Source organism: Ostrea edulis, chromosome 5 (assembly GCF_947568905.1).
Source record: "Ostrea edulis chromosome 5, xbOstEdul1.1, whole genome shotgun sequence".
NCBI lineage: Eukaryota > Metazoa > Mollusca > Bivalvia > Ostreida > Ostreidae > Ostrea > Ostrea edulis.
The window spans coordinates 16,847,973-16,969,903 of NC_079168.1; the positions used below are offsets into that span (position 1 = coordinate 16,847,973).

Below are 121,931 nucleotides of genomic sequence, written 5' to 3' on the forward strand. Positions count from 1 at the left end.
GCCTGACTCTAACACTAATTAGGATGTGACCCAGTTCACGGACCCAATTCTAACACTAATTAGGATGTGATTGAGTACACAGGCCTGATTCTAACACTAATTAGGATATGATCCAGTTCACGGACCTGATTCTAACACTAATTAAGATGTGATTCAGTTCACTGGCCTCTAATTAGGATGTGATCCAGTTCACGGGCCTAATTCTAACACTAATTAGGATGTGATTGAGTTCACGGGTCTGATTCTAACACTAATTAGGATGTGATTCAGTGCACTGGCCTCTAATTAGGATATGACCCAGTTCACGGGCCTGACTCTAACACTAATTAGGATGTGATTGAGTTCACGGGCCTCATTCTAACATTAATTAGAATATGATCCAGTTCACGGGCCTGACTCTAACACTGATTAAGATGTGATTCAGTTCACGGGCCTCTAATTAGGATATGATCCAGTTCATGGGCCTGACTCTAACACTAATTGGGATGTGATTGAGTTCACGGGCCTGATTCTAACACTAATTAGGATGTGATTCAGTTCACGGGCCTGATTCTAACACTAATTAGGATATGATCCAGTTCACGGACCTGATTCTAACACTGATTAAGATGTGATTCAGTTCACGGGCCTCTAATTAGAATATGATCCAGTTCACGGGCCTGACTCTAACACTAATTAGGATGTGATTGAGTTCACGGGCCTGATTCTAACACTAATTAGGATATGATCCAGTTCACGGGCCTAATTCTAACACTGATTAAGATGTGATTCAGTTCACGGGCCTCTAATTAGGATATGATCCAGTTCATGGGCCTGACTCTAACACTAATTGGGATGTGATTGAGTTCACGGGCCTGATTCTAACACTAATTAGCATGTGATTGAGTACACGGGCCTGATTCTAACGCTAATTAGGATATGATCCAGTTCACGGGCCTAATTCTAACACTATAATTATGATATGATCCAGTTCACGGGCCTAATTCTAACACTAATTAAGATGTGATTCAGTTCACGGGCCTCTAATTAGGATATGATTGAGTTCACGGGCCTGACTCTAACACTAATTAGGATGTGATTGAGTTCACGGGCCTGATTCTAACACTAATTAGGATATGATCCAGTTCACGGACCTAATTCTAACACTGATTAAGATGTGATTCAGTTCACGGGCCTCTAATTAGGATATGATCCAGTTAACGGGCCTGACTCTAACACTAATTAGGATGTGATTGAGTTCACGGGCCTGATTCTAACACTAATTAGGATATGATCCAGTTCACGGGCCTAATTCTAACACTGATTAAGATGTGATTCAGTTCACGGGCCTCTAATTAGGATCTGATCCAGTTCACGGACCCGACTCTAACACTAATTAGGATGTGATTGAGTTCACGGGCCTGATTCTAACACTAATTAGGATGTGATTCAGTTCACGGTCCTGATTCTAACACTAATTAGGATATGATCCAGTTCACGGGCCTTATTCTAACACTAATTAGGATATGATCATGTTCACGGACCTCATTCTACCACTAATTAAGATGTGATTCAGTTAACAGGTCTCTAATTAGGATATGATCCAGTTCACGGACCTGACTCTAACACTAATTAAGATGTGATTGAGTTCACGGGCCTGATTCTAACACTAATTAGGATATGATCCAGTTCACGGGCCTAATTCTAACACTGATTAAGATGTGATTCAGTTCACGAGCGTCTAATTAGGATATGATCCAGTTCACGGGCCTGACTTTAACACTAATTAGGATGTGATTGAGTTCACGGGCCTGATTCTAACACTAATTAGGATATGATCCAGTTCACGGGCCTGATTCTAATGCTAATTAGGATATGATCCAGTTCACGGGCCTGATTCTAACACTAATTAGGATATGATCCAACTCACGGGCCTGATTCTAACACTAAATAAAATGTGATTGAGTTCCCGGGCCTAACTCTAACGCTAATTAGGATATGATCCAGTTAACGGGCCTGATTCTAACACTAATTAGGATATGATTCAGTTCATGGGCCTGATTCTAACACTAATCAAAAATGTGATTGAGTTCACGGGCCTGACTGTAATACTAATTAGGATATGATCCAGTTCACAGGCATCTAATCCAATCCTTGTAAACCCTAACCCAGTCCTTGTAGAGCATAGCTTAGTCCCTGTAGAGCATAACCTAGTCCCTGTAGAGCATAACCTAGTCCCTGTAAAGTATAACCTAGTCCCTGTAGAGTATAACCCAGTCCCTGTAGAGTATAACCTATTCCCTGTAGAGTATAACCCAGTCCCTGTAGAGTATAACCTATTCCCTGTAGAGTATAACCTAGTCCCTGTAGAGCATAACCTAGTCCCTGTAGAGCATAACCTAGTCCCTGTAGAGTATAACCTAGTCCCTGTAGAGTATAACCTAGTCCCTGTAGAGCATAACCTAGTCCCTGTAGAGTATAACCCAGTCCCTGTAGAGCATAACCTAGTCCCTGTAGAGTATGACCTAGTCCCTGTAGAGCATAACCTAGTCCCTGTAGAGCATAACCTAGTCCCTGTAGAGCATAACCTAGTCCCTGTAGAGTATAACCCAGTCCCTGTAGAGCATAACCTAGTCCCTGTAGAGCATAACCTAGTCCCTGTAGAGCATAACCTAGTCCCTGTAGAGTATAACCCAGTCCCTGTAGAGTCTAACCTAGTTCCTGTAGAGCCTTACACTGTCTTAGCCTATAAAATGCAACTTTGTCTCTGTACAACAGTATCGTATTTCACTGATAATAAATTTTCCATACATGTTTATTATTAGTTTAATCATCAGGCACAATTGAATAGTCTCGTGGGGATTCGGGTTAGAATAGATCCTCAGTACCCCCTTGCTTGTCGTAAGAGGCGATTAAATGGGGCGGTCCTTCGGATGAGACCGGAAAAACAGAGGTCCTGTGTCACAGCAGGTGTGGGACAATAAAGATTCCTCCCTGCTCAATGGCTATAAGCGCAGAGCATAGGCCTAAATTTTACAGCCCTTCACCGCCAGTGGTGACGTCTCAATGTGAGTGAAATATTCTCGAGAGGGACGTTTAACAATATTCATTCAATCAATCATGCACAATTGAATAAATACCCAGTCTCTCTGTGTTATAGACTTTTCCAGTCATCTTGAGCTAAATCAACATTTTTGTGCCAGACCCATTTTTGTGTGCATCATAACTCAGTATCTCTATAAATAGCTGAATCTGCAACTACTACATGTAAGAGCTTGACGTATTTGACAGACATTTTTTTCCACAATTTCCTCTGGTACTTAGTCTTGATTTTAATTAAGAAGAAAAAGTTGAACAGATAACAGTTTTATTATCAACACCTTAGACATACAATGATTAAATTATCACATTGTTGTAACCTTTGACATTGAAATATATTCCAGATACATGTACTTATGAAAGAGCTGGCTCGCATTCTACCTCATGCTCCAAGATTGCGTAGCAATAGTAACACATGATGGTCATATTAGACAGATTGATAATGATGGGTAATCAGATCAAACATCCTTAATATAAATCAAATTTACATAATCTGTTAAGAATTGATTATATATTACTGGGTAATTAAGGGGTCTTTCATGAAAAGAAATGAAACATCTTTAAGTTTTCATAAAACATATGAAACAACAATTTTATCTTTCTTTCAGTGATTAATTGGTAAACGCATTAAACGTTTCAATGTTCCATGGGAAATACAACATAACTATTTATTCTATATGTTGAACAAGAGGCCCATGGGCCACATCGCTCACCTGAGCCACCTTGGCTCATATTGAAAGAGTTTTCCTGAATAATTGTATGTAAAACTTTGATTCTCTATTGTGGCCCCATACAACCCCAGGAGGCCATGATTTCAATAAACTTGAATCTGTACTATGTCAGGAAGCTTTCATGTACATTTCAGCTCTTCTGGCCCAATGGTTCTTGATAAAAAAAATCAAATGACCCACCCTATTTTTGTGGTCATCTCCCCTTTGAAGAGGGCATGACCCTTCATTTGAACAAACTCGAAAGCCCTTTACCCAAGGATACTTTTGGCTAAGTTTGGTTATTATTGGCCCAGTGCTTCTGGAGAAAATATAAAATGTTTAATCACGGACAGACAATGAACAACAGGCGATCAGAAAAGCTCACTTGAGCTTTCAGCTCAGGTGAGCTAAAAAGTATTTACGTATGGAATAATTTTCTTCATATGTGTCTTTTTTCATCCAATGCTATTTCTCCCCACTTTTAAATTAACGTTCAGATTTAAAATACATCAGAGTTTCCTGTAAATATGCATATCGATATGTGATATATGTCCTTATCAACTACAGAGTTTCATAATACTGCCTTGCATGTGAGTTAAAACAGTATACCCTTTACAAGTCGTTGCCTGCAGTATATAATAACCTCTCTATGATAAGAATGAGTTGAATTAAACAATGCTATAATTCTAATATACAAATGATCCATGTGTACATGTAAACTCTCCAAAGAAAACAATTTAAACAATGTTAATGTTGCTGAAGAAAATTTACCACAAAGCAAAAGAAATGCAAAAGTTTGGCATCGGATCAAGTGCCTTTGACCTTGTTGACAATATACAATTACAAACAAAAGAAATAATAATAATTTATTCGTTTTGTGAGTGCAAACTCAGTGGAGGTCAGTGGAGGTGCATCTTCTGTTGGCCTCCTCATATGCCATTCCTGTTTTGGAACAAATGAGAACAACGGCCTCTTTTAACATCACAAGGGGCAGGTAGTGAGCTGCCATTCTGGAGAGCAAACAAAATTCTATGAAAATTTAAACTTTAAATATTGTGCAATCATAATAAACTATACTGTCTTTAAAAAATTTAAAGGTTGAAAAAGCATAACATACATAAATATACTATATTAAATTAGTTTTTATTGTTTCAAGGATGATATGTTTAAGTTCTAGATATGAATTACTGGTAAGCAGCCTTACAGTGGATAATTTAGAAATTTTTTTACTGAGGTCTTCATTTTGCAAGCCTTGCAGTGTTCTGTATTTGGTAAAATCTGAAATAGATATTGAAAAAATATTATATTTAAAACATGATAAAATCATGAACTCTTTGGGAATAATTTATGATTCAATTGCAACTACATGTAGGATCGTCTATGAAATAGACATGGATGCCCTTTCTTGCAGAGTGGTGAGAAATCAACACACAGAACAATAGATGGAAGGAAGGACATAATTTAGATAATTATAACAAACATTATACAACCTAGCCATATACATGCTTGGATATGAAAAGTATCAATATTAAATGGGAGTATCTCTACCCATGACGAGCCTTGCTGCACATCATTATGTCCCTGAGTATATTTAGAACGTGTCCCAGTTCCTAAAAATAAAAGAGTCGGATTAGAAAGCTTTAATATGTTATGTGATGCACTACTTGTGTAAAAATTGAGCAAACATGTTCATTCAACTTCATAAAGATGTGTATTTTGGATCCATACCCAAAATATATATTGACTAATTCCTATCATATCAAAGTAATCAAATTGTGAGCTGCTGATTCTTTAGAAAATTACTTTCTTACCAATATATCAATATACTTTCCCCAAAGCAGTAAAGTTTAATATATTTATTGAACGGATTTTTAGCTCACCTGAGCTGAAAGCTCAAGTGAGCTTTTCTGATCACACGTATTCCGGCGTCCGTCCGTCCGTCCGTCTGTCCGTCCGTCTGTAAACTTTTCACATTTTCAACTTCTTCTCAACAACCACTGGGCCAATTTCAACCAAAGTTGGCACAAAGCATCCTTAGGTAAAGCGAATTCTAAATTGTTAAAATAAAGGGCCAGGCCACCTTCCAAGGGGAGATAATCAAGAAAAGGTAAAAATAGGGTAGGGTCATTAAAAAATCTTCTTCTCAAGAACCACTGGGCCAGAAAAGATGAAATTTATAGATAAGCTTTATTAGGTAGTGCAGATTCTAAATTGTTAAAATCATGGCCCCCGGGGGTCGGATGGGGCCACAATAGGGGATCAAAGTTTTACATACAAATATATAGGGAAAATCTTTAAAAATCTATCTTCTTCTCAAGAACCACTGAGCCAGAAAAGCTAAGATTTATATGAAAGCTTCCTGATATAGTGTAAATTCAAAATTGTTAAAATCATGGCCCCCGGGGGTCGGATAGGGCCACAATAGGGGGTCAACGTTTTACATACAAATATATAGGGAAAATCTTTAAAAATCTTCTTCTCAAGAACCACTGAGCCAGAAGAGCTGAGATTTATATGAAAGTTTCCTGATATAGTGTAAATTCAAAATTGTTAAAATCATGGCCCCCGGGGGTCGAATAGGGCCACAATAGGGGGTCAATGTTTTACATACAAATATATAGGAAAAATCTTTAAAAATCTTCTTCCCAAGAACCACTGAGCCAGAAAAGCTGAGATTTATATGAAAGCTTCCTGATATAGTACAGATTCTAAATTGTTAAAATCATGGCCCCCGGGGATCGGATAGGGCCACAATAGGGGGTCAAAGTTTTTTGCTTTTTTTTTTTTTTTTTCTCTCGGTTTTTTGTTGTTGTTGTTGTTTTTGATATAGTGCAGATTCAAGTTTGTTAAAATCATGGACCCCGGGGATTGGATGGGGCCTCAAGGGGGGCATCAAAGTTTTGCATACAAATTTATAGGAACAATCTTTAAAAATCTTCTTCCCAGAACCACTAAGGCAGAAAAGCTGAGATTTATATGAAAGCTTTCTGATATAGTGCAAATTCAGGTTTGTTAAAAGCATGCCCCCCGGGGGTAGAATGGGGCCACAATAGGGGATCAAAGTTTTACATACAAATATATAGGGAAAATCTTTAAAAATCTTCTTCTCAAGAACCATTGGATCAAAGAAGTTCACATTTACATGAAAGCTTTCTGACATAGTGTAGATTCAAGTTTGCAAAAACCATGGCCTCCAGGGGTAGGTTTGGGGCCATAATAGGGACTACGGTTTTACATGCAAATAGATATGGAAAATCTTCTGATGTGGACCAAGGTGACACAGGTGAGCGATGTGGCCCATGGGCCTCTTGTTTTATAAACTGGTGGTGTCTTTCATGGTCTTCTTCCTCACTGGAAAAATACTGTTGTCTTGTTAATACATGGTTTTGAAGTGGACATTGTTTTCAGAAGTAAGGATGTAGATGTAAATCATGTTTTCCCCACAACCCCTGGCCAATGGATTTGAATAATTAGGAGCTAGGATGAACTAAAAATTGTCTACCACATCCACATACAAACAAGAGGCCCAAGGACCACATCGCTCACCTGAGTCACTTTGGCTCATACATACATGTATGTATTTAAAGATTTTTCCTATATATTTGTATGCAAAACTTTGATCCCCCATGCGACCCCATCCTACCCCTGGGAGCCATAATTTTCACAAACTGAAATCTGAAATATGTCAGGAAGCTTTCATGTCAATATCAGCTTTTCTGGCTCAGTGGTTCTTGAGAAAAAGATTTTTAAACATTTTCCTTATATATTTGTATGTAAAAACTTTGATCCCCTATTGTGGCCCCATCCAACCCCCAGGGGCCATGATTTTAATAAACGTGAATTTGTACTATGCCAGTAAGCTGTCATGTAAATTTCAGCTTTTCTGGCCGAGTGGCTCTTGACTAGAAGATTTTTTAATGACCCCACCCTATTTTTGCATTTTTGTGATTATCTCCCCTTTGAAAGGGACATGACCCTTCTTTTGAACAAACTTGAAAGCCCTTCACTCAAGGATGCTTTGTGGGAAGTTTGGTTGAAATTGGTCCAGCGGTTCTTGAGAAGAAGTCGAAAATGTAAAACGTTTATGACGCCCGACGACGACAGACAACGGGCAAATTTTGATCAGAAAAGCTCACTTGAGCCTTTGGCTCAGGTGAGCTAAAAATATAAATGCTCACCATTTACGAATATCACAGTTTATCATTCCTGTCGGTGCATGGAGTAAACTGCCAATCTGTAAGATATTTAATTATCAAATACTTTTATGCTATTCTCTAAACTGAGCACACTAAAAACTGTAATTCATATAATACAACACAAGAGATGTTTCTAAAACACATATGCCCCCCAAGTTGCAAAATTGAAAGGGTTATACCCGTGCCTCATTTAATTGATAGTAGTTACACCAATTCAAAATATTGAGCAGACAATACCTTCCTATGTCAAGAGTGGACTGACCATGTGACCTAAGAATCAATAGGGGTCATCTACTCCTTATATATGCTGTACAAGTGTACCAAGTTTGTTGTCAATCAACCAATTCATTCGTAAAATATAGGAAACATCCCCCTTAATGTATTGAATAGTATGGAGGAGAAAGCATGGGCAGGAAGATAGACATGAACTCTGATAAGCCATATAGGAGGAGAAGCGTTCACAAACTATTTTATACCATACACCCCTCAGATCCACTTTAACTTTAAGGATAGCAATTGGATCCTCCTGTCCCTACAACTTGCACATCTACAAATGGCATTGAAGCATTGTACAAATTCTCAAGTCTATCAGATAAGCCATATAGGAGAAGTGTTCACAAGGTATTTTAACATCCTCCACCCCTTTTAGATCCACTATATCTTTTAGGAAAAACTTTGGATCCTCCCATTCCGACAATATGCACATCTACAAATGACAATTAAGCATTGTACAAAGTTTCAAGTCTATCCAATAAGCCATATGGGAGGAGAAGAGTTCATAAGCTATTTTACATCTTCCACCCCTCTTAGATCCACTATAACTCTTAGGAAAACAATTGGATCCTCCCGTCCCAACAATATTCACATCTGCAAATGACAATGAAGCATTGTACAAAGTTTCAAGTCTATCTGATAAGCCATATAGGTGGAGAAGCGTTCACAAGATTTTGTGACAGAAGGAAGGACGGACAGAAAGTACAAATACAATATGTCTCCCCCTGGAAGAGGGAAGATATAATTATATGAGTGCATGTTTATATACACACAGCACTAAACATAACTTAAAGTAATTCCACCCTCCTATGATGTCATCAGATTTTGCAAAATCAATGATTTATTTACTAGATTTATGCATGATAGGAACATAAATTTTGTTAGTCTTTTCCGATAGTTATTGTAAAAAAACAACCTGTTAAAACAAGAGGTACTGTGAGCAATGCTCACTAAGAATACCCCTCGCTTACCCCAATCTCCTAAAGGGTGTTGGAAATAGGTAAAACTTCAATATTATGATCCAAAAGGTATCTAGGAACACAGCATCTCCATGCGATGAAAAAAGCCGTTAAAGAATTTAAATGGAAACCATATTGCTACTTTGATGTCCAGTGCGCGTGACCTTTGACCTTTTGACCCCAAAATCGATAGGGAACATCTTCATCCCATGGGTAGTCCATATATATGATATGGTGACGGTAGGTGGAAAGGATAATGCTTTAGAGCCCGGAAACCATTGCGTCTACAGACGGACGGACAGACAGACGGACAACCCGATTCCAGTATACCCCCCCCCCCCACCCACACACACAACTTGTTGCGGGGGGTATAATAAACTATTTCAAAAGTCTAAGTTATGGATGAATAATCAATGATACGATTTAAATCAAAATAGATGTGTGTAACATTTCACTATAAAGAGTTGTATGAAAATGTGATTTGTGGAAATAAATAATAATGCTATAATTCTAATTAGAGGCCTGTGATCTTTATCACATCCTAATTAGTGTTAGAGTCAGCCCCCTGAACTGGAGCATATCCTAATTAGTGTTAGAATCAGGCTCGTGAACTGGATCATATCCTAATTAGTGTTAGAATCAGGCCCGTGAACTCAATCACATGCTAGTTAGTGTTAGAATCAGGCCCGTGAACTGGATCACATTTTGATTAGTGTTAGAATCAGGCCCGTGAACTCAATCACATGCTAGTTAGTGTTAGAATCAGGCCCGTGAACTGGATCACATTTTGATTAGTGTTAGAATCAGGCCCGTGAACTGGATCATATATCCTAATTAATATTAGAATCAGGCCCGTGAACTCAATCACATGCTAATTAGTGTTAGAATCAGGCCCGTGAACTCAATCACATTTTACTTAGTGTTAGAATTAGGCCCGTGAACTCAATCACATGCTAATTAGTTTTAGAATCAGGCCCGTGAACTCAATCACATGCTAGTTAGTGTTAGAATCAGGCCCGTGAACTGGATCACATTTTAATTAGTGTTAGAATCAAGCCCGTGAACTGGATCATATCCTGATTAGTTTTAGAATCAGGCCCGTGAACTGGATCACATTTTAATTAGTTTTAGAATTAGGCCCGTGAACTCAATCACATTTAATTAGTGTTAGAATCAGGCCCGTGAAGTCAACCACATGCTAGTTAGTGTTAGAATCAGGCCCGTGAACTGGATCACATTTTGATTAGTGTTAGAATCAGGCCCGTGAACTGGATCATATCCTAATTAGTGTTAGAATCGGGCCCGTGAACTCAATCACATGCTAATTAGTGTTAGAATCAGGCCCGTGAACTCAATCACATTTTACTTAGTGTTAGAATCAGGCCCGTGAACTCAATCACATGCTAGTTAGTGTTAGAATCAGGCCCGTGAACTGGATCACATTTTGATTAGTGTTAGAATCAGGCCCGTGAACTCAATCACATGCTAGTTAGTGTTAGAATCAGGCCCGTGAACTGGATCACATTTTGATTAGTGTTAGAATCAGGCCCGTGAACTGGATCATATATCCTAATTAATATTAGAATCAGGCCCGTGAACTCAATCACATGCTAATTAGTGTTAGAATCAGGCCCGTGAACTCAATCACATTTTACTTAGTGTTAGAATTAGGCCCGTGAACTCAATCACATGCTAATTAGTTTTAGAATCAGGCCCGTGAACTCAATCACATGCTAGTTAGTGTTAGAATCAGGCCCGTGAACTGGATCACATTTTAATTAGTGTTAGAATCAAGCCCGTGAACTGGATCATATCCTGATTAGTTTTAGAATCAGGCCCGTGAACTCAATCACATTTTACTTAGTTTTAGAATTAGGCCCGTGAACTCAATCACATTTAATTAGTGTTAGAATCAGGCCCGTGAAGTCAACCACATGCTAGTTAGTGTTAGAATCAGGCCCGTGAACTGGATCACATTTTGATTAGTGTTAGAATCAGGCCCGTGAACTGGATCATATCCTAATTAGTGTTAGAATCAGGCCCGTGAACTCAATCACATGCTAATTAGTGTTAGAATCAGGCCCGTGAACTCAATCACATTTTACTTAGTGTTAGAATTAGGCCCGTGAACTCAATCACATGCTAATTAGTGTTAGAATCAGGCCCGTGAACTCAATCACATGCTAGTTAGTGTTAGAATCAGGCCCGTGAACTGGATCACATTTTGATTAGTGTTAGAATCAAGCCCGTGAACTGGATCATATCCTGATTAGTTTTAGAATCAGGCCCGTGAACTCAATTACATTTTACTTAGTTTTAGAATTAGGCCCGTGAACTCAATCACATTTAATTAGTGTTAGAATCAGGCCCGTGAAGTCAACCACATGCTAGTTAGTGTTAGAATCAGGCCCGTGAACTGGATCACATTTTGATTAGTGTTAGAATCAGGACCGTGAACTGGATCATATCCTAATTAGTGTTAGAATCAGGCCCGTGAACTCAATCACATGCTAATTAGTGTTAGAATCGGGACCGTGAACTGGATCACATTTTAATTAATGTTAGAATCAGGCCCGTGAACTGGATCATATCCTAATTAGTGTTAGAAGCAGGCCCGTGAACTCAATCACATGCTAATTAGTGTTAGAATCAGGCCCGTGAACTCAATCACATTTTACTTAGTGTTAGAATTAGGCCCGTGAACTCAATCACATGCTAATTAGTTTTAGAATCAGGCCCGTGAACTCAATCACATGCTAGTTAGTGTTAGAATCAGGCCCGTGAACTGGATCACATTTTAATTAGTGTTAGAATCAAGCCCGTGAACTGGATCATATCCTGATTAGTTTTAGAATCAGGCCCGTGAACTCAATCACATTTTACTTAGTTTTAGAATTAGGCCCGTGAACTCAATCACATTTAATTAGTGTTAGAATCAGGCCCGTGAAGTCAACCACATGCTAGTTAGTGTTAGAATCAGGCCCGTGAACTGGATCACATTTTGATTAGTGTTAGAATCAGGCCCGTGAACTGGATCATATCCTAATTAGTGTTAGAATCAGGCCCGTGAACTCAATCACATGCTAATTAGTGTTAGAATCAGGCCCGTGAACTCAATCACATTTTACTTAGTGTTAGAATTAGGCCCGTGAACTCAATCACATGCTAATTAGTGTTAGAATCAGGCCCGTGAACTCAATCACATGCTAGTTAGTGTTAGAATCAGGCCCGTGAACTGGATCACATTTTAATTAGTGTTAGAATCAAGCCCGTGAACTGGATCATATCCTGATTAGTTTTAGAATCAGGCCCGTGAACTCAATTACATTTTACTTAGTTTTAGAATTAGGCCCGTGAACTCAATCACATTTAATTAGTGTTAGAATCAGTCCCGTGATGTCAACCACATGCTAGTTAGTGTTAGAATCAGGCCCGTGAACTGGATCACATTTTGATTAGTGTTAGAATCAGGCCCGTGAACTGGATCATATCCTAATTAGTGTTAGAATCAGGCCCGTGAACTCAATCACATGCTAATTAGTGTTAGAATCGGGACCGTGAACTGGATCACATTTTAATTAATGTTAGAATCAGGCCCGTGAACTGGATCATATCCTAATTAGTGTTAGAAGCAGGCCCGTGAACTCAATCACATGCTAATAAGTGTTAGAATCGGGACCGTGAACTGGATCACATTTTAAATAATGTTAGAATCAGGCCCGTGAACTGGATCATATCCTAATTAGTGTTAGAAGCAGGCCCGTGAACTCAATCACATGCTAATTAGTATTAGAATCAGGCCCATAAACTCAATCACATTTTAAATAACGTTAGAATCAGGCCCGTGAACTGGATCATATCCTGATTAGTTTTAGAATCAGGCCCGTGAACTCAATCACATTTTACTTAGTTTTAGAATCAGGCCCGTGAACTGGATCATATCCTAATTAGTGTTAGAATCAGGCCCGTGAACTCAATCACATGCTAGTTAGTGTTAGAATCAGGCCCGTGAACTGGATCACATTTTGATTAGTGTTAGAATCAGGCCCGTGAACTGGATCATATCCTAATTAGTGTTAGAATCAGGCCCGTGAACTCAATCACATGTTAGTTAGTGTTAGAATCAGGCCGGTGAACTGGATCACATTTTAATTAATGTTAGAATCAGGCCCGTGAACTGGATCATATCCTAATTAGTGTTAGAAGCAGGCCCGTGAACTCAATCACATGCTAATTAGTGTTAGAATCGGGACCGTGAACTGGATCACATTTTAAATAATGTTAGAATCAGGCCCGTGAACTGGATCATATCCTAATTAGTGTTAGAAGCAGGTCCGTGAACTCAATCACATGCTAATTAGTATTAGAATCAGGCCCGTAAACTCAATCACATTTTAAATAATGTTAGAATCAGGCCCGTGAACTGGATCATATCCTAATTAGTGTTAGAAGCAGGCCCGTGCACTCAATCACATGCTAATTAGTATTAGAATCAGGCCCGTAAACTCAATCACATGCTAATTAGTGTTAGAATCAGGCCCGTGAACTCAATCACATGCTAATTAGTGTTAGACTCAGGCCCGTGAACTGGATCACATTTTGATTAGTGTTAGAATCAGGACCGTGAACTGGATCATAACCTAATTAGTGTTAGAAGCAGGCCCGTGAACTCAATCACATGCTAGTTAGTGTTAGAATCGGGACCGTGAACTGGATCACATTTTAATTAATGTTAGAATCAGGCCCGTGAACTGAATCATATCCTAATTAGTGTTAGAAGCAGGCCCGTGAACTCAATCACATGCTAATTAGTATTAGAATCAGGCCCGTAAACTCAATCACATTTTAAATAATGTTAGAATCAGGCCCGTGAACTGGATCATATCCTAATTAGTGTTAGAAGCAGGCCCGTGCACTCAGTCACATGCTAATTAGTATTAGAATCAGGCCCGTAAACTCAATCACATGCTAATTAGTGTTAGAATCAGGCCCGTGAACTCAATCACATGCTAATTAGTGTTAGACTCAGGCCCGTGAACTGGATCACATTTTGATTAGTGTTAGAATCAGGCCCGTAAACTGCATCATATCCTGATTAGTGTTAGAATCAGGCCCGTGAACTCAATCACATCCTAATTAATGTTAGAATCAGGCCCGTGAACTGGATCATATCCTAATTAGTATTAGAGTCAGGCCCGTGAAATCAATCACATCCTTTTTAGTGTTAGAGACAGGCCCGTGAAGTGGACCATATCCTAATTAGAAGCCCATGAACTCAATCACATCCTAATTAGAACCCAGTGAACTCAATCAAATCCTTATTAGTGTTGATTCTGTACCTCCACTTACAAAAGATTTTTAATATGCATCTCGGGTACGAGTTAATACTAGACCTTTAGTAAAAACGAAAGTAAATTGTATGACGTATGCAATTTGTGTATGTTTGAGTTCACGGAACTTCCGATTGTATCAGTTCACGGGCTTATAGACCCTGCCCATTCCTGCGAAACGTGGCTCCTGAACTTTACCTCTTCAACATCTCGTGCATTACCAAATTCGATAATGTTAACAATTGGCTGATTGGTGGGGACCCAAGGGCCGAATTAAGTCCCCCGAATCTACTGAATTCATACTAAATAAAAATGTGCATGCTTTTCTGGAGAGTTCTATTTAAAAAAAAAAGATCAGGGGGTGGGGGATTCGCCATTACTAGAGCTAGCTACGTATTTTCAAAAACAACTAGTCCTGCATGAACCTGATCGCGGTAGCTCAGTAATTTATCGCTTGGTTTGTGGGCGAGAGGTCGTGAGTTCGAGAACCGTTACTGTAATTGCCGCATCAAACCTAAGACATATATAAAGACTGATTGCTCCTTTGCCAAACACTCGGCATTTAAAAGTGAGAATCGCGGGTCTTTCCTTTAATGACCTTAAAAACAGATATTCCGTGTCGCTGCTCAGGCGTTGGCACGATAAAGAACCGTCATTGCTACGGCCCTGTGTGCTTAGCACGTCTACAGATGTGGTACATCAGTGACGTTAACTAATGAAATCCTTCGTAACAAATCAAAATAAACATTCCCTGGATACAATACAAATGAAAAATTATACAATGCAAATGGAAAATATCGAATACAAATGGAAAATTATACAATACAAATGGAAAATATAGAATACAAATGGAAAATTATACAATACAAATGGAAATTATACAATGCAAATGAAAAATTATACAATGCTAATGAAAATATAGAATACAAATGGAAAATTATACAATACAAATGGAAAAGATCAAATATTGTAACGTTTGACATGCCATACTTTTGGATATAACTTTCTTTACTCAAAATAGAAAAGAGAAATCTGGACAACCTTGTGCTCGATATAAACAAAAGCTTTAAAGACCGGTCAACAAAAAAACAAATAAATCCGATTTCAAAAGATCTTGATGTAAACGAACGTTTCAGTTAAATAAAATGCCAAACCACTAAGATTAAGTATTTTAATGAATATCTTAGGACATTGTAAATTGCATATTTCAAACTTTGAGGTTTTACTAAATCATTGGGGGCCGTATGCCACAGCTAGATTGGGGAGGTCCTTTAGACCTATGCTAAGCGTTTACGGCCGTAGTAGCGAAGGTTCTTTAATGTGCCAAGGCCTACCGCTCCGTTTTTAAAGTCATATCTGAAAGACCCGTGATTCTCCGTACTAAATGCCAACCATTTGGCGAAGGAGCAATCACTACTTACATTTATGTTTGACGCGACCAGGGCACGACCTCCCGGTTACAAAGCGAACGCTTTACCACGCTTTACCACTGAGGTACTGCAAGCGGTTGATACTACTCGATCTAATCATGTACTCCACAATCTCATCTGTAAAACTTTGTAGCTGTCCCTTTGCACTTAATAAGGACATTCACCTCCAGTTAGATTGATTTCTTTTGTCTCGTGTCTTCCGAAAATTGGTGATAATGTCTTTGATCACCAGTTAAGCAAATACAGGTTGCAGAGTCAATCACTTATTTATTGACAGCCTTGAGAACTTTCGCCGTGTGGTACATAGTATTCTTGTGGCCTCAGATTATTTCATTGAGTTTTTTCATCAGTCGTTCTGAGCTGTCATCACACTCTTTCTCTGATAGTTTCCTTCCACGTTTTCTTTCGTGTCGAAACCTTGGTTGTAATCGAAACATTTTTATCTACTTTGTCGAGGACAGTTTAACTTTTGTTTTGGTGGCTTTATTTTTCTCTATTCGTTAAGCTCTCATTTTTTTCTACAGCATTATCGATATTACCAAGTCCTTGAAATCTGTAACTTAGTATCAATTGCAAGCTGAATTTGTTTTGGATGTCACCGTGTCCTGTAGTCTGTTGGCTTTGTTGAGTTTGTTTTGGATGTCACCGTGTCCTGTAGTCTGTTGGCTTTGTTGAGTTTGTTTTGGATGTCACCGTGTCCTGTAGTCTGTTGGCTTTGCTGAGTTTGTTTTGGATGTCACCGTGTCCTGTAGTCTGTTGGCTTTGTTGAGTTTGTTTTGGATGTCACCGTGTCCTGTAGTCTGTTGGCTTTGCTGAGTTTGTTTTGGATGTCACCGTGTCCTGTAGTCTGTTGGCTTTGTTGAGTTTGTTTTGGATGTCACCGTGTCCTGTAGTCTGTTGGCTTTGCTGAGTTTGTTTTGGATGTCACTGTGTCCTGTAGTCTGTTGGCTGTGCATTTTCAGTGTGTTTTGTTTTTTTTGTCTTGCTTCAATTCGACATTTAGATGAAAGGTGAAGATAACGAACAGTGATCAATCTCATAACTCCTACAAGCAATACAAATTAGAAAGTTGGGCAAACGCGGACCCCTGGATATACAAGAGGTGGGACCAAGTGCCTAGGAGGAGTAAGCATTCCTTTTCGACCGATCACACCCGCCGTGAGCCCTATATCTTGATCAGGTAAACGGAGTTATCCATAGTCAAAATCAGTGTGCCAAGAAAGGCCTAGCAATCGTTTTGAAACACGTCAGACAGTATTGGACAGGACGATAGGTTTTATTTGCAATCTAGATCGTTATAACGACTATAGAAGTTGCAAAATGCTGACTTTAAATCATCATCGGTTACCCAAGGGTGCTTCTAATCGATTCCCTCCATCATCACGTTTGAGGGAGCGTGTGTGGACTCAAAACCGTAACTGGCGACGATGACTTTAAACAAGACTGTTGAAACCCCTTCATTATCAACTTGTCTGTCAGTAGTCTGCCTAGATTTAAAAACTGATCATACACAGAACAAGCTCTTGCGTATGGAATCAGTTGAGAGATATAAACACCACATGCAGGTGATAATGGGATATTGCTATACAAATATGGGAAGTTGACGATGGAGAAGCTGAAATCATCCGGTTTGTCATAAAGCTGAGTCGCTAGTTTGCCGTTAATATCTATTTTCAATAAAATATGAAGCAGAAGTGGACGACTCTGTGGTGTCTTTTATTTCGAGTTCACAGGGATATATCGAATCGAGATATGAATAAATATTATCATTGTTACTAGATAAAACGTTGTCGATATATCTGAATGTCAAATTGAAGGCCACAGCCAGAGACTTTTTCTTCTAACGTAGAAGCTTTTGAATAAAGTCTGCTTCATTGACGATCACCAGCATTTGGTTCCTAAGCATAATTTATCTTGGATATATAGTTTAACTACTGAATAACCAGTTTGATAATCACGGTCCTGAAATTGCTCCAGTCAATGTATGCAGCTGGATAGGTGTGCGGTGATGACACTGGTCCAGTTCGAGTCCATCCAACAACTTGATCTAAATTGCGCTGTATGTGAAATGGAAAATTCACGTTCTTTCTAAAGAACAAGGGACGTTATTGGCCAAAATTGGCCGCGCTTCAAAAACCGATTATATTTTGCAGGTAGAAATGTGATAATTTTCTCGTTTCATTCATATATAACATGTACCATTTACTTGTTGCTGATATTCAGAAAATAACGTTACAATATTGCATTGTTAACTCTGACGCTATCTTCCGACGGTCGCTTTTTCGGAACGACGTCATCGACCTTATAGGATTTGCAGTCCCCTGATTCTTCTAGAATATTTTTCTAAAAGTTACAATTTTAACTTTTCATATAAAAATACTCATTGAGATCAAAGACTATTGAAAACTGGCATGCTATGGAAAATACATTATTCATTTACATGTAACTTTATCGTGGTCATAGACATTTTGCGGAAGAATCTTGTGTTAATTAGAGTGAGGAAAATAATGCGTGTATTTGTCAAAAAAAATGTTGAGTAGAACACAATCATATTTTCGAAAGTGCTGTTCGATGTCCTCCTATTCAAATGAAATATGGAAAATAAAATGGCTCTTGAATTTTCTTTTTCCTGTTTTTTTTTTGTTTGTTTGTTTTTGTTTTGTTTTGGTTGGAGTCATAAATATAAACACTTCGATTAAAAACGTCGATTGAGTCGGATAAAATTACTTGTTATGCCATGTACACCAAGGACTATATAACAGGTATGCTTACATGTGTATGCAATATACATGTTACAGTACATACAAATAAAATATGTCTGCCTGCTGTGGGTATTTACAAAATATATTGAATAAAGTATGGTAAATGTACATGTACTAAACGATACAAATTTATGTTGCATGAATGGGGTATCATTTTCTTGGGTACAGCAAAACATGTCAAGTAATATGTATGTAACTTCAGATGGTATATTTCATATAGCAAATGTATTCAAAAACTTCACAAAAATGCGTTCGTGTTTATATCTTTACATTCCCCAAAATGGTCAACAAAGTAGTTCCAACCCCCCCCCCCCTCTCTCTCCATATAGTGTTCATCTTTGATAAATGAAAATTACATCAGTCAGTGGGCATGTCATTGTATGTATTCAGTCTAAATCTAGAACGGACTCGGGGAAGTTGTTTGAGTACATGTATAGACAATGTGGTACATGTATATTTAACTGCTTTTCCCAGGCACTTGTTTTCATATGCGAATAAGGATATATTGAGTGAACCCCAACCCCCTACATATTCTTGATAGTAGTATTGAATGAGAAATAAATGGGCTTAAAAGTATGAATTGAACCCATGTAGCGAAGGATAACCCCCTGCTCCCCCCCCCCCCCACACACACACCCCGACGATTTAAGAATTCGAAGATCAGGCAGAAAGGTTTTTTTTATTTGCTAATTGACTACCAACTTATCCTTCGACTCCCCCCCCCCCCCCCCCCCCCGATAAATGATGCTACGTGTCTGTTTCCAAGAGACAGTATATGTAACTACAACAGACCTTTTTTAAAAATGAATTTAATAAATATCACGCATGTATTTTCGTTTTTCAATATGCGGGCCAGGCCTATCCAGAACACCTTGACATGAGAGAGAGAGAGAGAGAGAGAGAGAGAGAGAGAGAGATGTCTACACCTTACGGTTATATTCCAGTTTTCCTAATCATGGACATCAATACTAATATAAACTTTTAGTAACAATCATCACAACACATATGTTACATATTTTATAAGATTGATAAAAGTTGAAGTGTCATTAGGCTGGTAAAGTTGTTCCCATAGCGAGGAAATGGTCGACATCACCCCTCCTCGATACTACGGTGTCTGAATAAAATTTATATCTATACATGTATATATATTAATTATTTAGTATGATATTGTCATTATTCCTTAAATAGACGCCAATTTTTATTTACGTTTTGAAACTTACAGTTCTTTAATTTGATTTCAAATATGATCCCTGTTTTAGGCATTTTTAAAAATATCATTTTCCATGGAGAAGAAATGATTGCATATTTTCCTGAAACACTCTGGAGTAAAAATAAAAGTCAATTATCAATTATAATTTGCATTGCGTTTCAGATGTTCCATATCAAAAAAATCTAAATAATTAGGAGTATCTTTTATATCCATTAAAGGGAGAACATAACCGCTTGTGGCGTGATTTTCACTTTTTGATCTCCAGGAAGCTTCTACAGGATCGATGAATAATGTCGGTTATATAATGACTCTTTGGCCAGGCTTAGTTAGTTCTTTAGGTCAGTAATTCAAACAAGAGCACTGGAATATAAAATATATAAAATGCACGGCGAATTGTAGATTATAATCACCCCGCCATATCCCTACAATAAATATAAACTCCCGGAATTAATAATCATTTGAAGCACTACATTGTATTGTAAAAAAAAAAAAACATGCCTGAACGACTCAGATAAACGTTCTAATTTTTTGAACCAAAAATATTTATGAAAATTGAAAACGTAATTTGTTAATATTTTTATAAATCTACGTGCAAGTCTACATAATAATCTGACAAGTCAACATAATTGACAAGTGATGGCCACCATAATTTTGTGAGTGTAAATTCGGTAGAGGCAAGTCCGTAGATGTCATTTCAACTTGCACGACCTTAAAAAATAAACGACTAAACTGTCTGACATGATCATGAAAAGAAAGCCACTTTCCCTTGTGTAATCTATTAAGAAAACAAATCTGAAACAGGCCCATAGTTGGATCATTTCAATTATGCACTTATGTTTTCGGTAACAAAATAAAGAAAGTGTCCGAAAATCTCGAGGCGTTTGACGCGTTAGAAAGATACATAAAGCAACTGTATAAAATCTTTAAAAGCAATTCTCCGATCCATTTAGTATAATACGATGCTTCATACTCCCACATAATATCCGATTCTGGGGTTTGGTGTACAAATGTCATCGGAAGAACTTACCACGTGCGATGGCAAAATATTGCCCTTGAAAGTAGTCACATGATATGCTTAATAGCAAAATATCACGCATTTATTACATATCATATAACTCAACAAAACATTAATCAAATTAATGATAATATCTCAGTTACATATAAATATTTTTTTGTCTTTATGGGTTTCCCCCGCCACTTTGCTACAGAAATATAACACGTGTGAACTTTGACCACATCCAGTGGTCAGATCGATAAGAAGGTTACGTTTCAGATAATTTTGGAAGAGTGGTTTTTCATCTTCTACAAACATAATGAGTCAATTTATATGTATGTTGCCAGCTAGGCGGCCTTCAGAACTCATTAGATAGATCAGGAGAGAAAATCGAAGACGTTACCAAGATTCTTGGTGACATGAGATATACTCTCTTTCATGTCAAATGCAATTCATCTTTGTCACATATATATCCTTTGTGCATTTATCAACCATTTCAAAATGGAAATTGCCAACACGATACAAGGCCGTGATTCCCATATCATCAAGTACTGAAATATATCCGAAGCTAGCAAAAACCAGAATTGTCAAAAGACATCAGTAACATATTCATTAGAGTCCATTTCAAACCAATCAATATTCTTTCTTATTAGCTAGAATAAGGCCATTCTACATTCTAGACATGGATAGCACATTGATTTCACCAAATTAAGCGGACGTTTTTGATAAGCTAGAAATAGATGGGATATAAACTGGGTTGCTGTTTTTCCATTAAAACAGGAAGGCGGATTTTGGAAGAAAAATCTTGATTACTTCACATTTACTTTGGAAAGAAGACCTTGAAAAACCTGGATGAAAGGCGAAGATAACGAACAGCGATCAATCTCATAACTCCTATAGGCAATACAAAATAGATAGTTGGGCAAACACGAAACCCAGGACACACCAGAGGTAGGATCAGGTGCCTAGGAGGAATAAGCATCCCTATCGACCGGTCACACCCGCCGTGAGCTCTATATCTTGATCAGGTGAACGGATTTATCCGTAGTCAAAATCAGTGTGCCAAGAACTGTCTAACAATCGGTATGAAACACGTCAGACAGCATTTGACCCAATGGTAGGTTGTATTGGCAATCTAGATTGTTATAACAACCATAGAATGTGCGAAATGCTGACTTTAAACGATACTGTTGAAACTCCTGTACCATCAACTTAAAAACTGATCACACGCAGAACAATCTCTTGCGTATCGAATCAGTTGAGAAATATAAACACCATATGCAGGTGATAATGAAATATCGAAGATACGAGTATATCGACGACGCTTTATCTATTAACGATAATCATTTTCATTCAAATGTCGATTCGATATATCCTAGTGAACTCGAAATAAAATGTCACATGACGTCGCTCATGTTGGACGTATTCAACGAAGTTCTCTTCGATTTGATCAAAATTGTGCATTGCAGTTGGATTTAGAATCTTATTTCGAGATTTTCATTTCCTATAAGAATGTAAGTGTGCTGTTATACCTTTTCGGTTTTTTTTTTTTTTTTTTTTTGGTGTTTGATTTGACTCTTTATGTGCATTCATGGACAGTTCAGTCCCTGGTCACGTATAGTGAGCACGATCAACTATACTATATATAGCGTGCGTTTTGATGTTCGACAAATTAAACATTGGTTTTTTCTTCTGTTTTGAGAAACAACTCCAACATGACAACCAGCAATGAAATGATAAAACATATGTACATTCGGAATTCTGACATTACAAACGATGGAAAACCGGTATCTGACTATGAGTTGCTACAATCCATACTTCGATGTACTGACGAAATAAATTTTTTACAAAAGGACAGAGGACTTTGGAGAGTTTACGTCAACACTCAAGTCAGTAGAAACCAGCTTTTGTCTGAGGGTTTTGAATTCCGCAGTCTTTGTGTTAATGTCTATGATACCAATCCTTTCTCCTCTGGCGCCAAGACTCCATCTGATGAAGGTGTACCGTTATCAGTAGATGATCAAAATGTTAGAACAGCACAAATTCAACTTGACTTTGCAAATGAAAATCTTAGACACCCTGTCACCAAGAAAATGACTAGCAATATAAACGCTAATAGGTTTGTATATGCAAACCTTTCAAAGACGGCGCATACTCACATGCACCTAGACAGTACACGTGTGCAGGTATTAGATGCCAGATACGTCATTCACAGAGGACAGCCCTCAACCAAACGAGGGCCGAAGTGCACTACTTGCTGGATAAGCATTGGCTGTTTCAATGTTCTGAAAACAGTAGGTGTAAAATATGCCTGCAAGAAGACCATGAGTCAGGCTACTGACATACAAGTTGATGTTACGGGGGGTTTCAACAGTCTCGTTTAAAGTCAGCATTTTGCAATTGTATGGTCGTTATAACGATCTGGTTTGTCAATACAACCTGCCATTGGGTCAAATGCATTCTGACGTGTTTCATACCGATTGTTAGACCGTTCTTGGCACATTGATTCTGACTACGGATTACACCATTTACCCGATTAAGATATATAGGACTCACGGCGGGTATGGCGGGTCGACAGGGGATGCTTACTTCTCCTACTAGGCACCTGATCTCACCTCTGGTTAATCCAGGGGTCCCTGTTTGCCAACTCACTATTTTGTATACCTTGTAGGAGTTATGAGATTAATCACTGTTCGTTATCTTCACCTTTTCATTTCAGGAATCCTTATCAAGCTTGTTGGGTACGTGAGATGATTCGGCGTTATGTAAATTATCACGTAATAACCTCACATACCCTACAGTGGTTATTTATATGATAAAACATGCTAAACTGTTGTTACTGGCTGCGTCCGTGTACCTTACAGAGATTTCATATCTTGTAAAGACTTTTTAATGCAAATCAGCGCAAATTCAACTTATCGACGGTGAGTGCAGTTAACGTTGCTACTCATAACAGATTCATACACGAAAAGGTTATCTTCCCCTCATCCTTGATAACTCGGATAAATCCTAACTTACCTTTGTAGAAGAGATAACGGCTGCGTGATATTTGAAAGTTATGTTATCAAAATCTGAAATATACATAAATGTATTCTGTATTCGGCATTTCCTCTCTCAGAATATTAATGATTACGTGTTGCATTGATCAGCTCTTCAGGATTGTGTTTTTCATATGAATTATTCATATTTGATCGTGAATTGTGCTTAAATCATCGTTCCCTTGAGATATAGTTTTCTGGAAGAAAAGCTATAAAAATATTTTTCTGTATTGTTAATCTGTTACTTGTTCACATATACTGGTAATTTCATCATATACATGTACCTTCCCATAATAAAATTGCTCTGTAGGAGTAGACTTTTAAATCCATACTAACTGCGCTTTCCTCGCATGCTACAGGTACTCGGGTTGGTTTTGCGTTTGAATTGTGATATATTTCAGGAAAAAAGACATACTATTTATTCATTGGTTTGTATCAATTAATTCACACTGGTATCTTAACTAAAAGGTTAACATTATTGGAATACTCAAACATACGTTGTAAGAAAGTATGTCGAAAAGGGAAGAAATCATTGAATCAATTCTAATTCAACTGTAAACAAATACGTGGATATTTCAGGTGGTATTACACAATTCATTGATGTGTATTGTATGCCTTGTACAATAGACCCGCCATTTATGTACTAAATCTAACTTGATGATATAAACAATGCCCCTGCTATTCTTATGAATGTCATCATTCAACAATCCAATTTTTTGTAGTAGCGACAGCTGGGGTTTAAACTCCTACACTAGCTGTATATACATGCAATTCTTCTGATAGTATTAAATTGTTCCCCTTGTCATCATGCAGTCATGTTCGATGGATATGGAACTTCAAATGATGCAATCAGTAGATTATATTGGGTGATATTTTGGGTAGGTTTCCTTTTTACAATGAATTTCAATCACATTCAGTGAATATGGATACAATTTTGAAATACCCCAGTGATTACATGTATTTACTAGAAATGTCCGCTATTTCATGTATTTTCTGGTCATAACTTTTCTATAAATTCATGTTCATTTCTGACAATTCAATATCACGATCTTACAAGTCGACATGATTATCTGACTAGTCAACAAATTCATCTGACAATCGACGAAAATATCTGACAGGTTGACATACTCTTGGTTAGGATTAGGTTTGTCAGATCATGATGTCGACTTGTCAGATCAAAATGTCGACTTGTCAGATCATAATGTCGACTTGTCAGATCTTTATGTCGACTCGTCAGATCATGATGTCGACTTGTCAGAACAATCTGTCGCCTTGTCAGATCATAATGTCGACTTGTCAGATCATTATATGGTTATATAGATGAGACATTTGTGGTGTGAAAGCATTAGTTAAGTTACTTTTAAACATTTTGTTATTTCACAAGTGGACTAAATCACCTGACAAGTCAACATATCGGACAAGTTGGCATAATATCTGACAGGTGATGATTGAAATACATGTATACCACCATAATGATACAAGAATACCGCCTCACTTTGTACTAGGTTTAGTTTATGTATGCAACAGAATGTTTCAACGGTGACTGGGTATTTTCTAGTCATGCATATTTTGACAAACATTGTCATAATATTTCCAGATTTCTTTATTTTTGTGACTATTTTTACAATGTGTGTTTTAGTGATTATTTTATAAATGACCTTATGTTTTTGTGTTTATTTGATTTTAGTTAGTGGACAAGCAAATATAAATTGACGAAATAATGGTGGAATCTTTAAAACTCTAGCCCCACGTGTATACATGTATCAATCCCACAAATGTGACAATGCTTCATAGTGAGCCCTGCACAGTATTTGGAAGATGTTCTTAAGGAGTTATATTTCGTATCATATATTTCGTATCATGACAGCAATACCCGGTAAATTCCTGAATAGTAGTCGTTCAAATCGTGACAGTACGGCACTGCAAAAGCAGAAAAGAACTCAAAGAGGTAAATGAAAGATATGTGTTCCCTGCAGAAATGAATAATCCCTTTCTCTTTGCAAGTACTGAAAACAATGGAGATTATTGTAAGATTGAACGATACATACAGTCTGGAAGATATAGAAAAATCTGAATGACTAATGTTAACCCTGTTACACTTTTGTTTCCTTTGATCTTCTCAGATTTTGTACTATGGATATCTAATTAAGGTCCAATACACTCGCACGAACACATTTTTATGACATCGTCCCACATCTTGTTTTTCAAACCCACGGAAGTCGCCCCTGGTCTTTCAGAGCGACCTCCAATGGTTCATGCATCGTGGCAAAGATGAAAGAAAATCTGACGATCGTTATTTGATATGATTATCCCAAAATTGTTATTTTTCGATCGCGGTTATGTGCAACATGCATTGACGTGTTGGGGCGTGTACAAATGCACTATTGCATGATTTACACAAGGTGGTATAAATAGCAAATGGCAAATATTGTGTTGGTTTTTTAATATAATTTTCTTGTCATACAAAAGATGACAGAAACTGCTGTTACATGGATTAGTGCCACTCTATTTGTGAATTTGATCAAGTGCTTGCAAATATCACTGAGCTTTATTTAGAAAACACCAAGGTTAGAAACTTCCCGCTTATATCCACAATATTTGTTCATTCATTGTATAGGGTCTCACACGGCGATAGATAGGAATTTAGAGAAAGGAATTGCAATGGTGTGATTAAGTTTGATATTATAAAGACTGGAAACAATATAATTCTGAAATACATTTGTGCTACATCGACTTTGTGTGCTATTATATCCAAAAACATGAAGTTGTTTCGTAAATAATGTTTCTAAGCATCATCAAACAAAACAATTGTGCCATCTTGTACATTTAAAGTTTTCATTCCGAAGGAATTAGATAGCATTATGTTATTTGATCCTTTATTTCAATTACCTAAATATGTAAGGTTAAAAGAACTACGCAAGTTAACTCTGGTTTCCTGCCTACATTTTCAACTTGTAAATTTTCAAACGATTTTGCAATTTTGCCAATGAGATTTTTTTTAATGTAAAGTAAAATTCATTGATAATTGCTTATTAAAATACCAGTGTTAATTAATTGATTGTTCTTAATTACAATTTCCTTTGATTAAGGGGTAGAATAATCTGTTCCTTAAAATCAGGCTATAAAACGTCATATGTTTTTAAATGCTTATTGAAATAAATAGTTAACCATTTAATTTGTTAAATTACTTTATATTTTTGAGCAAAATGGTTTCTCTTTATTTTTTGAAATTCTTTTTGATAACCTAAATACATTCGAGTGAACATTTGCGCCGTGTTTTGGTCTGTAAATATATGCTCCCCCTGTGAAACAACAAAAGCTTAGCATGAATATGCTAAATGACAATTCATAATACCAGTAAAAAGGAATTTGTGTTTCACGTGGGGTAAAGATGTTTTAAAAATAGTTTCCGTTTTCCATTGACATCTATTATAATAGTGAAATAAATGTACGTGATTGTAACCCAAATTATAGAGTAATTTCTTTGATCTGTCAAATAAATCAATTTTCATGAAAATTCATATAAAAACATGTATCTATATTGTCATAAAAATCATTTAAAAATGATAAATTTTAAAAATTGACCAGAAAGTAGGCAGCGAAACAATATCATCGTTCGCAGTTCTTTGTGGAAATTTATCTGCACTGGTGACGTTTCAATGTGAGTGAAAATTTCTCGACGGGACGCAACGCTAACAATCAACCAACCATATGATAAATAAACAAGAGTTAACAGCCATTGATTTTCATCAAATTTTCCAAAGCTTTTTTTTTTTTTTTTAAATCATTAATGTACAAACATTTCAATCATATCATTAGGTATTTACCCCAGGGCCCAAAACTCCCACTCAAGGAATATCTAGTAGAAAACTTCATGTTTGCCTGCTCATGTAATAATATTAGACGCTGAACCCAGGAGTCACAAATTTCATGATTTTAGTAGACGACTCAATGCTAATTCTATTCATGCAAACATTTTGCCTCCTTCATGTCCAGAAGTTTTTAAGATGTATTGCATTTTCAATGTGCATGTATGACAATTAGCCCCACCCTGGGGCCTGAACTCTATACTTAGGGGTCATGAAGTTCACAATTTTGGTAGAGAATTGAGTGTTTGTAATACATGTAACATGCAAATATTTTGCCTCCCTAAAGTCCAAAGGTATAGAAGTTTTTTTAAAAGATATTACGCATTCTCAGTACTTAGTGCCAATCTGGGCTGGCTTGAACCCTAAATCCTGAAATTCAGTCTTGTAGTCATTATACATGCAATCATGCAAACATTTTGCGTCATTAATGTCCAATAGTAAAGAAGTTTTTCTAAGATATAATGCATTTTCAATATACAGCCTGTATGATCAACTCAGTGCCACCCTGGGGCCTGAACCGATCATGGATTTCAAAATTTTGGTAGAGGATTGAGTACTCCCGTTATAATCATGCAAACGTTTTACTAAAAAATAAGTAAAAATATTTTCTATTGCATTTTCAATATATGGCCTACTTAGCCCCACCCTGGGGCCTGAGCCCTAAACCTAGGGGTCGTGAATTTCATAATTTAGGTAGAGGGCTCATTCCTTATCATAATCACACAAACGTTTTGATTGCTTGATGTCCAGGAGTAAAGAAGATTTTTAAAGATTGCATAAATTTTGGTGGTTTTGGCTCCACCCATAACGCTTCGAGGAGGCAGGGTCCATGAAATTCACAATTTTTATATTCCCCTTTACCCATGGATGCCATATACCAAATTTGGGTACAATTGGTTCAGCCGTTCAATAGAAGAAGCTGAAAATGTTAAAAAGTTTACTACCGACTCACGACGACGAACAAAAACAGATAGCAATAGGTCACCTGAGTGACGCGGGAAACCTACATGCAATAAATGATAAAAACGATATGTGTTTGTGAAACATTGATGCCCCGGTATGACAACAAAATAATTCTGGTACCCAAAAGAAAAGTCTTGTCACAAGAAATACACATGTGAAATATGAAAGCTCTATCACCCACCATTCAAAAGTTATGGCCAAGGTTAAAGTTTTTAAAAAGTAGGTCAAATTCCATGGTCAAGAGATCAAAATGTTTGGTACTTAAAGAAAAGTCTTGCCAAAAGGGATACACATGTGAAATATGAAAGTCTTATCACTAACTATGCAAAAGTTATGGCCTTGGTTTCAATAATAAGTCAAATTCCACGGTCATGTCATGAAGTATAAAGAATTTGTTACCCAAAGAAAGGTCTTGTCCAAAGAAATACACATGAACATATAACCATTCAAAAGGCCTAGGTTAAACTCCAAGATAAAGGTCGCAGGAACAAAAAGAAAGGTCACAAGGAATACACATGTGAGCTACGAAAACCCTATCACTATCCGTTAAAAAGTTATAGGCAAAGTTAAGTTTTTGCGAACAAACAGACGGACAGACCCAAAATCATATGCTCCCGAATCTCCTATTACGGGTGCATACAAAATAAACGTGCAAATCACTTAAATGGAACTGGCACCCATTTTATTTTTCGTTATCCTATTGGTGTGGTCCAGTGGGGATCTGGATTGGAATAAGTTCTCAGTACCCCTTGCTTGTCGTAAGAAGCGAGTAAATGGGGCGGACCGCCATGAAACCGCAAAAACCAAGGCCCCGTGTCACAGCAGGTGTGGCACGATAAAGATCCCTCCCTGCTCAAAGGCCGTAAGCGCCAAGCATAGCCTAAATTTTGCAGCCCTTCACCAGCAATGTTGACGTCTCCATATGAGTGAAAAATTCTCTCGAGGGACGTTAAACAATATACAACCAACCTATGCTAACCTTTATCCACAGGCAGCACGTAATTAACTTTAGATGACGTGCGATGGAATAAGGAAACAAACGCCAAAGTGATCCCGATCTCCTGGAAGGGACTTTCAAGTAATAAAAATGCAGTTGGCATTATAACTAAATTGATTTTATCCAGTTTTGCGGATTACTAAGCTATACGTACGTATTAAAAATTCCATGTTGGAATTATGTTCTATTAGAAAAAATAATAATGCTAGCACGGTAATAACACAACCTTTAATTAAACAAAATGAGACTGAATCATAGATCGATCGATTGAGCGAGCAAGCGAACGAACAAGCAAGAATTCACCTTCAAACAGTACCTTTTAATATCATTTCTGTTTAACCATTTTGAAATTCAAAGGCTAGTTATTCGTTTGGGTATCGTAGAAGGTTCAATCACAGCGGGCCTTATAAAAAGCTCAAAATTCACAGTGGGCTTTATAGAATACTCGATGCATGATCAAAGAACAATTTTCGGAGGCTCCCATCTCTGTATTGGGATACAAGTTTGTTCTGTAAGCATCGTAGTGAGCATTGCGTATACCTTCTCATAGTGTGCTTTTATGTGTTTGTAGTGTATTTGTATGTATCTACAGCGTACAGTAGCTATATAAGGAATGAATCTGAAATTATTTCGTTGGATGGGGGTACACCACAAAATGAACGGAAAGTTTATCATTGCCAGTGTATGTCTTTACAGCGTATTTGTATGTGTTTACAGAGTATTTGTATGTGTTTACAGCGTATTTGTGTTTACAGCATATTTGTGTTTACAACGTATTTGTGTATACAGCGTATTTGTATGTGTTTACAGCGTATTTGTGTTAACAGTGTATTTGTATGTGTTTACAGTGTATTTGTGTTTACAGCGTATTTGTATGTGTTTACAGCGTATTTGTATGTGTTTACAATGTATTTGTGTTTACAGCGTATTTGTATGTGTTTACAGCGTATTTGGATGTGTTTACAGCGTATTTGTATGTGTTTACAGTGTATTTGTGTTTACAGTGTATTTGTGTGTGTTTACAGCGTATTTGTATGTTTATACAGTGTATTTGTATGTTTATACAGTGTATTTGTATGTGTTTACAGCGTATTTGTATGTGTTTACAGTGTATTTGTGTTTACAGTGTATTTGTATGTGTTTACAGCGTATTTGTATGTGTTTACAGTGTATTTGTATGTGTTTACAGCGTATTTGTATGTGTTTACAGAGTATTTGTGTATACAGTGTATTTGTATCTGTTTACAGTGTATTTGTATGTGTTTACAGAGTATTTGTAAGTGTTTACAGTGTATTTGTATGTGTTTACAGAGTATTTGTAAGTGTTTACAGTGTATTTGTGTATACAGCGTATTTGTATGTGTATACAGTGTATTTGTATGTGTATACAGCGTATTTGTATGTGGTTACAGCGTATTTGTATGTGTTTACAGAGTATTTGTAAGTGTTTACAGTGTATTTGTATGTGTATACAGTGTATTTGTGTATACAGCGTATTTGTATGTGTATACAGTGTATTTGTATGTGTTCACAGCGTATTTGTATGTGTTTACAGCGTATTTGTATGTGTTTACAGTGTATTTGTATGTGTATTTTTATGTGTTTACAGAGTATTTGTAAGTGTTTACAGTGTATTTGTATGTGTATACAGTGTATTTGTATGTGTATACAGCATATTTGTATGTGTTTACAGTGTATTTGTGTATACAGCGTATTTGTATGTGTATACAGTGCATTTGTATGTGTTTACAGCATATTTGTATGTGTTTACTGTGTATTTGTATGTGTTTACAGAGTATTTGTAAGTGTTTACAGTGTATTTGTATGTGTATACAGTGTATTTGTGTATACAGCATATTTGTATGTGTTTACAATGTATTTGTGTATACAGTGTATTTGTATGTGTATACAGTGTATTTGTATGTGTTCACAGCGTATTTGTATGTGTTTACAGCGTATTTGTGTTTACAGTGTATTTGTGTGTGTTTACAGTGTATTTATATGTTTACAGAGTATTTGTATGTGTATACAGTGTATTTGTATGTGTTTACAGTGTATTTGTGTATACAGCATATTTGTATGTGTATACAGTGTATCTGTAGCGTATTTGTATGTGTTTGCAGTGTATTTGTATGTGTTTACAGTGTATTTGTATTTGTTTACAGTGTATTTGTGTTTACAGTGTATTTATGTGTTTACAGCATTTTATGTGTCTACAGAGTATTTGTACGTATATACAGTCAATTCATGTCTATAAAGTATTTGTATCTGTTAACAACGTATCTGTAGGTGTCCACATGCTGAGTGTTTGTATGTATATACACTGTATAGTCATTTGTATGTGTACACAGCATGTCTGTAGTGTATCTGTATGTGTCAACAACGTACTTGTATGTGTTTACAGCGTATTATAAGTCAACAACATATTTGTGTTTACAGCGTATTATGTGTCAACAACGTATCTGTGACAGTGTCTACAGCGTATGTGTATACAGAGTATTTATCTGGGTCTATAGTGTATTTGTATGTATGTACAGTGAACTCTATTTAATTCGAATTAATTTAATGCACATTATTTTACTTAGCACTAAATTTGATGCGAAGTAAATAGAGCGCATCCGTGTGAACAAGACATGGGAATAAACATTCAAAACATGGTTAATTATTCTACTAGAAAACAATGCTATGATAATACCCATTACTTTCAACACAAGCGCTTTCAAATGATATCTCTATATCATGTACCAGTTAAACTAGTTTTCACCGTTTCAGGGTACTGCACGTGGATTTAATGCGCTGATAATACGAATTCAGCTGTACATATTTATCATCACAACTGAGTTTCATTTAAATGCATTCATCTTGAAAAAGTGTTTGAGCAACATGTTTTACAAAATATCAAAATAAATTCACATTAGTCAGGTATAAACTACAACATTGTGGGTTTTTGAACTGCATATAAATTAATTGGATAATAAAAGTGATATCATGTATCACCAGGAAACAGTCAAAACTATTGTTCCTCGGTGGTGTGGATTACCTTAATAAACAATTATTTCATGTATCTCAGGGAAACAGTCAAAACTATTGTCTCGAGGTGGTGTGGAAGACCTCATGAACTAACACGAGCGCCATAGTTCATTAGGTTTTTTACACCTCTGACGGGCAATAGCTTGGTCCGTTTCTCTGAAACACATGAAATACTGTTTTATTATCCAATTAATCAATCTATTTATCTGCTATTTAAAGTACCGCAATGTTGTAGCTTATACTTCACTAATGAGAATTGACTTTAATATTTTATACAACATTGTTTTAAAACATGTCAACATGCATGTACAGTGTATTTATAAAACTTAGCTGTGACAATGGATATTACACTGTCTGTTAAATACGAACAGAACATATGTAGCAAAATTCATGTGCAGGGTCATAAAACAGTCAAAACTATGGACCAGTCAATAGTTTAATTGGTGTATGCTCAAAGAAGGAAGCAAAAATGGTTACTCTAGTAATAGACAATTGAATAATGACGTGAACTATTGCCCTTGGATGCAGGGGATTTAGCAGTTTACGAGACTTTTTGGTTATCCCTACCGCTGTATATATTGAATAAAAATTCATATCTGAACTTATATCAGTGGGTTACAGATCAAGTCCAGCTTTCTTGACCTATTTTTTAAAAAGAATTACAGACCCTGAACTTAGCACATAATGTCACAAAGTAGGACCCTTTGTGATGCTTGCCATTACTATGAATAAAATATAGTTTTACAATGTTTAAAGTAATTGATAGTTTCTTCGTGCATTCACATTATGTGTAGTAATTGGTAATGTTTAATAGTGTTTCAAGTCATCGATATTGTTTACACATATAGTAATTGATAGTTTTGTATTGTGTAAAGTAATTATTATCGTTTCAAAGTGTTTATAAACCATATTGTAAGCATAATGTACTATTTTCTTAAAAATTCTTTGAAAATCAGTTGTACCTGCGTCAACATTATGTTTACATTCAAAAGGACAAACAATGACATGGTTCACTTGTACATATGTATCTATAGTATGCAAAATTAATATAATTCTCTATCATGTCGTTTTTGCATTAAGCACCTTTTCTCATGGGCGCAATCATATGTATCACTTCTAATAGTTGGCATTAACACTGACCTTGTATCACTTCTAATAGTTGGCATTAACACTGACCTTGTATCACTTCTAATAGTTGGCATTAACACTGACCTTGTATCACTTCTAATAGTTGGCATTAACACTGACTTTGTATCACTTCTAATAGTTGTCATTAACACTGACCTTGTATCACTTCTAATAGTTGGCATTAACACTGATTCTAATAGTTAGCATTAACACTGACCTTGTATCACTTCTAATAGTTGTCATTAACACTGACCTTGTATCACTTCTAATAGTTGTCATTAACACTGACCTTGTCTCACTTCTAATAGTTGGCATTAACACTGACCTTGTCTCACTTCTAATAGTTGTCATTAACACTGACCTTGTCTCACTTCTAATAGTTGGCATTAACACTGACCTTGTATCACTTCTAATAGTTGGCATTAACACTGACCTTGTCTCACTTCTAATAGTTGGCATTAACACTGACCTTGTATCACTTTTAATAGTTGTCATTAACACTGACCTTGTCTCACTTCTAATAGTTGGCATTAACACTGACCTTGTATCACTTCTAATAGTTGGCACTAACACTGACCTTGTATCACTTCTAATAGTTGGCATTAACACTGACCTTGTATCACTTCTAATAGTTGTCATTAACACTGACCTTGTCTCACTTCTAATAGTTGTCATTAACACTGACCTTGTATCACTTCTACTAGTTGGCATTAACACTGACCTTGAAATAATGGCAACAAGAATCTAAATATTACACATTTAATAAAAGTACTTTCCGTATACATACATATTTTACATGTATATATGGATACAGATACAAACTAAATAATGAACCATACAAATGCACAACTCTGCCCTGTCTATAGCATTTTACAGGACCTGTTCTAACTCAAAATAGCAGTGGGGAAGTCTACGCTTTAACTTTAAATTCTCCAATATACTCCAATGTCACAATGCTTATAACAATTAATAATACACCCCGAGTCTCGAGAATATGTTGGAAATAAATCACTTGCAAACTTGGAGTACTTCTCTTCACTAGATACATGTAATTTTTTGATAACACGTAATTATTAGCTGTCACCTGTTTCCATTACAAACGATACAGTTCTTGCAATGCCACAAGATTTTACAGCTGTAAACAAATGAATGTCATAAGGATTTTGTCCAGAAGAGCAAATCATCTATATTTTCTTATCCAAATTGCCTGACATTTTTGCTCATGACATGAGTTAGAACTATATAGTATAGGTGTATGTGGTAGATATAAAATATCATTTATGCAGTCATAATTACCGTTACATAAATAAAATCATTGACACTGTGAATGCTATTCTAGAAGTGGAAATCTGACTCGCATGTACATTTGCTTTGTTCCAAACAAACCACACTGTCTTCCACATGTACATGTGTATTATTTGGATTGAATCTCAGCAGATGTGCTCTCAACAATTCTTGAAACCACCAGTCACTATCACAACATAATTTCAAGGCCTGATCATTTAAAGTTTTGTCAGGAATCTATCATCAAGACTGTGTAATTAATGCAGATACTGAGTTTTGTCTGGAAACTATCATCAAGACTGTGTTTCTTCCTTTGGAAATACAATGTCGAACACTTCTTTATAATGTTTAACAAAGTGCACTTCAAGATCGGATTTCACAGCTTCATCCAAATCTTCAAATTTACTTCTGTTTTCTTCTGGTAATATCACACATTTCATTCCAGCTCTCTTGGCCTAAACACAAAAAAAAAATCACATAAAGCACAAGACATTTTCCCTCATTTTTCATATTAACAAGATGTGTTTGTGAAACACAAATGCCCCCGATAATGGCCAATTCCGAAGATGGCCAAGGTCAGAAGGGCAAATATCTTGGTACCAGTAGAAAGATCTTGTCAAAAGAAATGCTCATGTACAATATGAAAGCTCTAATATTTACCATTTAGAAGTTATGACCAATGTAAAAAAAATTAAAAGTAGGTCAAATGTCATCAAGGTCAAAAGGTTTAATACCAACGGAAAGGTCTTGTAACAAGGAATACTCATATTAAATTTCAAAACTCTATCTCTTACTGTTCAAAAGTTATTAGCAAGGTTAAAGTTTTCAAAAAGTAGGTCAAACTCCAAGGTCAAGGTCACAGGGTAAAAAATGTTGGTACCCACAGAAAGGTCTTGTCACAAGGAATACTCATATGAAATATCAAAACTCTATCTCTTACTGTTCAAAAGTTCTTAGCAAGGTTAAAGTTTTCAAAAAGTAGGTCAAACTCCAAGGTCAAAAATGTTGGTACCCACGGAAAGGTCTTATCACAAGGAATACTCATGTGAAATATCAAAGCTCTATCACTTACTGTTCAAAAGTTATTAGCAAGGTTAAAGTTTCAGACAGAATGACAGACAGGACAAAAACAATATGCCCCCCCCCCCCCCCCCCCGTTCTTCGATCTCGGGGACATAAAAATTCAATAATTCCAATGTTATTTATTACAATTGTTTTGATGTGGACAAAAATAAAGCTGAACAAGAGTTTATATATCAATAAATCCGAAAACGCGATGTATTAATACACGCCTGAAAACAAATAACATAGTGCGGGGAAAATATTCAAATTTTTGCAATTGTTGATAAAGTGAATGAATTAGAATTGTAAGAATCAAACATTCTTTTTGAAGAATTTATCGATGTGTAAACTCTGGACATTTTACTAACAAACTTAACATAAAAGTGCTTTGCACTTTTATTCAGTTTGTGAGTAAAATGTCCGGAGTTTACACATCGATAAATTCTTCAAAAAGAATGTTTAATCCTATAATAAATAAAAGAAAGTTAATCCAAACACTAAATGGTAAAGACATTAACGGAATAAAAATGTCACACATACCGCCAGCAGTTTTTCCTTGAGGCCACCTATTGCCAGGACCTTCCCTGTCAGGGTGATCTCCCCAGTCATGGCCAGTTCCTGTCTGCAGGGCCGGCCCATAGCTAAGGACAACAGAGCTGAAGTTATGGCAATACCTGCACTGGGTCCATCTTTTGGTGTCGCACCCTGGATGTGACAGGTGAGTATAAAGAACAAACATAAGAAACAATGGTTCACTCTACCCTTCTGTTATAACTGCAGATCTGTAGCTCTCTGGGAAAATATTGTGATAAACCAGAGAGCTACCCCTTATAAAAACCTTTGATTTGCAGTGCAGAAAAATCTGTGCATGGCTGAGGCCTTCTATTGCTGTGTCACTGCATTGCCAATCACTGCCTCAAAAATTTTATTCAAAAAATGTGAGAGGCTAAGGAATTGTACAGATATGCTACTGAGACCCCTGTATAACCCCCCCCCCCCCGACAAACAAAACATTAAAAAAAAACCCCAAAAATCCCCCCCCCCCAAACAAAAACAAACAACTGGATATTTTAATAATGAACTGTAACAAAACAACTGGATATTAAGTATAATGAACTGTAACAGGGCTGATCTACAACTACTGATGACAAACAGATAATTCTGTATCCACAAACCTCTGGAGAGTGAAGATGGATGCTGGATTTGAAGAAGAAGTCATTATCAGGATCTATTTCCTGCATTAGTGTCCTGCTGTATGTGTAGGCAATCTTGCTGCTCTCCTCCATCACCTTGGCCATATTCCCAGTCACATTGAAAGAGGGAGGGTTCTCCTTCTCCTTGTCTGTGCCAGTTAATAGTTTTACACATTCCAGGTATAGTGTTGTCCCACCTGGATTATAAATAAACACAGTGTACATATTCCTAATACTGTACATAAATTTAATGTTATATAGCACTATCTAAACATGCTAATAACATACAAGACCTTTAAAAAAAAAACCCACTACATGTACACTGTACGAGGAATAAATGTCTTTACACTTCAACACAATGGAGACTTCATGTTCAAGGGATTATTTCCTGATCACCCCTCCAAAATATCTAAAATAATTTCATGACACACTGACGACAAGACGGACATTTTTGTGAAGAGGATGAATCCGACCTACCATAGCTGGTCCAAGCCAGTCCTGTGACGACACCTGGTGGTGTGACATCATACATCCTGTCCGTCTGGAAAATTGGTAGACCAATAAACTTCTTCAGGGTGTCATTCGCAACCACTACCTTTTCATCCTCTTTCTTGGCAATCATTAGGGCACACTTTCTATAAATCTGTGGAAGAAATATTTTTATTATGGATTCAACAATCTTTAAAAACTTGAAATACTATTATAGTTACTTTGATCTACAGAGATCATTAAAACCACTTGCTATAGGGAGTATGTATAAATGACCAATTTGTTCCATATAGTTACCTTTTCAATGTGTTTTTGAAGATTTCTGACACCACTTTCTCGACAGTAAGAGTGTATCAGTGACCTCATGGCCTCGTCTGAAATCTGAACCTGTTCATTTCCAATGCCAGAGTTGGTCTCCGCTAGTGGAACTAAATATTTCTGAAAACAAATGAATGATACCAGCAGTTTTATTGTACAAATCTGGTGGCTAATAAGCACATAGAAAACAATTCTATATGAATGCACCTAAACATTATCACGACATGTAGACAAACCTGCGCTATATGGAATTTTTCATCTGCAATGTATCCTGAAACTTCGATGACTTCCATTCTGTCCAACAAGGCATCAGGAATAGTTTCAGTGTCATTGGCAGTGCTAATAAATAGGACCTAACAAACAAAGAATCAACACATTAGAACATAAAGGATGAAAACACTTAATATCACAGCAGCTTTTGTGTCCACTGACAAACTTCAACTGATAGACTGATACAGAAATAATTCCCACTACACTGCACCATAATGATGGAATTCACACCTTGGACACATCTATCGGTACATCCAGAAAATGGTCTAGAAAGTTGGCATTCTGTTCTGGGTCCAACAGTTCTAGCAGCGCTGCAGCTGGATCCCCATGGAATCTGTTGCTTCCTATTTTGTCCACCTGGTCATCATAAAACACAATATTTCGTATTTAGTTCAATTTCAGATCTAGTCTGATAATGTCAAATTTTGGCAGGAAATGTAACTTTTCCCATGGACTCATTGATAAATAGAAACAATCATTTATGTATTAGAACAAAATCTTAGTTAGAGAAGTTGATTAGTCTGTCTTTCATATCAAATGAAATTGAATTTATATCAAAATTCTAACGATTCTGAACATGAACTAGCTCAGTATTTGCTATAACTGTTTATATTACCTCATCAATAAGAACTAGTGGGTTCTGTGACTTGGTTTTCTTCAGACACTGGACCATCTTCCCAGGCATGGCACCAACATAAGTTCTCCTGTGTCCCTTAATTTCTGACACATCATACATTCCCCCCACACTAAACCTGTAATACTGTAACACAGACAAGACAGGATTACTTACCATATACCATAACAATTAATGGGTTAAATACACAGAATGATGGACCGGGTTATGTAGCCTTCATATTAACAATCATTCTATAAGTAATGCATGGCAATACATGTCCTCCACCTATAACCAATCTAATCAAAAGCAGATCTCCCTGGCTGTCACCAGTAGGCTGCTACTGACTCTTAGGTAACTTGTTTGTATAATACTCGGTGTGAACAATCTTACATCAACAGTTTTTGTATATTCATGAAAAAGGAGAAAATTTTACATAACTAATTGCCTAAATCATATGGAATTCACAAAATAAAAACAATACAAAGAACTTAGCAAACAGAGTACGAGAGTTAAAGAGGTTCAGTCAACCATGAAGCTAAGTCTACCAATTTTTGTTAGAGTAAGTCGATCATCACAAAATAATAAACTCAATCTGTATCTACACATTAGATAACCACATATCAAATTTCCTAAGTTAAAGTATAGTTGAAAAAAAGTCCAGAAAACGCATTAAATTCAATAATCTCGTAAAAATCAATCAAGTTGAAATTTGTATACACACATTAGCAAATCACATACAAAATTTGAGCTTCCTAATTCGAAGCTTGGTGAAAAAAGTCAAGAACAGGAAGTTGTGACAGATGGACAGAAAGACAAATGGACAGGAAACTAAAAGTCCCCATTGGCTTTGCTGGTAGAGGACAAAATGATTGATTAGGAATTCTTTTTCACGATGATCAGACCTTACCTCTCTCCCCAGTGCCCTGGCTATTGATTTGGCTATGCTTGTCTTTCCAACACCTGGTGGTCCTTGGAAACATAAAATCTTGCCTTGTGTTGTTCCTTTCAGTTGACTAACTGCTATAAATTCCTATAAAACATAGAATATAGCTTTAACACAGAGCATATCCCCACAGCTATCTGAAAAGTAAATCTTGTGCTTCTATTAGTATTACTGAGATCCATAGCTTTGAATTTTGTTATTGTGTAACGATCTAACAAATACACTGTACCTAAAAAAAAAACCAACATAAATAATTATCACTTTTATATTTTTAGAACTCTGTAAATTGAGAAATATTAGAGTTGTACCATAATTCTGTCCTTGACATCTTTCATGCCATAATGATCTTCCTCTAAGATTTCTTTAGCCTTGGCCAGCTCCAGATTTTCCTCGGTGAACTTTCCCCACGGTAAAATGGTTAGCCAGTCAAGGTAATTACGAGTCACACTGCAATAAAAAGGTACAGTTTCCTTACAAAACTTTCCTTGATATGGCGATAAAGCACTTTGTCATATTTTCAAACCATGGCTCATGCAATACAGCAAGAGTGTGCAAGTTCATTTCTTGGGAACATTTCCTTCACCTGAATTCTGAGGAATGGTTATCAAGGATGGATAACTTGTTCAGTTCTTCATTGATAACATCCATCACATGATCAGGAACAGACAAACCCTAAAACAAAACACAATGAAATTCACATTATTTATCTAATCCATCCACAGCTGATATTCAGATTTGCAAATTTCAAATTTCGATCATCCATATAATTTTGTGAAACCTTGGTGCACTTGTTCCTGTACTAGCAAACGGAGAACATTTAAAAAATGTATTCATCTCAATCATCATTCTAATTTAATTTTAATTTCCTTACAGGCATAAACAACAATATGAATGGGGTTATGCAACACTTTTCTTTCTGAACACAGAAATAAGAGTTATTTCCCTTAAACCACAGCAAAAATCTGAAGCTATCAATATTTGGAGTTTCTAACAAAACCGTTTCTCTCTCTCTCTTGGGGAAATTTTAGATGGCATATCATTACTACTCAACACTGGACTCCAGCTCTGATTTTTTTGCCAATATAATTTCCCTTTCACATCTTTCTTGTCATAAATCTGGATGTACAGCATGTACCTCTAGTCTAGACTTCTCTATTCATCCAGCATAACTTTAAACTTCTCTAATCATCCAGCTAATTCTATACTTCTCCACTCATCCAGCAAAACTAGCAAGGATTTTAACACCCCCCCCCACTAAAATATATGTACATCTACATTTCTATTTGATCTATCTTACCCTCAGCCAATGCTCTATTTTACACAAACTTACCTAGTGTAACTCTATTTTACCCTAACTTACCTAGTGTAACTCTATTTTACCCTAATTACAGTGTAACTCTATTTTACCCTAACTTACCTAGTGTAACTCTATTTTACCCTAACTTACCTAGTGTAACTCTATTTTACCCTAATTACAGTGTAACTCTATTTTACCCTAACTTACCTAGTGTAACTCTATTTTACCCTAACTTACCTAGTGTAACACTATTTTACCCTAATTACAGTGTAACTCTATTTTACCCTAACTTACCTAGTGTAACACTATTTTACCCTAATTACAGTGTAACTCTATTTTACCCTAACTTACCTAGTGTAACTCTATTTTACCCTAACTTACCTAGTGTAACTCTATTTTACCCTAATTACAGTGTAACTCTATTTTACCCTAACTTACCTAGTGTAACTCTATTTTACCCTAACTTACCTAGTGTAACTCTATTTTACCCTAACTTACCTAGTGTAACTCTATTTTACCCTAATTACAGTGTAACTCTATTTTACCCTAACTTACCTAGTGTAACTCTATTTTACCCTAACTTACCTAGTGTAACACTATTTTACCCTAATTACAGTGTAACTCTATTTTACCCTAACTTACCTAGTGTAACACTATTTTACCCTAATTACAGTGTAACTCTATTTTACCCTAACTTACCTAGTGTAACTCTATTTTACCCTAACTTACCTAGTGTAACTCTATTTTACCCTAATTACAGTGTAACTCTATTTTACCCTAACTTACCTAGTGTAACTCTATTTTACCCTAACTTACCTAGTGTAACTCTATTTTACCCTAACTTACCTAGTGTAACACTATTTTATCCTAACTTACCTAGTGTAACTCTATTTTACCCTAACTTACCTAGTGTAACTCTATTTTACCCTAACTTACCTAGTGTAACTCTATTTTACCCTAACTTACCTAGTGTAACTCTATTTTACCCTAACTTACCTAGTGTAACTCTATTTTACCCTAATTACAGTGTAACTCTATTTTACCCTAACTTACCTAGTGTAACTCTATTTTACCCTAATTACAGTGTAACTCTATTTTACCCTAACTTACCTAGTGTAACTCTATTTTACCCTAATTACAGTGTAACTCTATTTTACCCTAACTTACCTAGTGTAACTCTATTTTACCCTAATTACAGTGTAACTCTATTTTACCCTAACTTACCTAGTGTAACTCTATTTTACCCTAACTTACCTAGTGTAACTCTATTTTACCCTAACTTACCTAGTGTAACTCTATTTTACCCTAATTACAGTGTAACTCTATTTTACCCTAACTTACCTAGTGTAACTCTATTTTACCCTAATTACAGTGTAACTCTATTTTACCCTAACTTACCTAGTGTAACTCTATTTTACCCTAATTACAGTGTAACTCTATTTTACCCTAACTTACCTGCAGTGTAACTCTATTTTACCCTAACTTACAGCGTAACTCTATTTTACCACAACTTACCTACAGTGTAACTCTAGTTTACCCAAACTTACCTACATTGTAATTCTATTTTACCCTAACTTACCTACTGTGTAACTCTACTTTACTCTAACTTACCTACAGCATAACTCTATTCTACCTTAACTTACCAGCAGCTTAATTCTATTTTACCCTAACTTACCTACAGCGTAACTCTAGTTTACCCTAACTTACCTGCAGCTTAATTCAATTTGACCTTACCTGCAGTCTAGCTCTAAACTTTTCTTCTATGGCATCCTTGTCATCTTTCTCCATACCCAGCTCTTTCTTGATCAGTTTTAATTGTTCCCTTAAGATGAAGTCACGGTGCTGCTTCCTTACTTTCTCTTCCACCTAAAACATCCAGTCATCGTCTGCTTTTTATTGTAACCCAAACACCAAAAAAATTCATCTGACATGCAAACATCTAAACTGTTGAAAATAAAATCAAAAAAGTTAAAATTTAGCATTACCTCTTCGCCAATTTTCTTTTGAAGCTTGTTTCTTTCGTATTCTTTCTTTAGAAGTGTTAGCACCATGTGTAATCTCTCTGATACCTACAATCCCAACAAAATACATTACAACGTTAGACACTTCAAACTTATGTTAGAATCAGTATGTAAAAGACAATATTCATATGCATGTGATAATAAGATACTTCTGTAACAATCAAAGCTTCACTTTGGGTATATCATCAGAATTTACACTTTATCTTTTTCAAACTTCGAAATATCCTAAACTTTTGACATATCCTATGGACTCTATGTGTTTACTTGCACTTGTATAAAATAGAGTATAGTAGTAATTAAAATATATAAAGTATCAGTAGACTGACATGCTGTCTGATGTTTAAGGACTTTTAGGGCTGCTGGACAGCCTGGTAATTTGAGAGGAACTTAAAGCTTGTATTCACTTACATTCAACTCCTCAAGAACGGACTGTAAATCCGATGATTCTGCAGCTGTTAATTGTGCACCTATATATAAACAGTGTACAAAATACATGTATTGCTATTTTCTTAGTTCATATAAACTTTGTCAATAAAAATGCAAAAACCTGAGGTTGGTTGAGTGATTGATTGTATATTGTTTAACGTCCCTTTCGAGAATCTTTCACTCATATAGAGACGTCACCATTGCCGGTGAGGGGCTGCAAAATTCAGGCCTATGCTCAGCGCTTACAGCCTTTGAGCAGGGAGGGATTTTATATCTTGCCACACCTGCTGTGACAAGGGGCCTTGGTTTTTGCGGTCTCATCACATTAAAACACATTAATGATAAATAAGTTTATACATCCATTTTACACTTTAACAGAAAAAAAGAAGAAGAAAGAAATAAAGAAAGAAAGAGAAAGAAAAAACCTTCTCAATATGTATAAAATGAATAATTCTGTAAAATGAAAATAGTAAGTACTAGTTATAAAAAACCTGTTTTGATTGTCCCTAACCATGGTCTTATAGAGTGGTTTAAATAAGTATACCTAGGTCACTAATATATACTGGGTTATCATTAAATCGGTTGTGTTGAATCATGTAGGCCAAATTTTCCCTAGAATGAAAGAAAATACATTGTAATAGATTGATGTAATATTCATGTAAGAAACAAATAATATGTCACATAAACCATGATGTAAATTTGAAACTACAACCTTCGCAGAATGTAAACTGACCTGTAAATGGGATTCAGAGATACAATGTCTCTGATGGTCTCTACCACTGCTGCTGTTGTGGCCTAGGTAAACAGATTAAAAACAATGGATGAAAATGCATCATACAGCCCACTGTACTTTCAGAGAAGGGTGGACTCATACAACAATAACAGATTGTCAAATATTACAGGATTATAAATTTTTTGTCATGTCAAAAACAAAGGTTCAACTTCAGAGATTGGGGTTAAACAGAACTTGGAACTGACTAGCTATGCTTCACCATATTACTTATCATTCAATATCCCTTCCTCTCAAATTTCAGAGAAACCATGAAAAACTATTTCCTGAGAACTTACTTTCATTTGATCATTGTATTCATAGGAGAGGTCCTTGACATTCTCTGTTTCCACCATCAGAATTTTATCCATGGACACAGTTTTGACATCGTTTTCATCCACCTTTTCTCCAATGGGAGGGGGCGTTGGTGTGTCCAGTGCTCCAATGGGAGGGGGTAGTGGTGTGTTCAGTGCTGTGATTACAGAGGTAATGTTGCATGAACATGGAAACATTTTTAGAAATTGGCTTTATCATTGTCACTTTTACAAAACAACATTCTGACTCACGATCAACTACAATGATTCAAAATAATAATTACATGTTGCTTGTTATTTTGCATCTCATATTCATCTATACTCTTTAATAACATTTTATATTTTGAAAATGTGAATTTTCTCTCAACCTAACTTTTCCAATAGAAATGAAAAAGTGAAATCAAATTCTTAAAACTGTAAGAAAATCTAAAATATTTCTAGGTAAAGAACCTGTATTGTCTCTCTTTACTGACTTATAATTTCTATACATATACAAATGTTCACTTATGAGTTACATGCATATACATGTACACACATCTGAATATCTGTAGACCTACAATTTGACTCTTCCTCTTGTGCCTCTGTGATGTCTATTTTCTCTTCGGTTCCATTGTTTGCTTTGCCGTTTCTTCTTCGCTTCATTTTCCTCTTGCTGTCATTTTTTTCTTGAGTTGCCTCTTTCACTTTCACAAAGAAACATTTCCATATTCATCACTTTATTTATGTAATCAAGTCATTATTATATAATTAGTTAAGTCATAGGAAAGAAATGGCAGCTAATACATGATTCTCAGTTTTGACCTTTTGACAACTTAAAATATATGCTATATATATATCATTAATTAGCAACAATGTTCGCTTCAGTGATGGTGATTCGGGTACACAACAACATGTACTTACTTGGTGAAATTGTCTCGCTTGGAAAAGGTTCAGCATCTTCTGGTAAAGCTTCAGTAATTCTTATCCTGGGAAAAAGAAAGCACAATGTAAACCGACATCAGTATCAAATACCACAGAACATGTACATGTATATGGCTATTTCACCATAATGCATGTAATTGAAAGAATTTCAATTAACAAGAAAAAACATACTTTTAAAATCTAAAAAATTAACCTAGTACAATTACTATACTGCACACAAACCTTCTATGACAGTTGACAATTAATCTTATTTTTGTTTTCATATCCTGCAACTCAGCAATCTGGACAAACGTTCCTACTTTGTAAATGTCATCCAAAGATAAAACGGAGTCAGCTTCATTTCTAAAGAAGAAATAAAAATATCTGGTATCATTTTGCAGAACATTGCATAACTGACCACATGTTAATAAATCTGTTTAATTTTTTATTGAAAAATACAATCAAGGACTCAAAACTCCTACTGACTAACCCCAAATTGGAAAAGGTTGTTTTTCTGGGTTAGCAAGTGTTTAATTTTCAAAAAGACAGTTTCCTCGAAATTGCATTTATGTATTTGGTTAGAGTAAATAAATATCAATAATTTGTTCCCCATCATGAATTTTTACGTATTTTTTTTTTTTTATAATAATCTTAAAGCTTACGTCACATTGATAATGAATGTATGCACTACTTTCTTATTTTCATTATCACTATTTTAAATTGTTGGTAATCATAAAATATGATGTAATAAATATTAAACTTTTTCTAGAGTCCAGACTGATTTGAATTTTGATGAAAATGAGCTAATTTTAACAAAACTTTTTCTGACCCGTAGTCTTTATTTAAAGTTTAATTGCTATTGTATATCAAACAGACCATGTCCTAATGCATAGCCTCATTGTCATTTTAATTCAAGGTTACTTCTATATATTCTAGTTTTGTCCTGTTGATACTCATGTGCTCTGACAGTGACCTTGAATACAGATCTATATAGTGATGCAACACATTTGATAAACATGACAATATGAATACTTACGAATCACTTTTCTTCAGAAAAACTCCTGCATATGGTTGATTTAATTTCACTTTTCTCCTCAGCAAATCCATTAAATCTGGGTCTTTAATCTTAAAATAATATTTTCTATCTAAATGTCTGAATTAGCAATTATAACGTTGCTAGTTTTCGAATGACCAACATGCAGGTACAGCAACATTGAACTGTTGCAGTGTTTACAACAAGACGCTTGAGCTCAGAATGTGCATCACAATAAGAAAGATTATCTACTCTAATTTGGGTAAATATTAATTTCAAATAAATTATCAAATTATACATATACATTAAATTGGGTTTTTTTTGGGGTTTTTTTTATATCAAAGCCAGCCTTTTAAAGAGATGCAAAATGTTAACATACCTCTAGCATTTTACTAAATTTAGGGAAAACGGGATTTCGATTGACAGCTAATACCGGCACCCGTGGAAAGTAATCGGGCACAGTTAGAGGAGTAGGCAGATATTGAGATCCTTGGACTGGGGGGCTCTCTCCATCATCCCCTCCAGGACCTTGGCTCGAATAAGATCTTACACACTGCCAATTCACAGATGATGCTCGTTTCCCAGTTTTTAAAATGTTTTTACTCCAGTTAGACAATTTTCTAGAATTACATAACCTGTTTTCCACACTAGAAATATGATGCAACCTCCGTACTGCCGATTCTTTTCCTGTATTTGGTTTTGCCGAACAAGAATGGCGAATGTAAATCGATGGAGAATTTTCCGAAACTTGAGTATGTGACTTTAAGAAACTTAAATAACGTTTGTGATATTTAACTATTCCAGAACGTCCCAATTTAAAATGACATGTGTAAAAATTTCGCATGAAGGTCGCCATTTTTACCTTTACTTCCGGTGGTGTGAAATTTAGTAGTCGTACAGGTTATATTCGCTCCACTGCATAATAAAAATCCTTGATCACACAAATTTTTTCTCCCCATTTTATTTTTTTTCTATTTATTAAAATCAATAATAGAATGAATCATATTCCATTAATAATATTAAATTTAAAGTTCTGAATAAATTTTAATATTATATGAAAATGGAAACAACTATCATGATAAAAATTAATATAAGCAACAATACAATGCAGTTGATAACAATAATATTAACAATATAATAAATAAACCCCAGACATTTTATCACATTAACATAAAAAAAAAATACAGACTGGAATGATATTTATGTGATCACATTCTATAAAATGCCAGCTTTTTCACTAAAAGGGCATGCATATGCAATACATCGATCACTTACAACCTGTATGCAAAACACATGAACAAATGAAATAAGATATTAGTCTTTATCTCATGCATAAACAAAATCTATTTCTGACAGCGCAAAATACTAGCATATAGTGTATCTCGCACATTTCAATGAAGGAATACTCATTTACTTCATTCATCATGCTGCAAAATATAGCTACTACATGTATATATCTAATAATGATTTACACATAATTTGATTTCCTCTGGAAACACCCCTGGATTTGGTCCACTCTCATTGCTATACTGTACATGTACAATTTTTAAATGTCACCGAAAAATTTAAAAAGTTCTGATCATATGACAGTGATGGGTAGAATCTTAAAATGTCTGTGAAACACAATTATACTCCCAGTGAGGACATGAATTCCACCCGTGACCCATGAATTAATGACTAAGTTTTGAAAATCCTAGTGAATTGATTGTGTAATGTTGAGTTTGCACATGCAATTTCTTATTCTTAATCAATTAAGTATAAACATCTGTTAACAAATTATATAGATGCCAAAAATTACACCCATACACCCCTATTTCTCAAAATTCACAATTTCTCTCTCTCTCTCTTTCTCTTTCTGATCTCTCTCTCTCCCACCAAGAAAAAAAAAGTCATGCAGTTATTAAAATAAGGTACTGTTGATCATATATCCCTAAAGTTTCCTTCAAATCCAATTCAAAATTGTGTTCACAAACATTTTCAGACATCAAAATGCCTAAATTCATTTTGTAGTGTAAAACATCTTTGGTATCTTACAAAATAACACCTCATGGTACTCACAGTAGGAGGAACTTATTGATAGTAGACCAACCTTGTGATAAATGGACAGGACAAAGTGAAACAATATCCATGCATATGGGAGGGGACAATTTAAAAACGCAATACAATTTGCATTCATTCTTTGCAGATGATTGAATTATGGTGAATTTATAATGAAGCAAAGGATAACAAAAACTTTGGCACTGAAGAAATTAATTTGCTCCATATAAATCAATTAACCTCTTATAATGTGGAATCCCGAGTATACCCATTGATATTTCAAAGTTTTCATCTTTCAAAAAGTTTTAGCAGCTTTATATATATATACACTGGACCTGTTTCCAAAATAATACAAAATCATTTTGATTTACACATAACGAACAAATCGAGGAAGGACATGCATAGAATGCCCCTAGTTGAATAACGCTGGGGATAATAAGGAGAAATTGTATACATGTATAATACCCTGCTTTGTCATCGTGAAGCATAAGCAATAATTATTACAAACTTGCACTTGGTTGCTATATTGTGCTCCAGTGGATTACATAGTATTTTGACGCCAAGAAGTATATTCACATTGCTCTGACTAATTACAAGTAACAGAAGCTAACTTTAAAGTCTAAAAATATTGTCATTCTACAGGTTTGAGTGTTATTTGTAGTATTAAAGAGTCATCCACCAATAGTGGGGAATTTGGTTGGCAGAGCTCTGCAACAGATACTTTTTTGTCCATCTCAGTATCAGCTGTGTATCTTGTCTTGGAAAAATTTTTGCGCCCACTAACAGAATGAAGAATCTCATCCTTCCCAACGACAGAAAGTAGATACTCAATTGGTCGAGGCTGATCTAAAATGAGATTGGAATAGAGAATGCATCTGAATTCCTCTGAAGTTGACGAGAATCCTTTTGGATGGCACTTTAGATCCCAGTCCCAAGTTTGTTGAGGAAATGTTGAAGCTCTTGTTGAAAACCTGAAGCTAACTTCTGAACACTTAGGACAGGCCGAGAATGGTTGAATCACAAAGCGCTTGTCCCATCTGAGATCAGTGTAGTTTCGCAATAGAAAGCAGGGTCCTATGAACTCTTTCACCATGGCTCTACTGGTCAGCGGCAATGCATGGTACTTGTAAGCCTGGAGAAAGTGCTTCTGAAATATATCTTTATACTTCTGTGCCACTTCACTGGATTCAACAGCACAAAGCTGCTCAGCTGTCATCATGGGAAAACGAATATGCTCCACAATTTCAGTCAGCTCATGGATTTTTTCTCCTGCTCTTACTGGAAACTGGGGACACAGCAGCCATTTTAACATGGCATTCCACAGTTGAAATTCATCTTTGATACATAAATCTGAGCTCTTGAGAAACTCAATGAGTTGTTGATTGTCCATACCAACCCACTCATCCTCCCACTCCACAGACCCTATGATGTCATCCATCTTTTCTGCCATTGCTCTGATGCAGGAATTGGTCAGACGTGTGTTGTTGCACTTTGTGGCATATTGAAACCAAACATGAAAGACATCCTTCAGCTGTAGTTTTGGAATGATGAAGGAGCATGCAAATGAGATGCAGACATTACGTAGATCTGTGACATTGTATTTATCTGCTAAAATTAACACAGGTAGTGTGTTGTCTATGTTAAGTTTGATATGGCAACTGTAAAGGAATTGCAGAAATCTTGGGAAGACAGTGACACACATACTATCCTCTGTCAAGTTGAGATCCTGAAAGAGCATGGAATTTTATGAGTTTTTAAAGTGAATCATGTCTGTGTTGACAGTTGTGGTTCATTTAATATCAAACAGTGAAGTAAGACATATGTGCAACAATGCATTGTATACACTTTGAAAGTTTCTATCTTAATTTTCATAATTTCTTGTCCAAATCTGTTTTCACATTAAAGTTTTAAATTAATTGCTTTTATGTCCATTGTACATAAATGTATTTACTTCAGTTAACAAATATCAAACTGCAGCCAGAATAAGCCTGAACACAGCTTGTATACTTCCACATGAAATGTTTGAATTTACTTATAAAACAAAAGTTCTGTATGAAAACAAAACTGTGACTTGACTTATTTTTACTGCAATTTTATAACTGAGTTGAATGTCAACAACTTGATGGCTGACTGTTTGATTTCTTTAGTTAGATTGTATTTTTTAACTTAATTACCTTTTTGCTCCCATCACTCCACTCTTCACTCAGCATGCGCTCGAACACATCACTGGTACGCACCAGGATCAGCTTGTGTGCATAGAAATTATTTCCTCCCACCACTAGTGTTACATCACTGAGTGAAGAGTTGTTGTAGAATTTGGCCTGGTCACTCAGGACTTGTCTCTCATTACCATAGCAATCAATCCCCTCTGGACTGGCCAGGGAGAGGGCAGTGGGAGATGTGGGAATGGACACAGACATCTGACTTTTAGAGTTGTAAGACACCTGATCCCCATCATGCTGTGCCAGAGGGGCAGTATCAAGCTGCAGACCAGCGATGTTCAGTCCAGCAGCCATCAAGGCAATTACTTTAAATATAAAACTTTATAATACAATATTTATCTATGAATCAAGCATGCTGAAAATTTATAAAGACATCGGAGGTAGTTGTACATGTACGAGAGCTGTTTCAAACCTAGCCATAACCTTCCTGGGATATGAAACACATTTCATAGTATGTGTAGGCATCAAAATGTAAGAATTGTTTTGATACCATATTGTATTTTAGAGTAGTACAAGTTTACTTGTTTAAAAAAAAACAAAAAAAACCCCCATAAATATACATAATTTATAAATAATCAATATATTAAAAAGACATCTTGGTATGTGCATGTAATGTATTTAAAGCCAGGCAGTGATAAAAAAAAATCACTGATACTTATGATTGCATTGCAGAACTATAACCATAAACTTTTAAGGGGAAAGATAATTTCATTGAAAATTGAAATGAAGTAGAATCTGTGTATCATTAACTTTATGATTTTGATATTATCAATAATTCTTTATACACTACTGCTTCCAAACTTTTGGATTAATTAAACAAGTTCAAGGGAAAAAATCAATGCACTATAACTATAAGAAAATGTGAAATTTGAAAACATCTGAAAATTGACAAAGACATTATTTCAACATTCATTCATTAGTCATCTGTTGTAAACTTCAGCCCAGTGACAGCGAATTGTATTTGCTTTGCCGCGAATCACAATATGCACCCTGCTATTTTTTCATCAAAAATGTACAAATGAAAACACATAAAAGCACTAACCTGTGTTGCAAAAGGTCAAAACACAACCCGTCTAAGCTGACTTTTCCTTTGTTTATGTTTTAGTGTTGTCACCGGAAGTGCGTCTGTTTACATTATTATCTCCCTTCTTAATAGAAGCAGCATGATTGTGGGATTTGAAGAAATGTTGTTAGTCAGTAATCGTGCGTGAAAGGCCACTTCCTGGTAAAGAATGAATTCTTACATTAAATTGAGTATATGTGGTGCAATAATCTGCATTAATATATTTATAATTATATCGTGATACAACTCAATCGATTTTCACTCATGGAAAATCTGACCAAGAGGGACAACTCTGGATAAAACGCTATGTTGCATTTTCATAGAACCTTCATGCAGCTTTTATGAATTATGTAGAATCGTGAAATTTATTCTAGGAAGACAGGGTCTTGCTTTTGGCATGTATTTATATTGTTGAAAATACTAGAATAAAATGAAATATAGTGATCGATCTGATATTATTTTGCGACCAGGTCAATTATTGACTCAATAGCCACAGTTCATAGAGCCCAAATCATAACATTTCTCCCTCCTTAAATTGCCTTTGCCCTCGAAGATACCACCCAGATTTTTTGGCCACTTGCAGGACTCTTTCCTGCAAATTCAGGATGGTGAATGGCACCAAATGTAACAAGAAAACCAGAACCCTGTATTACTAGACACTAAGGTGCTCTAACCACTGAGCAATTCAGACTGATATCCATGGTCCAGGCATGCATATAGCCCAAACCATCATATATGTATTATGGACTGAGACATTTAGATAAATATGGTAATCAAATATCTGCCTATTACAGGTACGTGTAGTTTTCTTCCAGTGATTTTTTAAGACGCATTTGAGGTCCGAATATCGGCCCTCAATTCCCCTCCCAAAAATTACTAATTTTTTCCCAATTTAACTTGCACTTTTCCCCAATAATAAAAACTGGCAAAAAAGTATGTGTTAAAAAATAAGTTCAAAGTGAATAGTTTATGTGCGACATGACAAAGACGCATCAATTCAAGATGAGTTAGAAAGAGTATTCGAAAATTTTAAGAGCTTAAAGAAAAGAAAGTTATAGATGTAAAATAAAAGAAGAATGACATCAATTAGTGTTTGATTTCTTGTTTGATATGACATATTTAGCATATTTACAATAATGACTACATTTTTCCAATTTGATCAAAATGTTGACAATTTTTCCCAATTCGAAAGCCACAGGACCCTTTTGAAAAATGTTGAAAAATCACTGTCTTCCCTATATTCCATTGTCACTTCATAAACTTCTATTCTTTTATTGAATTAGCATATTAACTGCAGAAGTACACTAGTTTATTGTTACATGTGCACTACAAGGTTATTCTCACTGCTTATAATAAAAGGTTTGTTTCTTTTTATTGAATGATCTAAAGTTGAAATCTTTCTGACTATAAATGTGAAATCCTACAGATAAAACTCTATCTTAAATGCTGCAAAACATAAGTACTTGGTAAACAAGTCTAGTAAATACACGTATAGGCTAGATATTGGCCTAATTTTGATGGGATGTTAACAGCAAGCACAGGTTGTGTTGTGAAGCAACAAACTCACTCTAATAGATCAAATAAATTGTTTGAAAAGTACCGCAAACATTTTTGATAACCAGACAAGTTTTCTCGACACACTTTCGTTTGTTTTGTTGATGATTGTTGGTTTGGAAAATCTCAATGCAAGTGTTTATTGTCAACTATGTTATATTTGCTTATTTCCTGTGTTAAATGAACAGGCATATCAAATGTCTAAAGTCCTGAACATTGCAAGATGTTAAGGGTCTCCACTCATCTAAACGGTCACACTGTAAAACTTATTAGATATATATTGTTGTATATAAACATGTAGTGTTATTAACTGTGTTTTCCGCTTTCAGATATGAGTTGATTCCACGTGGAAATTCTGTATGTGAAGATGAGAGCAGTACAGATATTGAGGAGAATATATGCCAGAGACTTCAGTTTCTGTAAAACAAAAATCCTCACCAGATTCCTAAGTTCCAGCACTAACATTGAAGCATGGACAGATCATTTTAACTCCCCAACACCTGAGTTTGACTGGCAATACCTGTGTGATGATGCAAATCTTAAGGAAATTGAACAAAACATAATGGACAGAAAAGGAATAGGAGATATATATAAAGTTGTAAGTCAATGCATGTACTTTTTATTTTCAAAATTTTGATGGTATTCAATGATGTTCATATGAAAAATAATAGCAGAATTAAGAGAAACGAATAGGAAAGAAAAAATTGTGTGTGCATTCAATGAATAACAACCAAAACAAAACAAATTTTTGAACTTGTGTAATGTCATTTTGTGCCAAATATAAGTATAATTATTATTACTGCATTATTTCAGAGGTCATTGTGGAAATCATACCAAAGAGAAACTAATGTAAGTTCTGCACTTTGTCATTCTTTTCAAAATGATATTATATTGTGTGTGAGTGCATTAATGGACAAACTTCAACTTGTTTGCAAGGGGATTGACACAAAGAAATATCAATAAATCAAAAACAAGAGTTGTAAAGGCCTTATGCAAAGCATGTGAACAAATAATGAGATGATACAAAATAGTAAACATGTTTCTTTGTTTTTTGTGATACAGGTGTCATTGAAGGAGTCCCTGTTACAGCAGTTAAATACAGCAGCTTCAGAACTCCCAAACAGAACCTCCCCATCCTCTGTGAGTAACGACAGACGTGTTACACTGTAAAAACTTTAAAATGATAATACAATTTATTTCATCAGGGTAATACACAATTTAATGGGAAGATTAATTACTCTCCAAAATGAAATTTGGAGACTCATTGTTTTTGAACAGTTCTTACAATGTATTATTCTTCTGCTTTTTTCCCCCGCTTCTTCTTTCTCACACCTAAAATCATCGTCGAATACCCATGGCCGCGGGTATCCAATGATGACCTAAAATTGTCAGTGTCTTTCTCCGAGACTGGTTGATGAAAGTATTTTTAAATACTCAAGAATATGTAACTTGTATGAAGGTCAACTAAGTACAGTGATCGTGACCTCAGACTGACCTCAGACATTGATCAGGTAAACCAATATACCTTCAGAACCTGGACTGATAGACATAGGATCTTCAACAATGATGATTTGATGATGAGGCCTACAAATGGGTATCAAGGTCAGTTTACTCCAGTGACTCTGAGTTTGACCATATAAACTGGTTTGACTTCCAAACCTTGACTGACAGAGACATGGGATCTTCAACTACGATGATTGGATGATGAGGACTACAAACATGTATCAAGGTCAAGTGACTCCAGTGACTAGGTCTTTGATATTTTTCATAGAAACTTGTATAACTTTAGACTTTTAACTGATAGAGACATGGGATCTTCAACAAATAGTGATTGGGTGATGAAGCCTATAGACTAGTATCCAGGTCAATTGACTCCAGTGACCTTGACATTTGACCTTGATCATAAAAACTTGTATAACTTCAGAATCTTGATTGATAGAGACATGGAATCTTGAACAATGATGATTAGATGATGAAACCCATATACTAGTATCAAGATCAAGTGATTCCAGTAACCTTAACCTATGACCTTGGTCATAAAAACTTGTATAACTTCAGAAACATGGACTGATGGAGACATTGGATCTTCAACAATGATGATTAAATGATTGGTCCTACAAACTGATCTATGCAGCAAATTAGTACAATTATTATTAAGATAACTTAAATAGAACTAGTGCTTTGTTTGGGAGACTGTGCAATCAGTAGATTATAATCATATTTTGTTTACATTTGGGCTTGCAATATATACATGTACATATTGCATAATTACATACATTTGAAATCAGACATACTATGTTATAGATAATTTTCATATGGAATGCATTATCATTATTGTGCATTCTGGCAATGGAAAGGAAATTCTTCATTTTATTTGTTTTTTTTTTAATTAAATATATATTTAGCCCATAGGAAGTGAGGAGTTTGCAGAATGTAAAGGGCTCTATGGAACAAAAAGAGGTAAACTTAGTCTATAAAAATCTAAAAAAAAAAAATATTTGCAATTCATTATTTAAAACTTATTTGATGCTTAGGCCAAAAAAAATATATGTTGGTGTCCACTTTCACCTAAAAAATTTTAAGGGTCAGTAGGAAGGTAGTTTTTTGTTGTTGTTGTTGATTTTATAGGTTGAATTATTTTTTAATGATTTAGTATACTACTATGCATAAAACATAGTGATTGTCTAGTAATCAAATAAAGGTTATATGATGAATCAAAACATTTCTTCCACTGTACAGTAAACAAAAACTGTTTCTGTTCGTGCATAATAGATAACTTAATAAGTCAATAGATATACTCTTGCTGTAGTGATGACATTCGCAAATTCTATAAGAATGGGAAAAAAATGTGTTGGGGTCGGCAGAAAGAACAAGGTATGATTGTGTATATAAAAGGGCCCAAAAATTTCTCTGTTTTAAATGTGTCTTGAATTAAGCTTGATCCGTGTTTTAAGTAAGTTAAATATATGCCAAGTATACTCTCTCAACTTAAATAAAAGTTATTGCTTATTTGATAGCATTATCACATCATGAATAAGACTTTTCCCCGCTTTTTTTTCAAACAAAGCTTTTAAATAACTGTTAAATTTCATCCAGATTATTGCCTAGGAAAAGGTGTGCCCATCTGTCGAGCAAAATGAAATTAATATATATTGTTTATTAATAGACGATGAAAAATATATTTGAATATGAATTTGCTCGACGCCTGGGCTGCATGTTTTCTGAAAGGAAAACCCCCTGAATTTATGAATTTTTTCGTTGATTTTGGCATTTTTGGCAATTTTATGCCAACTTCACGCTCTTGTCATTACAACACGAAGCAATTTTGGATCAAATCAAATGTAGTTTGGGTTTTCTTATATATATATATTCTCTTTTGGAATGGCAGATTTTGGGACTCCTATTGAAATCATAAATTTTCTGGGCTAGATGACTGTAGAAACTGTACCTGCTTCTATTTAGGGTTGGTCGGGAAAGTGGAAACCAACATGTATATATTTTTTGGCCTTAAATGATTTGATATCTAAAAGTGTCAGTGTTTATGTGCATACTTTTTTTTATTGATATAGTTTCCTGTTTTATCTATAGATTTTACATTTAAACCACAATCTGTGACAGAAATAGGACAAAGATTAAATCTTCTGAGAATAAGGTGAATGGATAGAATTGAATTTTTCCATATAGTATTATGAAAATCTGATTCCTTTTGATTTTCCTATTGTCACATATGTTTTTCTTCTGACATAGAAACATTCTGTCATCTTTTCAGTGATGTTGGCCATACTACAGGGCCTCGGACATATTATTTCCTGTCAGACTTTGCCAAATTAGAGCAGGCTTTGATTAGGTATACTTTGGACAATCTTCTTCCCAGGGGATTCACACTGGTTACTGTTCCAGATATCCTCAGTGCTAGTGTAATTGTAAGTCATGAAGTGTTCCAGATATCCTCAGTGCTAGTGTTATTGTAAGTCATGAAGTGTTCCAGATATCCTCAGTGCTAGTGTAAGTCATGAAGTGTTCCAGATATCCTCAGTGGTAGTGTAACTGTAAGTCATGAAGTGTTCCAGATATCCTTAGTGCTAGTGTAAGTCATCAAGTGTTCCAGATATTCTCAGTGCTAGTGTAATTGTAAGTCATCAAGTGTTCCAGATATCCTCAGTGTAAGTGTAAATAAGCCTTCAATCAAAATATTAATTATAAGTGCACTATAAAATTATGAAAATATATGTATGCATTAATTTGTTATCACAAAGAAATTCATTACAAGAACTATATCATTGCATAATAAACAAAGGGATCATCATCACTGTTAAATCATAATGCCATTTTGTACTTGCCATGTAGCAATGTAACATTTTAGCCTATGATGCTTGGCAAAAGTGCTGTACAGGTTGAGCTAACGTGGGGTGGGTGGGGGTGATATGAATAGAAACCATTCTATAAAGGAATTAAAACTTTGGTAAATGTGATTTGTTTTTAAAAAAATTGTTAAAATACTAGTAAACACACAGGTAGCCTGCATACTATCACTTTCCTTGTGATAACGAAGACAGTGAAGTTGTGTAAAACTCTCCAGCATAAGATGAAGCATTAATAGTTACATTCATCAAGGTTTTGTGTACATTAGCCGTTTCATGTCTTCATTTCTCAATGAAGGCACTATGACGCATACATGGCCTTTCATCTCAACATAAAAGCCTAAACTTAATTTGAAAGTTTTATCACAAAATATATATACATTGTAGGGAAGAAATATCTAGATTTGTTGTTTAATGGGAAATTTATATAAAACAGTGGTAGCATGGGGTAATTTATACCTAAATGTCATCATTAGTTTTATAAATAACCCACTTATTCTCATATTTCACATAATACAATCTAAGCCATGTACTCTCTGAACATATAATACATGCCATTGAATGGTAAAGGTAAAAATAGGTTAAAAATGTAAAATTAGAATTGTGAGTTTGAGAAAGATACAAATACTTTCCACAAATAAATCAACTCATCAGACACATGTACTTTATTGTGTATCATTAATTATCCAGGAAGCTTGTGGATTCAAGACAACAGGGGACAGGAACCAGGTTTATAAACTAGATTCCTATAACCATAGCAACTTATGCTTAGCTGGAACATCAGAGATGTCTCTTGCTGGTACTGATTTTTGTGTGTGTATTTCTCTGTTTCTATTTACATGTGAAGGACACATTTGTTATTATTCCTTTTTACAAAGTTCTACATATTATCTGTTACTGGTCTTATCTCATCCCCGAGCAACGGTTTTGTAAAAGTTATCGATAAATAACTTACTATGACGTAGAAATTATTTGTACAGTTTGACTTGTATTTTTACATGAATAACACTCTCTCCTTGTAGGCCTGTTTATGAATGAGATGTGCACAAATCTACCAAAAAAGTAAGCACACGAATGCCCTTATTGTGAAATGTCCTATATGTTAAAATGTACGCTCGTGCATAACAAAAGCTCAGTACTTTGTACTTTATATTGTTACCAGGGTCTGTGCTGTAAGCCATTGCTTTAGGGCCGAGGTGTCTTCCACTGAGGAAGAGCAAGGGATCTACCGAGTTCACCAGTTCACTAAGGTCAGTATAGGCACCTACACATATAAGTTACACTGTAAGTTACATGTAAGTTACACCTATAAGTTACACATATAAGTTACACATATAAGTTACACCTATAAGGTACACTGTAAGTTACACCTATAAGTTACACTGTAAGTTACACCTATAAGTTACACCTATAAGTTACACTGTAAGTTACACCTATAAGTTACACCTATCAGTTACACCTATAAGTTACACTGTAAGTTACACCTATAAGTTACACTGTAAGTTACATGTAAGTTACACCTATAAGTTACACATATAAGTTACACCTATAAGTTACACCTATAAGGTACACTGTAAGTTACACCTATAAGTTACACTGTAAGTTACATGTAAGTTACACATATAAGTTACACATGCAAGTTACACTGTAAATTACATGTAAGTTACACATATAAGTTACACCTATGAGTTACACATTAAGTTACACCTGTAAGCTTCTTAACATGATTTATCCTTCCTGTAGACAAGAGAAATCTACAATGAACAGCATTCTGCTTGTAGACAATTTCATTTCCCTTGTTTAAAATGACTGCATTTAGTATATACATGTACTGCATTTACAGACAGACAGATTATGAAGTAAAAGATAAATGGGATTCCATTTACATGAATTTTCCATATTTCAATAAAGATGTTTGTTGAATAAGTATTGTATTACCAAACTTCTATAATTTCAATTGTCAGGTAGAGATGTTTAGTGTAGCACAGAGAGGACAGGGAGATTATCTACTTCAGGAGTTTTTGGAAATAGAGAAACAGTTGTTCTTAAATTTAGGACTACATTTCAGGTAAGGTTTAACTAACAAAACTATGTGTAATGAGGTCAACTATACATGTACATCTTCCCAAGACAAGAGTTTCTATTTGCCTCTCTCAACCTTAGATTTCAAAGATGCACACCTATTATGGAGACAATCAAAATCACACTGCCACAGTATATTTGTAATCAGGGATATTGCATGATATTTTTTTCACTTGCACTGCGAATGGAAAACTTCATTGCAGACACAAAGCAAGTTTTACGTACATTTATGACTGAAAACAAATGGTGTAAAATTCTATTTCAGAGTTTTAGAAATGCCTACACATGAACTTGGGGCACCTGCCTACAGAAAGTTTGACATAGAAACCTGGATACCTTCCAAACAATTCTGGGGAGAGGTAAGTTTTATTGAATTTTTATGTTACCGTTAATATTTCAACATCAAATATAGCAAAAGAATTTCTGTTCAATATGAGTACTTTTACTGGTTGTACTTGCACGGATAGCCTACTTAAGTACTGAATGATACTAGTATATTTTGGAAAAACACAGAGCTGTAATGACAACGTGATGGGTATACAAATTGAACGTAACATGCACATTACTCAATTTGTATACCCACTGTATTTTGAATTTAAGAAATATAATCTGATAATAGTTTTGAATGACATTTGATGCATATATTTACATCACTCTAATTAAGAATAATTTGTAATTTGATTTATGTTTAAAATGACAGTGGATTCTGTACATGTATAGACGATTGATGGACCCATCACCATCGATAGTGCTGTTCTATTTTACATTAATTGTGATTGATAAAGATGATGGACTTAAGATATATCAAACAAGAAGGTCACTTAGTTGGTGAAGTTGAACAAGCAATTATTCAACTCGGACTTGACAATTTTTGGTGCAGGGGAAACAAAGTTTTTAAGGTGTTGAGCAAATTAGTCTCCATTGTCAATGTGGTTTTGAAAAACATTTTTCTGTGTGTGTTTTGGTCATCTTGCTCTCAAACTATATAAATTGTGACATTTGTGTCAGTGATACTGATGCTGGATGTTTTATAAATTGTGACATTTGTGTCGGTGATACTGATGCTGGATGTTTTATAAATTGTGACATTTGTGTCGGTGATACTGATGCTGGATGTTTTTCAAAGTAGAGAACAATATATTGAATGGATATTTATTTCATAGCAGGATTCATAGTTTAGTACCACAAGTGTTGCATCAATCTTACAAGTGCTAAATAATGGTGGTGCTATAATATGGAATTCTCTATTCATGACCAACAGATAACAGAAATGCAGCACATATTGAAGGATTTAATTTGAATGATCGAGTGACTGTTGAAGACATGAAAGATACACGTATCTTAAAATTTACACACTGTCTTTAGGTTTCACCTTATGGTCTGCCACAGAAGGCTACTGTTTTATGTAAGTTTTAAACAAAGGTACGTCTCAATAACACATATATCAAATTATAGAATACAGTAGCTCTCTCTCTACCAACAGATATCAAGCGCCTCAAACTGTACAGATTATCAAAGCAGAAGACTGAACATTAAATATCAGGAAGTGGGCAAGGAAGACACTCTGCATGTTGAGACAGTAAGTCAGTGCTGCATCTTTTTTCCATGCTATATTGCACAGAAGTACATAGTACCGTAAAAGATATAGAATATCCCATTTCTAGTGGAGACATTTCATACATTTATACAATAAATCAAACATCTTTTGTCTACATGATCATTTGATCTGGCTCTTTTTGTTTGCCATTTCTTTAGAAGTATTTTTTTCATTAATCAAGAAAGTTTTAAGACATCTTGGAATTAAATGTCAACGAGCCACAATGTGCTATTGAAATGAAAACTATCTTTAGGTAAATGGAACAGCGTGTGCAGTACCAAGGCTAATGATGGCCATTGTAGAGAATTACCAGCAGGAAGATGGAAGTGTAGCTGTACCGGAGGCCCTGAAACAGTACATGTCAGGGCAAACTCATCTGCAGAGAGCACCAGTCAAAGGCAAAATGAAATTTGTCCAAGGAAAACACTCCAGATAGAGAAATTGTAATGAAAATTTTTATATGGCTTATATTTTCAAGATACATGTACATGTATGTTCAACTTAGTAAAGAGTTTTACAGAATATGCACCAAAAATTTCTTGTATTTGTTCGTTTATGTTGTCTTAAAATTTAGAGTTAACAATTCTGAGAAAGTCTTTGTTTTTTTTTTATTTTTATGCAATTTAGGTAAAAGTTGCTTGCACAATTGACAACGATTCAGAACTTTGAAGAACAAAGCACCTGCTAAAGTCTTTTCATGTTTCCTTGAGAAAAATAGCAATAACTTTAAAGCATCATCGTATGGCCTTGCACTATAGAAAACGACAACTCTATAAACTTGAAATTACCCTTTCTTGCATGTTCTTTATACAGTGTAGAAAGAATCTTTTAAACAATTTATAATAAAAACATACAGTTTATATATTTACACATACTTTGTACATGAATATGTAAACTGAGTAATAATGGTCGCGTTTTCGTGTATGTTGCAGGATAGCCTCCGAGGTCGAGAAATGTTGTGTTATATTTCAAACAACATTTCGAGACCAAAGGAGGTTATCAAGCAACATACACGAAAACAAGAACTTTATTTCACAGGCTCTCAACGTTTTAAATATCTATGATAAAAGAATTGTCTTCCTGTAAACATAATATTCACAGGAAGACAATTTCTTTTTTATTATAGATATTTAAAACGTCGAGTGCCCTTGCTTTATTTCTATTCTACTACTGGCTTGGAAATATAAAACCGATCGTTTTCCTATATAGCTATGAATCAGGTCACTGACATGGCAGTTTCTGAAACCGCTTATATATCGTTTTTTGTTGACGAAAAAGGCGAGATGGTAGGAGTATTCTAAATCTATTTTTAAAAAAATATTTCAAGTATTTAATTTGATGTTAACGGATTATATTAAATGCTTTGAATACAGTTCAAGAAAAACTTATCTTTGAATCGCCATGTTTACATGTGTATCGCTCTTGGAATGTAGACGATTGGTTTAAACTTTATACTAAATACGTCTCCATAGTCCTGAGTGAAATATTCTCGAGAGGGATGTTAAACAATATACAATCAATCATATACTGAATAACAAATGTTCTTCAGTCATTTATGAATTTGTTTTACAACATATATTGATGATTTTCTTGATTATAATTAACAGTCATTGACTTTATTGTACCATTAGCAAAACTCGAAGTGCAAGGGAGATGTGTGTCAATTTTCTCACAATCGGTTAATACGCATGAAGGTATATTGTAGAATAATGACCGCGGCATTCCTTTGATCTTTGCAATAACCTGGTAGAATTTTGAATTTTGACTGATATATTGTATCTATGGTGAATTTAGACAGGCCCAAGCCCTCACCCCTGAGTATTCTAAATTCACCGGCGTCTTTAAAGGCACCGTGACCAATTAATCGCTTCCCTAGTTTATGTATTGTATTGATATTGCATGTATGAAATAGCAATTCTATCTCTAAATATTCAAAATACTGTCCATAAATCACCATATTTGCGTCTTTTTAAACCCAAATTTCCGTTGAGACAAACTCGGATACCCTAAAGGGATAGTGCCCGTCTTTGGCCCTAAAGGGATACTGCCATTGGCATTAGCCCCATCCTTGATTGCCTCCTTTTGAAAACCCCCAGAATCCACTATTGGACTTTTATAGTAATTGTACTTGCATTAGCTTGACACATTCTTACTTGGAAAATATACCTCAATTATTGCGTAATTGATGAAAAGCACACACTGCAGCAATTGAAAGAAAAATAAATTAAATCATTATTTCAACAAAACCTAAGTTAGAGCACTTTAAAGATAGGTTTTCTCCTTCATTAATATTTTAAACGACAAGGAGTTCGCTCAAATAATTGTGAAATGTTTATATAAGGTATAACAGATTTCCTTTCAATTTAAGAAGTAAGTTTCTGGCCAATTAAAGTAAAATGATAATCTTGGACATGGAAATCAACGCCTTTTCGAACCGTATACTTGTGAGCACAAATATTCATAATGTTGTGATAAACTAATATTTACAATCGCGATCATACATTATCGTTTGAACTTTGAAATGTAACCATAACAGAATTCTGCTGAAGTGTCTTGATTTATACAAAAGGGTTTAAAAGTCCCGATTGAAAGATTATGCTAAAAATAAAACAAACGGAGGAAAGCAGCAACGATTTTTTTTTTCCGGAACTTGTTTTAGCCTATAGAATTTATGTATCGAACACTTGAAAATTTGGGATCATTAAATCCAATGTACACAGCACATGTACCACGAGAAGACGGCCGTTAAATAGCTAATTAAACATGCTTCTGTCTATATTTGACGTATGGTATAGTATTACCGCAAACATGGAATCGAGAGCAGAATGACAGCGTTATATTTGTGCTTGGGATAATTTTTCTTCCTGTAGTATGATAAGAAGAGGAAAAACATAATTCTGTATAGAAAGAAAACTTAGCAAACGCATGTCAAAAAACTGATGTCAAACCGAATAAAAGGAGGAAAACAGTGTGTCAATCTCCTGGTTTTTGTAGTTCTGCGTTGAAGACAGTTGAAAGTCTCGTGTATATCAAAGTGGAACGATTGTTTAATTAATGGTGTTTACCTCTGTTCAATTTAAACACAAGGATTTCTCTATTCTAATCTTAAGTTTAATGGAAGAGTTTGTCGAATTTTGGAGAAAACGTTATGCAATTTTTATGGTGAAAAAAATTAGTTTATTACCGTGATTCCGTGTGCCCTAACGTTTTATCCGATAAGTGAAGATGGCGCACATGCAGCAGAGAGTTGTTAGAATCATATCTAAATCTCCATCGCAGAGGAATGAAGCGGAAATTCAGCTGGTGTTACCTTGGCTGCGGAAAAAGAGTGCATTATTCACGGAACTGGATAAAAGTGAGTTCAATATTCAATTGACTGTAATGAAAAGGAAAGATAGATAGATAGATAGAGAGAGAGAGAGAGAGATTAAAAGAATTCTAGTGAACATACTGTGTTCGATATAAAAATTTATGTACATGTTCATTTCTGTTAGGTGTACTAAGAAATTATGTTTTTTAAACAAAGTAAGAACCAACGCTTTCGAAGGAAATGTAGACATTTTTGTGAAAATGTGACCCCCCCCCCCCCCAAATAAAAAATCTAACATACTAGGGACTATTTTGCATGATATTTTTACTTTGTTTATAACTCACTTCCTACTTATTTAAATGTACTGCAGAATAATCAGTGAAAACCTTCTCGTGTTACTTTTCAATTTTCGGATTAAAATCTGACACTTCGAGAATTATTCTGTCAAAGAAAGAAACGTCCTTTGAAAGATTGACTTCTCCATTCCTAAATCGAACATTTTCATATGCTATGATCGGTTAATTAAACTAATTACGTACTCAGCCTGATGATTCGTGCGTAATTGGTATTTGAAAAGATTAAAAGGCCAATATATTACAGAATTTTGCGTGACCTTCTTTGGGAAAATAAGAAATTAACTGCGCGCTCTTGGCGGTATTGAATACTTAATTGGGCATTGGTAGGAGTAACGACGACAAATTATTACAATAACTCGCCAATAAAAGAAACATACATGCCAATCTCTCTTTCATACTTATGATTCTATAGAATTTTGCAATATATGACATGTTTATCAATAGTCCGGCCAAGACCAACCGATTTTTAACACTATCGTCAATAGCATCGTCGTACGGACGAGTTATTAAGTACAAAATACACATTATTAGGACTTCTCAAATATTAACTGCATCTATTGCCCTCCTCCTTGTATCAATAATCTTTGAATGAAACTGTGTTTGAATTTAATCTTGCGAGTAAATTTACGACAATGGTGGTTAACATTAACGATGTTGATTCAATATATTTTCCGTTTGTGTACGTTTAAATTCGTTGGTGATACTGCTTAACCCGCTGCATGTCATTCATATTTGCCTTCGAGGATTGTGGCGCGGACAAAGACCCTTGTTTTATATTTATCGTCAATCAATATATTTTGTAATTTCAAGAAAACCAGTATATTTATAATAAAATACTATCAATATTCGCACAATTGCTTTTCTTTACATACATAGATCCTTTATTTGCATAATCGTAGAATATAACAATATACAGACTCCGCATTTAACTCTCGAAATGTTTATGCCTCTTTTAGTATCAGAGAAAGAATTAGATTTTGACAAAGCAAAGGTGGTCGAAAATCAAAATATTAAAAGAAGATATCTTATTAATTTCTATTTACATTTTATTGTTTGTTTTGTAAGAAGTCGCGCCAGTCGACCTTAGTTGAGAGAGAGAGAGAGAGAGAGAGAGAGAGAGAGAGAGAGAGAGAAACCTTGTTTGGTACATTTTTAAGCATACTGTGCTGTTATAGTTAATGCATGCATTGCATACCAGCGTTAACTTGCACACAACCACATCATAATTTCTGATTGTTGCCTTAACTGTCAGATCAAAGTTTTGCATTGTTTATTCCTTGTATAATGCTAATATATATTTCTTTCCTTTTTTTTATTCCAGGTGTTTTGACAGATGTAATACGAAACTGTGCGTACCTGAAAGCTTTTAAAGACGATGTTATCATAGTTCAGGGCGAAAAGGGAAACAGGTAAACACCGCACCAGTTTTTGCGTGTTAAATAACACCAAGATGATGTGTTTTTTCAGCAGAAAGTTTAAACAGAATTACATGGACATGTAGACGTGGAACAATTTCATGAAAAGGAAACGTCACTCTTGAATTTAATTTTGTTAAAATCACTCGCACTAGATGTATCTGAATTTACGTGGGTTTAAAAAAGAAAGAAGATCGGAATTATGTGTAGATAATGCTCAAAGTATTTGCTTAAAGCATAAAAGGTGAAGATAAAGAACGGTGATCAATCTCATAACTACCATAAAGAATACAAAATAAATATATAATCATATTAGAATGGTGGAAGATAGATCTCGGATCAAATGTAATATATGATGTTGCAATATTCCGTACTCATACTGTATTATTTGGAATTGCAATACGTGTCTTGAAGTCTTAACACTTGGCCCTTTATATACGTATTTTTCAATTGTGGAAAGAAATAAAAATGTCAGTATTTTCCATGTGTCAAATTAACATGAAATTGTCCGACTGAAAATTGAAAAAAGGTGCGTGTCAGTTTTGAAGTAGTGGTGTCAATCGTTTAGTTGTATCGTTCAGTTCTTTGAAAATATGTTCAATTTGATTAACATAATATGTAATGTTAAAATCTCTTCTACCGCGATTGTTATTCTCAATGATTTGTGTAGACCACTTTCCGCTAAGATATTAAAATTTAAAAGACATTCAATCAAGGAAATAATTTGTTTACTTATCTGACAATGCTGCAAATAAAATATCTCAAAAAATCACCCACCTCTTTATACTAACTGGATTGGGAGATTTGCGTTACATAAACTGAGTTTTAGTAAACCATATACAAGACGAACCAAGGCGTTCAGAAGAATTATTTTGAAATTATTTGGAGAGCTATTAACAAATGGTTTCGTTACTAAATCTGATGACAATAATTCGTATGTTCTGACAAGGGCGGCTTTTGGTCGATTTATAAGAAATTCCGTCGTAAGGATATGGGGTGAGAAGAGAAAGACATTTCTAAGAAAGTATTTTGTTGCAGCTTCTTCATAATGTTGACTGGTAAAACGTCAGTGCTCATCGATACCCAGAAATCAGACGATGACGCCCTACCACCAGACGACACGAATCAGACGATAGATTCTTCAATAATGGACAGAAAAACCGAGGATGGAGACGATGGTGCAGACGATTGTAAGAACAAACAGGAAAAGAACAAACAGTCTGGAGTGACAAAAGCAGTGGAGAGGTCAAAGTTCGGGAAATTCATTATTCATTATGGTATGTCTAATTTCTCATTTGCCATCACCCATGATATGAGATTTACTCCTCTCCAGTTACTCTGACCGAAAAAAGTTCTCTTACAGATATTAGATTTCATATTCCATGTATATATTAGTTTGGTCTGTACTCTAGAGTTATTTCTTATCTATCTATTCTGAGATCTTGCATGTAAGATCTCTGACTTATCGCTGAAATGTGACAGCCAGATATCAGTTGGATTACCCGTCTTATTTTATCAATATTTCATTAAAATACTACTATAAAACATTTCACGCGTCCCAATAAAGCAGGGATAGAATTTTTTTGTCCCTTGCGTTGTTATGATAAAATTTTGTGCTATAGCTTATACATTTTATCAAATTAGATTTTTGAACGATTTTCTGAATAATGCATGCGTTTAAATAATATTTCTGTGATGGTTTGCACAGAGGAGGGGAAAAGTTTCGGTGAGTTGGCCCTGATGTCAGAGGATTCGGTACGTAACGCTACCGTGATAGCAGACGAGGAAACCGACCTCCTGGTCATTAGTAGGGAACTTTTCAACCGTTCCATGAAGGTAGGATATTTAAATGTTCAACAGATTGTGTTGTATCTCTTATAATGCGCTTTCCACTGATTTAAATCGTTTAGGTGGAAGTCACAAGACTAACAAAATCAAATAAAGATTCGTTTTTAAATGAATAATGTAGGCGACACAAATATTTATTTAAGGCCAAGCAAGAGGAGGAGTACCGTGAAAGACGAGATTTCATCAAAACGTGTCCTTTCTTTAGTAACTGGTCCCCCAAATTCAAGAAACTACTGGAGATGAGTTTAAGAAAAGAACACTACTATTACGGATCTACTATTGTTAAGCAAGGAAACCCACCTCCGGGGCTACTCTTTATAGTTCAGTAGGTATTTTTTATAAACGCATCATTCTATAAATTTGACAATCAAGAGAGACGAATAGCTCCTTTTTTCTTTTGCGTGAAAAGAGAATTGAATGAGACGACACCCGTGGCTAGTGAAGATGGATATAATTTATATATATTTGGTAAATGATTATTTCTTCTGCATTTTATATGAATGAGTATGCTCCTTATTTTAGAGGACAAGCGAAGATAGTTATGAATCCGACTCAGCATTCCTGTCAATACCCAAGTATTCTCATTCAGAAGTCTGTACCTATACAAAATCAGCTGAATGGGTAAGCCATTGTATTTTTAAAATGGAGACGGGATCAATTATTAATGTAAATTTTATTTCAATCAACCTGTACGAGGGCTGTTCGATATGTAATGTGTATTGTACGATACCTCAAAAGCATTCGACTCAAATAGTGAAATGAACATTACATCCCTTCAAAGTATTCTCCGCGGTTTGAAATACATAATTTCAATCTCTGAATCTATTTCTGAAATGCGTCACGATACGCCGATTTAGGTAGACCTCTGAGGCACTGACTGATGGCTGAGCTAAGGGCTTGTCGGGACTTGTAACGGCGACCAGATAAGAACTTTTTAAGTTTTGGAAAAAGCAAAAAGTCACATGGGGCTAGATCTGGAGAGTATGGTGGGTGTGGCAAGATGATAATCTTCTCCGACTTCAAAACTTGCTTCACAAGCTCATATGTATGTGATGAAGCATTATCATGAAGTTGACGAACATGCCTAAATCCTGACACAGGGCGTCATTTATGATATTTCTTGAGCTTTTTTAGTATAATATCTCGGTATTACCAACCTGTAACACTTTTGCCCTTCGGCACCGGAATTTGTACGGCTTTACGATGTACGATGTACCATCACATGAGAAGAATATGCAATGAAGAATCTTCTTTGTGCTTATGGTTCTTTTGATAACTACAGGCCTTCTACCGTGTTTAGTAAGCCATATTTTGTTTCCAATTTTTCTTACTGGTTCGAAATAGTAAACCCATGTTTCGTCACCAGTAACAATATTTGCAAATTGTCTTTGATTGAATTTGGGAAACATTTTGAGTAATTGCTTAGCGGTTTGTACTCGTACCCGTTTTGGTCATCTGTCAATATATGCGGTATCCATCTGGCAGAAATATTTCGTACTTTCAAAATACGCTTTAAAATGAAATGCACCCGCGATAGCGATATGTCTACAGCTTTGGCAATATCACGAATCGTGTATCTGCCATCACTTTCAAGTATTTCCCTGACTTTTGAGACATTTGCCCTGCCTGTTACAGTCACAGGTCGACCAGATTTTGCCGCATCTTTGACGGACTATGTCCCAGTCAGACATTTCTTTCTTCATCTACGAACTGTCTCAAAAGATAACTTATCACCCGATTCAGTAAAAATCTGCATTACCGAATGACCGAGTTTTGTGCGAATTTTTATATAAGGTCTAATTTCTTCAATATTCTCAACCCGTTTCCCAACCATTTTTACAACAGTGGTCAACGACTGGTTCTTTTGAAATGACTATAAGGAGCTGAACGCTCATGTTTATACCGTTGGAAAGTTATTGAATAGAGTTATTCAAGAGTATCATCATCCACGAAATCGTACAAAGCGTTATCGCGCTGTGGTACAATACACATTACATATCGAACAGCCCTCGTAAAGTGGAAAAAAGCCTTCAGAATTTAAGGTTAAATTTATAAGAAATCTTCATAACTACAGGTTGAATCATATAAAACCAAGAGGGGAGACGGAGCGTGATGTGCTACAGCAACATGTGCGCGTGCGCAGGCGAGACGGTTACGTAGCTGCCGAGAAACGTCATCGAAGTATGTCTGTCGAACTCTGCTGTGTGGAAAAGCACGACGTCATAGGTAACTAATTATACATCGGTCTTCATCAAAGTAGCCTTCAACATTGCTAACTCTGCTGATTAAAGAAGTTGATTTAAATTAAATTTAAGGTGACATTGAGATGGCATTAGAACTCGACACTTCCGTCAATTCTGTCATATGCAACTCCAATGCGACTGTAATGGTACTGGATGCAAAGAATTACGATCGCTTGGTAGCAAAGAAAAACCCGCAAACGATCACCAAGATATGTCAGAGGGCTTTGCAAAAGTTACAGTGCCGTTGTCATACAACCAAGGGGTCAAAAATCCCATTGTTGAATAATCTTGTTGAAAAACTAAGAGAAAAATTACCTAAAAGACAAATTAACATTCAGCTTCGGCAACAGATTACTGAGTTAGACAAAGAAAAGGAACAACTGATGGAGCAGTTGATCGATCTGTATCTCAAAGGCAAAGTGCCTATGATTGAACCGTTCGTTCCTAATGCTCTCTATTATCGAAACAAGACGATAAGAAGGGCAGAGATGATGGAGCATAGAAACAAACTGGCCAAAGGTATAGCACAGTCGGGAAAGCGAAGCTTGTACCAGGTGCCAAAAAGAAAAGTTGCTAGAAGTATGAAGCAACTGAAAACTGCTAATGCTGAACAGGAGTTGCTAAGCCCTTCAATGAGTAGGATCAGACCGTTCAGCGATTATGGAATGACGGTTCAACGTAATGTTCAACAACGACCACGTACTGCCATAGGATTGACAAGTCTAGCATCGATGAAAGAGCGAACCCGTCCGGTTTCAGAGAATGATCGAGTATTCTTAACTGAATGTGGAGATTTAGAGGGTGAAAGGGACAACATGATGATCACTGATAATGATAGTTTGTTTAAACAATTGGACAACATTCATCGAGAAAAGTACGAAAATAGATCCAGAATCATCTGCTCCGCCACAGCTAGAGAAGAACTGATAAACGATATGCGGGTTTTCAATGGCAAATCTAGCGAGATAACTTTACCAAACGACGATGCATATTTTGACTGGGAGACTAGCGAAGGAAATCTTATCAGACTGGAAGATAAAATAAAAGGTTTCTGTGACAAACTTGAGAAGACAACAAACAATAAGGACGCACCAAAAGTGTCGCATCTAAAAAGATTTTCTATCCAGGATGACCGAGATGCAAGTACACTTTGATATTATATAGAGTAAATGCTTTTTAAATTAGAATGTAAATCACAGAGGAATATTATAAAGAAAACCATTGTATCCCCCTTTCACACTTGTAATCAGGTGTAAAAAATAAATAGACAGGAAACAAACCCTGACATATATTTTATAGATTGTGGTAGCGGACCAGTTTCGAAAATGGCAATTTTTAGAGTTTTTGTTTGCAGCTTCTTTATAAATGTATATATTTTGCGATTCTTTTTTTTGTTTTTGTTTGAGAAACGGTTAAAGGAATTCTTTTCTTTTAACAGGAAAACAACTTCGAACTTAAAGTTCCCAAACCAGGGGGTACTGTATTCGTTCGCACCAAGGTCTGCAACAGTCATGAATCGCCATCTTCGGATGAAGTCCACCAGCATGTGCGTAGATTTGTTTTAACAAGGGAAAGTAGTAGCGGAGATCAAATTCAACTTCCAGACCGACCTAAATCGGCATTTGCTGGCTCAAGACAACGGAGATAGCACTAGCATGAATATGCTATAGTTGAAACAAAAATACCATCCTTCCCACTTAGGATACAGCTGTAAGGAATTTCGAAGATACCCGGTTTTGGGATCATGAAACAGACTTGTACTTCAGTCAATATTTCAGTCTTATGCAAGATGTTTATTAACTAGAGAACAGTATTATGGTGATATGATTTTACAGAAAACATCTGCGGAGCTGCTTGGTTTCTATGATTTTGATAAAGTGAACGTTTCATGATCCCAGGGCCAGGTCTTGGAATCATGCTCATTGTTATTTATGACATATGGAACTTGAACATATTATCTTTACTTGTTTTAGGATATCATAAGATGATACAAAATAAACATGTTGATAATTTATGAATACTGGCACTTGTCATTATTTTCAGGAAAATAATTTTATTTAATGCATATGAAATTATGCAGTATTCCTCTATGGTATACATGAATGTGTATTTCATTTCTGATATTGGGCAGTTTGTCTATAGTGAGGCCAGTTTTGGATTTCCTGGTAGAGTAATTGGCCTGGACTCTCTGTTGGTCTCAGATCTCGATGTCCTTTCAAGGTGTAGTTTTCTGGTATCTTTCCACTCTCAACGAGCCACTTTATAAGCCTTTTAGATGTGTCCAAAGCTTTTGGGTTCGGTAAACGAAGATTGTAGTTTCCAATAAAACATATACCTGAAAAGAATTTTGATTTCTTACTAATCGAGAAATTCTCGATGATATCATCGATAAATATGCATAGACTCATGGTGCATTTTATTTGAAAAGATAGTTTAGGAAATGAAGAGAGTTTGAATTATATAATAAGAGGCCCACAGGCCTTATCTGTCACCTGAGTACTAGTTAAAAGTGTCACAACTCAAAAGGGCTATGGAATCTAGAAATGAATTCCTGTTGTGAATATCTAAGCTAAATTCTAATGTTCAGCAACAGTATAAAACAAGATGTGTTCTTAAAACTTCAGTGCCCTCAAAAGTGCATACATTGATGGAAGGCTTTACATAATACAGTATATGTATTAATATCAAACGATATGACTGATTTGGACCCATCCTAGAGTCCAAACCGTGGGTTGTGAAATTGATCATTTTTTGTACATCCTTTTTTGCTATTCCTAAATATGCATTTAGTTTTATACGGTATCAGCAAACTTTAAAAAGTCCTTCAAATCAGTATTATAATGTTTACATCACTTTGCAATCATTTCAAATTTTGGTAAAGGACTACCTACTCTTTCTAAATATCCATTTAGTTTCAATAGTACCAAAGAAGATGTTATTTAAGTGTTTTACACATCAACACTATATACTAAGATTGGCCCCGCCCTGGGGTCAGAACCCCTACCCCGGGGATCATGAAATTTACAATTTTGGTACTCCTTCTTGCGCTACATTTTTATAAATTGGTTAATTTTGGCAGTTTTTGTCCCGCCCCTAAGGCCCCAGGGGTACAGGAGTCATGAAATTTACAATTTATGTGCCCTTCTTCCAAAGATGCTTCATACCAAATTTAAGAAGAATTGAAATTGTAGTTATCAAGAAGATAAAAAATTCTATTGTTCACACATTTAATAACTTCCCATTTTGGCCCCACCCTAACACCAAAACCCCTACCCCCGGGATCATCAAATTTACAATTTTGGTAGAGGTCTTCCTGCTCTACATCATTATTCATTTGGTATTTCTTACACATGTGCGGTTGTAGAGAAGAAGAAAATTAGACGATTTTTGGCAGTTTTTGCCCTGCCCCTAAGGCCTCAAGGATACAATTTGTGTCTCCCCTTTTCCAAAGATGCTTCATACCAAATTTGAAAAGAATTGGAATTGTAGGTATCAAGAAGTTTAAAATGTTCAATTGTTAACGCACGACAACGGACGACAACCAATTACAATTGAATAGGTCACCTGTGTTTACTCAGGTGACCTAAAATTATTGATTTTGGAAAGGAGCACACAGAATTTATGTTTTTATGATTTTTACGAGTTTTTAAAAATCAAATCTTTTGATAACATGTTAATTTAGGTTTTGTAAATCTTTAAGAAACTGAAAACCTAAAACCAAGAACCCAAAATGTTAGATCTTTATTCTAAGCTGTGGTAATGCAAGGTGGAGATAACAAACAGTGATCAATCTTATAACTCCTATAAGCAATACAAAATAGATAGTTGGGCAAACACGGATTGCTGATCAATGCTTTATGGTGGTATAAACAATATCAAGTTCTGACCAATGCTAAAAGCGTTGTAACCCAGTGTATGGGCTCCTATTGAATCGGGTCCTCGGCCCTCATACGCATTCCCATCTTCACCAATCAAAAAGTTGTACCCTATGTTGTCCCAACCTGTAACATACACATGTAAACTTATACAAATGTACGATATATGATGTTCATATGGATCGCATGGAGAGTGAACGCTCACACAATTGTTTGACAATCAACAGCAGTATGGTTAAAAATCCTCGCCAAGAATTGGGAATATGTACATGTATAGAAGAAATGACAGACTTTGTTTTAGTCGAGTTTTCTTAGTTATAGTTTTCATTTTTGAAGAGGCCACTTTAAAAAGTATTAATGAAATACCTTTCGTATCCATGTGAAAGTCTTGATAGGCCTGAACACTTTTGATGCATTCCTCGTGCGTAAAACAAGGATTCGTAACACCATGTATAATGATGACAATGTGTGGATCCCTTATAAATTTGGAAGCTTTTTTCTTTGGTGATCTGGCATTCCATTTCGTGCAAGTAATTAGTCCAGGGAATGTTCCAGATTCTAAACATTCAAATTCAAATGGAAATGAAAGCAAATATTTTGATATCCCTCAAGTCCTAAGGGTATCAAATTTTGAAATAGGAAAGGTAAGGAAAAACCTTTGAAAAGGAAATTACGCATTTGATGACGAGATGTTTGTTTTTATAATTTATCAAAGAAAATTGTAGCAATTGGTTATGATTTAAAGCTTAAGCTCTTATGAGAGAAATGCACACCTCTTTTGCTAGAAATTACGTCTAAACTGGAAATGCACGTAAAATTTTCTGCATCTTGTGTTATTGCCAACAATAAGTATTTTGGTGCTTAAATTTTCACATTCAGACAATTTACATTTGCTAATTCAGAAAATGTTTACCTGATACATTGAACGATACATTGATGGGTATTGAACGATACATTGATGGGTATTATATACCCATCAATGTATCGTTCTTTGATACTGTGGATTTCACAGCGTGTGATCCGGTTTTCCGGATCACCACACTGTGATTTTCTGATTCCGTATCAGTATCCTCTGAAACTGATGCCGTCACAATGACGTCACAATGCATCAACGCAACGTTATTTGTGGAAAATATTGACCGTGTCACAAAACATAACTACGTACACAAAACATAATTTCATGGTATGTCTGTGTTTTTGATAATTTGGATTACATTTATCATCTTATAAATATGGATTTAAAATGCATAGGGGGTATATAATAAATTTATCATTACTACAGTAACTTGATCCGAAGAGTTGGATCACGTCTCGTTGACAGGCGCGGATCATCAGATCAAACTCGACGCTTCGCGTCTCGTGTGATCTGATGATCCGCGCCTGTCAACTCGACGTGACCCGACTCTTCGGATCAAGTTACTGTAGTAATAATATATATTTATTATATACCTATCAATGTATCGTTCTTTGATACTGTAGATTTCACAGCGTGATGCCGTCACAATGCAACAACGCAACGTTATTTGTGGAAAATATTGACCACGTCACAAAACAAAAAAGTATATCTGCGTACACAAAACATAATTTCACTGTATGTCTGTATTTTTTGATAATTTGAATTACAGTTAGTATCTTATAAATGCGGATTTAAAATACATATGGGGTATACAATAAATTTATCATTACTACAGTAACTTGATCCGAAGAGTTGGATCACGTCTCGTTGACAGGCGCGGATCATCAGATCAAACTCGACGCTTCGCGTCTCGTGTGATCTGATGATTCGCGCCTGTCAACTCGACGTGATCCGACTCTTCGGATCAAGTTACTGTAGTAATAATATATATGTATTTTCTCAATACCTTTGTACTATTGGTAAGGAGAGTAAATTAGATTTTGGAACGCAGTTCGCAGTTCACTATTCGCAATTCAATAGTGAACTGCATTCCAGAACGCAGTTCGCAATTCAAATTTCTATATGCATAAAACAACACCACACTGGAATTATAAGGATGGGGTACCAGTTACCAACCCCAAACACTGTGAAGAAATGGTGATGGTAATCTCTCTAGTTACGGAGATCCACCCCTCCAATTTTTATGCATAACGCATAACACTAATGTCTTATTGAATAAACATCGGGTTCGCAATCATCGAACACCCCTACCCAGGGGACTGAAATTTTTGTGGTAGGGTATTAGTGGTCCTCTCCCACCACTGTGAAGAAATGGTGATGTTACTCTCTCTAGTTACGGAGATCCGCTCCTGAAAGTTTTATGCATAACGCATAACACTTAGTGAATAAACATCGGGTTCGGAATCATCGAAGAACCCTACCCCGGGGACTGAAATTAGATGGTAGGGTATTAGTGGTCATCTCCCACCACTGTGAAGAAATGGTGATGTTATTATCTCTAGTTACGGAGATCCGCCCCTCCAATGTTTATGCATAATGCATTACACTTAGTGAATAAACATCGGGTTCGGAATCATCGAAGACCCCTACCCCGGGGACTGAAAATTTTGTAGTAAGGTATCAGTGGTCCTCTCCCGTCACTGTGAAGAAATGGTGATGTTACTCTCTCTAGTTACGGAGATCCTCCCATCCAATTTTTATTTATAATGCATTACAGTTAGTGAATAAACATCGGATTCGGAATTATCGAAGACTCCTACTCCGGGGACTGAAATTTAGATAGTAGGGTATTAGTGGTCCTCTCCCACCACTGTGAAGAAATGGTGATGTTACTCTCTCAAGTTACGGAGATTTGTCCCTCCAAGTTTTATGCATAACGCATTACACCTAGTGATAAAACATCGGGTTCGGAATCATCGAAGACCCCTACCCCGGGACTGAAATTTTGGTGGTAGGGTATTAGTGGTCCTCTCCCACCACTGTGAAGAAATGGTGATGTTACTCTCTCTAGTTACGGAGATCCGCTCCTGAAAGTTTTATGCATAACGCATAACACTTAGTGAATAAACATCGGGTTCGGAATCATCGAAGACCCCTACATCGGGGACTGAAATTTTTGTAGTAGGGTATTAGTGATCATCTCCCACCACTGTGAATAAATGGTGATGTTACTCTCTCTAGTTACGGAGATCCGCCCATCCAATGTTTATGCATAATGCATTACACTTAGTGAATAAACATCGGGTTCGGAATCATCAAAGACCCCTACCCCGGGGACTGAAATTTTTGTAGTAGGTTATTGGTGGTCCTCTCCCACCACTGTGAAGAAATGGTGATGTTACTCTCTCTAGTTACGGAGATACACCCCTCCAATGTTTATTCATAATGCATTACACTTAGTGAATAAACATCGGGTTCGGAATCATCGAAGACCCCTACCCTGGGGACTGAAATTTTTGAAGTAGGGTATTAGTGGTCCTCTCCCACCACTGTGAAGAAATGGTGATGTTACTCTCTCTCTAGTTACGGAGATCCGCCCCTCCAAGTTTTATGCATGACGCATTACACTTAGTGAATAAACATCGGGTTCGGAATCATCGAAGACCCCTACCCCGGAGACTGAAATTTTTGTAGTAGGGTATTAGTGATCCTCCACCACCACTGTGAAGAAATGGTGAAGTTACTCTCTCTAGTTACGGAGATCCGCCCCTGCAATGTTTATGCATAATGCCTAACAGTTAGTGAATAAACATCGGGTTCGGAGTTATCGAAGACCCCTACCCCAGGGACTGAAATTTTTGTAGTAGGGTATTGGTATTCCTCTCCCACCTCTGTGAAGAAATGGTGATGTTACTCTCTCTAGTTACGGAGATCCGCACCTCCAATGTTTATGCATTACACTTAGTGAATAAACATCGGGTTCGGAATCATCGAAGACCCCTACCCCAGGGACTGAAATTTTGATAGTAGGGTATTAATGGTCCTCTCTCGCCACTGTGAAGAAATGGTGATGTTACTCTCTCTAGTTACGGAGATCCGCCCATCCAATTTTTATGCATAACGCATTACAATTAGTGAATAAACATCGGGTTCGGAATTATCGAAGACCCCTACCCCGGGGAATGAAATTTTTGTGGTAGGGTATTAGTGATCCTCTCCCACCACTGTGAAGAAATGGTGATGTTACTCTCTCTAGTTAAGGAGATCCGCCCCTCCAAGTTTTATGCAAAACGCATTACACCTAGTGATAAAACATCGGGTTCGGAATCATCGAAGACCCCTACCCCAGGGACTGAAAATTTTATGGTAGGGTATTAGTAGTCATCTCCCACAACTGTGAAGAAATGGTGATGTTACTCTCTCTAGTTACGGAGATCCGCCCATCCAATTTTTATGCATAATGCATTACACTTAGTGAATAAACATCGGGTTCGGAATCATCGAAGACCCCTACCCCGGGGACTGAAATTTTTGTAGTAGGGTATTAGTGGTCCTCTCCCACCACTGTGAAGAAATGGTGATGTTACTCTCTCTAGTTACGGAGATCCGCCCCTCCAATGTTTATGCATAATGCATAACAGTTAGTGAATAAACATCGGGTTCGGAGTCATCGAAGTCCTCTACCCCATGGACTGAAATGTTTGTAGTAGGGTATTAGTGGTCCTCTCCCACCACTGTGAAGAAATGGTGATGTTACTCTCTCTAGTTACGGAGATTTGCCCCTCCAAGTTTTATGCATAACGCATTACACCTAGTGAATAAACATCGGGTTCGGAATCATCGAAGACCCCTACCCCGGGGATTGAAATTTTTGTAGTAGGGTATTAGTGGTCCTCTCCCACCACTGTGAAGAAATGGTGATGTTACTCTCTCTAGTTACGGAGATCCGCTATAGACAAAAATAATTTGACGATTTGCATTTTACTTACTTCTATTTATATTCCTGATCTTGTTGACAGATTTATTAACAATACCATGGTATTGTTGTTATTTGTATTTCTTTCTGATTATTTACCCATTCCATTCCATTTTGATATATTTTATTTCCCCATTTTTCTTTATTTACATGTTGAGTTTTCGTCTGATCAAGGTTAGGACTGCCCCCCCCCCCCCCCCTCCTAAAACGATGTTACGTGTCTAGCCTACATGTACATGTGGCTATCAATCTCCCTCTCAATGAAAAATAAAACAAGAGGTACTGTGAGCAATGGTCATTAAGAATAACTCCCGGTTACCCCAATCTCCCAAAGGGTGTTGTGAATAGGTATAAATTACCTCTTTCCTGAGTGTAAAAATATGGTATGCCTTCGTAGAAGAAAAAGGAAGATATAGTCCGAACACAAATCCATGGCATAAACCTATAATTTTGACCTTGAGATCAAAGGTCAAGGTCATAAAGAGGTTATGAATGTACATGACACATAGTCTCATGGTGATACACCCATGTCTTATGGTATGACTATGTCAAAACCCTATAATCACTTTTGACTTTGAGGTCATGTAGAGGTCATGAAGGTACCCGACACATCGTCTCATGGTGATACACTCATGTGTCAAATATGGTATGCCTATGTCAAAGAACAAAGAAGTTATGGCCTGGACACGAATCCGTTGTAAAAACCTTTAATTTTGACCTTGAGGTCAAGGTCATATAGAGGTCATGAAGGTACTCGACACATCGTCTCATGGTGATGCACCTGTGTGCCAAATATGGTATGCCTAAGTCAAAGAACAAAAAATTACGGCCCTGACACGAATCTGCACAGACAGACGGACGGACGGACAGACAGACAGAGTGATTCCTATATACCCCCCTGAACTTTGTTCGGGGGGTATAATAAGTTCAAAAGCTATACTATAACTTCATTTGATGTACTCTATAATTATTCTGTTTACCACCATAATACATATTTATGCAAGCGGACTATGTAGGCACCCCCCCCCCCCCCCCCCCCAAATCTTCGCTAGCCAAGAATATTCGTCCACAAAGGCACAGTTGACCCAAAACCCATGGCTAGTAAAGATGAAGTTTATTACCGGTGTCGGATGTTGTAACTGGCCAAAAATTAGTACGTTTGTTTCAGAAGACGGACAATATTATGAGTCACTGATTAAACGAGAAAACGTCTGCAATTTTATTTCAATCGTTGTCAACTTTATAACATTTCATTTGGGATGAATCTATGTGAAGTTAGTACATTTACCGACATCCTGCGGATTAGTGTTGAAACTGAAGAGCGGGAAAGAAAGATTTAAACAGAACCAATGAAAACTAAGGTGAAATTTACGATCCATACAATGTAGTATGAGTAATTAACATATTTATTTCATAATATATTAAATAGCTAAAAGGCTAACACAGAATGTATGCTTGAATGGAATTCAAAGTCATTTCATTTTGATCTAAATGTTAAGCTATACAAGTATTTAGTTTAGAAATGAACTGCCTATTTCGGATTGGAGTGCTGTGGTAATTAATTCTCTGTTAGTTACAAATAATAAATCAAACACAAGATGTTTAACTTGTTGACTTAATAAGATCATGAATTTACTCGTTGTTTTATACATATCACACTCCCTGTATAGACACATACACGGTTTATGTGTAAATACATGTACATGTGCGTTAATGACGTTCAGCCACGGTAGGGGGGAGGGGTGTTATAAAACACGTGTGTTCTTTTCCATTTCGCCATTGACAGAGGTGTTAGCGAGCAGTGACACCTATGGGTGCGCATCAATTCAATTGTTGATATCATTAATTCATTTGAAGAGATCATTGCGCGCAATAATTCAAAATTGAAGATATCATTAATTATTTGAAGAGATCTTTAATTCAATTGTTGCGAGCATCAAATGAATTGATGATATCTTCAAATAATTGAAGATATCTTCAATTATTTGAGTTTATGTTAATTTGGCGCTCCATATGTTTGTACACTGGATGTCGAGAATTGAGGCGTTTCATAAATGAAAGGTGTGAACGTCTGCAGCGAAGTCTGCATACGGATACGTACCGAAAACATCAATCTATCATTAAACACCCATTACAAGAATTGAATGATTTATACATCATTTTTACATCTCGAATTAGGGGGCATATTGACCAATTGAAACACTTTGGGGGTTGCTAAAAGGGGGAAAGGAAAATGGAACGGAAGATGGAACGGAACGGAAAACGAAACTGAATGATTAATGTAGCCAAGATAACACCAAAAAATCGGAAGAAAATACTTCATTATGATTAAAATCAAACTTTTGGGAATTAAATACAAGAATTTTGAAATGTCGGCATTGACAGATGTGTTTGCGAGCAGCGAAACCTATGGGTAGCGAATGCAAAGAACACACGTACTTTAAATGCCCCCTTCCCCCGGTGGCAAAACATCATTAACGCACATTTGCAGGGCGGATCCAAGCATTCTGGTTAGGGGGCGTGGCGTGGTATTTTGCCAGAGGCAGGGGGTCTGGGGGCCACCCTAAGGCCTCCAGTGGGTCTAGCAAAAAGCCCTGGTGGGGGCCCAGGGAGCGAAGCCCCCCGGAAGCTCATGAATTTTAAGAGTAAAATTTAACCATATAATTAGCCTTCATAGGCGAAGTTACATCCCCTCTTACAAACAGAAACACACCTTTATCAACACTACTCAAATGAGGCAAAAGTTATCATCAGTAAATTTCTTTCTATTCAAACTTATTTGCTCGTCATTGAGCTGTGATTTGAGTCCATCTATTTGTATTTCTTGGATTTGAATCCCTCCTACATACACCTTATAGGCGGATCCAGGATTTGTGATGGGGGGGGGGTCTAGCACTTAATCGATCAGTCAGCTACTTTTCACAATATCCAACCCCACCCATTTCCATCTACATGTACTTTGCTTGTGTTCCTAACATTTTAGGGAGACCTAGAGACAGTTTATACCTGCAAATTGTTTCTCACGTTCTAGTAATTTTTATTCCTATACTCAGATCTGATTTTAAATCTTTAAAAAAGCTGATTTAAAGGTTACTCCCTATAGGCCAGGGGCCTGCGGTAAATGGTGCAAAATCCTGTATTCCGAGCATTTCCTGGCACTTTTTTTTTTACTTTTAAATTGTCTGTTTCTTAAACAAAACTTTTATGTTACATATAATTTTTAACAATTTTAAGTGATACTTGTATCTGACGAAAATATCGTAAATATACATCAGCGTCTCGTCTTATTCATCTTGGAATTAAATGATGTACTGGTGTTGATAAATTTGAATGATGCTATTACATGTAAGTATCCACCTTTCATATCCTTTCGACGCAAAATCTCGTTAAAATTGAACAACTTAATGTTTTTGGTTAACAGAGGGGGGGGGGGGGGGGGGGGGGGGGTCCCGGACCCTCTGGACCCCCCCCCCCCCCCCCCTGTACCCGCCCTTGCACCATTCCATCACATGTTGCACCTCTTGCCTCAACAGATGTTTCTCGTTTTTTAAATAAGAAAGTAGATTTAAAAAATTATAATAGCCAATAAAAAATCAATGCATGACTTCGGGGAGGGAGATAAGGAGTGACTGCAAAAAATTAAACCAAGGTATGTATAAACAATTCTCAAGAAACGCATACTAGTATTTCTACTGAAAAAATTTAATCAGCTCGGAATCTCTATACAGTTATTCATTTTCCCTCTTTTTATAGTACGCACTGATTTATAACCTAAACTTGGAAAATTTTAGGGGGTTGGGGTGTTTTCACCCTGAGAAAACCATTGTCAACCGAGGCGTAGTCGCGGTTGATAATGGTTTCTCGAGGGGTGAAAATTTTCAATGTTACCATCAACTGCATGCAATATTTGTTTTATTATACTGAATGTTATAAAAACAACAAAGCAGAAAGACTTACGTCTGTTGACATTTGATCAATCACTGTCATGCGATATTTCGAATATCGATGCGGGTATTTGCGCTCAAACGACGTCGTCTAGCAATCTACGGCGAACCGTACGCGCATAAATTTGACGCATGTGGTAATTTTTATAATATCACCCGTTGTCAAGTACTGTTACCCGTTGCTAGATACTATCACCGTAGAGGGCGTGCTTTCTGTTCTCACAGGGTAACAATATGTTTTTTCAAATGATTCTCGACCAATCAGATTCGAGTATTTTACATGAAAGTATACTAATATATAAATATTGCATGTAGTTGAGGGTAACATTGAAAATTTTCAACCCGAGAAAACCATTGTCAACCGAGGCGTAGCCGAGGTTGACAATGGTTTCTCGAGGGGTGAAAATTTCAATGTTACCCTCAACTACATGCAATATTTGTGTTATTATACTGAATGTTATGTAAACTGGAAAGCAGAAAAACTTACGTCTGTTGACATTTGATCAATCATTGTCATGCGATATTTCGTATTTCGATGCGGGTACTCGCGTTTATTACAAACGCTCAAACGACGTCGTCTAGCAATCTACGGCGAACCGTACGTGCATAAATTTGACGCATGTGATAATTTTTTTTTATAATATCACCCGTTGTCAAGTACTGTTACCCGTTGCTAGATACTATCACCCTGGGGCGCGTGTTTTCTGTTCTCAGAGGGTAACAATATGTTTTTTCAAATGCTTCTCGACCAATCAGGTTCGAGTATTTTGCATGAAAGTATAATAAATTAAAATTATTGAGTGTAATATGTGGCAATAGAAAAGTTTGTTCCCATCGAGCGTCAAGACTGATTTGAACTGATCAGCCCTACGCTGGATCAAGTCAATATCTAAGCATGATAATGTACGGTATATGATAAATGGTTTATTGTTTTTAATCATATACTGTATCGTACATCTGCAAAACATAAGCAGTTAGTTATTTTCGGGGGGGGGGGGGGATAGGCATTTTGGTACCCAATTGTAAAAACCTCAAATTCTCATTTTTCAAAAAAAACAAACGAAGAATCAGGTACGGAAACAATTTTTACTTTACTGGTCAAAAAAGAAGAGGGTCAGAAATCAGGAAAACTCACAACATATTTTTCGTATAAAAAAAACTTTACTATGGAAAGTTATATATTTTTAGAATCACTAGAATTAAGAAAAACTCTATGTAGATTTCGAATTAGTGCATATAACCTTCGAATTGAAAGAGGAAGATATGAATTTATAAAAACCAATTCTGGCCAGAAGATTTCTTTAGAAAGAAACAAAAGAATATGTTAATTATGTAACCTTAATTGTGTAGAAGATGAATTTCATTTCCTCACCGATTGTCCATTCCATGTTGAAGAGAGAAATATGTTTTTTAATGGTATATACAAGCTCAACAAAAAATTTATCTATTTAACAAATAAGGACAAATTTACTTGGTTGATTATTAATGAAGACAAAGCAGTAATTGTCAAATTGAGTGAATATTAGTTCAAACTTTCAGAAAAAGAAGTGATGCTTTAAAACAGCAAAAATCATTATAGTTTATTATTCATATGTTGGTATAATACTGATATTGTCCATTTACTTGTGTATACACATGTTTAGCAATTCATATATATGTATGTACTCGTTTCCCCAACATGCTACATCCACATGTAGTTTGCAGTCCATGTAACCTGTAGCTACATGTAATGTTGTAAACTTTCTTTCTTTTTTGAAATTTCCTTCTTTATAAATTGTCTTGCTGTTATGCCCTCTGGGCCCAAAATTGGAATAAAACTTATCTTATCTTATCTGTAAGCATGAAAAAGTACAGTATATGATAAATATAATACTATGTGCCAAAATCCATTTCATATGGCATGCATGTATAAACTCTCGAGCCCCATATCAACCCTCGGGCCTTTGACCTACGGGCTGATATGGGGCCACTCGGGCTGATATGATATACAGTGTATCATATGGTTTTTTTCTATTGACTGCATGGATATTGATAATTACTATCTATTGGGGTGAAAATTTTTGCTGTGTTACAATATATATGATTAGTAGTTTTTTGTTAAATCTGTAAACAATTTTGCAACTAAGAAAGTTAACGCTGTTTTTCTTTTTATTTAAAGTTATGATAGCAATGGTTCCTTGACAGTCATTTTAATGAAAATGTTTTGAATGGTAAATCTTGGTCAATAAAAAATTGTTCAGCATCGACTTCAAATTCTGTGCATCATTGGGTTTCAAGTGTTATAAATTATCATAATGTATCATGTTCATTATATCCCCGTAACTAGACAAGATATGACCATAAAATGTTCAATGATTTTACAAAACAATATTTCCGTTTCCATTCCATTCCATTTTCTGTTCCGCGTTTTACCAAAACCCCAATTAATCCCCACTTCCTTTCACTTTTGATGTCCGTACGAACAAATTTATCGCACTGCTCATTCCGGGGTATGAACTGAAATAGAGTAAAATACACCTTCTTAATCTTACCCATATCCCATGTACATGTACAAGAATTTCGATCCATACATGCATGTGTTTCTTGTCTTCCTTCTCAGAAAGTGGTTTTTTTTTGTCTCATCAACACTTATGGGAAAAGAGTACCAATTCATTTCCCATAGACCTCAATGTTAACCTTTGGCCCTCTCACTAATTAACTATATCGATTTTAAACAAATGACCACAAACATTTCAAAGTTCATTCCAAGTGTTGATAAAAAATGACAAAAAATATATAGGGTCCCGTGCCTTTTATAGGCCATATTTGTACTTTTTAACAACACATAGCAATCTGCAGTAAATTACACACTTCATTTTAAGCACACCCCTACCATGGTAATTTCCTCAGTCATTTCTCGATTTTGTGCGATAATGTTTCATCCTGACAATTAATTTGAACCTCTATAATATTTCTTTCAATTCCAAATAATTTCACTTTTGATATTAGCCAATCACGCAACACCTAGACATTTATACCTCCGCTCAATCTTGGGGTAAACTGCGTCCGGGTTACGCATACGGGGGTTTGGTACTCTCATTCCTTATAGAGTAAGGGGTACAGCTTAAGGTGGGTCGATCCTCATGTGACTTATCAATATTAATGGTTAAAAGTGGAAAAACTGTATTAATGTCCACTCAATATAGTTTAATCTAATCAATAACCAAAGAAAATGTATATGTTGCCACCCTTTTAAAGATGTCAGACATACAAAAACAGAAGTATATATCAACATAAAAAAATTGCACATTTTCGTTGAACAGAATGATGAAAATTAATAAAAACTTGTTGAAATGACAAATTTTAAATGTCAACAGTTTAAGAAATCTGATAATTCATAGATATAACATGTCTTACGGCGTGACCGTGCTTGAGAGCGAAGCAAAAAGTATTGGCATTAGTATCTATATCCTAAACAAGACAAAAATCAACCCAAAGTTAGCATGAGGACAGAGCTTCATCAAAGCATCCTAATTTTGGACATTTGATCCGCCTATAGAATTGATGTTACAATGTCCATAGTACTACTATAAGACATCATGGTTTTCTAGAATTGTATATTTGTTTTTACGCTGTTCAATATATCTACTAGTTGAAAAATAAAACACCATACTTAAATTTTAGTCCCTGGGGTAAGGGATCTTCGATGATTCCGAACCCGATGTTTATTCGCTAAGTGTAATACGTTATAAAAGAAAGTTGGAGGAGCGGATCTCAATAAATAAAGAGAGTAACATCACCATTTCTTCACAGTAGTACAGTGGTTGGAGAGGACCACTAATACCCTACCACAAAAATTTCAGTTCCCGGGGTAGGGGTCTTCGATGATTCCGAACCCGATGTTTATTCACTAAGTGGAATGCGTTATGCATAAAACTTGGAGAGGCGGATCTCCGTAACTAGAGAGAGTAATATCACCATTTCTTCACAGTGGTGGAAAAAGACCACTAATACCCTACCACCAGAATTTCAGTCCCCGGGGTAGGGGTCTTCGATAATTCCGAACCTCATGTTTATTCACTAATTGTAATGCGATATGCATAAAAATTGGAGGGGCGGATCTCCGTAACTAGAGAGAGTAACATCACCATTTCTTCACAGTGGTGGGAGAGGACCACCAATACCCTACTACAAAAATTTCAGTTCCCAGGGTAGGGGTCTTCGATGATTCCGAACCCGATGTTTATTCACTAAGTGTAATGCATTATGCATAAAAATTGGAGGTGCGGATCTCCGTAACTAGAGAGAGTAACATCACCATTTCTTCACAGTGGTGGGAGAGGACCACTAATATCCTTCCACAAAAATTTCAGTCCCCGGGGTAGGGGTCTTCGATGATTCCGAACCCGATGTTTATTCACTAAGTGTTCTGCATTATGCATAAACATTGGATGGGCGGATCTCCGTAACTAGAGAGAGTAACATCACCATTTCTTCACAGTGGTGGGAGAGGACCACTAATACTCTACCACTAAAATTTGAGTCCCCGGGATAGGGGTCTTCGATGATTCCGAACCCGATGTTTATTCACTAAGTGTAATGCATTATGCATAAACATTGGAGAGGCGGATCTCCGTAACTAGAGAGAGAGTAACATCACCATTTCTTCACAGTGGTGGAGAGGACCACTAATACCCTACTACAAAAATTTCAGTCCCCGGGGTAGGGGTCTTCGATGATTCCGAACCCGATGTTTGTTCACTAATTGTAATGCGTTATGCATAAAAATTGGAGGGACGGATCTCCGTAACTAGAGAGAGTAACATCACCATTTCTTCACAGTGGTGGGAGAGGACCACCAATACCCTACTACAAAAATTTCAGTCCCCTGGGTAAGGGTCTTCGATGATTCCGAACCCGATGTTTATTCACTAAGTGTACTGCATTATTCATAAACATTGGAGGTGCGGATCTCCGTAACTAGAGAGAGTAACATCACCATTTCTTCACAGTGGTGGGAGAGGACCACTAATATCCTACTACAAAAATTTCAGTCCCCGGGGTAGGGGTCTTCGATGACTCCGAACCCGATGTTTATTCACTAGGTGTAATGCGTTATGCATAAAAATTTGATGGGCGGATCTCCGTAACTAGAGAGAGTAACATCACCATTTCTTCACAGTAGTGGGAGAGGACCACTAATACCCTGCTACAAAAATTTCAGTCCCCGGGGTAGGGGTCTTCGATGATTCCGAACCCGATGTTTATTCACTAAGTGTAATGCGTTAGTTAAAAATGTCTGAGGAGCGGATCTCCATAACTAAAGAGAGTAACATCACCATTTCTTCACAGTGGTGAGAGAGGACCACTAACACCCTACCATCAAAATTTCAGTCCCCTGGGTAAGGGTCTTCGATGATTCCGAACCCGATGTTTATTCACTAAGTGTAAGGCGTTATGCATAAAAATTGGAGGGGCGGATCTCCGTAACTAGAGAGATTACTATCACCATTTCTTCACAGTGTTTGGGGTTGGTAACTGGCACCCCATCCTTATAATTCCAGTGTGGTGTTGTTTTATGCATATAGAAATTTGAATTGCGAACTGCGTTCTGGAATGCAGTTCACTATTGAATTGCGAATAGTGAACTGCGTTCCAAAATCTGAAAGCCGAGTAAAGAATTGAATGGATAAAGTGAGCACCAGCTACTACTTTCTTAAAATTTCTTCATAAATATTCTTATGTACAAACATTTTCAGTAAGTTGGGTAGTTAGATTTTCGAATATATTTCATCAGGTATTCAATGAATTGAATATGTGTAATAAAGTGTAATAATGAAGCAAGAGAGAGAGAGAGAGAGAGAGAGAGAGAGAGAGAGAGAGAGAGAGAGAGAGAAAGAGAGAGAGATTTTATTACTGATTAACTTTGATGATTTGATGGTTGATCCTGCTCTCTAGTATATATTCGTCTATTCACCTATTGTTATTCTTTTCTAGTTAGGATTTTTAACCTCACACTTACAATATAATACTATAAATTTTCACTTCGACTCGATGTGGCATTATATAAATCCGTGAGTGCTAACAAACATTTCTGTTTCCTATGGTGTATACTTTTCTTTCTATGTGTTATAGGAAGAAATATCGAACAGTTCTAAAAGCTGCATTTGTATATATACCTACGTTATTTCATATTATATAGGACCTACGATTAAAGACAATGCACAGAATAAGAAATATCTTTCAGATATTGTAATTTTTTCTGTGTTCCAGTGTCAGGAATACTTATACCAGAGAAACATCGGTGAATATCAGCTTCACACATTTCTCTCGCATCCCCCTGTCTTTCAGTGCACTTAATTTCGTTGTCTTCATCATGTTTTTCTTCATCTGAAAAATTAAGAATACACAATTTGATAAATCCTCTCTCTCTCTCTCTCTCTCTCTCTCTCTCTCTCTCTCTCTCTTGTATTGTGAAAATCATGGGGGGGGGGGGGGGAAACCAATAAATATCTTTTGAAAAAAAATGCTTATTACTTCTTCACTAACGTAAATGTTAATGTACTCTTTTAAAAATCTGTCCCTGCATGGTACATGTGTATGAATAGTTTAGTATTTACTTTTCGAGAGTTCTTGTGTGTTGCAATCCAGATGTCCTGTCTTTATCAAAGCAAGGGCTGAAGAATATGTTGGATTATATTCTCCAGGAAAATTAAGTTCCAAATTTCTAACACTTTGTTCAAGGTCTTTCCAATATTCCTTAAACTTTTCATCAGACATTTGACCGTTTGTAGGATGACAACACACGTTTCTGATTCGCTTTATTCGCTCTATGCTGGCGCTGTTAGAAGTGTCCGATTTAGCTGGGTCCCTACCCCATCCATTCACCGGAGCTGGGATCTTCCATTCACCGGAGCTGGGATCTTCCATTCACCGGAGCTGGGATCTTCGTCATATTTCTCAAAAGAAAGTACAGAAGGCTAAGATCAAACTTTTCGTAAGTTCCATCAAACAGTTTGGTTGTTTTTTCCACCATTTTCTTCAACTCTGGTTTACGCAGAAGCAGGGTTTTTCGAATTTTAAACTCCAATAGAAACTGTTCTTTCGGAATTTCATTTTTGAAGAATTCGCGAAACAAATCTGTGCATGGACCGTATACTGCTTCCGTCAGCGTTAACTCTTTGGATGCATTTGAACTGGTCATACTCGAAGGAGCATTTCAACACTAAAATCAGTAATGGTAATCTGTCAAAGAAAAAATAAAGGTAGCTAATTACTGACAATTTGTTACACAGGGCATTCTTAGATGTAGTTTTAAAATATGTATAGTGTTGAAAGTTTCTTAATCAATGCTTATAATAATTACATAATAAATACCTGAGGAGTCTTAATACTTCAATGTGGATGGTGTTGTCCTTTTATCTTCTGAACTAAAATAAATGGTAAAAAATAAACTAAACTCCAGGAATATTTACAAAAGTGTATTTTCTAATGGATAGATGGTTTGATTATCGTTCTTAGAGCGTTCTGATGACGTCTTTGATCGTGCAATTTATTATATTTTTACCTGAAAATAACCCTCATTACATCAACTTTAACCAATTTGATTAAATGCACTTCTTTTAAATTCCAAATTTCAATTTGCTTTTTAAACATGTTTGTTTAGACAAACACCCGTCAAACGCTTGAGCCTTACTAATCATATAATTGAAATGTTTGTCATGCAGAATCATTGTTTCGTGAGCGATGGGTATAGTAATATGCAAATTAATGTGTCTTGCGTGATTCTTGTAACTTTATTTGTTAATAGTCACGTGACTTCTCAACGATTGTTTTAAGATAGCATTTGTACCAAAGTACCCGCCTCCATCCCCACCACACGTCATCAATATTATATCGGTATATCTACCTGTATAGAGATATAATTTGTGTTATTTTTCCATTAAGCTGCCATAACCAGTGGGTAATCTTAACATGTTTTAAGTATGAACAGAGTTTACAATTTTTGTTGTGGCAGTACTCTCATACTGGGGATTCTTTTACGTGTACCATGCATCGGGGGGTTGGCGAGGAGGGGTTGGCTTCTAATATTCAACCCAGCATATAAAGGGTGACTGAGCCAGTTGTAATCCGATATTGTTATTAGTATATATATGAACAAGTGAAGAGAATCTTATAAATCCCATAAAGAATACAAAATTAAGAGAAGAAGGGATTAGGTGTGTAGAAGGAGTGTACATCCCTTGTTGACCAGTTGCACCCGCCGTGAGCCCTATATCTTTATCACCCGTATTAAAAACAATATGTAAAGAAAGACCTGCCAATTGTTATGAAACGCACCAGACAACATTCGACCCAGTGAAAGCTTGTTTTAGCAATTTAGATCATTATAACGACCATAGAATTTAGATCATTATAACGACCATAGAATTTAGATCATTAACGACCATAGAATTTAGATCATTATAACGACCATGGAATTTAGATCATTATAACGACCATAGAATTTAGATCATTATAACGACCATGGAATTTAGATCATTATAATGACCATAGAATTTAGCAGGGGCGGATCCAGGCATTGTGGTTAGGAGGGGGGGAGGGCACCGCCACTTTATGAGGCAGTGGGTCCAGGGGGAGAAGCCCCCGGAAGCTCCTGGACTTTACAGATTTTATGGGGCTTGAAATATTTCTCCTATTTAGTAATTTGTACTATTTTCTATCATTTTAATTAGGTGAAATTAATAAAATGACCCAAATTTTAAGGTTTTTTTTTTTTTTTTTTTTTTTTTAAATTAATAAGTTCTCCCAATAAAATAATTCAAGAAATCAAAAGATTTTGTAATTTTTTTCTTCGGCAGTGGAAGAAATTATTGTTTCTTTTATCGTTTAATACATTTTCCGAAACAAGATACCGCGATTTACCTTAAATTTGAAAATTTTATGGGGGGCGCGCGCCGACTGTGTCCCCTCTAAATCCGCCACTGTTTCGATTATTATAACGACCATAGAATTTGCTATAGTTGTAGATACTTACTTAAACTTAATTTAGTTTGTATAGTTTAGAGGAAATGGACGTTGGTATTCGATACGTGCCATTGACAGAGGGACTACATGTACATGTACATTCATGTAATATTACATCATCAGCGACTTATACATTAATTGCAATACATATTAAGTAAATTGTTTAGATCGGTAAAGTTGGCTACTAGTAACCAGCTACTAGTAACTGGCTACTTAAAAAGAGAAAAGTTGGCTGCTAGTAGCCAGCTACTTGAACCAGGAAAAGTTAACTACTAGTAGCCAGTTACTAGTAGCCAGCTACTAAAAGTAAGAAAAGTTAGCTACTCGTAGCCAGCTACTACAAAATATAAAAGTTATCATTACTGATAGCTCGCTACCAGATAAAGGTTAATGAGTTTGAAAATTATTATTTATCAGATTTATTTCTAAAGAGGACGAGGAGTCGTATGATATCTCATGCCCAATTACATAACGTTGCAATGCAAAATACGAATAAACTTTTTCAACTGAGTGTTTACTTTAAAAGTGATACGGATTGAATTCAGACGTTCAATCATTTGATATACATCCATTTTGAGATATCTGCTACTTTTACAATTTGATTCGAGTTACCCTGAAATTTCAACATAAGTGTGAATACCGTAAGAAACTTTATGTTTGACTTTATGTTTGTATTAGATATCTGACGCATTTACGACTATACATATGGCAAGAAGTGATAGATGGTGTTTTGGTACGCCACGAATTTTCAGATATCGCTCTTTAGGAAATCAGTTACTTATACATTTTGATTACCGGTACAATGAAATTTCAAGATCCGTGTGAATACCACAAGGACCTCCGTGTTTATATCATATATTTAACTAACTTACAATGATACGTATGGCGAGTACCCGGTAGTGATATTGGGTATCGTGATATGTCATCAATTTTCAGATATCACGCTTAAGGAAGTCAGGTACATATATCTTTTGATGGCAGGTAAACTGAAATTTCAAGTTTTTCGCAAATATCTTAAGGAACTCCGAGTTCGTATTAGATAACTGACTAATTTACAATTATCAAAGTGAAGAAGAGTGATATTAGGTATCTTGATATGCCATAAATTTCCAGATATCACGCTTAAGGAAGTCAGCTACTTATACCTTTTGATTGTAAGTAACGTGAAATTTCAAGTTTTCTACCAATATTTTCAGGAACTCTGAGTTTGTATTAGATATCTGAGTGATTTACAATTATCAAAGTGAAGAAGAGTGATATTAGATATCTTGACATGCCATAAGTTTCCAGATATCACGCTTAAGGAAGTCAGCTACTTATACCTTTTGATTGCAAGTAACGTGAAATTTCAAGTTTTCTACCAATATTTTCAGGAACTCTGAGTTTGTATTAGATATCTGAGTGATTTACAATTATCAAAGTGAAGAAGAGTGATATTAGATATCTTGACATGCCATAAGTTTCCAGATATCACGCTTAAGGAAGTCAGCTACTTATACCTTTTGATTCCTGGTAACCTGAAATTTCAAGTTTTTCATAAATATCTTAAAGAACTCTGTGTTTGTATTAGATACCTGACTAGTTTACAACTATCCATGTGAAGTGGAGTGGTACTAAGTATCTTAATATACCATCTATTTTCAGATATCACTCTTAAGGAAGTCAGCTACTTATACCTTTTGATTGCAGGTAATCTGAAAATTAAAGTTTTTAGAAAATATTTTAAGGAACTCCGTCTTTGTTTTAAATATCTGGTTAATTTACCAATTCACATATGACAAAATCTGATAATAGGTATCTTGATATGCCATCAATTTTTAGATATCACGCTTAAGGAAGTCAGCTGATTATACCTTTTGATTCCTGGTAACCTCAAATTTCAAGTTTTTTATAAATATCTTAAAGAACTATGTATTTATATTAGATATCTGACTAATTTACAACTATATAAGTGAAGAAGTATGATATTAGGTATCTTGATATGCCAACAATTTTCGGATATCATACTTAACGAAGTCAGCTACTTATACCTTTTAATTCTAGGTAACCTGAAATTTCAAGTTTTTCATAAATATCTTAAAGAACGCCTTGTTTGTATTAGACATGTTACTAATTTACAACTATCCATGTGAAGTGGAATGGTATTAGGTATCTTGATATACCATCAATTTTCAGATATCACCCTTAAGGAAGTCAGCTACTTATACCTTTTGATTCCAAGTAACCTGAAATTTCAAATTTTTCATAAATATCTCAAAGAACTCCTTGTTTGTATTAGATATGTTACTAATTTTCAACTATCCATGTGAAGTGAAATGGTATTGGGTATCTTGATATGCCATCAATGTTCAGATATCACCCTTAAGGAAGTCAGCTACTTATATCTTTTGATTGCAGGTAACCGAAATTTCAAGTTTTTTGCAAATGTCTTAAAGAACTCTGAGTTTGTATTAGATATGTTACTAATTTACAACTATCCATGTGAAGTGGAATGGTATTAAGTATCTTGATATGCCATCAATTTTCAGATATCACCATTAAGGAAGTCAGTTACTTATACCTTTTGAATGCAAGTAACATGAGATTTCAAGTTTTCTACCAATATTTTAAAGAACTCTGAGTTTGTAATAGATATCTGACTAATTTACAATTATCAAAGTGAAGAAGAGTGATATTAGATATCATGACATGCCAAAAGTTTCCAGATATCACGCTTAAGGAAGTCAGCTACTGATACCTTTTGTTCCTGGAAACCTGAAATTTTAAGTTTTTCATAAATATCTTAAAAAACTCTGTGTTTGTATTAGATATCTGACTAGTTTACAACTATCTATGTGAAGTGGAGTGATACTAAGTATTTTGATATGCCATCAACTTTTAGATATCACCCTTAAGGAAGTCAGCTACTTATACCTTGTGATTGCAGGTAACCTGAAATATTTCAAGTTTTTCATAAATATCTTAAAGAACTCTGTATTTGTATTAGATATCTGACTAATTTACAACTATCTACGTTAAGAAGTATGATATTGGATATCTTGATATGCCAACAATTTTCGGATATCATACTTAACGAAGTCAGCTACTTATACCTTTTGATTTGAATATTCAAGTTTTCATAAATATCTTAAAGAACCCCTTGTTTGAATTAGATATCCGACCAATTTACAACTACCCACGGGAAGTGGAGTGGTACTAGGTATCTTGATATTCCATCAATTTTGAAATCACCCTGAAAGAAATCAGCTACTTATACCTTATGATTCCAGGTAACCTGAAATTTCAAGTTTTTGATAAATATCTCAAGGAACTCTGTGTTTGTACCAAATATCTGACTAATTTACAATTATCCACGTGAAGAAGACTGATATTAGGGATCTTGATATACCATCAATTTTCAGATATCGTGTTTAAGGAAGTTGGCTACTTATACCTTTTCATTGCAAGTAAACTGAAATTTCAAGTTTTATCAAATATTTTAAGGAACTCCATGTTTGTTTTACATATCTGATTAATTTCTCAATCCACATATGACAAGATGTGCTATTAGGCATCTTGATATGCCTCAATTTTCAGATATCTCCGTTAACAAAATTAGCTACTCATACCCTTTCAATCCTAGTAATCTAAAATTTCAAGTTTTCCGTACATATCTTAAGGAACTCTGCGTTTGTAATAGATATATTATTCATTTACCATCTCATATATGACAAGGAGTGATATTATGTATCTTAATATGCCATCAATTTTCAGATATCATGTTTAAGGAAGTCAGCTACTTATACCTTTTGATTCCAGGTAAACTGAAATTTCAAGTTTTTTCATAAATATCTTAAGGAACTCTGTGTTTGTATTAGATATCTGATTAATTTACAAATATCCACGTGAATAGGAATAGTAGGTATATCGATATGCCATCAATTTTCAGATATCAACCAAAAGGAAGTCAGCTACTTATACCTTTTGATTCCGTGTAGCCTAAAATTTCAGGCTTTTTCGCAAATATCTTAAGGAACTCTGTCTTTGTTTTATAAATCTCATTAATTTACCATCTTACATACGACAAGGAGTGAGATTAAATATATTAATATACCACCAATTTTCAGATATCACGCTTAAGAAAGTCAGCTACTTACACCTTTTGATTCCAAGAAGCATAAAATTTAAATGTTTTAGCAAATATTCTAAGGAAGTCTGTGTTTGTATTAGACATCGTATTAATATACCAGTAAACATATGACAAGAAGTTACATAAGGTATCTTGATATACCATTAATTTTGAGATATCACGCTGAAGGAAGTCAGCTACTTATACCTTTTGATTGCAAATAACCTAAAATTTCAAGTTTTTCGTTAATATCTTAAGGAACTCTGCGTTTGTATTCGATATCTGACTAAGTTCCAACTATCCACGTGAAGAGGAGTGATATTAGGGATCTTGATATGCCATGAATTTTCAGATATCACCATTTAGGAAGTCGGCTACTTATACCTTTTAATACCTCGACACCTGAAATTTTAACTTTTTCATAAATATCTTAAGTAATTCTGCTTTTGTATTAGATATCTGACTGACTTACAACTATCCACATAAAGAAGAGTGATATTACGTATCTTGATATACAATTAATTTTCAGATATCACCCTTAAGGAAGTCAGCTACTTATACCTTTTCATTCTAAGTAACCTGAAATTTGAAGTTTTACGTAAATATCTTGAGGAACTCTGCATTTGTATGAGATATCTGACTAACTTACAACCATCTACGTGAAGAGGAGTGATATTAGGTATCTTGATACCTATTATCATACCTCTTCACGTGGATAGTAGTTTACTAGTCAGATATCTAACAGAAACACAGAGTTCCTTAAGCTATATACAAAGCACATTAAATTTCAGGATGTCTGGAATAAAAAACTATCAGTAGCTGACTTCGTCGAACATGATATCTGAAAATTGATTGCATATCAAGACACTTCATATAAAGCCCTGTAAAATCGGCAAAGATAAATTCGTCAGATATCTAACATATCTATCTGAAAATTGATGGCATATCAAGATACCTAATATCACACCACTTCACATGGATAGTTGTAAACTAGTCAGATATCTAATACAAACACAGAGTTCTTTAAGATATTTATGAAAAACTTGAAATTTCAGCTTGCCAGCAATCAAAAGGTATAAGTAGCTGACTTCCTTAAGCGTGATATCTGGAACTTATGGCATGTCAAGATACCTAATATCACCCTTCTTCACATTGACAATTGTAATTAGTCAGATATCTAATACAAACAAGGAGTTTCTCAAAATATTGGTAGAAAACTTGAAATTTCATGTTACCTGGAATTAAAAGGTATAAGTAGCTGACTTCTTTAAGAGTGATATCTGAAAATTGATGGCATATCAAGATAGCTAATATCAGTCTTCTTCATGTGGATAATTGCAAATTAGTCAGATATTTAGTACAAACACAGAGTTCCTTGAGATATTTATGAAAAACTTGAAATTTCAGGTTACCTGCAATCAAAAGGTACAAGTAGCTGACTTCCTTAAGGGTGATATCTGAAAATTGATGGCATATCAAGATACCTAGTACCACTCCACTTCACATGGATAGTTGTAAACTAGTCAGGTATCTAATACAAACACAGAGTTCTTTAAGATATTTATGAAAAACCTAAAATTTCAGGATACCAGAAATCAAAAGGTATAAGTAGCTGACTTCCTTAAGGGTGATATCTGAAAATTGAAGGCATATCAAGATACCTAATACCATTCCACTTCACATGGATAGTTGTAAACTAGTCAGATATCTAATACAAACAAGGATTTCTTTAAGATATTTATGAAAAACTTGAAATTTCAGGATACCAGGAATCAAAAGGTATAAGTAGGTGACTTCCTTAAGGGTGATATCTGGAAATTTATGGCATGTCAAGATACCTAATATCACTCTTCTTCACATGGATAGTTGTAAATTAGTCAGATATCTAATACAAACTCAGAGTTCTTTAAGATATTTGCAAAAAACTTGAAATTTCAGGTTACCTGCAATCAAAAGGTATAAGTAGGTGACTTCCTTAAGGGTGATATCTGGAAATTGATGTCATAACAAGATACCCTGTACCACTCCACTTCACATGGATAATTGTAAATTAGTCAGATATCTAATATAAATAAGGAGTTCCTTAAAATATTAGTAGAAATCTTGAAATTTCAGGTTACTTGGAATCAAAAGTTATAAGTAGCTGACTTCCTTAAGGGTAATATCTGAAAATTGATGGCATATCAAGATACCTAATACCATTCCACTTCACATGGATAGTTGAAAATTAGTCACATATCTAATACAAACAAGGAGATCTTTAAGGTATTAAATAAAAACTTGAAATTTCAGGTTAGCTGCAATCAAAAGGTATAAGTAGCTGACTTCCTTAAGGGTGATATCTGGAAATTTATAGCATGTCAAGATACCTAGTATCACTCTTCTTCACTTTGATTATTGCAAATTAGAGAGATATTTAATACAAACTCAGAGTTCCTTAAAATATTTGATAAAACTTGAAATTTCAGTTTACCAGCAATCAAAAGGTATAAGTAGCTGACTTCCTTAAGCGTGATATCTGGAAACTTATGGCATGTCAAGATACCTAATATCACTCTTCTTCACTTTGATAATTGTAAATTAGTCAGATATCTATTACAAACAAGGAGCTCCTTAAAATATTGGTAGAAAACTTGAAATTTCATGTTACTTGCAATCAAAAGGTATAAGTAGCTGACTTCCTTAAGGGTGATATCTGAAAATTGATGGCATATCAAGATAGCTAATATCAGTCTTCTTCATGTGGATAATTGCAAATTAGTCAGATATTTAGTACAAACACAGAGTTCCTTGAGATATTTATGAAAAACTTGAAATTTCAGGTTACCTGCAATCAAAAGGTACAAGTAGCTGACTTCCTTAAGGGTGATATCTGAAAATTGATGGCATATCAAGATACCTAGTACCACTCCACTTCACATGGATAGTTGTAAACTAGTCAGGTATCTAATACAAACACAGAGTTCTTTAAGATATTTATGAAAAACCTAAAATTTCAGGATACCAGAAATCAAAAGGTATAAGTAGCTGACTTCCTTAAGGGTGATATCTGAAAATTGAAGGCATATCAAGATACCTAATACCATTCCACTTCACATGGATAGTTGTAAACTAGTCAGATATCTAATACAAACAAGGATTTCTTTAAGATATTTATGAAAAACTTGAAATTTCAGGATACCAGGAATCAAAAGGTATAAGTAGGTGACTTCCTTAAGGGTGATATCTGGAAATTTATGGCATGTCAAGATACCTAATATCACTCTTCTTCACATGGATAGTTGTAAATTAGTCAGATATCTAATACAAACTCAGAGTTCTTTAAGATATTTGCAAAAAACTTGAAATTTCAGGTTACCTGCAATCAAAAGGTATAAGTAGGTGACTTCCTTAAGGGTGATATCTGGAAATTGATGTCATAACAAGATACCCTGTACCACTCCACTTCACATGGATAATTGTAAATTAGTCAGATATCTAATATAAATAAGGAGTTCCTTAAAATATTAGTAGAAATCTTGAAATTTCAGGTTACTTGGAATCAAAAGTTATAAGTAGCTGACTTCCTTAAGGGTAATATCTGAAAATTGATGGCATATCAAGATACCTAATACCATTCCACTTCACATGGATAGTTGAAAATTAGTCACATATCTAATACAAACAAGGAGATCTTTAAGGTATTAAATAAAAACTTGAAATTTCAGGTTAGCTGCAATCAAAAGGTATAAGTAGCTGACTTCCTTAAGGGTGATATCTGGAAATTTATAGCATGTCAAGATACCTAGTATCACTCTTCTTCACTTTGATTATTGCAAATTAGAGAGATATTTAATACAAACTCAGAGTTCCTTAAAATATTTGATAAAACTTGAAATTTCAGTTTACCAGCAATCAAAAGGTATAAGTAGCTGACTTCCTTAAGCGTGATATCTGGAAACTTATGGCATGTCAAGATACCTAATATCACTCTTCTTCACTTTGATAATTGTAAATTAGTCAGATATCTATTACAAACAAGGAGCTCCTTAAAATATTGGTAGAAAACTTGAAATTTCATGTTACTTGCAATCAAAAGGTATAAGTAGCTGACTTCCTTAAGGGTGATATCTGAAAATTGATGGCATATCAAGATAGCTAATATCAGTCTTCTTCATGTGGATAATTGCAAATTAGTCAGATATTTAGTACAAACACAGAGTTCCTTGAGATATTTATGAAAAACTTGAAATTTCAGGTTACCTGCAATCAAAAGGTACAAGTAGCTGACTTCCTTAAGGGTGATATCTGAAAATTGATGGCATATCAAGATACCTAGTACCACTCCACTTCACATGGATAGTTGTAAACTAGTCAGGTATCTAATACAAACACAGAGTTCTTTAAGATATTTATGAAAAACCTAAAATTTCAGGATACCAGAAATCAAAAGGTATAAGTAGCTGACTTCCTTAAGGGTGATATCTGAAAATTGAAGGCATATCAAGATACCTAATACCATTCCACTTCACATGGATAGTTGTAAACTAGTCAGATATCTAATACAAACAAGGATTTCTTTAAGATATTTATGAAAAACTTGAAATTTCAGGATACCAGGAATCAAAAGGTATAAGTAGGTGACTTCCTTAAGGGTGATATCTGGAAATTTATGGCATGTCAAGATACCTAATATCACTCTTCTTCACATGGATAGTTGTAAATTAGTCAGATATCTAATACAAACTCAGAGTTCTTTAAGATATTTGCAAAAAACTTGAAATTTCAGGTTACCTGCAATCAAAAGGTATAAGTAGGTGACTTCCTTAAAGGTGATATCTGGAAATTGATGTCATAACAAGATACCCTGTACCACTCCACTTCACATGGATAATTGTAAATTAGTCAGATATCTAATATAAATAAGGAGTTCCTTAAAATATTAGTAGAAATCTTGAAATTTCATGTTACTTGGAATCAAAAGTTATAAGTAGCTGACTTCCTTAAGGGTAATATCTGAAAATTGATGGCATATCAAGATACCTAATACCATTCCACTTCACATGGATAGTTGAAAATTAGTCACATATCTAATACAAACAAGGAGATCTTTAAGGTATTAAATAAAAACTTGAAATTTCAGGTTAGCTGCAATCAAAAGGTATAAGTAGCTGACTTCCTTAAGGGTGATATCTGGAAATTTATAGCATGTCAAGATACCTAGTATCACTCTTCTTCACTTTGATTATTGCAAATTAGAGAGATATTTAATACAAACTCAGAGTTCCTTAAAATATTTGATAAAACTTGAAATTTCAGTTTACCAGCAATCAAAAGGTATAAGTAGCTGACTTCCTTAAGCGTGATATCTGGAAACTTATGGCATGTCAAGATACCTAATATCACTCTTCTTCACTTTGATAATTGTAAATTAGTCAGATATCTATTACAAACAAGGAGCTCCTTAAAATATTGGTAGAAAACTTGAAATTTCATGTTACTTGCAATCAAAAGGTATAAGTAGCTGACTTCCTTAAGGGTGATATCTGAAAATTGATGGCTTGTCACGATACCCAATATCACTACTCGCCATACGTATTGTAGTAAGTTAGTTAAATATATGATATAAACACGGAGGTCCTTGTGGTATTCACACGGATCTTGAAATTTCATTGTACCGATAATCAAAATGTATAAGTAACTGATTTCCTAAAGATCGATATCTGAATATTCGTGGCGTACCAAAACACCATCTATCACTTCTTGCCATATGTATAGTCGTAAATTCCTCAGATATCCAATACAAACATAAAGTCAAACATAAAGTTTCTTACGGTATTCACACTTATGTTGAAATTTCAGGGTAACTCGAATCAAATTGTAAAAGTAGCAGATATCTCAAAATGGATGTATATCAAATGATTGAACGTCTGAATTTAATCCGTATCACTTTTAAAGTAAACACTCAGTTGAAAAAGTTTATTCGTATTTTGCATTGCAACGTTATGTAACTGGGGACAATTGAGCATGAGATATCATACGACTCCTCGTCCTCTTTAGAAATAAATCTGATAGACAATAATTTTCACACTCATTAACCTTTATCTGGTAGCGAGCTATCAGTAATTATAACATTTATATTTTGTAGTAGCTGGCTACGAGTAGCTAACTTTTCTTACTTTTAGTAGCTGGCTACTAGTAACTGGCTACTAGTAGTTAACTTTTCCTGGTTCAAGTAGCTGGCTACTAGCAGCCAACTTTTCTCTTTTTAAGTAGCCAGTTACTAGTAGCTGGTTACTAGTAGCCAACTTTACCGATCTAAATTGTTTAACTACCGGTATATCAACATGTATGTGTATTTTGTGTATTTAGCCTGATGAACATGACCTAGCAGCATTGTACTGGGGACCCGATATCTCTTACCTTACAACATTAAGCCGTAGCTTAAAACGAGTGTTTTCAGGTGACCATGGTAATGCTTTGGTCAGTAGGTCCTGTGTATTTCTCTTTTTTCCTGTTCCCTGCTCGGCTGATCGACTTGGTGTGGAACGATGACAATGGCTAACAAGTACGCAGTTCTAGTAAGTACGACACACCATTGTTGTTAAAACTTTATATCATGGCTGGTTATTACGTACAACAAAGAGTTTAAATGCACTATTTACAAATAATTGGTTGATAAGTTTTGCTTGCAATATTACCTAGAAAAATCTATTCCTAAATTGTACAAAGAAGGCATCTCCAAAATAAGATTATCATCACATAATTTATCCATAGAAACTGGCAGACATAAAAATGTACCACGTGAAAAAAGATTTTGTAAAAAATTGAGGATGAATATCACTTTTTGTTAGTATGTCCTGTATATTGTTAGATTAGGGCTTAATTAGTGGAAAAAGATTTACTGGAGTAAACCCTCCATGTTCAAATTTATACAACTATTAAGTGTGAACAATGTTAAAGAACTTTGTAACTTAGTAAAATTTATTTGTAAAGCTCTTGAACTAAGAACAGTCTATAATATGTAATTTGTATCGTCATTCTCCTTTTTTACTATCATTATACTATTGTATTTAGATCTGCTAGATATCTTTGTAAGAATCGGCCGTTTATTTTCAGCTTTGTAATTATTATGCATGTTCAATTTTGTTATAATGCAGTAAGATGTATGTCTTTCGCAATAAAGAATTCTTATTATAAATGTATACCACAAACTCATTAATATGTAATCCCTCATCAGAAAGTAGAATGACTATTGAACTGAGTCATTGTGTGATCTCGTAACTTATCTGCTGGGCGATGCTACATGGCAACTCGAAATAACTCCATTCCAGGTTTCAATTCAATTCAATGGATCTCATTACCATTATGCAATGGTATACAGAGATATAACACACAAAAAGCTGTTACATACACATCAGTAAATAATACATGCGTGTAATAAAGTATTTATCAAGTAAACAAAAACAATCCTGCTATTATTAATGTGAAGTATGGGCATTCTAGGTAGGGGGCACATTCTATTTATTTTCTTAATGAAAGTATAGAGTTTTCTAATATAAAAAAATCCAACCCAAAACCAAACCAAAAAACCAGTAGAATACTGTACTTGAGTATGTCGCCTTCTTGCAAAACGTTTGACAATCACAGAACCACGACAATACGATTAGTGTACATTTATCTTTTACATTTATTATAGAGAAAAATTATTTGTATAGTGTGAAGATTTTCATTTAACTAATATTTCATTGACATAAACAGCTGTTACAGGCCAACAAAAACAGAAATATGTTGAATTCATGAAGACAACATTTGAACAGTGTAAGTGTCACGTATAGAGTATAGGTACTGTATTGCTGACAGAAGTTGTAGACAGACCTGATAAACAAAACACGATTCCCGTTCCCTTAAGTACTTTTGACAAAAATGGTGTTTCATAAAAAAAATTCACGCTTCTAATTCAATCAAGGGATTTACTAGTATTTACCTTTCCACGCTCTAATACATTCACTTTAAAATCCTCTGCCTCATTTTGGCATATTTTATTGAATAATCAAACGGATTGCAGACAAGTTCTTTAAACGTAATGGCCCCTCTCCTTAAATATTACAATATATACATGTAATTCATCATGCGCATTGGATACAACATTCTATTTGAAGCAAGGTTAAATAACATAGAACACAATAATTACTTACATCTACAGGATTCATGAACAGAGGCAAAAATATTGGTATTGGTTTGTAATGACAAATTTGCCTTACCCCAAAATAGTGGGTTGGTATGCATGTTGACAAACTCAATTCCGAATAGTCGATTGAAAAATATATATTTCTAGCATAATGTGTAAACAAGCAAAATGGAAATGGTACACCTCATTTTTACCACAATTGAACAAATAGGACTATTAGTAATGTTACGCTTGTGTAAATCACAGTGGAGTAAACAGTTATATCTTAGTTTAGTGTGTGTATGATATTGGTATAGCGTTTAAACCAAATGAAAAGTTTATTTCGGTGTTGTACTTGGATACATTTTCAAGTTTTGGGGGAACAGTATCGCGAAAATATTTAGGTACGTTTCCAATGTAAATTTAAAACATCGTAGTCATTTTTACGACATAGGCCAAGATTTTAAAAAAGTTTTCCAGCCAGTTTCGAAGTACAGTGATTCTTTGGAAGCAAAAACAGGAAGACCAGTAACAACTCTAGCTGCAGATAAGTTTTTTCAGCGTCTGGTATAGAGCAGCCATCCCGGGCCAAACAGTTGAAGCATATTCTACTGAATGTAATGAAAGGAGTGTATTTAACTTAGCGAAATTTGCCCTGCCCATTTAAATTTTTTTTCAAAGGCCATTTTTTTTGGGTAGGAATTGCTTACAATACTATCAATATTCTCAGAGCAACGGAGGTTGTGTGACACTAACAAGCCTAAATCAAATGGCTGTGACCTGGAACACACCCAAGTCGTTCACCTTTACAAAAGAATTAATTAGGGTGTGACTCATTTAATAGGACCCTACCAACAACATACTTGTCTATTTTGTAATTTTGTGGTCTTTTAAAGTTCTAGCTTACTAAATATAGTGTAAAAATGTAGGATTATTTTTTATCTGCTTTTCACCGTTTGACAAACTGACAAAAGTGCATATAAAAAGATTTCTAGAGATATGTATCGAATTATTGGCACATCATACTTTCATAAATAAATCTTCACTTATTGGGAGAATGCGTTTCGCAATGATTTTAAGGTATTCAATATATATATTCATATTCAAAAAGTATGAACGCGCTCTTTGAGACAATTACAACGAATCTTCGACAAAAATGTCAGGGATGTTAGAATTAGCACCATGAAACAGAGCAAACTAGTTCGATCCGGTTTTTTAGTACCACCTGTCCGTGTGATCATTACCAAATATGGAGCGTCATCAAGGTGAATTGGTGCATTGGCTGTTCCGTTTAACGTAACGAATGGGTCAACCATAAGCTATTTTAGTACTTAAATCTAGTTTATATTTCCAAATAATACATAAAATATAAAAATAAACAATAAAATGTCTTTCTTTGTTTCATCGGGTGAAGAAGGTAGCAGTCATTGCAGAATCCCCCCCCCCCCCCCCCCCGCAATGCTAGCTACCATGATTTCCCGATGAAACAACAAGAAAGCATTTTATTATTTCAAGTAAAGACGTAATAACGCAGATTTTAAAAAGGGGGAGTAACGCTAAAGAAAGGTGTAAAATCGAGAATTTAAAAGGCGTAATATCGCAAATCAAAGGTGTAATAACGCGAAGTCAAAAGGCGTAATAATAACTATACGTTTAGGGATTGAGATATGCCCCTAGTTTTCGTTAATAGTGTATATTTGTCTGCTTCGGAAAGATGATAAGAAATATAACAATCTACACGAAATACATAATCAGGATATTTTACACAATTTTTTGAAAGTAAACTTACTTCATAGGTGAAGTAGCACACTGAAGCTAACAACAGACGCTAGTAGTTTCCCCTTCAATGTAGACATTTTTATAAATACCAAAAGAATTGACAGTACAACATATACATGTATCAGATGTGAGTCTCTTTAAGGAGGTTAGTGTAATTCATTTATCAGAATAAATTTATGAACCCTACGAAATGCAGTTAGAAGATGATATCAGACAAGTGTTATTAAATCACCCTATTGTTGGCAAATACTAGATTTCTTTCAAAATCAGCTCGTTCAAGTTCTCGATGGATGGGTACATTTCATTAAACCAATTTCCTGATATATAATAAGAGAAAAAATTACGTTAAGACATGTCTGAACGAATTTGTCATTTATACAGTAACGTCCATTATCAGTCTAACATGCATTGAATGGTACTACCAGGTGCACATTCAGTATTGCTGATATCACACACCGTATGTACCTGGCCTAAACATATGGTCATTTAAATCTAACCAAGTTGTAGGTACGGACGCACTCTATCTAGAATTTTAAATGTTCTCTTTATAGGTATAAGTATTTTGACAATTACGGCATAGTTGAACAGATAAAAAGGTAAGTCATGCTGCGACAATATTTATGTTGTAAAATTTTGATTTACGTATTACGTTCTTTGATATCAATACGTAATATATTGTTGTTTATTAGTCAAAAGCAAATACAGCTTATAGACATAGTATACAATGTAATAAATCTAAAATCATATAAAGGTCAAGAAAGAATAGAAATTGTGATTATACATTGGTATTTCTAATTTCAAAGGAATTCTTAATAAATTTACCGAAGTTACATAATTCCTTTACATTCTGTGTCGATAAAAGTTGACTTAATTTAAAGATATAAAAATACTTTTTCAAAAATTTGACTGTAATAGGTACACTTAAAGAAAAAGTGAAACTCATCTTCTACATCTAAGGTACATAAAGGACATAAACGTCTTTCCAAAGGAACATTTTTGTATCTACCGGTTTCAATAACTAACCAGTGAGACAATAATCATAACTTACATATAAACTTTTTATACTGCATAGCAATACATGTATATTGCAAGCGTTCGAACTTTGCTTTTAAAAAATGGAGGGAGGGGGTGTGATCGAATCATATTATGAGGCGAATATTATGTGTCACGAGACTTCGTTCTATGATTTAACAAAGATTTTTCACACACTTCCTTAACGAAAGCAGCTATTATTTTCATATCAACTAGATGAATCCCCGCACAAGCCCTAAGCGCTGAAAATCACAATTAGAAGAAGGACTTTTTAATGCGTGTTTGAATTATTGCGCACATGAATTGAATGAACAATATATTTTACTTCAAATAAATTTAAGAACAATATTTGAATAATTGCGTGCATTAGTTATGTTATATTTATTGATATCGTATACAGTAAATAAAACTTGATTCGGAAATAACATGGAGCTCCAAATTAAATGTTCCTTATGCAACATAAATGATCCCTCTCAGTATTGGAAATTAGATAATGATTTTACAAATGCAATTGTAATCCGTCAAAATTAGGAATACGCGTCGTTTCTTTTCGTCAAACGCAATAATCGAAAACATAATGCACTATATGAATAACAAACAGAAAAACTGCTATATTGTAAACAGTGACCTGATTTCTTAGACATTGTCAGGTATTGTAAAACCTAATTTCGGGAAAATGTGTTACCTTTAAAGTTATAAGGCGCACACTTCCTAGAACAGTCCCGGACCATTCGATATCTGATATATTGGACATTTTTCGATTTATTACTTACTTTCAAGATCTGTGTCACCACAAAACATGTTCAACCAAAATAATTTTTTTGGGTGTTTATCCATGTGTTTATACATATCAGTATCTGTTGATAAATTAATTATTATAAAATGTCGTGACAGTGACTTCTAAAATCACAACAACAACAAAATATGAACACCGTAAATATCAGATGAATATCATATTAAAAACTTTATCGATGTGTCAGATCGTTGGTCTCGGGATTTTGTAAGATCAAAATCAAGCATCGATAAACAAAAGATTTACTTCATATCGTATTACGAAAAGTTGTCATTTAAAAAAATGCAATAGAAAACTGGCTTAGATTCACCAAAGTGTATGCGCCATCTTCCTCTAATTTTTGCTATTTTCAGGGTAGTTTATCGAAAACGAAAGTAGGTTTTTAATTAATTTCACGATATTTACTAATCAAGTAAGATTCTATTATTACTCACGGACTCTACCTTACATATGAAACAATATTAAAGTTACAAGCAGTAACTCTGGAACAAGCGTTTCGGAGTTTATTGGCGAAATTTATTAATTCATAAGTATAGATATCGAGTATGACAATCAACTTGAATCATGCCATTGACTTACCGACGCTTATTATGAGACCTAGGATAGACATTTAACATTTACATGTAACATGAACTATTTGCCTTTAAAATCATCGATCGATAAGGATCCATACATGAGCGATTTCTGTCTTGTCAATTATATGCAATGCTCTTTGTATTCCCCCAACAAACGTGACCCAGATATTACATTTTAGTTGACAAAAAAGTTCTTGGACAAGGGAGATTTTCCCCCCTCAAAGTGATATGTTTACTGAAATGAATTTGTGTAGAATTTTAGACATCTGAATGAAAATCAAAGCGATTACGGAAAATCTTTGAAAAATTTCCTGTGTTTGGTATTTTACTACTGCGAACCGAGTATCAGTCTTGTGGCGGTATTGAGCAACTGCCATTATGGTTTTTACACCAAAATCTCCGTATTGTATTTAAAGAAAATGAAGTAAAATTTGAGGCTATCGAACGGTCACCTTTGAGTAGTACATGTGTATATTCAAATAATAATAATAAAAAAAAACAATAAAAACACACTGTGTATCAAACGTTTTGTGAGTGATATTGACCACTTGAATACACATTTCAATTTAAGATATACGCAGATATTATAAGAGCCCAATATCTCCATTATGAATAAGGTGAAGCTATCCGATTGTTGGATTTCGAAATAATGTGCTGATAATATGATACAGTAAACTTATCTTCATGTATTTATTATCAAAGTATCATCATGGGGTTGAGAAACTTCCAGATCAACTTAGATAATTCCAAAGGAATATTTGTGTCTGGTGAAACCGTCAGTGGAAGGGCAACGCTGGATTTGGAATCTGAAATGAAAGTGCGAGGTATTTATTTACATGCAAGGTGAAGATAACGAACAGTGATCAATCTCATAACTCCTACAAGCAATACAAAATAGATAGTTGGGCAAACACGGACCCCTGGACACACCAGAGGTGGGATCAGGTGTCTAGGAGGAGTAAGCATCCCCTGTTGACCGGTCACACCCGCTGTGAGCCCTATATCCTGATAAGGTAAACGGAGTTATCCACAGTCAAAATCAGTGTGCCAAGAACGGCTTAACTATGGACAAATATCATGAGTCCAAGCTCCACTGGAGCCGTTCGTGAAAAAAAATGAAATTAACGGCAGTGTATATATTCTTATATATATAAAAGGAGGAGTTGATTTACCACGTTTTTGCGCTGAATAATTGTGATCAATTCTTAAAAGAATTTAATTCTAGGTATTGTTTTCGCGAAATAATCATCTTTTATCGATAAATGGTAGTGTTTGTATTTAAAAAGATGCCACGTTAAATAATAATACAGTATACTAGATATAGATATTGCATGATGCATTCGACACAAATCTACAAGTACATGTGGTAATCCACATCGCATGTTTGCTTTTAAAACATTGTTTTCCTTAAGGGCAGATGATACAAACAAATTTTTTCTTTCGAAGAGACTTTATATGATGCCATTCTTTTATAAAAGTGGATAATTCATTGAATTCTTTTCCCCTTTGACTTGGAGAGTGAAATATTTTCCATATTTAAAAAAAAAGTACAAAACAATAGTTATCATGGTAAATTAGTTTATTTTTCATCTGTTTACCTTTTTTATACCTCAAAAAATGGTTGTCAGGGAGAACAGAGTGTACTGATATTAGATTTACAACACAACATGTAAAATATTAATGCATTACAAATTTTACACTTGGAAAATATCAATTGCTGCTTCAATAAAATTACATATATGGACATTGCACCCTCAGTAAAGGTTTACAAATTAAAATAAACTTCATAATCTGTTGACTTAATGTTTAAAGTGTAATATAAACTTAAAAATCATGTACCATACGGGGTGAATTTTCTGAGTAGAAGCAAAATTGTAAATATCACATTGGCTGATTTTCTCAAGACAAAGAAGAGTTATCTCCCATAATATAAGAGTAAAATTTTACAACTTCTGAAAATAATTTACAATGGCATTTATGATTTTACTGTTTGTTTTTTGGGTTATTTTGGTCACTCTTGGTTTTCCTATGCTATTCATCTCTGAAAAAAATAAAGAAATGCCTAATACAGGATCTCTTTGATGTGCTATTTTACATTAATTTCTGCATTATGTCACGTTTCCCAGTAGAAACAGGAGAAAGATAACTGCATGCTTCCTGCTGACATCTTATATATAGCAATGATCCAAGTCCATACCGTTTTTCGTTCTCACAATGTCTTATGCGTTGTTAAATCTAGTGGTCTACCACACGCAGCACAACCTTTTTTCAAATTGTCCACTAGAATTCCAAGTTCCACAACTCGTCTCCAACAAATCATCTTCTCATGCTCTTCTTCCGATTCCTCACTCTCTGATGCATCATATGGATACGTTTCTTCATTTCCTAGGCATTCTTGTGAATTATCACCAGACGAACAATTTTTTCTTGATTCATCCAACTTCTCCTCGATCACCACGTTGTTATTGGCATCAACATTCACTATCTTACGTTCAAGGGATAATGCATAACCTTTCTTAGCATTCTGTAACCTTTGATGACGTTTTTACTAATAATTTTTCCTGATTTTTTCCTGAATGATTCAGGCATCACAATTGTTATTGTTTACATTGTTTACTGACCCCCTTTCCTGCTCTTAAAACACAGAAGAGTTCCAAACAACTATAAATGAGAAAACCAAAACCAACCAAAGTATTTTTTTACCATGGGAACTCTTCAGTGCTAAAGGTAGAAAAATTTGTTTATATCATCTGGCCTTAACATTACTTCAGCATGCATTGCATGCACTGTTTACTACTAAGAACCAGACAGTTCATAGGTTTAACGTTTTTATACTATAACATTATAGAATAAATAAACATAGATATAACAAAAGTTATACATAAAGTGAATACAATGCAGGTTAGGTAAATGGACACAATTCATTCAATGTATAGATGTTTAATGTTTTTGAGATAGTATTATAGTTTGTAACACAGGCAATTATATCGCTTGGGTTTGAATTTACCAATCTACATTTCTACCAAAGTTCATCCCGAAATTCCGTATACCTCCCAAGATATCCAGAAATGAATTCGGGAAAATGCCTATTATTTTTTGGTGGAAATTTATCTGGGCCCTGACACTACATTACAAAACAGAATGTTTGAGCATTGCAACAATTTATTACATAAAATGTGCAGCATTAGATATCATTTCAGAGTTTAATATCTTACCCCAATTCATAAACTGAAGTCCATGATAGCTTTAAGTGACTGAAACTTGTTAAAACGGCTGCACTTTCAGTAATCACATCCATTTTGACCGGTGCAACTAATTACCTCAAAAAGATGAATTGACCCATAACGATTTAGAGACTCAAACACTAATTTCTATCAATATAAATTCTTGACAGTGTATCAATAGAGGACATGCAATGTTTTGCTGTTGGATATAGAATCTATTTCACGAGTGAGACAGGATTTTTTGGATATTTTTACGAGTGGGAAGCACGAGTGAAATAAATTCTATACCTAACAACAAAACAATGCATTTTCTGTTTATTACAATTTCCGTCGGTTTTTCCTTCAGTACTTTTAGCTGTCCCTGTATAAACAATCACTTGCACCGCGCAAGACGAAGCAAGAAATCGCCATCTTAGTTCTTTTATACTTTATTGATCAAATTTGAAAATGCAAAGGTAGAGTTTGCAACGAATCTTTATAAGAGAAGATATGTATAGGCTACATATGTAGGGCTGATGTTTACTTCACAGCACGTAATCAACTTTTGAGTCGCTCTGACAGAAAGTATCGCAAAGTTTAAATCTAGGTTAGACATATCACAGAATACGTCATGTTCCAGAAAAAAGCTATATAATTTGCACTTTTTGTATTTAAAAAAGTTTAAGACTACCTAACTTACCATATTATGCAACATTGTCGCCAAATTAAGTTCAACATCGTAAAATATAAGGGTCACAGATCCATGTCAATCGATATGACGTGACATCATCCGGTAGGTTTTGGAAGCAATTAAAAAATTATAAGCATTTTGCTGAATTCATTTGCAGATATCTTGGAAAGTATACGGATTTTCGGGATGAGATTTGAGAGTTATGTAAATAGATCATGTATGAGTATGTTAAAATACCGAGGCGAATTTCATATCATTTGGTTTATTGTTTTTACATCGGCAAACTTGGGTACCCTATATCCGAATTCAATACATTTAACATTTAAAATTTCACAAAACACAAAATGTTTTAGCAGTGCAGTGTAGAAAGAGTTAAGTAGCCTGTTAACCAAAAAAAAAATTGCATTTAAATGTAAGTACACAGTTGTGGTTAGATACGTATATAGGAAGTATACCAAATTATGGTTGTAAAGTTTTGGGCTCACATCCAGAATTTTTCCCAAATCAATAGCATTAAAACCTATGACTTTTCAACACTATACACGACCATTCCTCACGATAAATTAAAGACTAGACTTTTTGACATCATAGACAGTTGCTTCTTCAACAAAAACGGAAAACGGAAATATGCTTACTCCTCCTAGGCACCTGATCCCAACTCTGGTGTGTCCAGGGGTCCGTGTTTGCCCAACTATCTATTTTGTATTGCTTGTAGGAGTTATGAGATTGATCACTGTTCGTTATCTTCACCTTGCATCTAGTGATCAGTCATTCAAAAACTTACTTTGTTAAACACCACTCTGATTCCACGCACAAGTACTCTGAAGTTGAAATAAAAAATATGCTAGAGTTCCTCATTGACAATATCTTTGTGGTCTTTGGTGATCAGGTCTTCCAACAGTCTGTTGGAATTCCCATGGGCACGAATTGTGCTCCTTTGTTAGCTGACCTGTTTTTATATTCATATGAAGCAGAATTTATTCAAAAACTTCTACGTGAGAAGAAATAATCTCTCGCTGTGACCTTCAATTCGACATTTAGATATATCGATGATGTTTCGTCTATTAACAATGATAGCTTTCATTCATATGTCGATTTGATATATCCCTGTGAGCTCGAAATAAAGGACACCACAGAGTCGTCCACTTCTGCTTCATACTTCGATATTTTATTGAAAGTAGACATTAACGGCAAACTGACAACTCAACTGTATGACAAACGGGATGATTTCAGCTTCTCCATCGTCAACTTCCCACATTTATGTAGCAATATTCCATTATCACCTGCATATGGTGTTTATATATCTCAACTGATTCGATATGCAAGAGCTTGTTCTGGGTATAGTCAGTTTTTAAATCGAGGTAAACTACTGACAAACAAGTTGATGGTACAGGGATTTCAACAGTCTCGATTGAAGTCAGCATTTCGCAAATTCTATGGTCGTTATAACGATCTACTTCGTCCGCACAACCTCGCATTAGGTCAAATGCTGTCTGACGTGTTTCATACCGATTGTTAAGCCGTTCTTGGCACACTGATTTGACTGCGGATAACTCCGTTTACCTGATCAGGATATGGGGCTCACGGCGGGTGTGACCGGTCAACAGGGGATGCTTACTCCTCCTAGGCACCTGATCCCACCTCTGGTGTGTCCAGGGGTCCGTGTTTGCCCAACTATCTAATTTGTATTGCTTGTAGGAGTTATGAGATTGATCACTGTTCGTTATCTTCAGCTTGAATCCAGTAAATGATTTGGAAAATGTTCATTTGAATTTTTGTAAAAAAGCTTTATGTGTCAAGAAGTCTACTGTGTCTATGATGGTCTAGAATGAATTAGGACGGACACCTCTACATGTGCTAAGAAAGTAAAGAATATTGAAATATTGGTAAAAATTAAAGAACACAAATAATTGTATTTTAAAGAGTATTTATGAGGAAATGTTAGATGTTTGTGACTCAAATTCTTTTACTTTTTGTTTGACATATGTAAGAAATTTATTATATTCTTTAGGATTTGGATAGGTATGGAATTGTGCTTATGATATAAATGAAAACAAATTTTTATCTGAAGTAAATGAAAGATTACAAGATGTGTTTATGCAAGAAATTAATAGTGTTGTTGAGATGTCACCAAAATGTAATTTATACATATATATGTCAATGAAGGTTTTAAATTACAATTGTATCTTACAAAATCTATTCCAAGTATGTATGTTCAAAATATTAGTAAATACCGATTATTCTCACATTGATTAGAAATGGAACACGGTAGATTTAGCAATATTCCAAGAAACGAAAGAAAATGTGAATTATGTTCAGAGAGTATTGAAGATGAATATCATTTTATATTAGTATGCCCTTTTTATAATGATTGTAGAAAACACAAAACAGTATTTAAAGAAATATTATTAAAAACACCCCACCCCCACTTTCAAACTTGTCCAACTATTATCAACTGGAAATATTACGGAATTATGTAAACTTGGTAAATACCTATATAAATGTTCATCTATTAGATCTCAATTATTATAAGATTATCCTCAGTATCTATCCTGTCCATGTACATCAAAATGACATATTATGTTGTGTTAATATTCCATTGTATAATTTGTTGTTGTCATACCTGTGAACGGTATGGTTCTTGGTCAATATACAATACAATATTCTTTGATAGTAAATTCGAACCCAAGCGATATAATTGCCTGTGGTTTGTAGCATAATGAATATGAAATAAGATATCGTAATATTGAGGATAACCTAAGCCGGACGCATTTCTGTTCTTATACTTGAACATTTATATGAATATTTTCCTAATTTACATAATTCAGGGACATTTTCTGTTGATAACAACTGAACTAGTTTGTAAGTAGAGGGTTTATTGTTTCTTAGTATACATTTTTCGAAAATGATTATAAAATGGGCAGACCAATATACATGTAAAGTGAAATTATCTTCTATTTCTGCATTTGAGCACATTTTACAAGATCTTTCATTTCTTGAAACCTTATAATATCTACCTTGTTCAATCTCTAGTATATGTAATGACAAACGATATTTACTGATGTATTGTACATGTATACATGTAATTTGGAATCGTTTTGTTAAATACATCTGTAACTTAAATCCATCATTTACATATTTGTATAAGTTACAGTTTGATGAATTTTCAACAACAAAAAGCATTAATTTCTTGCAGAAACAAGTCATTCAGCCTTTGTTTTACTTGCAATAAAAAGTGCTTTTTGTTTATATCATGGGGATCCCACATATTTTCAAATCCTAGGGAGAATAGTCATACATTTTCATATTTGGATTGTTCTTCACAGAGATTAGTCTAGCCTTTGTAGGAAAGTCTAATGTGCACTGGTCAGAGAGACAAGGAAGCAGCGACAATCGACACACTGTGTTCTACACAGCAACAGAATATTACTTTAACAATGTAGTTTGCGTGTTTGGGAAAGGTAGGATTTGTTTATAAACCCTCATATATCTCGGAATCAATTAAGGTTTTCTACTCTTGTGTGACGTAATCAGATTTGCATAGACATTAAGGAATAATCAAACTTTATCAACTTTCTTTACACACATGTACAATGATGGTAAATATTAAGAATTTGTGTTATACCGAGTTTATCAAGTTTGAAACATTTTCTTTTTTGATTTTGGTAATATTTTGAAATGAAACTTTGTATAAACGTTCAAAATATAATAAATATGTTACTACCATATGAAAAAGAAAATTCTTGCAACATATCATTTTTCCTTCCAATTTCATCGTCAAGACATAAACGTAAGCCTAATATTTTGAACAAATAATTACGTGGATAAAACCATATTAAAAAAACAGGGATGACATACCTTAAATACAATCCAATTGTAAGAAAACATTTTGAACAGAAGTTTGCATAATTTAGATATTAACCTAATTGATTGATTTCAAGGTCTTGGAGGTGGAGATGAACACTTTTTGCAACCGGGACAACACGTCTTTCCTTTCTCATTTGTTTTACCACCAAATTTACCATCATCATTTGAAGGAGGCAAGGGACACGTGCGATATACTATCAGAGTATCCATAGACAGACCCTGGAGATTTGATGACAACACACACACAATTCTAGCGTTTACAGTGTTAAGTGCCTTAGATCTCAACCAAGAACCTCTAGCAACTGTAAGAACAACAAATATCATACAGATGCAAAACAATACTGATTTAACATAATTACTTTAAAACATTGTCTGATGTTGTATTTTTAGAATGGGGCGGATGCTACAGATTCAAAGATGCTGTGCTGTTGGTGTTGTGAATCAGGCCCAATAACAGGAACTATCAAGGTCAACCGAGTTGGCTATGTTCCTGGAGAATCTGTTTATTTTGAGGCTAGTGTACAGAACATGTCCAATCGTGCGTGTCGCATGTATGCTACGTTAGACATGGTATGTTTCTGAATTATTTGGGGGGGGGGAGGGCACTGCAAACGCTAAAACGATAATAGAAAATTACAGGGTTTTTTTCTGGTTCAATCATTTTACTTAGAGTTATCATGGATTGATACAACGCAATATCGGGAATGATGTCACGTTTTCATACAATATATGTTCTTTATTACCCAAGGTAACCACTTTTCATGCGACAACTAAAAGTTGTAATTCATTTTATCGCATTAACACCACTCCGCACCAGGACCTGCAGCCGGGGGATTCGGAAGTTTGGGGCGGCGAAAGATTTATCCTCCCTCCCCTTCCGCCATCGTATCTTGCTGGCTGCAATATCATAGATGTACGATATATCCTGAAGGTAATGTTTGCTAACTGTCGTTTAAACACTTCAGATAAAGATATTGTCCAATATCATACACTGAAAAAATAACAAGTAGAATATACTAGGCAAACTAGTATGGTTACTGTCCTTGGGATTACTAGCCTAAACGTAAGTTTACTAGGCTACCTGGTAAAGTTACTAGGATTTCATAGTAAAATTACTATATACTTGTGTCTAATACAAGTCAGGGTTAACCAGACAGTCTCCACATAATTCAGCCAAAACTACTATCTTCCCAAACTCACCCTCCCTGATAGCTTTTTTTTTATATAAAGTATACCTCTTGTACAACATCTGCACATTCTCCTGTGCAGCAACTAAATTTAGTTGTTCCTGATTAGGTATTTCGATAAGTGTTGCTATTTCATGCTTTCTCACTGTCTGTGTTAATGTAAAGGATTCAAAGAGGGGTTGGTCAAGATTCTTTAAAGTCACCTTGTGTACTCTTGTTGCTCTGTTGTAATGCTTTTCTGATAGGACCTTCTCCAGTGAACCACTTGCGCAAACTCCAGCTTCCACCAAAATATTATTAAATTCAATGTCCTTCATGCACTTCCCCAGATTTGCAACTGTCACCAAAGGTTCAACCTTTGATTTGACAAATGAAGGCGGCAAACGTCTTCTGTTGGCTACAGTCCTTTCATGGGTTTTGGCACTGTAAAGATAACGAACAGTGATCAATCTCATAACTCCTACAAGCAATACAAAATAGATAGTTGGGCAAACACAGACCCCTGGTGGACACATTAGAAGTGTGGTCAGGTGCCAAGGAAGAGTAAGCATCCCCTGTCGACCGGTCACACCCGCCGTGAGCCCTATATGCTGATCAGGTAAACGGAGTTATCCGTAGTCAATATATATCGAATGGAGATTCAAGGATGGTGATAGGTGTTGGTCCAACATCTTTTACAAACAATTGTATATATATGAATGATTTGCACATGTCATTATACCCGTTTATATTTGAATGTATGTTATGTTTGTTGAAGCTCGTCTTAGTTCCCTCTGGAACATCCATGCCCTTGCATGTTCCGGTTGAAATCATCATAGGAACTATTCCCCTTCAATCAGCAGTGGAACAATATCAACAGACATTAGCGTCAGCGCACCCCTCGGCTCCTCCCCAAGTTGCAATGCGTGAGTGTATGAAATCGTAATAATGATGTACACATGCCAAATTCGGTCGTAACCACTTGGTAACCATCAAAACTGTTATACAGACATTAGAGGTTTCCATTAAATGTAACAAATATAGTTGGCAAAGATAACAATTTGGAAACTTTCATTATCCACTTTCCCCCCTGCAGTTTTTAAAACTTTTTATTTCATTTTTTATTTTGTCCTCACATTTAATAACTGTGGTAAAATTTGGAAATTCATTTCAAAATTAAGGATTATCTCCCTCATGCATAGCTTTTATCCTTAGACGAATTTGACTCTAGTTTTTGGCACTCTGTTTTTCCATAAAATAGCTCTTACAATTCATTGCTATTTCGGATTTCAAACATTTCGGTTGAACATCACTGAAGATACATTATTTGTGGAAATGCGCATCTGGTGCATCATAATTGGTACCGTATAAGTTTTACATGAGGCATATAAGACATTATGTAGCAGACAGAAAATGTCAGTCTTTCACTATACATTCTAGCAAATGATTCTGTATACTCTGTATAACAATCCCGATAACAATAGTTACAAAATTTGTATTGGCAAAAAATCATGTTATTTATCAAATATGTAACTACTGTCATTCAATTTAGTGAAATAATCAGGTAATAATGATGGCTTTGAATATATATCATTAAGTTTATTCTACAATGTAGGTGTACAGTTAATCACGGGGATCCGGTGTTGTAGCATAGACTCCCCCCCCCCCCCGGAAAAACGGACCCGGGATAGATCTTCCCCCATGAGGGAAAAAAACGCCCCAGCATATAATTTTCCCTATGTACAAAGTCAGTATAGAATTTCCCCTTGGGCGGAAAAACCGCCCTGGTATAGAATTTCCCCTTCCTGTTTCCGGATTTCATCGACCGGAATCTTTTTCTTCTCATGTAGAAGCTTTTGAATAAATATAGAATGAAGCAAACCCATGCAATTGAAGATAACAATCAATGAAATTTGTTATTATTGCTATAAAGAGGTACATGTTATAAAAAAAAAGAAGCAAAGTTACAAAAAGAAAAAAAATATGTGCTGTTGAACTGTTATAGTTTAATGAAATAGATATGCGCTCATTAATATTACGATATTCATAAAATAAAGGATTTTTTTTTGTGGAGATGTTGAAGTTGAGTTTACACGCTGAAAACTTTGAATTGCGTGTACTAAATACAATATGTTTCCCAAAAGACTTTAACGATGGTCAATATCATTAGGGTTTTTCGTAAAAAGTTAACTAAAAGATATAGAATTAAAATATCTAAAAAGTAAATTAAATGCACTGTATACATGAAAGTAACCGTTTATCTAAATTCGAAATTTTAAATTAAAAAGACATTAACTTCCTCCTAATTTCACTATTTCAGATGTTAGATACTGGTAGATAACAGCAAAGACTTAAGATGTATGAATGAATTTTGATATACCATTACACGATTTGAATAATTTCCTTAAAAAAAAACCAAACATAAGATGATTGTGATACACAAGACCCTGCTCAAAATAAAAAATAATAATAAAAATTCCTGGGTCTAGATAAGCAAGATAATTCTAGTAAAAGAACTGGAAACGGATACATAGCTAAAATGTAAGAAGGGGGAAAAGCGTACTGTCATTTAGGGGGAAATTCTATACTGAGGCAGTTTTTCCTAGGGGGAAATTGGGCCTGGGTTAATTCTTCCTAGGGGGAAAAGTCTATGCAGGGGAAAATGCTATGCTACAACACCGGGTTAGAATTGGTCCTCAAGAGGTCGTACGTAATAGGCGACCGAAAAAACCGAGGTCCCGTGTCACAGCAGGTGTGGGAGGATAAAGATCCCTCCCTTCTCAAAGGCCGTAAGCGCCAAGCAATAGGCCTAAATATTGCAGCCCTTCACCGGCAATGGTGACGTCTCCATATAAGTGAAATATTTGCTTAATCAATTACGGTCTTCTTTCTAGAAAAATAACGTTTAATGGTCTACTTCCTATAGGCCTATTATAAGCCCTTCCAATTGAATTCTGTAGACGAACAGCGTTCAGAATAAACAATTTATGATTAGTTTTTTTTTATTAGTTTGTTATAGCAGTCCGGGTTGATATAATCACGTATATGTGTGTTTTCAACATCAGAATTCATGATTATAAAGGAAATTTCACCTTCACTAAGGAAAAATCTAGAAATTCCCCGGATATTCGATAGTTGGAAAGTGTTCCATAACGATGTATAGAAATTATTATAAACGTGATCTACACTCATAAAACGTATATTTCAGTGGTAGATTTCAGTGTACATGAGATGCAAAAAGTGTGATGAAAGCCAGAATTTCATCAATGTTATTTATTGATTATTTTAGCTGCCCCTTCCTACAACGAGTCCATTATGGGTTCTACAAATATTGCAGGCGAGGAAGATGGTGAACAGACACAAGGGCAGCTGGACTTCACTCCTACATATACCTACTACGATTGGTCAAAGTCTGCTTAGTACTAGAACCTTCATTGTTCCAAGACTACAGTGAAGAAATACTTTAGAAACATAATTTTCCATCTGTGATAATCAATGATTAACTTCTGACGTGCTATCTTAGTGCCTGTAATTACGATAAGACGAAATGTATAAAAGTCTTGTGAAAAATCGTCCATCCCAGGTTAAAATGTTAACGTTTTCACTTGGACATTTCTATACAGCAATATTGGTTCATTAAAATAAAATATAGTTTGGATGTTTTCTCTCTTTAAGCAAATCTGACTTCTCAGTCTAAATCATATTCGGTGCGCGGGGGCTTGTTCTGCGTATGGTCAGTTTTTAAATCGAGGCGGGATGATGTCAAACAAGTTGATGGTGTACGGGTTTCAACAGTCTCGTTTAAAGTCAGCATTTCGCAAATTCTATGGTCGTTATAACGATACAACCCATCATTAGGTCAAATGCTGTCTGACGTGTTTCATACCGATTCTTGGATCGTTCTTGGCACACTGATTTTGA

The 121,931-nt window shown here is 35.2% G+C and overlaps 6 protein-coding genes and 1 long non-coding RNA gene across 8 annotated transcripts; 3 read left to right on the forward strand and 4 right to left on the reverse strand.

The window, feature by feature from the left end:
• Positions 1-3,505: 3,505 nt before the first annotated feature.
• Positions 3,506-14,607, reverse strand: LOC130046647 (uncharacterized). Of its 2 annotated transcripts, none has more exons than XR_008803436.1 (5): positions 14,566-14,607; positions 7,967-8,022; positions 5,337-5,398; positions 4,993-5,066; positions 3,506-4,798 (listed from the first exon to the last, which is right to left on the reverse strand). It is a non-coding gene; the product is annotated as an uncharacterized LOC130046647 (long non-coding RNA). The 2 variants fall into 2 exon arrangements; XR_008803437.1 differs by lacking the exon at positions 14,566-14,607 and adding an exon at positions 9,229-9,535.
• A 20,105-nt stretch (positions 14,608-34,712) lies between these two features.
• On the reverse strand, positions 34,713-47,796 carry LOC125650151 (lon protease homolog, mitochondrial-like). The gene is made up of 22 exons (XM_048878160.2): positions 47,282-47,796; positions 46,906-46,994; positions 46,113-46,232; positions 45,870-45,934; positions 45,527-45,652; positions 44,955-45,127; positions 44,620-44,681; positions 44,431-44,498; positions 43,869-43,927; positions 43,425-43,508; positions 43,174-43,305; positions 40,726-40,814; positions 40,451-40,589; positions 40,107-40,229; positions 39,200-39,343; positions 38,815-38,940; positions 38,550-38,666; positions 38,293-38,433; positions 37,984-38,149; positions 37,489-37,703; positions 36,854-37,018; positions 34,713-35,706 (listed from the first exon to the last, which is right to left on the reverse strand). The coding sequence occupies exons 1-22, from the start codon at positions 47,756-47,758 to the stop codon at positions 35,545-35,547; spliced, it is 3,042 nt and encodes a 1,013-aa protein (XP_048734117.1). The 5' UTR covers positions 47,759-47,796; the 3' UTR covers positions 34,713-35,544.
• Positions 47,797-47,847: 51 nt separating this feature from the next.
• Positions 47,848-52,300, reverse strand: LOC125650152 (BTB/POZ domain-containing protein 17-like). Its single transcript, XM_048878172.2, has 3 exons — positions 52,204-52,300; positions 51,114-51,466; positions 47,848-50,665 (listed from the first exon to the last, which is right to left on the reverse strand). Exons 2-3 carry the CDS (start codon positions 51,453-51,455, stop codon positions 49,571-49,573), a joined length of 1,437 nt encoding a protein of 478 aa, XP_048734129.1. The 5' UTR covers positions 51,456-51,466; positions 52,204-52,300; the 3' UTR covers positions 47,848-49,570.
• On the forward strand, positions 52,289-62,411 carry LOC125650153 (serine--tRNA ligase, mitochondrial-like). The gene is made up of 14 exons (XM_048878173.2): positions 52,289-52,386; positions 54,108-54,376; positions 54,592-54,627; positions 54,841-54,918; positions 56,184-56,238; positions 57,367-57,430; positions 57,548-57,701; positions 58,830-58,938; positions 59,162-59,201; positions 59,302-59,389; positions 60,104-60,207; positions 60,487-60,580; positions 61,705-61,800; positions 62,072-62,411. The coding sequence occupies exons 2-14, from the start codon at positions 54,146-54,148 to the stop codon at positions 62,252-62,254; spliced, it is 1,332 nt and encodes a 443-aa protein (XP_048734130.1). The 5' UTR covers positions 52,289-52,386; positions 54,108-54,145; the 3' UTR covers positions 62,255-62,411.
• Positions 62,412-64,500: 2,089 nt separating this feature from the next.
• Positions 64,501-73,008, forward strand: LOC125649855 (uncharacterized). Its single transcript, XM_048877682.2, has 9 exons — positions 64,501-65,173; positions 66,806-66,893; positions 67,938-68,176; positions 68,608-68,735; positions 68,891-69,072; positions 69,270-69,368; positions 70,822-70,973; positions 71,063-72,129; positions 72,429-73,008. Exons 1-9 carry the CDS (start codon positions 65,044-65,046, stop codon positions 72,636-72,638), a joined length of 2,295 nt encoding a protein of 764 aa, XP_048733639.2. The 5' UTR covers positions 64,501-65,043; the 3' UTR covers positions 72,639-73,008.
• Positions 73,009-73,023: 15 nt separating this feature from the next.
• Positions 73,024-103,335, reverse strand: LOC125649863 (peptidoglycan recognition protein-like). The gene is made up of 7 exons (XM_048877694.2): positions 103,158-103,335; positions 90,998-91,050; positions 90,241-90,865; positions 89,912-90,010; positions 75,232-75,423; positions 74,878-74,991; positions 73,024-73,325 (listed from the first exon to the last, which is right to left on the reverse strand). Exons 3-7 carry the CDS (start codon positions 90,548-90,550, stop codon positions 73,102-73,104), a joined length of 939 nt encoding a protein of 312 aa, XP_048733651.2. The 5' UTR covers positions 90,551-90,865; positions 90,998-91,050; positions 103,158-103,335; the 3' UTR covers positions 73,024-73,101.
• A 3,817-nt stretch (positions 103,336-107,152) lies between these two features.
• LOC125649865 (arrestin domain-containing protein 3-like) lies at positions 107,153-121,664 on the forward strand. The gene is made up of 8 exons (XM_048877699.2): positions 107,153-107,279; positions 109,786-109,907; positions 116,304-116,438; positions 116,919-117,148; positions 117,235-117,414; positions 117,593-117,775; positions 118,789-118,936; positions 121,300-121,664. The coding sequence occupies exons 2-8, from the start codon at positions 109,793-109,795 to the stop codon at positions 121,428-121,430; spliced, it is 1,122 nt and encodes a 373-aa protein (XP_048733656.1). The 5' UTR covers positions 107,153-107,279; positions 109,786-109,792; the 3' UTR covers positions 121,431-121,664.
• The last annotated feature ends 267 nt before the right edge of the window (positions 121,665-121,931 follow it).

What these genes read in the sequence shown, in the direction of transcription:
- LOC125650151 (XM_048878160.2), bottom strand. Translation starts at nt 47,758, where the DNA reads ATGGCGACCTTCATGCGAAATTTTTACACATGTCATTTTAAATTGGGA. An exon ending in ACAAGAGGAAGAGTCAAATT is followed by an intron (nt 45,128 to 45,526) that starts GTAGGTCTACAG and finishes CTGTAATCACAG; the next exon opens with CACTGAACACACCACTACCC. An exon ending in ATGTCAAGGACAGAATTATG is followed by an intron (nt 40,230 to 40,450) that starts GTACAACTCTAA and finishes TATGTTTTATAG; the next exon opens with GAATTTATAGCAGTTAGTCA.
- LOC125650152 (XM_048878172.2), bottom strand. Translation starts at nt 51,455, where the DNA reads ATGGCTGCTGGACTGAACATCGCTGGTCTGCAGCTTGATACTGCCCCT. An exon ending in GGAGTGATGGGAGCAAAAAG is followed by an intron (nt 50,666 to 51,113) that starts GTAATTAAGTTA and finishes ATGCTCTTTCAG; the next exon opens with GATCTCAACTTGACAGAGGA.
- LOC125649863 (XM_048877694.2), bottom strand. Translation starts at nt 90,550, where the DNA reads ATGGAAGATCCCAGCTCCGGTGAATGGAAGATCCCAGCTCCGGTGAAT. An exon ending in TATTCACCGATGTTTCTCTG is followed by an intron (nt 75,424 to 89,911) that starts GTATAAGTATTC and finishes TTGAATGTTTAG; the next exon opens with AATCTGGAACATTCCCTGGA. An exon ending in TTACAACGCTTTTAGCATTG is followed by an intron (nt 73,326 to 74,877) that starts GTCAGAACTTGA and finishes AATTCTTTTCAG; the next exon opens with GTATATGTTTTATTGGAAAC.
- LOC125650153 (XM_048878173.2), top strand. Translation starts at nt 54,146, where the DNA reads ATGAGAGCAGTACAGATATTGAGGAGAATATATGCCAGAGACTTCAGT. An exon ending in GAGTTCACCAGTTCACTAAG is followed by an intron (nt 59,390 to 60,103) that starts GTCAGTATAGGC and finishes TTCAATTGTCAG; the next exon opens with GTAGAGATGTTTAGTGTAGC. An exon ending in CCAAACAATTCTGGGGAGAG is followed by an intron (nt 60,581 to 61,704) that starts GTAAGTTTTATT and finishes CTCTACCAACAG; the next exon opens with ATATCAAGCGCCTCAAACTG.
- LOC125649855 (XM_048877682.2), top strand. Translation starts at nt 65,044, where the DNA reads ATGGCGCACATGCAGCAGAGAGTTGTTAGAATCATATCTAAATCTCCA. An exon ending in GGAAAAGCACGACGTCATAG is followed by an intron (nt 70,974 to 71,062) that starts GTAACTAATTAT and finishes ATTAAATTTAAG; the next exon opens with GTGACATTGAGATGGCATTA. An exon ending in CTATCCAGGATGACCGAGAT is followed by an intron (nt 72,130 to 72,428) that starts GCAAGTACACTT and finishes TTCTTTTAACAG; the next exon opens with GAAAACAACTTCGAACTTAA.
- LOC125649865 (XM_048877699.2), top strand. Translation starts at nt 109,793, where the DNA reads ATGGGGTTGAGAAACTTCCAGATCAACTTAGATAATTCCAAAGGAATA. An exon ending in ATCTGAAATGAAAGTGCGAG is followed by an intron (nt 109,908 to 116,303) that starts GTATTTATTTAC and finishes TGTTCTTCACAG; the next exon opens with AGATTAGTCTAGCCTTTGTA. An exon ending in ATGTACGATATATCCTGAAG is followed by an intron (nt 117,776 to 118,788) that starts GTAATGTTTGCT and finishes TGTTTGTTGAAG; the next exon opens with CTCGTCTTAGTTCCCTCTGG.